The sequence below is a fragment of the Eublepharis macularius genome, chromosome 12, assembly GCF_028583425.1.
Source record: "Eublepharis macularius isolate TG4126 chromosome 12, MPM_Emac_v1.0, whole genome shotgun sequence".
Taxonomy (NCBI): domain Eukaryota; kingdom Metazoa; phylum Chordata; class Lepidosauria; order Squamata; family Eublepharidae; genus Eublepharis; species Eublepharis macularius.
In genome coordinates this window covers 41,052,523-41,194,643 of record NC_072801.1, presented here as the reverse complement: position 1 = coordinate 41,194,643, position 142,121 = coordinate 41,052,523, and the positions used below count along the sequence as shown (strand labels likewise).

The following is a 142,121-nucleotide window of genomic DNA, read 5'->3' as shown; positions in this document are numbered from 1 at the left end:
ACGGCTTCACCCTTGCACATGCAGGAGGTCGACGGATCGCTTGAGACGCTCTTTGCAGTCAGCTCCCTAATATCATCCCCCTCACCTTCCTTCACGAACCCATCATACAAATTGGATCCACCCTCCGTAAAAATGCGAAGAGTGCAAAGTTTACTGGATGGAAATCAGTGGACTTAGATCGTAGTTAACTGTACATAGGATTGCACCAGGAAGACTCGTCCTTTTACTGCCCCTGGTGTCCATACAAATTGTGGTTCAAAATTATGAAAGGGGTCCGGGTCGGAAAGAAATTAAGCCACATTATGTGAGCGTTTCCCTTATTTGCTGCACCAGATTAATGTGGTCACCCTCCTGCGACAGATGGCAGCAACACTAAACTGGAGTCTTGTGGCACCTTAAACACTAACTCAATTTATTCCAGCATCAGCTTTGGCAAGCCAGAGCTCCCTTCATCAGATGCATTGCAGTGTATGTCTGTGATGGTTTTATAGTCTTTAACATGCCGCTAGACTGTTCTTTGTTTTTGTCGTGGTTATGATCCATCTGCCTTTTTTCAACACAAGTGTTCTCCGAACAGCATTCAGATTAAAAGGCAAAACATCAGCACAGTTAACAACTGACAAGAACTTGGTGTGTGAATGTGCCTTGGCCCAGGCATAAAGGAAGGATGCCTGACTACCGTCTCTCTTGTGAGGGCCTCAGCTGGAGCTGAACAAGTCTCTCAACTCAAGACTCCTGGGCATGTGTTTTTCAAGTGTCAGGAGATGCAGTGTTAGCCAGGAAGCGTAGTTTTAAAAGACAGAGCTGGCAGAGATCACTCTGGATGGGACAGATTTTCTCACAGCCCTCTGTCACTTCTGACATGCCAGTCTGTCTCCCCTTTCAGACCCTTTGCCCTGCCAAGGCTTGGTTAATTCAAAGTTTTGAGCAGCAAGGGTGGCTGAGAGAATCCGTCCCCTCTGGAGCAATCTCCACTAGCTCTGTCATTTAAAACTACGCTTCCCAGCTAAAATTGTGTCTCCTGACACTTGAAAAACTTGTGTCAGAAGTCTTGTGTCTCCGTTGTCAGAAGACTTGAAGTGTCTCCGTTGATTTAGTGATGATCTCTTCTAATTAGGGAACCCTGAGAATTATAAGTTCTGCCAGGAGGGGATCCCCATACCCTCAAAATGAAAGGGAAACCCAAAACAAAAGCCATGTGATACCTTTTACTGAGAGAAATAACACAAACCAGTAGGCAGACTTTCAAGTTATCCAGATCTCTTCTTCAAGTTAGGAAAGGGGGAGGACAAAGGAAAATAAAAGATTTTTCAGGCCATAATCTCAAGGGCCCTTGTTTGCATCCTGTATATAGAATGCTGTGCTGGCTTCAAGGGGAACTGGGTGCAGTTAGTATCAGGTTGTACCCTTGGCCTTTTAAAAAGAAAAAGCAAAAAACCCAGAATCCATTCAATTGAAAATCCAACAACCAATGGTTGATCAAATGTCTCTGCTGCCAGGCTGAGCGCACAAGTCCCTTAAAAGGATACAAACAAAGGAGAAAGATGCCAGTCTTTAAATTAATAGTACTGGATAAATTGATGTAGTAAGAAGAATTCAATGGAAGCCAAACTGGGGTAGCGTTCTTGTAAGTCTCTCTGCGTTCTTTTGCCTTTTTGGAGAACCCCCTCCTCCACTTTGCCAGCTAAATTCTGGTATTCCCAAAGACGACAAAGAATGTAGGTAGCCATATTGGCCTACAGCAGCATCCCAAAACAAAAGCTATGGAATACCTTTTATTAAGATCAGCCCACACGACACAACACAGTGGGCAAGCTTTCAGGTTCTCCAGAGCTCTTCATCAGCCTCAATATTAAAGAAGAAATGAGAGGGAGAGGAAAAAAGATCTTTCAGGCTATGGTGTTAAGGCCCTAGCAGGATTTCCCCAAGTAGTTTTTCCTGAATGACCTCAGAAAACAGTGCATGTGCCAGAAGTTAGCTGTATGCATGAAAAAAACCAGAGGAGGACTCTGCATTCCAAAAGCATGTGGCAGTGATCAGAAATGCCACTTGTCTCTTGTCCTATGGGAAACGAGTGGGCTTGTGTTCCTCTGTAGCTCCGTTCTCTACCACATTTAGAGATGTATGCATCTGATAGGGTTGCCAGATTGCAACCCATGGATCCCCCCCCCAATCTGTTTGCAGCTGCCTCGGGAGATAAAGCAGCAAGAGATTTTTTTGCTGGTGGCAAACTGCTGAGTCTGCTACAATCCCAACCTGTTTCTTTTAACAATTTTCAATCCCCCCTCCAACAACGTTGCAGAGAAGAAACTGTTCAGCTGCTTCAGCATCACAGCCGGTGATTGCTGCCAGGCATCCCTTCCAGGTGGACCTAGAAGCAGGGAAGCGCTATGCTTGGTGTGCCTGCGGCCACAGCAAAAAACAGGTAACCCTCTGGCTTCATTCCTTCCCCCATAGTCCTTCTTCGTACATGCTTCTTTGGAGTCCCCTCTTCGCAAAGGCCCTGTTTTAACCAAGTTTTTAAAAGGTCCATTCCAGGGTTGCATCAGGATAGGGGCTGAGCGTGTAGGAGGGAACTGATGCTATGGCTACTTCAGTCATTGTTGTTTTGTATCTGTGATGAGTGCATTGTATTCCAGAAGACTATATTACACCTCTACTTAACTCATGGTTGCCACTTTCTCACACGCTGAATAAATAACCTTTCGGTCCACTTCCAATGCATTTTAACTGAGAGATCTCTGTCTTTTGGTGCTACACCTCTGAAGATGCCAGCCACAGCTGCTGGCGAAACGTCAGGAACTACAATGCCAAGACCACGGCAATACAGCCCGGAAAACCCACAACAACCATCATTTTAACAATTGTTTGAAAGTGGACTTTCCCATGTCACACAGTAAAATCCAGTTGCAAAGTGCATCAAAAGTGTATTATTCAGCAAGTGTGAAAGTATTGGCTCAATTTTAAGTCATTTATTTATTTATTTATTTACAGTCCACCTTTCTCACTGAGTCTCAATGCAGATTACACAATGTAAGTCAATATGATCAATGATTTGGACATTTGATAAACAATATAATAGGGTATGGGTTGCAGAAATTTGAAAACAAGCAAAAATCCAATACAAAGATGAAGCAATGATGGAACAAAACATAAGCAATTTAACATGTCATATCACACAACAGGGAAACTACCCAGTAAGAGCATACTTGGAGCAATACACAGTATAAAGTAGTATAGTCTGCAGTCCTATGCCGAGCTTCTAAAAGTAAGTTCTCTGTACGGAAAAAAAATGAAACAAGAATCCAGTTAATCCTTAAAGACTAACAAAATGTATTCCACCTTAAACTTTTGTGAGTCAGACTCACTTTTTCAGATGTAAATCCATCGGGCCCAGTTTATATGCGCAACAAGCATGGAGGGTGAGGAGGGTTTACAAAGAGACCGATTAAAAAAGATTCAATCTGGAGTGATTAATTCACTCAGAATCACTCAGTCTTTTTCAACATATAATCAAAATGTAAAATCTAGTGCAGGATAAAATTAGAAGCAAAAATAATAGGAAGTTACAGAAGTAAAGCTGAAATAATTAAAGTCTGTAAGTGATTGGATATGCAAGATATTAGCACCTGTACTGAGGGTGAGAAGTGAAAGTTCCCTGTTAATAGCTGGCTGAGACAGTGTGTGATCTCTCTCCATGAGCGATCATTCAGAAATTTCCCTTCCCATTCTCCTTTTCAAGAATTCTTCTGTAGCAGAATAGTGATTTGAAAATCAGCAGCACAGCGTCCTGGAAGACTGAAATGTTCATCCGCTGATTTATAAATACTGGATTTTAAATGGACATATATCTGATATTACAGATTCTATTTTTATTTCAATCTGGTATGCAATTAACAAATAATGATAAAGATTGGAGGGCATCTGACATTCACATACAAGTTACAGTTAAGTTCAGTAAAAAAAATTCTTATAACTTTTTTTAGGGAGGTTGTCTTACATTCAGGGTCACCTTCCTTTTGGGTAAATACAGTAAATCTTTTGCATAAAGGCTGATGTATTTGTCCAATGTAGAGAGTAGAAGGGCATTGTCAAGATATAATCATGGCAAAGCTGCTGTAGTACAATGGTTAAGTGGTTCGGCTACAAATCTGCACTCTACTGGTTCGAATCCCACTACTGCCATGAGTTCAGTAGGTGGCCTTGGGTAAGCCAATCCTCTCAGCCCCAGCTCCCCAGCAGTATTGCGGGGATAATAATAACACTAACTTGCTCACTGCTCTGTGTGAGGCACTAATCTGTCTAGAAGAGCAGTAGATAAGTGCAGTTATTACACTGGAGGATGACCCGTTGAACAAGCCAGCAGGCCTTTTCTCCCAGTAGCTGAACTACAGCAGTCCAGTCTAATGAACTGGACATCAGAAAATGTGGCTTTTTCTAAGGAACATGCTTTGAAAGTCCCACAGCTACCAAATTTGGGGAGTCATCAAGAACAGTTGCTGTTGTAATTGGTGCTGGATGACCCCCCCCCCCGATGTCAAATTGTGAAACAACAATTCTCATTTGTTTGTTTGAGTGATTTATAGTCCAGTTTTCTTGCTCAGAATCAAGGCAGATTATGGAATTTAGTAATAGAATAAGACATGTAATGAATATTGTAATAAAATTGTATTACAAAATTAGAAACCAATGTGATAAAAACAATATGAGATATGACGTAGGAAATGCAAAAACTGCATTACAGGAAATCAGAACACAAGCTAGCAAAGAAATGCATACTATAAACTGCCATGAACTACAGCCCTAGTCTCTTTATTAAGGCATCCTCTAGAACAATTTCAATTTTATTTATTGTATTTATTTATCTGTGTTATGCTATTGTTTTGCTACAGCAATAGCCGCACAGAAAATTCCAGGTTGCCGATGATTGGTGTACAAAGTTTGTGAATACAGCCATAGGCTGTTCTAAAAAGGTGAAATCCTGCAGATTGGGAGGAGCGGAGGGGGCAGGATTCTGTTCTCCTCCTCCCCTCTCAAGCTGATTGATAATATTTCAGCTTCCCCCCCCCCCTGAATGGGCCACATGTATAGAGTCCTGATTGCTCTGATCATCCAAGCTAGAACATTCATTTGAAATCTCTCTGCAAAATATTCTCTCTTGTGATATTTCTTCGTTGTTTTATTTTGTGCCCTTCAAGCCTTTCTGTGATGGCTCCCACAAAAAAGCTGCCCCGAAGATCTCTTCCCTGAAGTTCAAACCAGAAGAAGCAAAAGAAGCCTGGCTGTGTGGCTGCAAATACACGAAGAACCCTCCGTACTGTGATGGCACCCATAAAGAAGACTTTATACAGAAAGCAGACCTCCATTCTCACCCACAGTTGTGAGGGGTGGGGGTGAGATCTTTCTGAACCCTGAGAAATGCAGCAGTTGGCAGGAACACAACCATGGGTATGGTCTTCCCAGCTGTTTTCCTGAGCCATCCTTGCTGAAGTGAACCAGAGTTTTGCAGAAGTGCATGTTCATGGGTTTCATAAAGGGTACTGAGGATAGTATCCTGGTGGGTGGTGATATGATGTATATCCTCGTTGCAAGTTGCAACATCTGTGTGACATTGGGCACCTTGGTGATCGTCAAATGGAAGGAGGGGGAAATGTTTTTGCTGTTTTCCAAGGGGATTGGATTTCTGCTGCTTCCCCTCACCTTTTGAAATAAAACCCATTCGAAATCTCCTGATTATCATATCCCCTCATTGGCTCAGACTTCAACCACTGTCTCTGTGCTATAGCTTTTTTTGTGGTTGCCCTGCTAACTGCTTAAGAAGGATAAACTGGAGGACAAGAGAACGTGTAAGTTGCTTTGGGCAGGGTATAAATGAAGTAAATAATATAAATAATGCCAGCTGCGTGCTAGGTGCTGCCGAGAGTGAAGTCAGAATGGTGTTCCCTCTTGGGATCTGTACATGTAGCAACCAGACATGCCTTATGTGAATGAGCCAGCTTTCCACAGCGGACTCAGAGTTGGACAGAATAACCAAGCAGGGGTGAGAGAACTTTCTGCCATCTCTCAATGCCTTCCTTAGCAGGAGCTGCTGTCTAGAGGGAAGTGTGCCCCAAACCTGGATTTAGACCATTCCACTCTGTTTTTAAGATTCTTTGAAAAGGGAACTTGACTGGAATGAAGCTGAAGGTAGGAATTTAGGAGAAGAATGTATTAGTTTATTGAGACTAATCAAGGTACAAGCACACGATCAGAGTAACATGCAGGCACTGGAGAATCCGTAGCAATACTAAAGAGCCCATGGATTCTTACTCCCATTCCAACAGCCACCACCACATTTATCCACACTCTGCAATCTGGATTTCAGAAAGCTAAAGTTAAAGCAAAAAGGGAAAGAAGGGAGGGATTGCCTGTCCCTTTCTGTGTTAGGTTGTCCTCCAGGTTGATTTATAATGAGCCAAGGTCCAAAAATCCAACCTATACCAACCTGAAGGTTAGGAGGGAGTCACTTGGCAAAGGTGTCAAGCGGGAATCCACATAGCAGTTCGGGTAACAATAATCCTAAAAACAATAATCCTAAAAAGGGATCAGAAAGTAGAACACATGGAACAGCAAAGAGGAGTTAGATGGGAATGTTTGGAGACTTGCCAGGAAGATCCTCCACTCTGCAGCTGTTGTACGTGAGACGTTTGGGTGGGTCGCTGATGGAAGGTAGTCTCCTGTCGCACGCATTCTGCACTGTAGCTTAAGGTCCTCAAGTAACATGGATCCTTTGAATCTCCATTGGTGCAAAATTTATACTAAAGGCACAGCTGCATGCCACAAGAGGCAGGAAACTATATAAGCATAGTAAAAAAAACCCCTCATGGCAGAGTCCCAAAAGCATGTGGTACCACCACTTCGCTGAAGCCAAATAGATCTGGGTCTGGTCATCACCTGGATAGAGACTAGGAACACTGCTGTGAATTCATCAGGAGACCGGGGGTGGGGTGTGTGTGTGGGATAGACAATATGACCAGCTATTTGTAAGCATTACCTTAAAATCAAAATTCTGCCCTAGTTGACCTAAATTTGATAATCTGCCCATATTATGCAAATTTTAATCATCCCCCCCCCCTTATTCTGCATAATTTATTCCTGGTCAAGGGGATGGCAAGGAGGTCACTGTTTTCCAGGCTTCACCTGGCATTCACTTCTCTTTGCAGCTGTATGAGCTAGATTGTTTTTTTAAAGGATAAAAACTGAGAAATTCAGGAAGCTGAATTCTGCATCCAGTACCATATTATGCCCAGATTACAGAATACCAGCCTTCGGCAACATCTTGATTATTTAAAAAAATCCCTTTTATATAGGTCTTTATAGCTTGATTTCCCACAACGGGGCCCCAAAGCTGCTTACAAAATCTTACTTCCCTTCATTTTATCCTTACAACCACCACCTTGCAGGGCAGTTCAGGCTGAGCGTGCAACTGGCCCAAGGTCAACCAGCAAGATTCTATAGTAAAGAAGGAATTTGAAGCTGGGTTTCCCAATCTGACACGTGATTGGGAAACTAACTTGTAAATTACAATAGAATAGCATAAGCCCGGCTGGATCAGACTAGTGGTCCATCTAATCCAGCATTCTCACAGAGACCAACCAGTTTCTTCCCTTGATGTTGCCTCCTGGCACTGGTATTCAGAAGTTTACTGCCGCTGGCTGTGGAGGTTGCTAATAGTCACCATGGGCATTGGTGGACTTCTCCATGAATCTATCTAATCCCTATCTATAGCCATTGAAACCTGGGTGTCCCAGTGGGGCACTCTTAACAATCACATCATACTGGCAGTGAATTCCACAATTGAATTACTGTGTAGTAAAGAAGTATGTCCTCTTTCGTGTCCGGAATCCGCTGCCCATCAACTTCATTGGGTTCTAGCATTATGGCAAAGGGAAAGAAGAAAGTGCACTCACTCACTTTCTCCAGCCTATGCATAATTTTATAAACCTGCATGAGAATCTGCCCCCCCCCCCAGTAATCTTTTTTTTTTCTAAACTAAAAAACGTCAGATTATGTTTCCATGCTGATCCCATGGCTAAATCTGCATCCTTGCACAGCATGAAAAATAATGGTTTCTCCATGGGGCTTTCAGCATCCCCAAAGACAACCCTTCTAATGTTCGATGCCCTAAGTACTTAAACCACTTTGGGCAACAGCAGCTGGCCAACGTCATTGGCATCCGTGATGTAATTGACCTTATCAGTAATCCCTGGTTTATGCAAACAGCCCATTCATGTTCCAACCAGAGCAAGGACAAAAGCCTCCTGTTTCTGGGACAAAGGGCAAAATGGGCAAGTTGTGTTGCATCATCCACCAACTAGCTGCCAGGCCTGGCTATTACTACAGTCAAAGTAACCATGGGTTCTGTAGTGAAATTAGTATGCTCTTATAGAAGTGACTCATCCCTGCACTCCATATGAACAAGCTGGGTAGTATTGGAGAAGACCATTTATGGAAACAGCACCATTTCTCAACTGGCAACTAATGGGGGGGGGTCCTAACCAGGCCAGTGTTGCTACCTTCTGAGCTGGAATTTATTGGACTAAGAGCCTTAGAGCTTCTCTACACAAGACGTCTTACACAGGTTCGCTCAAGTATAGAGAGATGCAATGTTAGCTGGGAAGTGTAGTTTAAAAAGACAAAGCTAGCGGAGATCACTCCATCAGAGGGAGATCTCTGCAGGCTCCGACTTTTTAAACTACCCTCTAGTAGAGAGGTGAAATTGACAGAGCCTTCCTGGAGGGGAAGATGAAATTAATAAACCCTCTGAGCTATCTCCACCGGCTGTCTTTTTAAACCACGCTTCCTAGCTAACATTGCGCCTCCCTACACTTGAGCATCCCCATGTAAGATGTCTTGTGTAGAGAGATTCTTAGTTGCCCAGGAATAAGGAAAAAAAACCATCTGCACCCAGACTGAGAGTCTCATTATTTCTTTAGATCCTCAAATGTCACAATTTGTCTAGGCTGAACTCTGGCAACACTCACAAGGGGACATTTTGATCTTCGCTGAGGCATATAAGCTGCTTGGCACTGAACAGGGAGAGGGGTTTGTTCTCCTGAGGACTGGGGAGGTTTGGGGAAAGACTTCCACTGGCAGTCTAGTATCGGGAACAAGAGACCTTTCCCACCACAAATAATGCAGTTTAACAAATTCAACTTCTAAAACTAGAGAAAGGGAGTAGTTTTCTTTTCCTTACTATGGGCAGACTGGATCAGGCCACCATAGTATATCTTTGGCCTACATCCCCACCGCTAAGTGATGGCAGCTTTTTGGGGAAGAATGACAGCTAGGTTATCTGCGCCAGAACACCGTTTGGCCCAGAGCCGGCACTCAACAATGAGGCATGGGAAGAGATGGCCTTGTGTTATCCCTGATAAACATCAATCCAAGCAGCAAAGTCTGAGGAAGTGGAACAAGGTACCTAGGAATCTCTGGGATCCAGCAGCACCTACAAATTTGAGGCTCATTTCTGCCATCCTCTGCCACAGCAGGAGATGAGTTGCTATTTTCTTATTCAGGCAACCAAGAGGTAGCCTTCCTTATAAAGAATTCCAGGTTGTTCTGTAACTGCTTTTCTCTTGCAGGAGCAATACTTACTAGAGTGTGCACTTCACTCTCACAAATGCATAGATTACTTTCCAGAATTCTGCAATCTGAGAATTTCTAAAAGCAAGTTTTTAGTCCTCTGGCAGAGAAAATAGGTTTCAAAGTATCTGGACAACAGCTGGCAAGATCCCAAAAAGGTAGGAAGGGAACAGATGGTGTACATGACAACCAATAACAAAGCTGTTATACCCTCCTTTATGCCCTTCTGTATGAACAGAGAAAGAAAATACAGCAAGTCACAGCCAGCAACCCCATAGGGTTTTCAAGGCAAGAAAGGAACAAAGGTGGTTTATAATATAAATTATATATATGGTTTATAATATATATAAAGGTGGTTTACATTGCCATTGTCTTCCTCTCTCAAGTACTAACTAGCACTGACCCTGCTTAGTTTCTGAGATCTGGTGAGATCAGGGTAGCCTGGGCCATACAGGTTATGGTGGAGCAAGGAGTATAGCTCACCTAAAGAATGCATGCAAGGCTGCAGATCACATAATATAATAATAATATTTGATTTATATACCGCCCTTCATGATGACTTAACACCCACTCAGAGCAGTTTTCAAATTGTTATCATTATCCCCACAACAAAATACCCACTGCTCTGAGTGGGTGTTAAGTCATCCTGAAGGGCGGTATATACCCAGCTGGCTTCAAATGGAGGAGTGAGGAATCAAACCCGGTTCAATGCTCTTAACCACTACACCAAACAGCTCTCCAGGTAGATAACACCAAGGTAGATAACATTCAGGTAGATAACACCAAGCCAGATGGATTTACCTGAAAGACAACCCTGAATGTAAGATGATCCCCACCCCAAAAAAATTATACACAAAAGTTTTATTACCAGACATAACTCTAGCGTATACTGTGAATTTTAGACAACCCCCGATTTTTCGTATCAAATTTTCAGGTATATGCTATACTTCTAGCACTACACTTCTGACCAAATTGTTCATACAACCAGAAGGTAAACTTGATCCCTATCCTCTTATCAGAAATTATAGCCATATATATTCTCAGTGGATGGATTCAATCATCCTCTCTCTACTGTAGTTCTGTATTAATTTAATACATTAGATTTATTATTTTTATATCACGTAATGCTTTTTAAGCAAGTATTTCTGGTATTGTATGTATTTTTGCACTGTCTCTGACCATAATAAATAATCCATTCATTCAGTGTCTCGCCAAAGCAATGGTGTGTTTATGTACTAGATGGTCAGAGGGCAGGGGCTGAGGAAGTGGACAGGAAGAAGCAAAGTACAGCATTCTGTCGTCATAATAGCTGAATTTCTAACCAGTGACTCACTTTCCTGATCAGGTCCAATTTGTTTTCTTCCTGAAAAGGAAACAAAAGTCACATCTTGGCAGATGCTGGAACAAGAGGGCCCTCAGAAACTAGCATTTAGCAGGACAGCTTGAATTATCATCTCAGAACAAAATTAATTTCAAGGAGAGAACCTAAAAGTGTTCCTCCAGCCACCAAGGACACAAAGGAGGACAAAATCCCCTGAGAAATAATCCTCTGCATTAATGCTTAGCCAACAGGAGAACATCCCAATGGGTTGCAAGGAAAATTCTCCCCCCCACACACAAAAAAGAACAACAAGAATTAGAAAAAAAGTTAAGCTTTATTGACATTTAAAATAAAACACTGTGCATTAAAAAAATATCCTGGAAAAAATTAACATTTATTCAACACAATAAAAAGTTTACTAATTTGCCTTTTTCTGTTTTTTTCAGAATTAAATATCCAATAAATTATCCAAGAAAAAAATTCTCTATAAAATAAACATAATCAATGAGGGTTGTGCAACTTAAATAGGTATAAATAAAGGAATGTCCATAAAGGGGCAACTGGGAAGAAATTCAAGCTGGTTGGTAAAGATGAGAACTGCTTGGCTAGTGCACAAAGATGCCCCACACATCAGACTCGGCGGGACTGTCAGTCACGTGCAACAAGTTGCCTTGTGTGGCTGGACAGCAGCCTGTGGGCCATAGAGTTTCTCTGCCCGCTGCTCGAAGGCCGAGACCATCTGCTTGACAACCTCATCAAAGAAGAGGTTGGCTAAATGAGAATGGAGAACTGACTTGAACTCAAACGAAACCTGAGGAGGAAAGGAAAGCAGTTCATGAGCTGAAATGTCAGGGTGGGTTACGACAGCTGTAGTGCAAGAATGTCAGAGTTAGTTACTATAGCCCTAAAACAGGCCTTGACCAACTGAATGATGAGGAGGGAGGAAGACTGGGAGATAATATTAATTGGGATATCCTGTAACAATAAAATAGATGCTTCCCATTCATTCATTTGCCTGGCCTGTTCTTATCTTACCCTTCCATTAAGGAACTCAGGACTTCAAACATGGTATTCCCTTCCCCATTTTATCTACACAACAATTTCTAAGGTAGGCTATCCCTAGAGGGAAGAAACTGGCCCAAGATTGCCCAGGGAGGTTCAAGACAGCCTAGGGATTTGAACCTAGGTCTTCCAGATCCCAGACTAACTCTAGATCATTATTCATTTCTGAGAACCAAGACAAATGATGCATGTATATTTTGCTGAACAGTGAGGTATGCCTCCAAATTTAATGGGTTGGGGGAAATACTATGTCCCCAAGGACTCAACGCTTGAGGACCACTGCTCTTAATCAGGTATCCATTCCCAAGATACTAGATATATTTATAACTAAATACAAGTTCCAATCCCCCACCCCTTTATGCTCAGACTAACGTGGCAACCTGCAATTTGAATCCAAAAAGGCAAATTTAGGACTTTTAAGAAGATTTGCATGGCATTTAGTGGAAGCATTCGTAAGCACATGATTCAGGTTCTCCCACTTAAAACACTGCGAGTTAATGGAGGGGGGATTCCCAACAGTGTTCGGGAACTCTAGAAGATACGGATGCTTCCCCACTAGTACCACATCGATATTACATTCCTATGCAGGGTCACTCCGATCTGATTTCAATGGGTTTGGACTTGAGTAACTCTGCATGAGATTATACTGCACATATCCCAGGGTTAAACCAACACAACCTAAAAAATAAAGCTCTGTAAAAACTTTAGAGTTCATTTTTCCATTTTTGAAGTCAGGATCTTGCCCTTGTGGCTACCAAAAAAAAGCATGCAGACACGTCTGCTGAAATCTTGCTCAGCAACCTATCTGGCTTCCAAGATTTCTATTAGTTGGGAATTCGGCTTCAGTGCCCCCCCCCCCGCCTTTAGCATGCTCTGTTTAAGCTGCAAACCTGAGCTTTTCTTAGCATGGACTGCTCAAGCACAGAAAATTTATTCATTGTTAAGCATGGGTTGTATGCGGGCACTGCAACACTCTGCCCAGCTGCACATGTCCCTCCTATGCAACAGCAGGATTTTATACCCTAGAAGAGCAGCTTTGCATGGAGACCTCGGCTGCTTGCTGCACATGGAGCACCCAGTTCTGACAACACTTTGGGACAAACGATCAGTACCCAGTTGATTAATGACACATTCACTGATAGCAAGAAAACCCTTCAGCTTAAGCAGAACTTTGGACTGGTGATGAAACTCAACTTGCACACTGGCGGCTTTTAAAATCACACATGCTATTGGCTTGGGAGATCGTGTGCTGTCAGACACACCCCCATATCAGAAGTTGACCCAGAAATGGCGCTCACATAAAAGCTGAGTGTGCAAGTGTCTGGATGACCACGAAGTCCCGGCCTGAACTGCCACGATGTCTCCAAGTGCTGAAACAGCCTCCCATCTTTACTCACGGCCTGTGGGGGATGAAACACCTTAATCTTATGCCAAACATTTTGTAATAAAAAACAAACAGAGAAAGCAATCCCTTCTGAGCTTGGCCAATGGATTTCTGATGTACGAATCTTCCAATTTCTCTTCCCCCACCCCAAAGCAGATAGAAACAGCAGTTAATTCTCTGGAAGTAACATGAGTGACTTCTCCCTGCCTCCATTTTCTACGCACTCAAGTATTAGGCACTGTTTCAGGTCTGACTCTTTTGTGAGTAAAATATGTATTAAATTTGAGGATTTAACTGAACCGTGGTTGACTTCAATGAAGCCACATTTAAGTGACGGGAAGGAGAAACACTGACTGCCTAAGGGATTGGGTGGCAGAAGGGGGCTGGGCTTAGTCAAACATGGAAAAACTCTCATTCAACAACACAATAGTTTCTGTCAAGATAACACTTCCTTATCTTGAATGCTAACCATGTAGAACTAGTTCTTTTAAGAATTCAAACTGCCAGATTAGTGAAGGAAAAAAGCATGAAATAAAGACATCAGAAGTTCAGAAAGACACAAAAGGAATAGGAACAAAGGTCATTACACATCCAAGCATAATGCAGGAAATAAGAGTGTCAGTCTAGGATCTAGGAGGTCTGGGTTCAAATCCTTTCTGTCATGGAATCTCATTGGCTGTGAGCTTTGGCTACTCACTCCACCTCAGCCTAACATTCCATCACAGGGTTGTTACTGTGAGGATTAAATTGAGGAGGGAGAACTATGTTGTAGAGTGGCTTGAGAACCCCCACTGGGTAGAAAAGCAGGGTGTACATATCTAAATAAAATAAATAAAATCCTTGCATAATAGAGAGGTGCAACTAGAAATTAATTTCATTTTTTATATTAAATTGAAGCCAATGTCAAAATGTTTTAAGTTTTCCCCCCAACCTATGACTTAATATGGCCCCTGTCCAGGATGGAGGGAGGGGCTGTAATAAATACTATCAATATTTTAAAAATTGTTTGGTAAGGGTATTTTGGAGTGTCGGGACCTAAATTAAGTAAAATGGGTAGATGAGTTCTGAAGCCTTCACACCTGTAGTTTCAAAGTAGTAAACCCATTGATAGGGACTACTGAGTGACCTTGAGAAACTCAATGTTATAGGGCAAAAATCTCTGGCTAAGTCACACACACTTTGAAGATCCAAGTGTTCACTATCAAAAACTTATTGTAACATGGTAGGGTTTTTTTCCCCTCCCTGAAGAAATGAAGAGACAACTCATTTCTCCCCTGATGGCAGTGGAAAAAATGTTTGCGTGACAGAAAGGAAGTGAATCACTGAGTAACCACCCCCAAGTGATCAGCTGAGAGAAACCTCCCCATTGTAAGCTGAAACCAGTTTCAACCTGGTTTATCAATAATTGCTTCACAGCCAGAAACCCTGCGAATTATCATCCTGTGACAGGAGGAAGCGATGATAGCGTCACCAGTTTCAGCCAACTTCCAGCCTGAAGACTGACATGCATTTCTTCAGCTTCTACCAACAAGCCAGTTTGCACATACCCAAAATACACATTTAAACCAGTTACTCAAACCTGTTTAAATTATAGCTTCCCTGAGAAACCTATGGGGCATCATTATGTGAGAGAACAAAGAAATCTTAGCACTTCCCAAGGGCGCATTTTTCAGAATTCCCTGGCGGCGAAGCTGTGCTTCTCAGAGCCAAACTACAAGTGACGTCTTACACAGGTTGGACACTAGTCGGCTTCCCTCAAGTTTTGATGGGAAATGTAGGCGCCCTGGTTTTACAGCTTGGCTCTCCATTACAGCTGCAAGACCAGGATGCCTACATTTCCCATCAAAACTTGAGGGAAGCCGACTAGTGTCCAACCTGTGTAAGACGTCACTTTTAGTTTGGCTCTTAGTCAGCTTCCGTTTGAAAAGAGGGAAAAACAGGCCTCTTTAGAAATGTGTAGAGTTCCCACAGATATAATAATTGTGCTTTTATACCGCTCTTCTAGATAGATTAGTGCCCCACTAAGAGTAGGGAACAAAGTCAGTGTATTATTATCCTTACAATACATATGGGGAGCTGGTGCTGAGAGGAGCGGCTTACTCAAGGCCAACTACTGAGCTCATGGCAGTAGTGGGATTTGAACCAGCAGATTGCTGATTCACAACCCAACCATTTAACCACTGTTCTATAGCAGCTCTCATACAAAGTGGGATGCATCGAGCCCCTATCCTTGCACACCACTTAGTGGAGTTTTAAACTTTCCTCCAGCTTTCTCCGTCGAAGGAAGAACCATGTAACATAGAGGAAGCCTACTTGGAGCAAAGTCGGATCCATGCCACTGTCAAGAACTCTTTACTTCACACTCCATTAGCAGGAATTAATTTGTGGGAGAGCTCAAGCCCACAACTCATTTAGAATGCCAGAGTTCTTTCCTGAAGCCTCAGTTCCTACCTTTTCCAAGGCTGTGCATTTAATAAGTAACCAAATGTGCAGAAACTGACACTTGATTTTTCACAGAGATTAACACAAGAATATACCAAGTAGCCTTATAAGGAATCAGACCTGTAGCCCACCAAGGCCAGAACCCCCTACTCCAACTGGCAGCGGCTCTCTATGTTTTCAGGAAGAGACCTACTAAATCCTTTTAACATGAGATACCAAGGATCAGTGGCAGCCAAAGGTTTTTTTGACTTCCCCTCAACCTCTATTCAATAGAGAAAAGTGAGAAGTTAAAAATGAACATTTTACTTACTGGGCATTCCAACTAAACAATGTGAAAATAAAAGTAGCTAAGCTCCTCAAAAGCCCTCTGTATTCCATCAGAGCAGCTATGTTCTCTTCAAGCCGCATAGTGGTTAAGTGGTTGGGCTGCAAATCAGCACTCTGCTGGTTCAAGTCCCACTACTGCCATGAGCTCAGTAGGTGGCCTTGAGTAAGCCACTCCTCTCAGCCTCAGCTCCCCAGCTGTATTGTGGGGATAATAATAACACTGATCTTGTTCATTGCTCTGGGTAGGGCACTATTCTGTCTAGAACAGCAGTATATAAGCACAGTTATTATTAGTTATTGTTACTTTTGGTGCCCCTCAAAATCTGGTGTCCTAGACAGTTGACCCTGGTACCATTTGCATGCCAAGATACACAACCAGACATGGGTCCCTCCCCAAATGGTATAAAAAACATAACCTGCTTACTTTTGTGTGTGTGCCAAGAAGCAGCTGCTATAGCCCCAAGACCAGGACTAGTAAAATTAAAAGGTGGCAACCCTCCTAGAACACACGGCCTCTGAACTTGTGCAGAGCAACTCTCCTATACTGCACTGTCTACGCAATGCTGGCTCATGAGTTTCTGGAATTCTGAGACAGGTCTTCCAGGTCAGAGAGCAGAACTTCTGCAAAACTTTTAACTCCCCTTCTTCTTCAGAGAAAAGTAGCTTGTGGCATCCAAAACCTGACCAGCAAGAACACCAGGCTACACACCCAAATCTCCCAAGCGCCCTCTTCACTGCCTCTTACCCGGATCTGACGATATGGCACCAAAGAGATCTCAGAGATGTAACGCTCTACTATGGGAGGGAATCCCACTTCCAATTCAGCCTGTGAGAACTCATTGCGACGGGAGAGGATGTGGGAGCCAGTGCACCAGGGGACAAACAACCGATAGCTCGCTATGTCAGCCACAACATCGTACATCTGCCGGATAGAGTACCTGCAAAGGAAAGAAAGCATGGATGAGGAAGAGAAGTGCAAACCACGATGCTTGTGGTCAGCAACAAGGATGACCATTTCAGGAATGCAGCCTTCCTCTGACACCTTCAAACATTTCTTGGTCATTGCTCAGTTTGAACCAACGTGGCAGCCCAGAGCCCATTTTTCATGCTTTCAACATATGATGTAAGACTGCCTCGGAGCTTGTCAAAAGTGAAGCCGGAAGTTGATCAGTTCTCACTGTGGTGGGAAAACCATGCTTGGGCCTGGCTGCCAGCAGAGGGCTTACACAACGGAACATTCCTCGATGTATATTTTTAAAAACCCATGTAGAAAACTAGATGTCAAGGAGACAGATTCTAGCAGAGCCTTCTCCATAATCAGCTAGCTTTCCACATGCAGGGATCCCCCCCCCTCCATATTTAAAGTTGAGTCCTTGCTTGCAGTTATCATCTCAATGAGGAGGAGACTAAAGTACTATAGTTTGGTATACTCAACCCAAGCTGATGGACTTCTGCATATTCTATGCGCTTGCTCACACCAAGCAGAGGGGCTGCAAAGTTCAAGAAGGGACGGCATTGTTGCTTCACAGTTAACATCAAGGGGAGGGAAGGACAGGTCTCCGCAATCCAAGGGGTGAGGGTCCTATTGGAGCTTAACAGCCTACAGTATGACAGGCACAACCTGTACAAAAGAGAGGGAAAGAGACGTGAGTGGTTCCAGCAAACTAAAAAAAAGAAGGCATTTCTCACAGAAAGCTGCAAAGAGGAGGCTGCATCAATGAACCTATTGCTCAGCCCATAGCTACTGGAGGAGATAAATACATGGTCATCTCAACTGCTATTCTCACATGGAAGAACTCCAAATGGGAAACAGCTGGATTTATATACCTATAATTTTATTTAGCAAATTTATGTGCTGCCTCTTCAGAAACCTCCTTGAGGAGTCCTGTTGCTCTTTTCTGCTCTGCCAGGATTTAACAGGGACTTCTAATTTCGTAGGCACCCTAGGCGCGAATTCTTGAGTATCCCACCCCATTCAGATGTTAAGATCCTATTGTTCCTGCTTAACTCACTTCCTCCTGCACTAGATTCTACAGTTTGCCTAACAACCCTTGGGAACGTCCCACACCCATACAAAGTGATTGGATTACTGTTTTGATTGGGTGAGCAAAATTGGAGGGCAGAAGCTCCACTGGATTGCATCTGGTTCTGAAAGGGCCACTCCGGAACATGCGCCTTCCCCCTTTCTTTTATGCAGGGCCTGATTGATTTGGTTTCAAGGGGCCACTGGACCCCTGTCTCACAGTAAACCCAACAGAACCAAATACCTCCTTGGGCATACCTAAATTCCACCCTTAACTGGTCAACAATGTAGAAGACTGGGAAATACATGCAAAATAAAGTGAAACACTGGAGCCCGCAAACCTAGAGACGCAGAGTTTCATTCAACAGGGCTTACTTCCACGCTAACGCGCAGGATCGGGGCATGCGAACCCTATTGATTTCTGGGTGCTAGCTGTGGCGCGCAGAGCCATCCTGCGAAGGTTTACTCAGATGTAAGGCCAACGGGGCTCAGTCCCAGGCTAAGTGCGCAACTGTCCATAGGAACCAATGGGAATAAAAAGTGTTAAACTTTCTGCCCTGTTGGTTCATGCCCTAAATTAATGGGCAACATTTAAAGTGTGGGGGGTGGGTCATAACCATCATTTTTTTATTATGGACGTTTTCTAGAAATTATTTTCTTAAGAGTCCTTTCCTGAAAACTCGCACAACGCGCGAGATTAAAGCCTTATATCTCCGCCAGGCGCTAACTCAGCGCGCTAGGAGACCAACCCCACTTGCTCGGGGCGCAAAAAAAATGTGGGGGCCGAGAAGGCAGAAACGCCGAGGATGAGGCCCCCTCCTCGTGTCGCCCCCGATCCTCTCCTTCTCCCCCGCTCCGAGCGCCCCCACTTACCTGGGCCCCTTTCCCCCACGTGGGCGCAAGCCGGTCTCCAGCAGCTCCCGAAGGGCGGCGGTGGCGGCGCCTCGCCCCATGCAGATACTCCCAGCCATCCTCGAGGACGATCCAGCCAAGGTCTGGTCGGGACTAGCACGCGGGGAAATTGCTTAATCCGGACTGGAAGGCGACGTCACTGGGGGTGTGTGGCAAAGGGGCGGCCCCCGCCTCTCCGGCCCCCGCCAGGAATTTCCTGGCCTGCGCCCCGCCGGTAGTGCGTAAAAGGTGGGAACTGGCCGACAGCCAGGTTGCTCGTGGGTCTCACCAGGAGTCCCTCGAAAAGCCTGGCTCCCTCCGCACGTCGCTTCCCTGCAGCGGCCGACAATTGCGCGGGAGGAGGAAGAGAAGGGGACACTCTCGGAAAGCAGAGTTGGGGAGTCGCTCCTTTGCCAGGTTCAAGGTTCTCTTCCAGTTTTTAGATCTCCCGCTCTTCCTCGAAGGAGTTCAGGGTGGCATACCCTCCTGCCGCCATTTTACCCCTACAACAATCCTGCGAGGGGGGCTAGGCTGGCTGGCCCGAGGTCACCCCAGTGAGTTTCATTAGCAAAATAAGGACCCACCTCTCCTAGATATTTCTCCAGCGCACCGACGCCAACCCCAGAGTATCTCTGCCAAACACTTCTGTCTCAAAAGTGTGTCACTTTGGCTGGATCCCACCCTATAAACTTTTTACAATAGTTCCATGATGGTTATAGCTGTGTTCCTTGGAGCCTACCAAGAGGCTCCAAAATGTACTTGACGTCCCCCCTTCCCTACACAAACACGCGCGCCCGCGCTTAAAGGAGTAACAATTGAGTGGGGAAGGTGACTGCAGCCTGTGAAACACTCTCTCCTCTCTGTATCACTTCCCCCCCCCCCCCACACACACACACACATCCAAAAGCCATCGTGTCAAAGGCGCCCTCGTTTCCTGGCTTCTCCAGGTGCCATAAATCGGTTAGATGTGGCACTTTTTGTCGCCATTGAAGGCGTACATTGCCTCCACAATTAAGGCGCGGTGTTTCAAAGCTGTCTTTTCTGTGTGTAGCAGTGTGCCTGTGTAAAACCCCCTGGAAGTCCAAACCTTTGGGGTGGGGGAATTTTAACAAGGGACGCATTTAGCTTGGTAACTGCTTGAGGCAGGAGTATCTCAGGAAGACTGGTTGCCTAGACCACAGAGGCAGTGAACAGGGAAGAAAGGATGGAGGGACCTGTTTAAGGCATCAAGCCCAGCCAGGCCCAGCTTTTTTACTAAATTGTTCCTTCAAACCCATAGGGCCCTGCTTCTGAACATATCTGCAGAGTGGTGTTTAGCCCTGTTCACAAGTTACAGTGAGTAAGTGTACCAGCTGTGTTCACTGTACATTTGACTTCTTTATACATGCTTTGAGTCATTTTCATGTTACATTTGGTGACTATACAGTTGAAGGTGTGACTGAAACCCCACATTTATCCAGGTATCAGTCCCCAGCCTTGTGAAGTGAATGCGTGGTGGTTCTTTCTTACATACGAACATATGCACACGCATTGCAGGTTGTACGTATGTTCACTGTAACATCTGAACAGGGCTTCTTTCTCAGGGTGGGGTTCAGCCTCACACCCTTTTATGATCAGTGCACTGTTGGAAATAAGATAAAGAACCAGCCTGTCTTAATTCACAGCTCTGGAATTCCTATAGGGAGCATTTTCTGAGCAGAGGCCAAAGGTTTTTCAGTCTGTACTGAGGGACTCTGGCCAGTTTCTACATACCCGAGATTAGGACAAACTATCGTTTTCAAGAGAGAATCTAGCACTGACCTTTGGCATGAATGAAAGTTTGCACATTCCCTTTCTTGTTTTAAGAGATGGTTCTGTGCAGCATTTGTGCTAGCGTTTGCAATTCTATAAATTGCTGGGGCAGAAGTCCACTATGAACTCCAGCTGCGCAACTTGGCACCCTGGTTCCTGATTGTCAGAGGGTGGCCAGCATTGCTTGCAGGTAGGACAGATATCCGCCCCCCCCCCCAGTTCTTGTACCACTAGCAGCTGTATGACAGGCAGAATTTTGACAGAAGCAGCTTTCCTCTTCAGCACAGGCTTGGGAGCTCCCCCTGTGGACTATCTGCCTGTTGTGTCACTATTAAAGGTCCAATACCTTTTCAGTTTTTTTAAAAGGCAAAACGCTGCCAGGAAGCACGAAAGAAAAGCCCTCTGAAGCTGAGTAAGAGCCCTTTCACCTTTAGTTTTGACATCATAAAGTTGTTTTAAGGCAGTGTTACTCACTCGTGCTCAGAGCCATAGAGTATGCCAATAATCCTTGCACAAATAATAATTCACACATGTGCTTTACCCTCCCCCAGTGCATTGACTTTGCGACCATGCCTATGCTTTGTCTTGTCAACAGCTCCAAGACTAGCAATCTCTAATGCAAGGAACATCGCATAGAGCTACATTTCCCTGATTTCTCTGAAGGAAGACACAGCAGTTCCATTGGTTTCTGACAGCAGAACTTTTGAGGAGCAGACGTCTTGGGTTCCCCATTCTTAGCAATGTCTCACATGCACGGGACTCCATCACATCATGAAGCATCTTTTCCTATTTTTGTAGCATCCAGCCTGAAGAAGAGTTCTGGGCAACTTGAAATCCTGTGCACTATTTTGTGTAATTCATTTGGTCCTAGTAAAAGGTGTGGAGTAGATTCTATTCTGTTTGGGGGTTTTCTTCTGGACCAGGACAGCTGACACCAACTTCTTACTCCTTCAGACAACCCGCACTACAGCAGCAATGAAATATCACTAACCTTTAAACACTACTGATTTTCAAAATACAGATCATGTTATCAAATTTTTCAATTTTAATTTCACATTTGATTTGAGAGATTTTTAAAAAATCATTCAGCACGAAATATATGACTTTGTTTCTAAAATCCCTTAATCCAATAATAAAAATCCTAACTGGAGGACTAGAGTCAAGCAAATTAAGACAGAGGTATTTCAGAATTACTCTCATACGATGGTGGGATAATTGTTGCTATGTAGTTTGTTTTATTGCCTCTTGCTTGTATGGTCCCAGGCCACAACAATCTGAAACCTGAACCTTCTTTGCCTGCCAGAAATTCCACCACATCCTGGCATGAGAGCGTCTTAAGATCATGAAGACCTAAAAAATATGTTTTTCTCTTTATTTTGTAATAGTTGGCCTGGTGAAGAGTTCTGAGGAACTCAAAAGCTTGCACACTTATGTGTTGATCCAAAGAAAAGGTACAACTTGAACTGTGTTCTTGGGTTTTTTTGGAAGATGGGGGAATCTCTCTCATACTGTCAGCCTTCTGAACACTGCAAAGGAGCGGGTTACCCACCAGGAAGATCCCCCCCACCAAGGCTATAAGCAAGATTCACCACAAAGAGACAGACCAGTCAAGAGATTAGGTCTTTATGTATAGCTTATGCACAGGGCACACAGCATGTACAGAGCACAGAGTAGGGGGGCAGACTAAGGCAGCGCAGCCACCCCTGAAATGCAGCCAGCCCCCACCCTCTCATAATTTCTGGGCATCCTCATTTGCAAGCAGCACGTGGCACAGTTGCCAAAACACTGTTCCCCAGCAAACTCATGCAACCAACCTTGGCTCAGACAGCGAACAACAGCTCTTGCCTGCTCGACAGGTGGTCCTGTTTCCCGTTTTTGCTTCCTTTTCCCCACAGCCTTTTGCAATAGGAAAAAAGGCAGGGGGAATGCAGCTCTATCCCCCAACCCCAATCAGGCAGTCTGGCCTGAACTCCCTTTCCCGCATCTGCACCCTCATCTGTGGTCCTTGAGTCAGGGCGAGACTCATCCAGTGCATGCTTTTCCAGCCTGGCAGCACAGAGGAAGTGGAGCGCAGAGGTGATCCCCCATCTCTCTGTTCAAGTTCTACTCCTCTTTGAGGCGTTTCTGGAGCAGGGACCAAGCCTTCTCTGCCTGCAAATAATGGGTGGGTGCTTATTCAACGAGGGAACCAGAGGTAGGAATCAGCCATGCAAAGTAATTTTTAAAAAAGAAACAGATTTCTAAGTAAGAGTATGCCCAGTGCATTGCAAAGTTTCTTGGAGGTGGCAGAAAGAGATCATTCAATGGCAATACAGGGTGAGAAATGCAACAAGGAAGGAGACCCCACCCCCTCAGTCATGACATTTGCAAGGGTGCTCACCTCCCAAAGAAGAGGCCTCTTACCTGCCCATATGTATCCTCCAGTTCCCACATTGTGCACAAAACCACATGTGAGTGCTTCACGAGCTGGCTGCTGGGCATTTGACTCTGCAGGCGCCTCCGGGCAGCCTCCTCGCTTATGCCATCTCGGACAAGGATGCGTCTGATGGCCTGGGAGAAGACAGAGCAAAAGTTATGGTCCAAATTTTTAGTGGGTCCACTCAGGACTCATCCAAACTGTACATGGTCCTACATGAAAACAATTTCTTGTAAGGGGGAAATATAAAAACTGCATGCAGTGTGTATGCGTGCGCACACACACTTCATACAGATGAATGGATAATCATTTCATATAAAAAAGGTCAGACTACTCTAGGCTGGTCTGCATTGATGACTGTCCAAAATGTTTCTGACTGGGTGCAGCATACAGCAGATGTCCTTCTTACTGGATCACACAGCACACATTACTCCATTGCCTGACTCTCTATGGTCTTTTGGACCCAATCCAAGGTGGTGGCTATGCAGTAGATAAATAATGTCTTAGGCTGCAAATTCTTCAGGGGACCACCTTTTCTCTGCTCTACCATCTCCCCTATTGAGATCATCCAAGAACATCTTCTTGACTGCATTGTTTATGTGCAAGCACAAGCAGCATCTGCTCTTAAGACACTTAAGCAGCCAAAATTAAGCCATCTGGGGCAACTTAATTGGACAGGTTGCTTTAATTATGAATCGTCTTGTTTTCAGCAACTGTTACTCACCCACCAGCGTGGAATAGAAATTGTTGTATCTATTGATTTTCCAGCCCAACTCTATTTACACCAACAAACCAACTTATTTATTATGGCCAACTTCAGAACTTTTCCTCCCAATATCGCCTCCTCCCTCCGAAATGGGAGCCAATATCTCCTGTCGTGGTGTGTAGTAGAGTGTCACACTATAATCTGAGACACCCAGGTTCAAATAATCACACTGACATGGAGGTTTGGTGGGTAAGCCTGGACCAGTCAGACACACTCAATCTAACCTGCTTCACAGGATTGTTGCTATTGTGAGGATAAAGTAGAGAAGGGAAGACTGATGTGGTATGAAGATAATTGTTAATGGAGATTTGAAAAAAATGTGAAATCCAAAAAGTTACAAGACGGGGGTGACCTCTGTCCCCACTTCTATTTATTTTGGTTTTGGAAGTTTTGAATCCTGACTCAATAAAAGAAGACACACCCTCCAGTTTGCAGGATCTGAGCAAGTCTGTTAATGATAGGATGTTTTGGAGGTCTTTCATTCATAGGGTCGCAATAGGTTGGAGGCGACTTGATGGCACATAACACACACACAAGTTTTGCATAGAGATATAAGACAGGAAGAAAAGAATGAGGAAGTCATAATTCTGGAAGACCTCATAAAAGGAGTCGATATTTTGATGTATAAATTAAAAGAATTTGTGTTAGAAGGTTTTAAAATAAATAAATATAAAACAAAGTTTTTAACAAAAAAAATTGAAATTACAGGATCAAGTTGTTTTGATGAGGAAAAAACTGGTTTTAAGACAGAAAAGAAAGTAAAGTATCTGGATATTATGTTGTCAAGTATGAATTTTGTTTGATAATAATTATATAAGATATGGAAAGAAATTAAGAAGGACTTAGTAAGATGGAAAAAACTACGACTATCGTTGCTAGGGAGAATATCTGTAATGAAAAATTAATGTTTTACTTAGAATGATATTTTTGTTTCAGACAATACCAGTATTGACATCCGATACACCATTTAAACAATGGCAGAAGGATATATCGGTATGGAAAGGGAAGAAATCATGTTACATTTAAAATATCACAAGATGCAAAGGAAAGAGAGGGGCCTAGGTTTACATAGCTCAAATATATATTTTGATGCTTGCTGTTTGGTTTGGATGAAAGAATGGTTATTAATGAGAAATAAAAGATTATTGGGACATATTTAAGATTCAGATGGCATACATATTTGTGGTATAACAAAGTTAATGTGGATTTTCAAAATCATTATATTAGATATACCATTCCGAGTATGGAATAAATATAAACCTAGGTTGTGCCTAAAACACCACTTTGGATTTCTCCTCAAGGGGCTTTTTAAAATTATATTTAAACATGTGGTTAACTTATTAGACTTTTAAAAAGGTGAGTGTAAAAACCAAATTGCAAGATGATTTGAATATACAAGGATATACATGTCAATGGTTTTTCTATGCACAATTAACAGAGTGATGTAAAGTTGATAAAAAGTTGTTTGAATGAATGGCGATCATGCTGTTGCTAAAATGTACAGACTATTGCTGAGACCGGAAACAGGAAGAACAGGTGAACGTATGATAAAAGGGGTAAAGAATTTTGGCTCTAATATACAACATGAACAATGGGAGAATATGTGGACTAAAGGTCTTAAATTTACTTTAAATTCAGGTTTGAAGGAAAACTTTTATAAAATAATGTATAAAATAATATATGTCACCAGATAAATTAGCAAAAATGTATAAGAACGTTTCAAATAGATATTGGAAATGTGAACAACAGGAGGGGGCATTTTATCATTTGTAGTGGACTTGTAACAAAGCAAAAAAGTTTTGGAAACAAATGTATCTAATTATTCAAAAGATCCTAAAGATTAATGTTCAAATGAAGCCGAGGAGGCCTTTTTGTTGGGCTTAATGGATAAACAGCTGGAAGCTACACATGGCATACTTTTTTTGTATATGATAACAGCAGTGAGATTATTATATGCCCCCAAATGGAAAGCTACAACATTACCTACAGTAGAAGAGTAGCTGGAGAAAATGATGGACTATGCCCAGATGGCTAAATTGATGTCTCTGATCAGGGAAAAGACATTAAATACATATTTGATTATCTGGAGGCCCTTTATAGACTTTTTGCAAGAAACAGAAAGAGATGACCTAATGATCTGTGCTTCTGAAGATTAGGGAGAGGCGGGGGGGGAGGTGTCGATGGAAAGGAAAAGAAGCTACTTATGGTTATTTTAGAGTAGTATATAATATGTATTAATGTTAGACCTTTTCAAATGGAAAATTGAAATCTATTCCTATTTATATATGTATATTCTTATCTTTTTCGTTTTCTGTTTTTCTTTTTAGATGTTTTACAATTAATTCTAAAAAAAAATTTGGAAAACTTTCTGATCCAAATGTAATTCAATGACTTATATATTTAAACATTGCTAACCAAAGAAGACAAATACACCACGTGCAAGCCTGGACCATGGAGTCTGTCCTTGCTTCATATCCCACATTCAGCACCCCCACCCCCATCCCAACAACTATAGATAAACAGACTATATTTACAGATGTGGGGCAGAAATTTTTCCTAGTCATTGTACTACCAAGCGCAAAGCAAGAGTTTTGATTTCAGGTGCAGAGACAGCAGAGAGAACACAGTGCTGACCTCCTCCTCAGGGACGATGGTGGTCCAGATTTCATGCACCATGTCTGCCCAGCCTGCCTTCAGCAACACGGCTGCATCCAACACACACACAGCCACTCCTGCAGAAGAGAGATTGGCAGCTTTTAGAAAAACATTATAACAGACAGGAAAACAGTTTCCTCCCTCCCACCAGAAAGAGAAAATGCAGATCAGGAGTAGTGAATTTTCTCAGTAACAAAAAAACACCCAAGGAAGATTTAATTCAAATAAACCCAGGTTGTTCTTGACTTTGAAACAACTATTTTGTTTATAATTTCTCATAGATCCAACATGTGCAGGTTTTCTGCAATCTTTGCTGTTTAAGATTCAAATACTGTTATCATTTCAAGGTTGTCAGATTTTATAATCAGCTTATTGGCTGTCTAAATAGCTCTATCCTATTTTTAATCCACTTTGAATCCCATTGAGAGGCAGATTGTAAATGAAAATAAATATTTTATATGAGTATAATGAACTGAGAATACTATTTTGTATAGATTCTGTCCTTGAGTGTACAGCACCTAGCACACATTGCCACAATTAGCTTCCAAAGTACGGGGATGCTGGGCAGATTAAGCAGATTTATTTAGAGCAGAAGCACCTACAGATCACCAGCTTAGCCCCAGGAAGCCACCCTCTCAACAGCCCCTTTCTTTCTCTGACCCCTGGGCTCTTAAGACCCTCCTTACCCTGTGCGGCTGCCTCCTTGATCTTTTCTTTGGCCATTTGAGCCATCACTGGCCACATGATGTCGGTGAGTCTCTTCAGCTGCCCCTGGAGGAAAGAAATGCAAGAGGCTGGGCTGAGATGAAGAGAGAGGCTGCAAAAAGAGAAACTTAAGGAGATGTAAGGCTGCTGATCAGCAAAAGGATCCATGTGTGTGTGTGTGGCCATCCACTTTGGCCATCCACTTGTTTTGTTCACCTTTGAGCCACTGACGTTTGCCCAAAGGGGATAGGGGAGCCAGATCTGAATATGCACTGATGCAAAACATAGCAGGTGTATGGATATGTGGTCTCTGGGGCTGCACCACACTGGAAGGAGGAAGAGCATTCCAAGGTGTAATTTTGCAAAGAGAGGGAATATCCCCATCATGTGCTGCTGCCAGCTGTATGGCTCTCCATTTATGATTTACATGATATAGTGAGGTGAGAGTCTGTCCCAGCACGCACTGCTCCCTCAACTGTACCTTTCACCCACAAAACCAGAGGCAAATACCCTGGGAAAAGCAAGGTCTGTGTTTGCTTCTTGCAGAAGAAGAGAGGCGAGCAAACGTCAGTGGCTCAAAGGTGAACAAAACAAGTGGATGGCCAAAAGGAAAGGGAGGAGGGGTGGCAATCAGGGATGAAGTTAAATATTGACACACACACACACACACCCCCAAATCTGGCTGGCTTTACCTGGTCTCCAAACACTTTGGCCCCCAAAACTGCTCGGTCAATAGTTCCGTCTTCCTTCAAGATATCTGCAAAGACAAGCAGGAGACTGCAGCTGAGCATCCAGTGTAACAAAACTCTCCTGGGAAGAAAGCCACATGACTTTCCCTCCTCTGTGCACAAGAGACAATTCCCACTCAGCATTTGGAGCAGGCTTCCCCGTTCCCACTGGGTGCGTATTTCCAGGTGCGAGGTGGGAGAATTATAACAAGGTGATTGATTTCCCCAAGATTCACATGGTAAAGGAGTCTTGTACTCCCTCAGTCTTGTACACGAGAAAAAGGGCATCTTACTGCTTTAGAAGATGAATACTGGCCTGAAACGCTACCTAAAAACATCTCCAGCTCAAAAAATTATCATGCAAAACAACCTGCATAGCAATAGTGTAATTTTTCAGTATCCTATGCTATGCAACACAGAAAGAGGCTGTACCCTTTAATCTGTCTGTTGTCTGCAAATCTCTCTCATAGCCCTGCATTCCTGAATAACAGACAGTGTTGTACAGTGGTCAGAGTGCCAGACTAGGATTTTGGAGACTCAGGTTCAAAACCACACGGAAGCTCACTGGGTGACCTTAGGCCAGTCGCCCTCTCTCAGCCTAACCTATCTCACAGGGTTGTTGTGAGGATAAAATGGAGAATAGAATGGAATGTATAAATACAAAATACTGCATGTTTGCAATCTTTCTAAGTGCTCAAGGTAAATGGAGAGCAATAGAATGCCGACAAACAGTGCATACTTTGTTACAAAGAATGGGTAGTGGAAAACTAGGTTTGGACTGGGGCAGGAGGGGGAGGGGCTTCATAGTGGATTTAGGCAGGGACAGGAGCAAATAAGGCTGAGAGCCAGAATGCCAAGTTAGTAGACGAGCCAAAATTTGATTTGAAGCAGTCAGTTCTTTGGCTGCAAGTCTCTAACCGCCCTGGAAATGTTGGGCCTGGGAAGGCTAAACAAAGTATTAAGCTCTCTGTATTTGTTCACAATTCACAGTGTCTCCCCCATCAAACTCCTTTCCTGGGTACAAAGACTTCAAGAAGCACTCCTGGTGAAAAATACCTCCTCCAAATGCTTCCACCACCTGATGGTACACAGGCCCTCCTGGGGCATAGATGTTGTGTCCCAGAGCGTCCACATCCAAATGGAAAGCACCAAGTTGAGCCAAATGTTGAGCGATGGAGCTTTTGCCACTGCCAGATCCCCCTGTCAGGCCGATGATATAGGGGAAGGGAGGAAGAGATGAATCTTTCTGGGGGAAAAGAGAGAAAGTATTATTTCGTAACTCTCAAGAAAGAAACAAATAGGGAGGGAGGGAAGGAGAATGCATCTCTCCCCAGTTCACCCTCAAAATTCTGAGGTGCCTGACCTTCAGACGTCACAGCACTGACCCAAGAACCTTTTTATTCCTAAGTGCATGCTGCTGTAACCTTTAAAGGGCTGATGTAACCTTTAAAGGTCTATCATCACAAGAACTTTGAGCCTTTCACCTTAGACACATTCCCTGTCCAGTGCTCTACCCCCTGGAGGAATCTTCATTTGGAGAACTTAGCTATCTTAAGGCTCACACTGTGCGTGTGTATGGTGCCCTCAAAGCACAGTTGACTTATGGAGACCCCTGGTGGGGTTTTCATGGCAAGAAACTTTCAGAGGTGGTTTGCCATTGCCTGCCTCTGCCATCCTGGTCTTTATACACTGGCTGCTCATAAATAACTTATTTTGACTGAATGGGCTCCTCCTCTTCCTCCACCTCTTTTAGGTAGCACAGAAGGGAGGAAAAGTAGAGAAATACAGAGAAAGGAAACAGCAGCTGGTGGGATGTCATGCTGGGAGGGGGAGAGGGGTTTGACTGACCCAGACTGTAGGCCTGAGAGCCAGAATTGGCTCCTTCATGTCACACATCCCCTCCCCATGCCCTTTTATTATAGTGACTAAGCTTTCTCCAAGAAACCTACCTCCTGGAAGCAGCACATTAACCTACCCTAGGGAACTTATGGTTGCATGGATTTTCTCACCCGTGGGGGGCGCAGCAGGGTTCCGAGCAGCCTCCGCCGCAGGCTAGAGGAGCTGATCTTCTCTTCCTCGTTTTTGCCATGCTGGGCATCTCTGGCCAGCAAGATCTCATGGACAGACAGTTCAGCCAGCCCCTGAACCAGAGAATGAAAGAAGTGGGTAAGGAAGAGAAGAAGAAAGTGGATCTGCGTCCTTGCTCCATCCTTCCCATCTGCTTGAAGTTCTCCCTCTGCAACTAGAATTACTTGCCTAGGATCATACTTCATATTGCACATTAATGGACGGTCTGTTAACTTCCTGGGTCTGTTATTCCCAACAACATAGATCTGCAATTAATCTATAAGCAAGCACTAAAAAGAGCAAATTTACCCATCTTGATTGTCAAATATGAAGTCTGCACAATGGGATAGGAGCCCAACATTGTTCAGATGTTTTCAGATGATGGCAAAAGTAATCCACATTAAGTGAACCTGAAAGTGTATTTTTAGGAACTCCATTATATGGAACAAGAAAAGACTTCCTTTCCTGGTGTAAACTTAGCCCTCTGGAACCCACTGCCCCAGGATGTTGCACTGGCCACAAACATGCATGGATTATTAACATGGTTAAATAGCACGCAGCCAAGAACAGCCTCTTGGTGGGTAATCTCCTTGGTGGTCAGGAACACAACTTTCATGCTCAGGAGAATAAAAAACCATCTACCAGATATACAGTAGATAAAAAGTAAGAATGGAGTGCTGCCATTCTGTCCTCCCCCACTCCCTCTGTGATGTATAGCATCTGCAGTAGAGGAGACCAAAAGGTGAGTTGGCCAAGCTCTGCACTGAAGGGGAATGATAAAAGGCCCCCCAATTAGATCTGGCATTGCTTATAAACAAGTATTCCAAAGCATCTGTATAGCTGCTATCAACGGATAGGCTGCTCAGCTACGTAAATCAATTTGTCTGACCAAGCAATGACAGAGGCCAACGTGACTGTAAGAGGGATGGAACCAGCCTATGGAACTTGCAGCCACAGGGTATTGTGATGGCTGCAAACAAGAACGGCTTTTAAAACGAATTAGATAAACCTGTGGAGGGTCTGCCTATCTATGCCAAGAGCGTTGTTTATAGCATTACCACAAGAGCAGGCTACAAAGGAATGGTGGGGTCATCTTGACAAGGGCAGGGCTCACAGGACAACTTACATTTTCCATTCTCTTCCTGTTAACGGCCAGTCCCCCCTTGAGAGTCTCCTCGCTGACCACAATGCATTTGAGGTGAGGGTCAGTGATGGATGGGCCGAAGCGGTCGAGCAGGGGGACAATTTCATACTGCAAAGAGGGCTTGACATCCACCAGGAACTCGCTCAGCTGAGTCATGCGCTGCTCGTAGGGTAGGATCAGTTCCTTCAGCACCTTAGCTGTGGATGGAGGGGATTGGAGGGCAAGAGGAAGGAAAGGGGAAACGTAACAAGCTAACCTCTGATGATCCAGTGATGCACCATGAGTGAAAACGCTGAAAAGACAATGCTCCCTGCACAGCATCAAGAGAAAGCCAGATTCCAACAAAATGGCAGTCAGCACAATGGAATAGGCCAGCAGAGGGGTTTATCAGTAACAGCCCCTTTGCCAAATCCAGCCACATGGCCTTACCAAAGTTGCAAACAAACATTTTATTAATTCCTTTTCTTTACAGGATGTGTCTGTACAGGAGCAATCCTTTGTTTCCCTCTCACTGCAATGGAGACCCTGCAGAGATTTTCTCTGTGCTTTCTCCCCCCATGTGCCATTCTCACCCCTTGGCTTGTTTTTTCCCCATCTTAAATTGTTACCAGTAGTCAACATATCATTATCATATTTGGAATAGCAGACAAACTACTGAGAATTTTTTTTAAAAATCCTACCAAAAAGCCCACGGGTGGGGTGGGGTGGGGGGCAGGAGAAATACACCAAAAGGAAACAGCAAGGAAGGTGCAAAAAAACCACACTGTCCCATCCACATCTTCCCCAAACCCAGTTTGGGTAGAATCTTTCAGGACAGATTGTACCAAGGTTTTGGAAAACCTAGAAGGTTGGCTGATGCAAGTCATGTGGAAGCCAAAAGAAAATCTGTTATGGATTTGGTGGGGAGGATGAAGAGCAACAGCTCTGTGCTGAAGCATGTATAGTTTACCCCATTACAAAGGCTCAGGGATACAACAATTGTCGTATCAGGGATACAACAATATAAGCTCTCTTTCCTCCCTGAACCCAAAGAAACAATTTTTTCATCCAGCAAGAATGGGAAAGAGAGCTGAAGAGTGAGGCAGAGTAAAGAAAGCAAGAGAGTAAGAAAGCGTAGTTGTGGCACCAGTGACAGGGAAATGTTGGGAGGAGTTTGATCTCCCATTAGCTCTCAGAATGCCCTTTGCTCCACCACAAATAATCTAGCTGCCAACAGATGCTGCTTCTGTCAAGCAGAAGTAACTATCGCACCAAGCAGCTCAAGGAAAAGGGCAAACTATCCATCATGAAAACTTGAGGTGCCATATGTTGGTTGAACTCAATGACATGTCAGATTATTTAGCTGTTGTCTTATGCAAGGGAAACCAACCCACTGCAGTGTTTTTGGGAGTGGGGAGAATCCCAGCGCCCTAGCTTGATTGAAATAGGTTGCTGGTTCCTGTGTGGAGCTCTTCGTCACAGGCCACAGGTAGATTCAAGACAAATTTCTGGTTGTTTAGAGTGGGCATGAATGCAGTCTTGTTGCTGCACTTGCAAGTACCTTGCTCCTCAATCCAAAGCTACCTGGTTTGGGAAGCTCTAAATACCTCTCCAATTAGCAGTGCTATCCAAATGTAGATGACTGAGCAAATGAGTTTCCCTCCCAGAAGCCAGGATTCTAAACCTCACCTTATTCCCAGTTTAGATTCCCAGCCGGTACAGAGGAAACATACTCCAATTCACCTGCCTTTGGACATCACAGCAATGATGTGCTTGATTTTAGCTTCTTAAACTGAGAAGCCTTCAACCACACTCATGGCATAAGGGGAGGAGAATGCACAAAAAGAAGCAATGTTAGTTCAGAGGTTAGTGCTGAGGGATTTTGCAACTCAAAGGGCCAAAGATGCTTGGTATGTTTGAAAAAACCTGAAGTGTGCAGTGTTAGCCCTCTTACTCTTAGGAGTTCTTCAGCTGTCACTTGCACACACCGCTCCTTCTCCGAATGGGGGCACACAGATTAAGAAACAGGGCTCAAGGTCTTAACAGGGCCTTCCTGCCCTCTTCTTTATCTACAGATGGGAGAGATGCAGAAGAAGGAAGCGGGATTCTCATCTTGTTGTGGACCCCATCCAGCTGCTGCTGTGGGGGAAGCAGGTGGGAAGAGAGGGAGCCTAACAGTTTGCATGCTCAGTATTCTGCTGCCCTCCTGTTCAGTCCCCCAAGTGAAACCAGACCTGCAGGGTTTAGGGCCAGGTGACTCTGAGAAGCAATTTTACAAAGCCACCAGAATATAAATCTCAACGTTCAAAGCACAGCAATTAATACGTTTTAGTAATTATCTGTTGGTTTTATTCCTGCCCCCTACAAAAGTTTTAGAAACTTTTTAAAATAATAGCCAGGGTCAGGTCTGGGAGGGGGATCAAATTCCTAGAGGTCTTAATCAGCTTTCAGCAGGGCTGAACAAATATTGCAGACTCCTAGATACTAGTAGGAAAGGTGCTTGTGTGTGCCTAGGCAATCAGGTACATGGACACTTTCAAGTCTCAATCACAGCTGTCACTTTGATTTCATATTCCTAGTTCTCACTGTTTGTGGTGGGATTCTCGCCACCCTTTGCAAACATTCCAAGTGCATTTGCCAAGCATTCAGAAATTGGAGGGGGGTCTGGAATGCTTTCTCTGCTCTCAGGAGCCTCAATAAACTCAGAGCAAATAACTCATTACCTGTTAATCACTCAATCACCTCACTCTCTCCTTCATATCCTAGACCTTTGCTCAAAAATGGAAAGATTAACATTCTGGTTTAAAGAGACATTCTGGTTTAAGAGAAATCTCAACATGATTTCATCCATGGATTGAAAAAAACTCAGGGCAGATGGAAATCTACAACCAGAATCTAGAAATGTTTTTTCAGACTAATGGTTGCTAAAAATCTGGTGCTAGCATCTTGGAAATTCAATTTTTTTTCATGCCCTGAGAATGTACCTAACTGGCAACAATTAGTTCTACTAAGGATGGACCTCAGAATGTTCCTGGTTTCTCAATACAGTTTTGGGGGAGCTTGGAGAAGGACCATACATGGTTCAAAGAGACCCACATTCCAGGAGATCTTTGTCTGAGACGCCCACCAGGAGCCGCTTTTCAGCCAGCAAACAGCTCACGCTCAAAAGGATCTTGTGGCCATTGTGAAGTCTGTCAAAAGTGCCCCCCACGACAACATCACTGTAGCTCTGAAGAGGCTCTTCAGTCACACTGGTCTCCGGTTGCAGGGGCACCTCCCCATCAACAACAGCCTCTAGCTCATACTCCGGGTATAACAAAACAGAGATGAGATTGGGTCGGCAACTGTAACAGCTGGTGGCATATCGCTCCAGGCGCTGTTTGACTGGGTTGGACTGACCCCCATCTCCAGTTTCAAAGTCAGTGAGCACCACTTCTGGAGGCTGGGAGAGATTCTGCACAGATCCAAGTGCTGGTGGGGTGGCACCCTGATTAAGGATGTTGGTGAGCAGCACCCGGACATCAAGGTGGCTGTGGACATCGGCATCGGCGTATAACTTGCTGATAAGAGTGTATACTTCCGAGGTAGCTGGGACATACGTGGAGCGGGGTTGTGTGGAACCTGTCAAGCTGAGCCCTGGCTGCAGGTGGACATAGAGGGTATCTTGCACCAGCCGGGATGCCGAGGCCAGGATGGGCACCAGGCGTAGGGAAAGTGCCGACAATGGGGATGTCAGAACCAGCAGGCCGGAGCGGAAGACTGACATGCTGCTCAACAAGAAGAACAGAGCGGTGGTGCAAAAAAGGACAGAAGTTAGTAAGAGGTTGCATACAGGGTGACAACAACCTTGTCACAATCCTACCAGTGCCCTACAACTTTCCACCTCTAACTAGCAAAGCAGAACCTAAATTCTAGCAATTCTAGCACCCCAGAACTGGATATAGAAATCCCATGTTTGTATCCCCATTCCACTGGGAAGCTCACCACTCTCACTTAGCCAAAACTACCTCACAGGGTTGTTGTGAAGCCAACATCATTGCTTTGAGCTCTTTGGGGAAACGTGAAATACAATGAGAGATTGAAGTACATATTTTAATGATGCATATGCAATAAGCTCCCCTGCCAAAAGGAACCGCCAAGTCCAGTCCTCCCCCTCTCCCTTTCTTCTGCTTCTTTTTTTTAATCTTAGCAATATCAGTTAATGGGCAATTCAGCTTATGACAATGAGGAACAGCCAGCAATTCTATCTTTTCCTCTCTGCACATTTGGGAGGAAAGTGGTAAAAAAGCAGAGAAAAAGGGAAGGGTGCGTGCCTGATAAACCACTTTGTCAGTATCCCCAAATTCCCTATTCCCAAATTTATTTTTTACTTAGTATATTTTTTCTCCAACATGCCCAGAGTGGCTTATATCTTTCATTCGTTCCTACCATGTAAGGTAGGCTAGGCTGACAAAGAGTGCAGCCCATGATCACCCATTGAGCCTCCATGGCACAGTAAGGGATTCAAATCTGGATCTCAAAGATCCTAGTCTGATAATCTAACCACTACACCATTCCATTTCTCATATTCGAGAAACTGATGTATTAGGATGTTTTCTCTATAGCGTATGTTTTTTAAGTGGCTCAACCATGGAAGGCTTCATGGAGGCAAAAATAAACACAAAACATGTTTTGCATTTCTTATTTATTTCCTGTCAAACATGTTGTTTAGATTTGCTGATTTAAGGGGACTCACTGTCAAGTTGGTGTGCATGAAACTGCAGCCACTCCAGCCTATTACCAACCATTTAAAAATATCATTCCTCTTTGGCTGGGCTTCCAGCTGTTGGATTCCACCAAAGAATTAAGGTTTTAAAATGGAGGACTAAAAGACAAACCATCTGAGGCAGGCAGCCATATAAATTTCGGCTCCCTTCACCCCAACAGCCACCTACCCTAAGCCCCATAATACTGCATATCAAATTCCCAATGAGCTCAATGGAACTTTCATATTGTAGAGTGCATGTTAACTGGATCATACATCATACCTCTCCCACCTCGATGTGTCTTGCTTCTAAAACTCTTTCCCCCCTTCCATTTCTCTTTCTTTCATTTTCCTCTTCTGTTCCGTTTTTCTAACTTATTCTGTCATTAACCACCAGAGTTGTTGCAATAATAGAAAAGAAGGGTAGGCAGTGTATGTCACCCTGCGCTCCTTGAAGGAATGGTGAATAAAAAAGATACTCCATAATAATATTTTTTTCAACCCTGCTGGGAGTTATACTAGATACTTATAACAACACTGCTCCAAAAATACACTGCAGATTTTCTGCTGGAGCAGCTCTTGATCTCCAAACCTCCCATTCAGCTCTTCTAACTTCCATATTCTGCCCTGTCACCACCCTCTACCCCATGTGGGCCCGCTGCCTCCCTTTCCTGTTCCTATAATTTCGGTGCATGCATTTTCCCCTTCTGCTTTAAAAAGGGGAAAGGTGCGTGTGAACAGCCTTCTTTGCTGAGGGCTGAGCCTCAGATATAATGAATGAACAGCTTCCAAATTAACACAGACTTAATCTATGAAAATAAAGAATATTTACACACACCCCTTCAGCACTCCCCAAACACATCCCCTTCCCAGGTGAACGAGTAAAGGGGCTCGGATCCTTTGACTTACCTGCTGGGCAATCCCAGCTGAGGCGTCACCTGACCGAGAAGCGCTTCCTCCTTCAACCGGAAGTGCCTCCTGCCTGACTAAAAAAATATTTTATTTCATTTTTAAAAGTTTTTTTTTAAAAAGCCTTACTTTATTTGGGATAAAATGGACGGGATTTAATAATATCTGAAATGTCAAGAAAATTAGGAAAGATACAGTTCCAAAGGGGGCGTGGTCAACTTAAAAGTGGGGGGTTAACTGAACAGGGCAAGCGGCGCTCTAACGACGAAGGATCATAGGCGAGACTGACCGCGGAAGGGGGGCGGTGGCTAAAGAGAGGGGCGGGGCCAAAGAAGGGATCGTGGAGTGGGTACCGTCCCGTCTGAGTTTCTTCATGTCTGGACAGAATGGTTTTTAAAATTAGTTTGGAAACTATGTTGGGCACGAATAACAACGGAAAGGCAGGATTTTGTAAACAATTACGGACATAATGCTCCTAGTCTATTGCTTACCAGAAAAAGAGGGTGCAAAGACAGGAAAAAGGGTGGCTGTGCCTTTTGGAAATGTTCCTTTATGTATAACTCCATTGGAACAAAAATCCTACATATTTAAAAGCCGCATCAAAGGAAGAAAAGAGCGGTTTGGAGCGCTGAGCTGCAAGCGGTTTCTCTATGATCTGTTTTGATGCAACTATCACTTGTGTACTTTAAGAAACAAAGAAAAAGATGGTTCTCTTCACTAGGGAACACGCCCTGTGCAGAGTTCCTGAGTCCTTAGGTGGGTGGGTGATCTTTTTCGTCTCAGGCGAGACAAGGCTCCCCAGGTTTTTGGGGGGGGGGGTTGCGGAGGAGCTTTCCTGACAGTTTGGTTCAGCGTCATGACCATAAGTGTCTTAAGACTGCCCAGGAATGCACAGTCAGAACTGGGCAAAATGGATTTACAGTGCAATCTTGCACAGAGTTACACCCTTCTAAGACCATTGACTTCTGCTTGGAATTGCACTGTTAGTTTCTGAGAGCCTCTCACATTCTCTCTCCTAAAGGGAATATGGTTGTAGTTTATGGTCTCTGTAGTTTTATTGGTTGTGATCGATTTTAGGCAGTTTGTATTACACTGCTTTTATTGCATTGTTTTAAATTTTATAATCCGCTTTCAGTCTGAGAGAGAGAAGTAGACTATGAATGAAACAAATAAACAGGTCCTCTCCAAGATATGAAAAATCCAGGAAGCACAAGATGGGTGAACTCTCAAATAGAGGCTGTAATTGTGGCAGGAGAGTTTTATCCATTATTACAAGGCTATCTGTCAGCATCATCTTCAAAATTCTGTAAGGCTGGATTTAATGTTGTGAGAGGAAGTGTTGCATCGTATGCCTGAGATTTCCCATTTCTTTCTGAAGGCGTTCACCTTATAAGTTAACAACAACAACATTCAATTTATGTACCGCCCTTCAGGACAACTTAACGTGGTTTACAAAGTATATCATTATTATCTCCACAACAATAATCACCCTGTGAGCTGGGTGGGGCTGAGAGAGCTCCTAGAAACTGTGACTGACCCAAGGTCACCCAGCTGGCTTTAAGTGGAGGAGTGGGAAATCAAACCTGATTAGAGTCCCACGCTCTTAACCACTACACAAAACTGGCTGTCACCTTGTGAGCATCAACCTCTTTCCAAACACAGCTTTTAAGAGTGCTTTTAACACCCGTTTCACAAAAGGGTCCCCTCTTCCCACCCAAGCTTAATTTGAACCAACTCTCAGCCCCAAAACTGGGACTTAGAATGTATGATGAAAAACAATTGATGGAATTGACTCCAACCATATATGTAAAGCACCCATCCTTCAGTGCTGTGTATCCAACAGCCACCTTTCTGAGGATTATTTTATTTATTTCTTTACATTATTTATAGTCCTTTCTCACTGAGACTCGTGGATTACACAGTGTCAGTACAGTCAATTCCAAGGACATTTCAATAAACATGTTTTGCCTATATAGATCCCACAATCACCAATGTAACCTTTTCGTTGGAAAAAAGAAGCCAGTAGAAAATCTCATAGATTGCACATGGATTTGGGTCCTATGAGGCATTAATCTCTTTGTATTCCCAAAGGAAAATAAAAAAGAAGAAGGATAGTGATATATTGGAATGCATGAAGCTCCCTTTATACCAAACAACACAGCATGGATCCTCTTTCTCTTTCTATCTCATCAAAAGACAGAGTTGCCAACAATCTTCCTGCAAGTTGCGGCAAGGCTGCTGTATTTGATCATTCGGTGGCTGTCCCCATCCCTCTGACCTCTTCTGTGACATCTTGATCAGACAAACGACAAGGTGAATTCATGACCTTTCTTGCCAGTCCGCTATTGTAGGGAGCACAGGGGAGAACCCCAAAGCAGCCACATGATGGATATAGTGTAATTATTACAAGCGACAAGGAAATGAAAGAAAGTAATGGAACGGAGGCAGAATTTATTTAGGACAAGCTTGCTTAAGACACAACACAAAGATATTCATTCATTATTGTGATCTCCAAACCAACAAGTCTCTGGCATATATAAAAAGTCAGATTATGACCCCGGAGTAGCACAGTGGAGTTGAACTGAGGTAAGGATGATCAAAGATGCAATATCTCACCTGGATGGATCAATAAAACAGGAAAAAGAATTAGCATGAAAAGGGGACACATTTATAACAGATGGGACTATAGCTGGGAAGCAGATGGATCAAGTAATTGCTACTTAATACCCCCCACCACCACCCTTTGCCCTACCTCAACCCTGCCATTTGTTTTGTCCATTGTATGGCTTTTTGGAACCTTGGGCCATTTCCAGACAGGTTCTTGCCTCAAGTTCAATGCTACTGGAAAGCAGGTTTCTTTCCTGCTTCTCCACAGCATCGTGGTGCATTTGTGAACCTCCATGGGTTTTCCTGGCTATTCCTTGACCTTGGTGGCATTTGTAGGTTCCCTGTTGCTTCAGCTGCCAGTACAACTTAGCAGCAATGAGGCTTCCACATGGAGAATAGGTCCATCAATGGACATTAGACATGGTAAGTATGTGGAAACTCCATAGTTAGATGGAGCAAACATCTGGATCCAAGTGGTAAAAGGCAACATCAGGGGAAGGCCTTGACTATTGTGCCCTGTTTCTTTGGCCCCCAGGACAACTGGTTGGTTGCTGTGTGAAACAGGATGCAGGGCTAGATAGATCACAGGTCTGATCCCACAGGGCACACTTATATCCATGGCGCATTTCCCCACCTCCTTTCAGGAGGTAAGTGTTAAGGCACATTGAATTTACCAGCTGGTAACAGAGAAGCATGGGAATGGTGCTCACCTGCCATCCTGGCTTATCTATTCATACATCCTGGGCTCCAGGGTCACCAGAGCTTGCCCTTCCTGAGTTCCACGGGCCTCCATGTCACGATCCCTCAAGGGCAAGACGAAGGCAGGAGCTGTTCTCTCCACATAAATGCCCTTGCTGCTGAAGTAGGATTGTAGGGCAGCAAGGAACTGCAGAGGAAGAGCCAGAAGAAACATCTCATAGTGATCTCTTGGGCTATCCCAGACTTGCACCTTATTAAAGTGCTCCCAATTTCTATTGTCTTCCTCCTGCAGCTTTGCTGTGCCTGGAAGCTGTGGGGGCAAAGGCTGACAATCTAAAGCTGAAATATTCAGAACCAGGGAACAGCTTATCTTCTATACAAAGGCTGCATCCACATGGAATTTGGCATGCAAGAGGCAGTCGCATCAGCAATGGAGCATCCACATAGTTTTCTACACACTTTCTTCTGTCAGCCACCTTTTCTCCTGCATCTTTCCCTGAAAACAGGCGGCTTTTGAGGGCTTCATAAACAATCAGTAATTGTTATAGTGCTCCAATGGCATGGCAAGGAAGATGGCATGGCCAAGTGAAGGGTATTTATGTGGAAGGCACCTTAAAAATGCATATCCAGAAGGTACACTATTGCACTTGGCTTGCATTTTTCCAGCAAAAGCTTGTCACAAAGCAGAAAGAGAGCGTGCCAAGGATTGGGAAAACTTGGAAAGGGGATGATTGGAAGATAGGATTTGTCGGCATTGGGTTGGGAAATTCCCAGAGAATTTGAGGATGGAGCCTGGGGAGGGTGGAGTTTGGAATGGGGAGGGACCTCTGTGGAGTCTAATGCCAAAGAGTTCACTTTCCAAAAGAGCTAGTTTTTTTCCCAGGGGGACCAATCACCTGGAGATCAGTTGTGATTCTAGGAGAGCTCCAGCCACCACCTGCAGGTTTGGAAGTCTATTGGAGGATAATGGCATGCAGATAATCCCCAAAACAGCACTCCAGTTTGGGAGCAAAGGAGGCAGAAAACATTTGTGTGGGACTAGCCAAAGGAGGGAATTCCACACAGCACCTTGGATTCAGCCTGTTGTCCTCCCCATCCTCCACCTCCATCCTCCACCTCCACCTCCACCCCCATCCTCCACCTCTTCCACCTTTTCCACTCTGCAGCATCTCTTCTGATGGATTCCCCTGACAGTTGATACTACAGCTAGTGAGGAAGGGGCTGATACCGAAGTGAAGATCTTCTGTCTCCAGGGACCATAGACACCATCCCTACTGCGTGAGAGTGAACTTAGGTCCCTAGATTTTTATTTGATTAAACAACTCTCCATCCTGATGCTTTGTTGTGATTGTGAGCACTTTAGGTACAGAAACACATTTGGAAAAGATGCTGTAAGTTGCCCTGAGCCTAACTATTTTAATAGCAGTATGTCAGCTTTTAAGTCACATAATATTCTTCTTCAGGCTGACTGTATTGTTCCAGGAAGGCTGAAGTAGAGTTTTATGGGCCTTGAAAGCTTACACTCTGCAACTGTAACACTGACTCGTTAAAAAGGAATCACGGTCTGTGCGCTGTACAATTCGGGTTTCGATCTAAAATTGACACCCAAGGCTTGACAGAAGCAGATGAGACACTCTCTCGAGGCATCTTACTGTACAGAGGTTGTGAGCATAATGAAACCAGCTTATTTTACTGGACAGATCCTAAAGACCCCTCAAGGAGATAAGAAGTATTAGAAAGAGCAAGGAGGAGTGGTCCTTGCTGGAGACACACCAGGGCCAGATAAGACAGCTTGTGACTTTTGTCAAGAGTATTTCTTGAGAGATCAAAGGATGAACAAATGGGGAAGAAGAAATGAGGAAGGAGTGGAAAAATACTATTTTTGAGCACGCACAAGCAGGTCATCCAGTCAAGCACTGGGGTGATGTTTGCTGCTTACACACAAGCCTTTCATATGCAGTTTGAAACCACTGAGCCGTGCATGCAGCCGACAGCATCTGTGGTCCAGGCATGCCTTGACCATCTTAGGAGGGAATGCACAAACCTCCATCCAGCCTGGCACTGCATGGACTCATTGAAGTGAACACAGGCCATTGGCCATGGATGGTGGTTTGCCAAGGACTGTATAAACTTTTTTGCTATCTGAGATTGCAGGAAAGAAACATAATCCACTCAGGGGGTTGGTTTAGTTGGGCTGTATTCAGCTGAGTGACTCACAGGTTGTTGTAACTGGTAGTTTAGTCAACATAACTTTAGCTGATTAATTGGTGGGGCCAATTTTTTAAGCAGCAAGCCTACAAGTGAAAGACGTCCTTATAGCCCCCTCTCTCAAACTGTGAGGCAGCTTATATTTATTTAATTGTGAACAAGAGGCATGGTGTATGTGATAAAAACATATGCTGCCCATGTTCGTAGGTGTCCTTCTTATTCCCCTATGCCATATTACCAGGGCAAACAAATCTCTGGCACTGCAAACAGGTTCCAAGTGGCACAATTAAGCTGGACCTCCTGCTCTGCTTGAACCTCTTACCAGCTCTCTGTTCTGCAGCTGGTCCAGGGCTTTCCATGCCTCATTCTGAGTGTTTCTTTTAAGCACCCGGCCATGTGCATAGAGACACAAGAGACTGAGGAAGGTGAGTCGCAGAAGCAGGCACATTGCTGTTGAAATAGCTGCCTCTGGGAGGGAATAATTGGAGAAGAGAAGACACTGTAAGTCACAAAGAAAGAGGCAATTTTGAAAGGTTCCATGCCACTGGTCTGGAATTGGTACCCAGCCCCTACTCAAAATCACACTTCAGATTGTGGCCAGGGCAACAGAGGACCAAACTGTCACGCGTGCCAAAATGGAGCTCTCAAGGTTGTCAACAACCTGGAGAAAAAATGTATCTTGTCTTTTAAACTGTGGCTTAAAGGGATGTCATTTACCAGGTGATATTATTTACCTCCGTGCCATGAAAAGCTTCAGTTGCTCATATCTACACTGTCACATTAAGCCTCTTTGAAAGGGGCTGAACTTTTTTCTCTAATCCTGTTGGCAGCCATCTGAACTTCAGATTCTGCTCAGCCTTTTAAGGTACCAAGTAAACAACAATACCGCTGTCTTATTTTCAGCATGGAGGAAAAGCAGCACCTGCTCCCATTTTAACGGTTTCTAGTTCTTCCAGGCAGGATTCTTCCCTGGCCTGGAACAGATCCTTTTAGACACTAAGCCCCAGTTGGGATCAAGGCTCCAGAACCTATTTTGAATGTGAATGGACCTCATACTGTAAATTAATGAGACATTTGGGAAAGACTGTAGGATTAGAACTGGGGAGACTTGCATTCGTATCCATCCATGTAGCCTAACCTACCTCACAGGGTTATAAGGATAAAATAGGAGGAGCCGTGTCTATTGCCGTGTTTGAACACTTTTGGATAAAATATGTCCAAGGTACACTTTCTCAACCAATTAGTAACACGGGTGTGTGATTATTGGCAAGTTTGAACTTCAGCAACATTTTAGAAATTGACTATTGCTCTCCATCCCCTAGTTCACTTTAATTGTGGGAGGAGGACAGAATCTTCAGATAAACTCACACTTACTTGCCAAATCCAGACATTCTAATCTGAGTAATTTTTAAATAATCCTCGTGATGGCTGTTGCTGCTTTCCTTTTAATCATGGATCCAATCTGAAAGCAGTAAAACTTATTATGCATTTGTCAAAGTAAATTCTCTCTTGCCCATTACCCAAAAAAGCATTCATTGCAGGGAGCATTACAGATATATTGGGGCTCTGTATTAGAAGGCCGTTCATGCCAAATGACTGCAAGCAAGCTTGGAGCCTTGCTTGAGGATTTCCCTCCAGCCCCCCAAATTAATTCTATCATCACAATATATTTTACAGAATTTTACTAGCAACTGGGACATCTGTTTTGTTGGCTAGTAACCTTTGTTTATGGAATTATTGCAAAAAGGGATGCCTTACCTCTCTTGGTCTGTGCTTTCAGGATGCAAGCCTGAGGAGTATGTTGTAGACACCTTTTCTCCCCCTTCTTATATAGCTCTGAAGCTGAAGGGAAGAGAGTGAGTGAGCCAAGGAGTCCCCACCCCTTGCCTGGCAGGGAAAGAAGCAGGCAGGTGGGAGGGAGGGGGCAGGTAGCATTTGCCAAGAGAGATGCTCTAATTTTGACAAAGAGAACACAGTCCCTGCTTTTGGAAACCATATGCCCTACAGCCTCCCCATCCTCACTCCACCAACCCAATCTGTACCCCGTCAGATGCTTCCATAGCACCTATAAAGCTCCCCCTAGAAATGCTCGTCAGATCGATTTGTGCAAGCTGAGAACACTGCACCCACATGGTTGGCATCTTGGCCATGGCCCTGCCCATCACAGTCACCACTTGCTGACCTGCAAACAAAGTTTTCTGAGTCCAGACAGGGGGCTGGATCCAGCCAGTTTCCCCATGCAGTCTCACTCAATTCTCAACCTTATTACAGCCTTCATTCCACATGGCTTTTGAGCATGCAGCTCCCATGATCCCCAGCATGGCTTTTGGGGGTGGTCACCTTCCTTTTTCATTAGCAGAAAAGTTGCTTGGCTCCAACCGAGGGGATAAAAAAAATAGAGGTCCCACCGAGTTATCTACTCTATATCTATCCTCCCAAAGACCTTTGCTATATCTAAAGCATCCCTACTAAATTCCCTACTAGGTTTTAGATGCAGAGGAGTTAGCCGTGTTAGTCTGTAGTAGCAAAATCAAAAAGTAGCACCTTTAAGACTAACCAACTTTATTGTAGCTCTGTAGCTTTGTAGTAGCTCTGTAGTAGCTCTGTAGTATTGTAGCTTTATTGTAGATGCATCTGATGAAGAGAACTGTGATTCTCGAAAGCTTATGCTACAATAAAGTTGGTTAGTCTTAAAGGTGCTACTGGACTCTTTTTGATTTTCCTACTAGGTTTATTTCTTTACTTCATTTATACCATTCTCCTCTCTGCCAAACGGGAATGCAATGTAGATCACATCATTCTCCCCTCCACCCATTTATCTTCCCAGCAACCCTGTGAGGTAGGTTAGGCTGAGAGTGTATGACTGACTGAAGGTTACCCAGAAAGCTTCCATGGCATGCTGGGGATTCGAACTTGGGAATCCTAGATCTTAGTCTGACAGTCTTACTACTACACCACACTGGGTCTTTAAGCTCCTCAGACTTTCTCTGACTCTGCCCCCACCCCGATGGCTGCTCATACCATTGTTTAACTGCTCTTAAGTTTATTTATTTCAAGTATTTTGAAACACGCACACATCATCCATTGTAAATAAGAATTTGCATAATATAATTCTAAATACCTGAAAACAATAAAATGTTAAGATAAAGGGATAAAAAACAGCAGCCAAACAGAAAAATAATGCAAGAAAGCAATTCCAAACAGCATCAGATACAACTCTTGGTAGCGCTTTTTTTGTGGCAGTATATTCCAGTATACAGTACCAGCATCTCTTACCACTGAACCGGCAACTCTTTCGGCCAAGGTGGCACACATGATGAGTTCCGGCACTTTTTTTAAAAAGAAAAAAAGCACGGGCCTTCAGGAGTTTGTAAATGTCGTTAACAGCCATTATTAAACCATGAGAAGCCTATGAAAAGAATCATGGGATAAAAAGAGGAGACTCTGTTTAAAAAATAAATACAACTCCATGAGAAACAGGGAGCTAAAAAGGCCTGGGAGAGTAAAAATATTTCATCTGGCACCTAAAACTCGTAAATTTGGCATTAGGTGAGTTTCTGTCAGGAGTTCCAGAGCTTTGGCGCCACTCGTGGCCCTGTTTCTGGTAATCTCCCACCAAGTCTATGAAAATAGGGACACCACAGAGCAGAACCAATGATGAAGATTTTAATTGGCAGGCAGGCAGGCCCATGCGGGATAAGCCCTAGAGTCTAGACTGTGAGGAGTTTGATGAGCAATAACCAGCACTTTGAATTGTGCCCGGAAAGCAACTGGCAACCAGTGAAGGTATTTTAGGACTAGTAAGATGTGATCTTTATAATTCATATCTCCAAGCAGCTTCTTGGAAGCATTTTAAATGTTAAATAAATCCAGTTCTGAACCAGTTGAACTTTTCATATGGTCATCAAAGGCAGCTCCATAAAGAGTAAAGAGCAGTAGTCTAACATGGATGTAAATTGGTGCATGCATGAGTGGCCAAATCTCACTGCTCAAGCTGTGGATGGAAAAACCTTTCTGAAGTAGGTTAAAGGCACCATGTAATGTAGATTTGCACCCCCTGCTACAGCCCTGAATCAAAAAGCACCTTGAAGATCCGTACTTGCTCCATAACCGGGAGTGAAACCCCATCCAGAACTGGTGGTCTTATTTGGATTTATTAAGTACCATAGGTGGGCTTGCCAGCTCCTGGTTAGGAAATTCCTGGAGATTTGAGGGGTGTAGCCTAAGGAAGGCAGGGTTTGGGGAGAGGAGGCAACTCAATGGGGTATGATGTCATAGTGTCTGCCCTCCAAAGCAGCCATTTTCTCCAGAGGAGCTGATTTCTGTAGTATGGAGATTAGTAGTAATTCCAGAAGCTCTCCAGGCCCCACTTGGAGGGTAGCCTGGAGAGAAAGCCAGTATAGTATAGCAGTCAGAGTGTCAAACTAGGATCTGGTAGAACCAGGGTTGAACCCCCCCTCTGCCATGGAAACTTGTTGGGTGTCCTTTGGCCAGTTACACATTACCCTACCTCACAGGTTGGTATGAGGATAAAATGGAGAAGAGAAAGATGGAAGCCACTTTTGGACCCCTTTGAGGAGAAAGGTGGGGTATAAATGAAGTAAATGAATGAAGTAAGTAAATAAACAAATCCAGTAGAGAGAAGCTTATCAAGAAAGTTACTACTGTAACAAGCAACTCCCCCTTCCAAACCTGCCCAGGGCTATGCAGGGCTTGATGCAAAACAAGACAGGGTGTGGGGGCTCCGGCACTCACCTATTACGGGCCCGGCTCTGAGCCAATTTCATAATTAAATCAACATTCTATGCAGTCTCTTCCCGTCTCAGGGATGTGATGCAGCCAAGAAGATTTGATGCCAACAGATAACGATTTCATGCCGAGAGAAGCCTTGACATTGGCAGAGCTGTCTTCAAAAAGCCACAGAAAAACCTAAGCAGCGCCATGATGGGATCAGACAAAAGGTCGGTGTGGCTTTGCGGTTTGCAAAAGTTCTGGCTGAAAGGAACACTTTCCACATTGACTTGTCTGGGGCAGAACTCCCAAAGCGTGTACCTTGGGACTCTGCAGAGGGTTCTGGGAGACATCCTACAGTAAACAGGATGTTCACCCAAGGCATAGGCCAGGCACGTGGGCCTAACAGCCATGCTAGTTCAAGCTATATTGCTACTGTAAGCAAAAGAGTAACTGTACTGGCCCTCCCCCACATTTTGCAGTATGGAGAATTGTATTCTTGCTTCAGAATTTGTTGTTCTAAGGTGAAGCCTTCCCCTTGCTTTATAAGTGAATGGGGCAGGGAGAAGAGTCAAAGAGGGTAAATCACATCTCCATCTCCTCTTATTCAAAGGTTCAAGATTTGGGCCCCTTCCTTAAGGGTTTCACAGAATAGTCCAGTTTCTCTTAGAGCCAGTGTGGTATACTAGGTAGAATGTCAGACTAAAACCTGGGTTCAAATTCTCTCAGCTGACAGTGGGCATTATTAAGCAGAATTGCACCCTTTCAACCCCACAGACTTAGAATAAGGTTGGCAACATCAAGGCAGAGCCTGTAGTTCTCCCAGAATTACAACTGACCTCCAGACTACAGAGATCAGGTGTCCTGGAGGAAATAGCAGCCTCTATGGAAGCTGAGTTCCCTCTCCTCCTCCAGCTCCACTTTCTCCAAGCACTGCCCCCCAAATCTCCAGGAATTTCCCTAGCTGGAGTTGGCAACCCTAACTTAGAAGGGTGTGACTGTGTTTAGGATTGCTTTGTGGGTGACTTTGGGCCAGTCACTCCCTCTCAGCGTGACCTACGTCAGAGGGTTATTGACTTATTACAAGGACAATATGGTAGGGATGGAAGGATAAAAACAGATCAGATCCCAGATAGTCACTTGTACTGCCTGAAGGGTTGGGCCTGCTCTGCCCCATAGGTGTTCTAAAAGGTAGCCAAGTTGTGTATTACACAGGAAGGTCTGCGGCACATGGCAAACTGTCTTTGAAAGACAGTTCTCCATTACTGATTTTCTCACAGAAAATCTCATTAAGAGTTTGTGAAATGTTTGGCCAGAGGCCTCACAGGTGTTCCAAGAAGTACTTTTAGATTGAGAGTGGGGAAGCTATTTTCTCCCCATGTCAGATTGGCTAGTGACCCTAGGAGACCTTCCATTGTAGGAATCCTCTGAAGTACTTTTCAGGGGGTGCATCTGCTCTTCTTGCAGAGCCCTGCAGCCAGGAAAATAGAGGATGTTCTGGAAAGAGGGTGTATGTAGCCAGTTTATTGGCTGATGGGATGTCAGGATGACAGCAAGGAGGTGTAGTAGTTAGAGAGCTGAACTAGAATTGGGTGCCTCCAGGTTTAAAATCCACATGCAGTCACCATGACCTTGGGCCAGTCACTTGTCCTTCCTTACAGGTGAGAAGATACAACAGAGGAGGGACGATCCCTGCATGCCATTCTGAGCTCCCTGGAGGAAGTACGGGATTTTAAAAAATGAGATTGACAGATATTCTGCCATGGCACAGGAGAAAAAGCTGCCTGACCCCCCTCTATAGACATTTCACCTCACACATTCCAGGGTGGGTATTTTGCTTTGAGTTGCTGAAAGTGAAAGTGAAATCTGGCAAGAGAACAGATGGCTCAGACAAGTGAGACAAGTCACATGTTGCAGGGGGAAGTAAAAAGAAAAGAAAAATCTCCTAGAGTCACTAGTCACTCTGACCTGGGGGACTATCTCCTTCCATCATCCAGATATAGAGCTTTGTCAACAGCTGCACATGAGTTAGATGAGGAGAACAAATCTTCTTTTCTTTAACTGAGAGTAAAAATCCCAAAGCATACCTGAAGTTGCCCTTTCTAAACCAAAACCAACAGAAAAACAAACAAACATCCTATGCACTCCATGGTACCCTTTGTGAGTTTTATCCTATTCTTTCTTGAACCAAGTATCCCATTCTTTTTTTGAGCCCCCAAGCATCCAAGGGATAACCCTATTGTTTCCGGCCAGCTGTACGTTCTTGTGTCCCTCTGCCCTCTTGTTTCTATTGAAAAGTTCACCAACCTCTGATAAAACCTTCAGGAAGCACAAAACTGGACTCCTGACAACTGCAACGGCATTGCCAACCCTCCCTGAGAGCCCCACACATGCCTAGCCCTGCCCATCTAATGCACCTAATTTACACCACACAGCCTTGGACTCAAGTCAGAGATCCGTAGTGGCTTCGTTCCCGGAACCCAAGCTAACAACTTGGCAGAGACTTCAAGATCCTTAAAAGGCTTTGGCACCAAGCAACCAGTTTAGGTTTGCTCTCCAAGTCTGAAGGCTGCTGCTTTCTTGTAGGAATGAAACATGGCAATTTAACAAGTCCTCCAGGACCCTCCAGTGTTTTGGTATCAAGGGCCAAAAAGGCATGTGGTTCCTTTCCTCGAGAATTGCACAAAGTGCAGCCATTAAGCAATGGTGAACAATCAACTAATCATGCACAATGCAGTGTATATCCTTCGATTCTGCAGTCACACAAATGCAAAAACAAAAAATTAGTACTAGGTTAAAAATACAGCATGCTGTGAGGTTTAAGATTTCAAGTTCCTGGCCATTATGGCTGCAAAGATAGGTTGGTAATACCTGGTGACATTTCACAAGCTTGCCACAGTTACCCAGAATTTTGATTGCACCCAGATTACTGCAAGGTTTGAATCCAGCAGCACCTTAAAGACCAACAAAATTTTAGGGTATAAGCTTTCCAGGATCAAAGCTCCCTTTGCCAGATATCTGATGAAGGGAACTTTGACTCTTAGAATCTGAAAATCTTGTTGATCTTTATGGAGCTACTGGACCCAAATCTTGCTCTTCTACTGCATACCAACACGGCTACCCACCAGAAACACCCAGATTACTGCAATGCACGCAGCTACCAATGCAGAGCGTATGGAAACTACAGTTAGTACAGAATGTGGCCAAGTTATTAATTAACGTGGTCTCAGAAAGTGATTATGTTTTGCCAGTGCTCTTAAAGACCTCCTCTGGTTGCCAGTTGTTTCCCCTCCAGGCACATTTCACAGTGCTGGTTTTGAGCTTAAAGAACATAAGGAGAGTCTTGCTGGATTGAGCCAATAAGGGCCAGATTTCCCACCATCCTGCTTTCCGTAGACACCACCAAATGCCTCCCAAAGCTGAAAAGCAGGGCAAGGCGATCAAAGCCTTTCTTGTAGTTTCTTCTAACTGGTATCCAGAGGTATACTGTCTCGGAACAAGGAAGACTATATTGCATTACATCTCTGCTGAGCTCCTCCCCCCTCTTGAAACCCCACTCCAGGCACTATTTCCAGATCTTCAGGAACTTCCTATGACAGAGCTGGCAACCCTAGAACAATCTCTGGTAGCAACCTTGTGTCAAACCATAGTTCCCGAGCAGGACTATAATACATAAAGCGAGGAGAAACAGTCTGTGACATATTAGCGCTGCAGGGTGGTCTGCCAACCATAACCATGATACAGGAACAGCCACCTCCTGTGAGGTCTAAACTTAGGGCTGTGGGCTAATCAGATATGGCTGGAGACAACTGAAAACAGCACTGGAACTTCATATAATTTTCCTTGTTCCTGCTAGGAAGGCAGATCTAATCCACATCCTGCTCTATTTCAAACCAGTTTAAATACTCATAATAGAGAAGGAACAGAAAAAGATATTCCGGGGGAAAGGGAGAACTGAGATGTTACCCCTTCTCTCAACAAAATATTTTGAATTGAGATGAGTAAACCATGAGCTTTAAGGGGATTTCATTCTCCCTAAAATCCAGTCAAAATTCATAAACAGAGAAAGAGATTGAGATTTTACACCCAAGAACATACAAAGCTGAGGCCCAGGTTCAAATCCCCATTTGGCCATGAAGTTCGCAGGGCGATCTTGGGCCAGCAGCTTTCCCCCTCTCAGCTTCACCTACCTCACAGGGTTGTTGTGAGACTAAAATTGTATGACCTCATACAGAACTCTGTATGCTGCCCCGAGTTCCCTGAAGGAAGGACAGGATTAAAATAATGCACTGGCCCCCTCCAAACAAAGTGGCTACCACTGTTTCAGATCCACAGCATCTTAATCAGAACCCCCTACCCAATCCATAAAGTCCCCCTTAACAAAGATACTACTGGAAAAAAATTCAGTGCAAAGTATATTCAAAATATACCATCCACGTGATTTTAAAAAACAGGATCCAGTTTTGTAAGAGAACTGAAGGGCAAACAGAATTTGCATATCAATGGCACAGCCCCCCGATTTATGTAGTACTGGAAAAGCTCACATACATACAAACATGAAACTGCCTTATACTGAAGCCTTGGTCCATTGAGGGCAATAGTGTCTTCGTGTTTGATGAACACTGGCACTTTACAGTGATACTGTAGGCTCCAACAACATTCCACAGGCACTTAAAACTGGCTGTGGAAACCCAAGTCTTATCATCACAGGGGCTAAGTGTATTCTCCACTCACATCAAAGTAATGCAGAAACCAGTAATCATCAACATCTTGAGAATTTCAGCTTTTTTTGTTTTCAGAAAGCAAGTTACTAGCCCTTAGGCTGTGAAGAAGTACAGACAATGTTTGGTTGCATTTCACAAGGGAGCCAAGTGCTGAGACAACTTTCCATAGGTTGGGGCTTACAAGAAGAATTAAGCACATATATGCAAATCGGCGTGTTTACAGGCCTCCATATTATTTTTGGGTTTTCAGAACATTCAGACAATGCAGAGTCCTTATTATGGCTCTCTTTTGCCACAAGAAGGCAGTTTTCCCCCAGATGCGTGGGGGTAAAGTGCAGACAAGTTGCCGCTGACTTATGGCGGCCCCTTAGGGCTTTCAAGGCCAGAGATGTTGGGGGGGGGGTGCCATTGCCTGCCTCTGCGTAATCACCCTGGACTTCCTCAGATATTAAACAAGAAAATAGACATTGTTATGAATGACACTGAGAAAAAGAGAGCTGTAAACTTACCACTTTGTTACTTGGGAGCAATAAGGCACAGGGAAAAGAGGAGGAAAACTCTGCCTGTGCAACAGAAATACTACCGGCATTATAGGAATACCTGACAAGATTCCCTGTATTTTTCCTTTTGTGCTAACAAGATGGAAAGGATAGTTTTGAGAGCCTGCACCTTCCCTCACCATTGAGAGAGACTCGGTTTTCTTCCTTTATTATCTGGATTGAAACCCTAAATCCCTATAAAGTAGATGTAGTAGAGAGTGCCCTCAAGTCATAGCTGACTTATGGCCACCCATGGTGGGGTTTTCATGGCAAGAGACTAACAGAGGTGGTTTGCCATTGGCTGCCTCTGCAACCCTGGTCTTTGTTGGAGGTCTCCCATCCAATTACTAACCAAGGCCAACCCGGCTTAGCTTCTGAAACCTGACGAGATCAGGCCCACCTGGACTATCCAGATCAGGGCCAATCCCTATAAAAGAAGCAAGGAAACACCCTCTGCAACACACAAGGCCTCTATAACCTCACCCAACCCTCTGCACTGACATTTTAGAATCACGCAAGCGTTAGCTGAGTCACTGCAGTGAAGCACCAGTTCGACTCTGAAGGGTCCATTGACCTTTTCCCTCCTCAACCAAACATCTCTGGCTCACTTTGGAAGGCTATCTTGGCAAAAAGGGGGGGTCTCCACACAACAGCTCAACTCCCTCTTCATGGGTGTGTGGGGGGGTGTCAAGTCAATCTCCTGGGCCAACAAATGAAGCCCAACAATCTTTAAAGCCCTGCAATCAGTGTGCTACCTTCTGCCACCAAAACTTTACAAGGCATGGGGGAGGAGAGGTTTCTAGTGCTTGGTCTCAAGCCCTTTAAAGGCCTTCTAAGCCCCTGACATGCTTGTTTGCATAAAACAGCAGGAGTAATCTGCTCTGCAGCACTTGTTGCAGTTTTCCAGCATCTGCTTAGGAGATGCGGTGGTGTGGATGGCACAAGGAAAACCGCAGAAGAAAAAAAGCTGGCATGTGGTCTTCGGCAGGTAACTTGTTCAGAAGGCCTTCCACCATTTTCCCATTCTGATTAAGGCAAAGGAGAGCCCACCTCCCACTCCCTGAGGTTAACCTGAGCAGGAATCCTAGAATAATTCAAACAAAAGTGTCTCTGAGCATGTGCCAAGACCCTGACAACAATCACCAAACACACCAACCAGCCTTTATAAATGAGGAACTAGGGATAAAGTGGTTCCAGGTCAAAGAGCACACATTTCCACAGGCTCGGTTTAGTCCTGGAGATCTCTCTCGGCCAATCAGCAACCACCTTCCTTTCTGCAGTTCCAGTTACATTTGGATCGTGTATTCAGAACAGTCATCCAAGCCATGCAGATTCAGGTCTGGCTTGGAGCTTAAGCACAAAACAAGTTCTGGGTTGATGGTCCCCAAAGCTGAATTGTCTCTCCCCATAACAAGTCTTCCTTCATGCAGCCCCCAAATGTCCACGCTTCATGGCAGAAGGGTAATACTTGAGAAATATCTTCTGGGCTATCTCCAGGGTGTTACCAGTGGGCCTGGCTGGGTACCGTTTCCCGTTGTAGATAAACCCCCTCTCAACCTGGAAAACAGCTTGGTTGAATTGGTTCTGGTGGAAGGGCATGCCTGCGTTGAGGCACTCCACCAGGGTGGAGACAAAGAGACTCCAGCGCACCCCATAATAGTCCAACACCAGCCCTCCTAGCTGCTTGTTGGCATAGTCCAAGATATTGCCAAGTGGTCCCCAGAGCGTCAGCTGGTTGCGTGCATTGAGGTCATACAGTTCTGCCTCTCTGTCGCTGGTGGCCATTGAACGGGCGGACTCCAGCCACTGCCCCAACAAAAACCGCTCATCGCTGGCTAGGAGGCTGTCCAGTTCTGGAAGGAGGTCATAGACCAGCACTCCACCGGTTGTTAGCAGGCGAGAGAGTGCTTGGCCCTGGAACGCCTGCTTGATGTCTAGGTAATAGTCACTCACCAGCTGCTGCATGGCCTGACGGGCCACATCCACCAAGTCATAGCAGAAAGTGCTGCTGGCGGCCAGCTCTCCGGTTGAACTCTGCAACAGCCGCCAGGCTTCATAGACAGCGCTTTGGTTGTACCACAGCTCTGTATTCATCCGCAAGGAAGGACGGCGCACAAGGGGGCTGTGGTTGTGGTTGATGCAAACCCCTGAACAGTTGTAGACACTCTGGAGCAGCAATTGCCAGGCAGCCATCGCCTTGGCATTCCTGACACCATAACGCTGCACAGCGTACTCAGTCACCCATTGCTGAAGGTCCACTGGCTCCTTGCACCAGCCCAGATCAGTCATGAGCTCGTACATTATGTCGTTCTGCCCAGTGCCCTCAGGAGTCAGGCCAATGCCCACCATGGTGGAGTTGAGGAACTCCCTGGCCAGAAAAGGGCCTCGGTTGATGCTCTCCACAGTGCCAAAAAGACCATGGTTCCCACCAAAGTTGTGAAGCATACACCAGATAAAAGGCTGTCCGTAGAAGGATTCTGTCCAAGGATACACGGGCTTGGATTCAGCAAAAAGGTCTAGCACCACCATCCGGCCAAGAGGCACACCCTGCAGGAGCGCTCGGACTTGGGCTGGCTGCCAAAAATCAGGCTGATGTTGGAAAAGCCAGCCTTGCATCAACCACATGGCTCCAGGGTCAGCTGCAGGGAGAGAGAACAGGAATTACTTCCCTTTACAAACCTGGAATGAAGAGCATTCGGAAGCTGCAGTTAGCGTAGAATGCTGTAGTTAGACTGCTGGTTGGAGTCAACTACCAGGAGCATGTGACCCTACCAATATTACAACCACTACACTGACAGCCAATCTGCTCCCAGCTGCCACTACACTGGCAGCCGATCTGAGCCCAGTTCAAGGTGTTGGTTTTCACCTTTAAAGATCTATGTGGCTTGAGATCAGGGTGTTTGAAGGACTGTTTTCTTCCATACGTTCTAGCCCTCGAGTTAAGATCACAGGGAGAGGGCCTCCTGACTGTCTTATCAGTCAAAGAAGCTCAGTTGGTAGGTACACGAGAGAGGGCCTTTTCGGTGGCAGCTCCACAATTATGGAACAACCTCTGCAGGAAAGTGTGCCTGGCCCCCTCACTCTTGATCTTTAGGAGGCTGCTGAAGACAGAACTGCATTCAATTAATTTTACTATTTATTAATAGTTCTATATAGTAAAGTTTTTATGTATTTTTATGTTTGCTGTAAGCTGCCTTGAGTGCCATAAAATAGAAAGGTGGCTAGCAAACATTTTAAATAAATAAATGAAATAAAATAATGTATTTTAACTCCAGTACTCTTTCATGGTCTGCACATAGTCTGCAATTTCAGTTAAAACAACCAAACAGTCATGGCTTGGTTTCTTGTTGCAAGGAGATCTGGGAAGTTTATTTCTTGCTTGCAAATTATCTGCTAGACCAATTCCAAAGATTTCCTGAAATGGAAAGATGGGAGCAGCAATCCAAGAAGACAATATGGTAGAGTGGGTGGACTTGGAATGGGCAGATCTGGGTCCAAGAAATAAAGTGGGTGGTTCATTTCTCAGCCTAACCTGCCTCACCAGAGTGTTGAGAGACTAAAACAGGATAACATAGCATATGCTGCCTTAAATGCCTTGAAGAAAAGATGGGATGCAATGTAATTATTTTTATAAATAATAGTTCTAAAAGTGTAGCTGTCATCTTGCTTTAGGACCAAGGAAAGCCAAAACCAGAGACAAGTTTGCCGTACCACCATTATCATCAGGATTGCATTCATTCCCATTGTTCTTTTGTTACACGATACAGAAGTGGAATTTAATTCAGCACCTTGACAATCTATGCAATGCTAAACAAGCAGTTTTCCAGAAAAACAAGCTTTAAAATTTGTGGTCAGTGCCTGATGGAGTCTCCAAAAAAGGGGATTGGGCAGCATGAAGATTATATACGCAAACCACTTTTAGTGCTACATAGACAAAAACAAGCAGGGGACATTTGAGGACTTGGGGCAGGGGATCTTATCTCCTTCCAGTGGTCCTCCTTCTCCTCATTATCTTCAATTTTCCTCCTTCCTCCCACTCACAGCCTCTGCAGCTTCCCCCCTCTGCAGCTTCCCCCCCTTCCTTGCTTCCTTCCCTCCTTCTAGACCTATTACCCCCTTTTGCTCTGTTTTTCTTTTCTCTCTCCCTTCTACTCTTTGCTGCCTCCCTTCTTGTCTTTTCCGCCTGCCCACTCCTTCTACTCCCTCCCACACTGAGTCTCTTTATACAAGACATCTCAGCGAGTATTCATCAAGTGTACGGAGATGCCGAAAAGCCTACTTTAAAAAAACAGAGTCAGGGGAGATCCTTCCTCAGAAGGTTTGTTAATTTCATCTTCACCTCCCCCAAGGCCCTGTCAATGTCACCTTTCTAGTTTAAAACTGTGTGGGATGGCAACTAGAGGGCAGCGAGAAATGGAAATGGGCTGGAGCTGCCTTCCAGAACCGGACTTGGACCTGGAGATGTTATAATGGGCTGAAGTTTCCCTTCTGGCCTTTCACAGCCCCTTTCCCACAGCTCCAGTGTATAGCAAAGCCTTTGCCCTGTTGCCGGCTCTGTCTTTTTAAATTACCCTTCCTGGTTAACATTGCATTTCCTGACACGTGTTCTTCAAGTCTCAGATGTCTTGTGCAGAGAGACTCACAGTTTCAAAGTAAAAAAACGTAGCAGCCATTTTGAATTACTTTGGCATTCACAGTTGCCTAGGCCATCCAAATGACAGGTGAGATCCTGTAAGGTAATCTTGTAAAATCTAAGAATTTTAAAAATCCCTGTTTGTTTTACCCTCTCCTATTCTTTAAATTTAAGACTGCTCCTAGTCTCATTGTATAGATTTTTTGATCCAAATTCTGGGACCAGGTTCCAAATTAGATGTATAGATAAAATCATAAACTTAGCAGGCGAGGGTTTAGAGCCTCATGTACCTTCTGACTCCTAAAATATGCAGGAAAAGATAGATTATAATCTGCTTCACTTGTATAATTTACGCACAATGCAGGATTTAATTTACCTTGATGACGTAGAATTATAACATAAAGCTGCACACACACACAGAGCCCTTTTAAAGATATTAGCCCACAATCTGAAAACCTCCAGAGAGAGACACCCTTAGTTCACCATCACCCCACCTACATATATACTTAGATTTCCCAAGGGTACAGACAAGATATCACTGAAGACAAGAGGAAGGAGTAGCAACTGGTACATCATACCTCCAGCCATAGAGCGAAAGACAGCTGCGCTGACCCTGGACAGGTAAGCAGGCTCTGACGAGAGTGGACGCATCTCATTGAAAGTGTCAGCACTGTAAACATGGTCTGTTCCAAACTCCTTGATCAGTTCTTTTAGGAAGAGCGTCCCAATGACCTGGAACATGGGATCTTCAGGTGACAGGAGGTAGGTGCATGAGCAGGCACAGTCAAAGTGACTCCAGCTCCCCAGGCGTGTCGCATTGATTCGGGGGAAAACCCTGCAACGTACAAATGAAATTCAGAAAGGAGTAGCTAATGGCTGTTTCATATGTACTCTGTCGTTGGTGCAGTGCAGTAAAGTGACTGCTTCTGCCAGAGTGCTTAGAATCAACACTGGAAGAAAAAAACTCCAAAAGGTTGGAGATGGAAAGACAGAGGATTATTCACCCCCGTTATTCAACTTCCTGCATATCTCTGTCATCTTATTCCAATTGTATCCCTTCCTTTGCAGAGATTATTTCTTTATTGTCTTCATTTATACCCTGCCTTTCTCTCTAACAGGGACTCAAAACAGCTTATATTGTTCGCCTCATCTCCATTCTATCCTCACAACAACCCCATGAGGTAGGTTAGGCTGAGCGTGTGTGACTGGCCCAAGATTATCTAGCAGGATTCTATGAAAGAGTGGGAATGGTCTAACCGCCATACCACGCTGGCTCTCTGGTTAGCTACCTGGAAGCCATGCCCTGTAACCTAGAAAGCATACCCTGCTTCCAGATGCAGCCGACATGGCTACAGAAACTTAGGGTTCAATGCCACTTTATTTTTAATTTTTTTTTTTTACAGATTTAGTGGCCAAGATTGATTTATCAGAGAGGGGAATCATTTTGTGGATAGAGAAAGGAGGAAGGGCTTGGAACTTTTTCTTCCTTTCTCTTTTCTCTCTGCAAGAAGTCATGCCTCAGCTGCTTTTTTCCAGCAAGAAAGTAGCAGGAGAGGCAAGGGTTGAAGCTTCCCTCTCCCTCCCCATGCCATTCCTCTTCCTGATAAAGCAGCCCTGGCAGCTGATAGGGCTGATTCACTTGATACCAAGTCCCCCAAGTAGACTTTCAGCAGATGTGTTCTGGGGAGTTCCCAGGTGGCCACCTGATTCCCAGGTGTGAGTGAGCCCCATTCAGGTTAGGACTGTGGCACGTGAGGAGGTGGTTTAGCCTCCCCCTGACTCCAGCTGCGTTTTCCTGACTTGAAACAGCCCCCAGGGAACCACTACTTGCCCACTGGGGAAATCTGCATGTACTGATGGCTACACATAGGTTTCCCCAATGGGGCAAACAGCTGTTCTCTTGGACCATTTCAATTTGGCAAAACAAAATGGGGGGGGGATGAAGCCCCTTCGTGGACTATGGCCCCGAATCAGGCCCGTGCGCTCTTGAGATCTGAGTTCCTAGCATGGCACTCCAGGTCTGACTCAAAGGCCTTGTGGTGGCATGAACTTTTAATCATGTGGACAAGGAACCGAAATGTGCTGCTGCGCCCCCAGCACTAAGGGAAAACAACGCACCACCTGCGCTCACAACTGCTGTCTTCCATGTTACTGAACCCAGCCAGCTCTTTCACTCCATCTCACCCAGGTCTCCTGTTTACTACAGCTTGTGTCCCACATGGCTTTTGTACCTGCAGGTCCCATGAGTCTCAGGCTGGCTGAGTGGCCAAAGGGGAAGCCTCCTTCCTTTTTCACCAGCAGCAAAGCTGGATGGAGCCAACCTCCTAGTTCTACCACCACAGGCTGTAAAACACAGACAAATCTCTGACCAGCGTCTCCACTCCCCAGAGTGCTTAACACTTCCTTTTAGCTGTGGCTCCTCTCTTTCTTGGAGCACCCCGAGGACTCTAAATAGCTTCTCCCACACCCCAACCATACCCTTTCCACCAGCCACAGTTAAAACATGGGCAAGACCTGCCTTAAAATGCCATGGGGGATGTGTCCAGAGAAGGCAGGCAGCACCGTCAACATTCCCAGGGAACGCATTCTCTCCAGGATCCTATACTGGGAAGGCAAAAAGAGCAGGATGGGATAGCGCAAAGGGGCCCATTGGGGGAATGTGTATTGTACCCCCCTTCTCCTTAGTAGCCCCTCACAAAAGACATGTCTGCCTCCACTTAGTACTTATCTATCTAGTACATTTTATCCTGCCCTCCCTTCAAGGTGCTCAGAGCAGCGTATATGTCTCTCCCTTCTTCACAACTACCCAGTGAGGTAGATTTGACTGAGTTTAGCAAGCTTCCACGGCAAAGTAAGGAATTGAATCCGGGTCTCCCAGATCCTAGTCCTACACTCTAACCACCAACGCCCACAACAAGCACTGAATTTCATCTGAGTACATTTATCCTGCTTTTCCTCCATCATGGGGCCAGAAAGAGGCTTATGAAAATGCAGTTCACAAAAATACAACTTAAAATGGGAGAAAAAGAGGCTGGCAGTGAGATGGGATGGATTTAGGAGCAGTACCACTTGGACATTGGCCTGGGCTCATTCAAAACTATCAACCGCTCCTGATATTTTTTCAGAATGCTGAAAGAAGAAGCTGGCCCCTTTTTGCTTCAGAACCTCTCACAGACCAAAGAGGAAACTATGCTCAGATATGGTTGTTGTGGATTTTCCGGGCTGTATCGCCGTGGTCTTGGCATTGTAGTTCCTGACGTTTCACCAGCAGCTGTGACTGGCATCTTCAGAGGTGTAGCACCAAAAGACAGAGATCTCTCAGTGTCACAGTGTGGAAAAGATGTTGGCAGGTAATTTATATCTACTCAGGAAGGTGGGGTTGGGCTGAGTCATCCTGTAAGAGTTTCCCAGGGTGTGAAATGCTAATGAAGGGAGGCTTCACTGTATCCTGAGGAGGTTCTTTTGCATATGGACTGGTGCTTGATATGTTAATCTTCTCTGCAGGGCTATTGTAGGGTACAGAGTATTTTGTTAGCCTGGTGTTTTTCAGGACTGGAAACCATGCTCTATTCATTCTTAAAGTCTCTTCTTTCCTTCGACAATACAATGCTCAGATATACTTTAAAGTGTTCCATCATTCTCAGAGCAAAATTACTTTTACAGTTGTGAATCCTGTTGAGAACTGCTATGGTTGAAAAGCAGGACACCAATATAACCTGCAAAGAAATAAACAAACAAATACTTGGGAGGGGGGGGCAGAAAAAGGCATGAGACTGAGAACAGCAGCTCTGCCTCTTAGCTTACCTAGTCAGTTTGTGATGGAGCAAGATTTGTATCTGGAAGTCACTCTCCAGGCCAGATTAGCCATAGTGATGGCAGCCATGTTTATCTCTTTGTGTGACTGCCTCATTTGTTCAGGTATAAAGCATGAGGTAAAAAAAGGCAGTGGGGATATTTTTAACATCAAAAAAGCATGAGTGAGTAGGGGGACTAGAACTCTCCCTGTTCTCTGGCCTAAGTCACCTTATGAACTTTTCAGCCAGTCCAGCTCATTTTCAGTGTTTGAAGCAGGATGAGAGACAAGCCTCCGAGGGAACAGAGTACAGACAGGGCAACTCTGCTTGCCTGTGTACTCTTCGGACATTAAGATCAGACCCAATCAAACTTCTTAAGTTAGCAACGAAGATGGCTACTGTGATTATATCTATTCTGGCCTTTAGCTAGTATACGAGTCCAACTCTTCCCAATGTAAAGTTAGGTGAGGTAGTGGAGGGTATTTATATGACTACAGATTGAGGTAAACAGAAGTAAAAAAACATGAGTTCATGGAGAAGCAGGAGGAAAAGTTCTCTAAGATGTCACTGCTGTAGTCCAGCATCACGACTGAGCCAAGCCCAGGTACCTGCAAATAGAGCTGCTTCAGGTGCCAGGAGAGAGGTAGTGGCCCTGCCCAGGTGTGCAGGTTCCCCATGCGGTTCCAAGCAAGGAAGGCTGGGCCAGTGAAATACTCATTGATTTCTGACTGGTTCAGTCCCAGAGACAAATACACCTGGAGGGAAAGAGAGGGACATTTATTTAGATATTTGTACCTTGCTTTTCTCTGCAAAGAGGACCCCCAAAGTGGTTTGCAACATCCTTCTCCCATCCTCCATTTCATCCTCACAACAACCACCCTGTGAGAGAGGTTAGGGTGACAGAGAATGACTTGACAAAGGTAACCCAAGCAAGGTTCCATGACAGAGTAGGGATTCAAACTTCAGTCCACCAAATTTCAGTCTGATTCTCTACACCACACTGTATAAGGAAGAAAAGGCCTCAGCACATACTAAATGGCCAAAGTTAACAGTTGTGCAGAGGCAGGGCTTTTTTTTCTGGGAAAAGAGGTGGTGGAACTCAGTGGGTTGCCCGTGGAGAAAATGATCACATGGCTGTTGGCCCTGCCCCCTGATCTCCAGACAGAGGGGCATTTAGATTGCCCTTGGAGGGCAATCTAAACGCCCCTCTGTCTGGAGATCAGGGGGCGGGGCCACCAGCCATGTGACCATTTTCAAGAGGTTCCGGAAATCCGTTCCACCACATTCCTGCTGAAAAAAAGCCCTGCGCAGAGGACTCATGTCAACCCTCACTGTAGATTGGGGGAGGAGGGGAACACACTATGCAGGAAATTCAGCAGCAAATGTAAGAAGTGCACTAAACCATTTGGGAGGTTAAAAATAAGGTTTAGAGCAGGAGCAACTCATCAAGTCTGCATTTTTGTTACAGTTTTGTTTTTTGTTTAGATAAACTGTTACCAGAACTGCTCTTTATTATAATGGGGAATTAGCTATAGCAGTCTGTAACTTAATATTAAGCGCGGATCATAACCTATGTATACGGAGGTCCCGATCCCAGACACTCTAGTGAAAAAGAGGCAGACAACAAATAAATTCCAAACACGTGTATTTAGTGTGGCGTAAGCCTAACTTGCACAATCATACAAGGAACACACAAGATCTAGGAAATACAGAGTAGGAAATACAGAGACGTTCGCATTAGCTGGTTCCCAACGATGATAGGGGGGATACTCACTTATCCTGGAGCGAAGCAGAGACACAGCAGCGAGGGGGGGTGGTCCAATGCCAGCACTGGAACCACAGACGGACAGCAAGGAAGTCTGGATAGGATGGCACGCGCCTGGCTGGGACAGGACGGGAATGGCACGAGCACCATGCGGTCTGAGAGGCCGGCTTAAATACCCCAAAACGTACCCTGGGGCTGGTGCTGTACTTGGTGGTTCTCACAGTTTAAAACAAAGGGTCTAATGGGCTACTTTGGTAATCAGATTGTGATAAGTGACACCTCAGGAAGAGGGGACAAAAGAGGGAGGGGGAAATCCAAGTGGGCTGAAAGGATGTTCCAGCGGACAGGGCTTGTCCTGATGTCATCAGCTTCTGGAATGCGGAGGTTTCTTTGAGATGCATTCTCTAAGTGCTTGGGATGGTCGGCACTTAGTTCTTCTCCGGGGCGGCTCCTAAGATATGCAGAGCGGGGCGAGGGGCTCTCGCTGCGGACGTGGTGTGCCCGCTTCGCCGAAATGGCTTCCCAAAGCCGTCTTCTTCCCAGGGTCTTCTGGCTGCCTGAGAACATGGATGCCGGCTGGGCATAGCTGGGGCTGGATAGCAGGCTGCCCGGTAGCGAGGGCAAGCTCGGGGGCCGGCTCGCGGGAGGCTCCAGGCGGGAACTGACCAGGGAGCGCCTAGCCAGGCTCGCTGGAGGTTTCCCCGGCGGGCGCCCGGCTGCTAGCAGCGGCTTGGGCCCATATGAGGCAGGCTTCCATGGAGGCAGGGGGAACAACACTTTAAAACACAGTCCAAGGCAAAGAACAGGCACGGTCCGTGGTAGATGGCACTGCAGGCACGGGGCACACAGTCCAAATGCACACTGGGAAATCCAGATACAGGTCAGGGCAGGGTTGCCCAGAAAGAGAGTCCTTTGTGCAGTTATCCAAACATGGAGTCAGTAAACTACACAGTCTATAGCAGCAGCAGGGTAATTGACACGCAGGCAGGAAACTGACACGTGTATTAACACACACACGTGTAAAGCAGTCTTTGGTGTAGCAGTAAAACAGCAATGCAGGAAACTTTAACACAGTCCATGGCAGGCTTTAAAGCAGGGGAGGGGGCCTACTTGGCAACAATTCCCCCCCTCGGAGACCCCGTGACGTCAGGCGCGCGGGTCTCCGAACTTGACTTCAAAGGCGAGGTGGTCGGCAATGTCCGGTGGTCGAGCTTCGAGCGAAGAAGGAGTGGGAAGGGGAGGGGGAGGAGGCGTCACTCAAAAATTTAGTTTGGAGAACCACCTAACCGAATAAGTGCAATTTAGATCAGCCAATGGGCTGCAGGTCTCTGGGTCCACACCAGGGGGTGTGCTAAGTGCAATCGTCAGAATAAATAGCAATAATTCATAGGTAATAGCAATTCATAGTGATATAGGCAGCAATGAGCAATTCATGCATATAAACAGCAATAATTCATATTTGTGTACATTGATCAATTCATACATGGGAATACTTCATACGTAATTCATGATGGGTTAAAAGCACTAAAAACCAGGAGCAATTCATATACATGGATTAATTCATAGGCATAGGATTAAAAGCAAAGACAATTCATGGATACAATTCATGAATGTAAGAATAAAAGCAGGCTATTTCATAGGAGGTTAAAACAAAGCTCATAGGCGAGGGAACAACTCATGTAAGGTGAAAAGTGCAAGTGAGGCATAGACCAATTCATAGAGGGTGGAGCAATTCATAGATGGTTAAAATCATAAATACATAGATATATATATATATATATGATAAAAGCAATAGACCAGGAAGTTAAAACCAATTCATAGATAAAAGCAGCAATGATAAAAGCAAGTGCGAGGAAATAATTCATGAGGGGTAAGCGGCGGAAGGGCTCATAGGGGACAGAAAAATAAACTTTGCAATTAAAAGACCATTTCATACAGTCAAATTAAAACCAAATTCATAAAATGATAAATAGGCTAGAATTACCTCGGCGGAGGGAGTCAGGTTAAAAAGGCAATTCAAAAGGTTAAAATCAAATTCATAGGGATAAAGTTAATAGGGGGTGATAAAAGGGTCCCAGTTCATGGGAAGATCATGGGCGCACTTGCAGTAAATAGAGGGAGGGACTAGTTCGGGACTAAATTCATGGGAGTAAAATTCATAAAAGCAATGGCAGGAAATTCATAAAACAATAGAGCTACAAAGATCACAGACGGCTCAGTCCGCAGTACAGCTGCTGGACTGGGTTGCATATTTACAAGAACAAGCAAGCTTAGTCCATGTGCTCCAAAGCACACTTCCACCCCCCCTTGCTATCTGCGTCAATCCGCAGGGCAGGGTCGGCAGGCGGCGAGAAGGGCTCCAGGCACACAGTTCTAGTCCTCGTGGAGGTAGGGCCGCTGGCGGTCGTTCGTAGGCAGGCCGTGGGCTGGGAGGCAGAGAAACACGTCCCCCCCTAGTCCACAAGAGGGCCTCGGAGCGGCGTCCGGCAGCAGAGCGTCCATGGGGCCGGTGCAGAGTTCTTACACATAAATGCACAAGCATAGTTCGTAATCACACAAGCAACAAAATAAACAAGGGCTAAAAACGGGGCGCCAAGAACAACCACTAAGGCAGAAGGAGGTCGGGGTTATAGTGATCCAAGCGGTAAGACAGCTGGAGTTGCTGGAGCTGTCGGCGGCTCCAACAGCCCAAATAAAGTAGTGAGGCACACAACAAAACTTGGAAAGCCAAAATAACAACGATCGGGTGCAAAGCCAAATTGTAAATTCCAGTGGCAGTGGGGCTCCAGCCAAAGAGGGTCTCCCACCACGAATGCTCGCCGGTGGTCTTAATCCGCTGGACAAGATCCAAAATCTCCTTTCCGTTGTGGGACACAACCAAAGCAGTAGTATCCCCGTCCCTCTGGATGCTCTGGAGGGTGCGGTGGAGCTGGGGGTGGGTCAGGAGCTCGTGGATTAATTCCAGACCGATGCCAAGGGAGATGGGCTTCACATAGCGATAGATGGAGGGTGCCACCAGGATCTCTTCTTGGGTCCAGACCGGTACCGTGTAGGTGAAGTCGCAGGCTGCCACCGAAGACAGGTTGCAGAAGCAGCGGTTGACTCCCGGGATCACGGGCTTGAGCTGGAACGAGTTCAGGATCACAAAATCGCAGGCCGTTCGCACGCAGGCACATCCTTTCCCAAGGTAGACCACGGCGGAGCTGTTCTCCCGGATGACCTCAAAAGAGCACTCGTTGAGGGCGTCGACTTGCGGGGCTACACAGGGGTGATGCGGTGCAAAGGCTTGGTCCTGGCAAATGAAGCCGGTCTGGTCTCGATGCTGGCACCCTCGGAGGCTGACGAGCTGCCATCCGGTCGGGGTGAAGCGGGCCCAATGGTCGGGGTGGCGGGCGTAGAGGACTTCGGTGTCGCTGACTTGGAGTCCCAGAGGCACGACTGGATACGCATGGAATGACTCGTGCGCACTGGCCGTTAATAAAAATAGTTTAAGTTCCTGGGTGGTCGGTGAGAATGAGGAATTTACAAGAGACCACCAGGATTCAAGCTCCAGTTCAATGGGTGACAATTTGGGCATAATCAATCTTTTAATTTCCAGGGGCAAATGCCCGTCTGTGGCTTGCCGAATTAGCCCCATGGCCACAGCCTGATTTAATTGTTGGGCTTGCATACATGTCATGGCTATTGACACGTTGCGTTCAAAAGACTGTGTTCCTTTGAGCAGCAGAGAAAAATCTCTTTCAATTTGACTCTCCCAGTTAACTAAAATGGAGCTGATCTCGTGTTGCCCATTTGAAATGGAATTTAGGGACTGCACCACCGGTTTACCTAAGTCAGAGATGCTAGTCGTGACATGGGCAAACTTATTAGCGAGAGTCTCAATATTGACCGAATCCATGATTGCTAAGCCTCCGGCTGCAGGAGCAGTCCAGTCGGCAATGCTTCGTCTGGCACGCGAGAGAGAGGGGGAGGGATCGATCCACAGTTGTAGCCATGCATTCCAACCCTTGCTACCGGCCTCCAGATAGGGAGCGCACTGCGGCAGCCTCTGGGTTATATTTAGCTCAGCTAAGTCTATGCGGATCTCTTTTAAAGACATTTGCGGGCGGACTAGAACTCTCTCTCGAATGTCAGTTTTCAAAACATGGGAGCCCACTATATGCGTGCCGCCTTGGCTTAATTGTTCATTGCTAGTAATCAAAGGGTCAATTTGGATGGTGTGGGTCTCCTGGGTCTGGATCAGCAGGGAATAATTGCCTGGTTCGTGAGTCAAGTTTACAAAGAGCAGCCCAAGCCGGTGAAATTTCTCTACTAGGGGCTTGGTTTGGCATTCGGGCGTCTGTTGAACCAGTATCCAATCGGGTGGGCCGTGTTTGTCTAGGTCTTCCTCCTTTACAATCCAGGTCAGGTTCTCCCAGCGTTCTATAGCAAAGGAGAGAACTGTGCCTGAAGGGGGCGTGATAGTGACAGATGCAGACTCAGTGGCAGTAGTGCCTAGTAGGATGGTCATTCTAAAGGGGTCTCCTGCCTTCCATACTGCGGCCGACACTAAAATAACTTCGCAGTATGGTCCGAAAGCCTCAGTGACAAATGGCGAGGTTTCGAAGTTGGCAGGGGTGGTATATTTGTCTACCACCGGGACTGCGGTGGGGGCTGGCCTTATACGGGGAAGAAACATACAAGGAATCGGAGCGAGTGGTGAAACTGTATCGGTAGGCGAGTAGCACACTAGCTCTTGGCACATGGTTTTCACTCCCACACATAGAATAACAAGCTCTGGGGGTCGGATCCACTGCTCTTCACAACTGCGGAAGTTTGTGCGATCCGTGGGGGTGGTCATATTGCTCTGCTGCACAACCTTGCAGACCATCATTTCATTCCCTGCCAGGGTATTGATACATCTCCAGTGGGGGTAGGGCATTAATTTGGACGGGCGTCCCTCTGTTAGGGTGCCTGCCAGCACGAGCAAACACAGAGTAGCCAGGTGCCTCATCTCCTGGCCTTCCTTTCCTTTCTGTAGTGAAAATATCCTGGGGAGACCTGCGGATATAAGTACAGGTTCCCTGAGTTTATTGCAGCAAAAATAAATGAAGTGAAGTGGGGAAAAGGAGGGCGTATTTCTGCCAGCACTGTATGTTAAGCGGGGTTCGAACGAGAAGTCCCGGAGCACTAAGCGAGCCTTCCAGCTTGTTGCTCTGGGGGACTCCTGTGCGGAGGTTTCTTTCTAAAGCATGTATATTTCAAGGGGGAACGTCTTTGCGTCGAGCAAGGGTCGGCTGTGCGTTAGGCGGGATTATGCAAACTCGCCCCAGGGGTCCCTGGGTGCCTAGACTATGTGGCCTTCAGGTGCCCCTTGCTCGGTGGCGGGCTATTTTTATTTTGCGGGCTGAGAGCTATCGGTCCGGCTTGGCCTGGCCTTGCCGCCTCAAAACGAAAAAAACCTAGAGAGCGGTTTCCAACAACTATAAGGGTTGCTGCAGACGGGGGCCCTTGTTTTAATTTTTCAAAAATAGGCCCTCGTCATATGTTTGCAGGACAACCAATTTTTGGAGGGACTCCCTCGGGAGGCCCCGTTTTCTGGTTTAAAAAAGGATACACTGAGCAAGAAAAATACACTGAGCAAAAAAAAAAAAAGAAAAATACACGGAGCATGAAGCATATGGGTGTGGGGTACTTTCGGGGAGCCTTCACTTGGGAGGCCTGGCAGGGCTTCACTATAACTTCAATATGTCTCCCCCCCTTCTTTTCCCTTATACGCTACGGGCAAGGGAAAAGATTACATTGGACGTGGCGGGCAGTTGCTGGCGGAAAGGGCCGAAGTGGAGCCGAAGGTGCTCGGCAGCGTTTATCGAAAAGCGGCGGAGGCGGCCGAGATCTGCCGGCGCCACTGTGTCTGGGTTGTTCGGGGGTCATCTTGGCGCGGGGGATCCTGGCTATGTAAATGAGGCACGCTGCCCCTTGTGCGTGGCGAACGCACCTCAATAACACATTCCAGGGGTAACATATTTACAAAATACTGGCGGGTCTTTTACCTTTGCACTAAAGCGTACTAGATGGTGGCGCCGTATAGCAACTCACCATGACGAATATGAACATTAGTAAAAGAGGGATGTTGGGTCTTCGGGGGGTCCTTTTCCAGGGGAGGCACGGCCCTCAAAGCCAAAGCCGACCATCATGCGAAAGCGTGGGTCTGGCAGGTGAGACCCCGAATCTACGTAGATGCGGGATCTTCACCAGCACGGCGGGTGATATATTTTCGAATACAGGGATCACCTTTTTTGGTGGTTCCACTATGTTCGAAAGAATGTATGCACCTTTGGGCTAAAGCCTCTCCAACCACTTTCACACACAGCAACTCTCTTTTGCCTGTGCAATTTTTTCCCGAACATGCGGCTTACAATCCAATTAAGAATCACTCTCGGTGGTGGTCCTATTTGGCTTTGGTTGCCGTGTCTTCCCCAAGGGTCCCAACTGTGGGGCCCGCCTAATAAAGTTAAAGAATAGAACTGGAAAAACTTTTGACATTCACACCTATATCTACATATTCTACTGTTTCTTTTATACTAAAGCTACAAAGGTCTGGTCTAAGGGGACACAGGGTATCTCTGGCCCAGGGTGAAGGGATATCTGGCGGATCACTGGGCAGAGGGGGGCTGGGCAGGTGGCGGCTCCCCCAGGGTCATACACAGGAGGGGCGGATTGGAGCGGCTTCCCTTTCCATTCTTTTAACTGAGAGGCGTGAAAGTATTTTAGCCAAGTGCCTCCTGTCTTTCTCTGGATAGCTACCTGATAGACGGCTGGGGAGACTCTTTTCGTGATGGGGACTGGGCCTTGCCATTTGGCTGCTAGTGAATGCGCCTTTTGCGAGAACTTCCTGTACAGAACGAGCTGTCCTTCCTCCCACTGCCTGGGGTTCCTGACCCATCCTAATTTGCGGTCCATATCTTTCTGAGCGGTGCCCAATTTCTGGGCCACTTGCATGTGGACGGCGTGTATGGATGAGAGCAGATCCTGGACCCAAGCGTCATTAATCACTACGGGCTGCATATCGGAAGGGAGCTGCGTATCTAGCCAGAAGGCTTCCGGGAGCTGCATTCTTCACCCTGTCATTACCATATGGGGTGTGAGCCCGTGAACTGCGGTGGTGCCTCTGATGGCCATTAGGATTATGGGGAGTTTTTCATCCCAGTCTCTCCCGGAGGAGCGAACCATTTTGCGGAGAGCCTCCTTGAGGGTCCGGTTGGTTCTTTCTATGGCGCCCGAAGCTTGAGGGTGGCCGGCTATGTGGAAAAGCCTTGCAAAGCTCCTGTGTGACTTCTCCGATGAAGTGTGAGCCTAAATCGGAGTCCATGACTCTCACGATGCCCCATCTTGAAAAGACATTGTGGTGGCTGCATTGTTGCGCTTACAAGGAAATGCTTCGACCCATTTGCTAAAGGGGTCTATGACAGTGAGACAGTAGCGATTGCCGCGAGGAGTGGGGGGAAGGGGGCCGATAAAGTCAATTTGTATGCGAGCCCATGGTCCGTCAATTCTCTGATGCTGGAGGGGAGCTCTAGGTCCGGTGGGGTCTGCATTGACCATAGCGCAGGACAGACAGTTGTCTACCCATTGCGCTACTTCAGTGCGCATGCCAGGCCACCATCCAACCTCTTTTACCCTTTCCAGAGTCAGGTCCTTGCCTCGGTGTCCCTGCTCGTGGACAAACTGAATTAAGTCAGCCCTAACTTCCAATGGCACTACCCAGTGGCGTTCGCCGGCTGTATCTACTGCCCAAACTATGCCTTCCTCTTCTCGGATCATTAGTCTTCCTGTCTGATCTCTTCCTGTGGTTAGGAGGTCAGCTACTTCTGGGTCAGATAGCTGTAGTTGTGCTAGGTCTAGTGTCCCTGCGGTTCCCTGAGCCTGGCTGCGGGCTTGTGCCCGGGTGGTGACAGGGTGTAGGGGACAATCGGTGGCTGGTTCCGATAGGGGAGCATTTTCAGTGGCGGCTGCCTTGGCTGCGAGGTCTGCCTGGTCATTCCAATAAGCGGTCTCTGAATTTGTCTTCTGGTGTCCCTTGACATGGGTAACCTGCGTTGGGCCTGAGCGGGACTGAAGGAGTGCTGCTACTTGCTGCCATAGCTGTAGGTGAGCTACGGGTTTCCCATCACTAGCTCTCCACCCCTGATTCTGCCACACCGGGAGCCAGACTGTGGCGGCTTTGGCCGTCCAATCCGAGTCTGTGTAAATGGCAAGTGGGCTTTCTGGGGGCTCAAACTCAAGCACTGCCAGAAGCGCTTGCACCTCAGCCGCTTGGCTGGAATGGGGGCGGGCTGGACCTTTGAGAGTATAGGCGTCGCTCACTCGCACGGCGCCGTAGTCTGTCCGAGGGGAGCCTCCAACGTGAAAGGAGGAGCCGTCACAGAACCAGCATGTGAAGCCGTTCTGTCGGGCTTCCTCTAGCGGGACTCCCCAAGTGACTGGCCAGACAACCTGCGGTGGCGGGTCCAGGGGGCACTCGTGCTCGGTCCCGGTTACTAACAGGCCATAGGGGGCTGGTGGCTCAGTGGTTTCCTTTTTGAACTCTACTCCGCGGTTGACCAGGGCCAGGGTCCACTGTGCTATGCGGGCGTTTGAGACTTGTCCATCTTGTATCTTGCCAGACAGAATATATTTGAGGGGCGTGTGAGCCGTTTGAACTATTGTGCGTGAACCTCCTATGATAAACTCCCAATGGGTCAGACTCCAAACTAGAGCAAGGCAAGTCTTTTCGCATGGGCTGAACTTGGCCTCTACTGGGGTTAGGTTGCGAGAGGCATAGGCTACTACCCTAGCGGTTCCCGCTTGCTGCTGGGTGAGCGTGGCTCCTATGCTCTTGTCTGACACTGCTAACTGAATAAAGAACGGCTGGGTGTCATCTGGATGGGCTAGGGCCGGGGCTGCGGCCAGACTGCGCTTCAGCTCGGCTAAGGCTGTCTGTTGCTCCGGTCCCCACTCCCAGGGAGTGTTCTTCTTGAGGAGAGCATAAAGGGGGCGAGCTTTGTCTGCAAAGGACTCGATGAAGTCTCGGGAGAAGTTAAAAGTTCCTAGAAGGGCTCTGAGGGAGGGGACATCGGTGGGTGCAGGCAGCTTGGAAATGACCTCCATTCTCTGGGCGTCCGGGGTGCGACCCTCGGGTCCCAGGGTCAGACCCAGGTACTTGACGCTGGTCTGAACCAATTGGGCCTTTTCCCTGCTTGCCTTGAACCCAGTCTCGCGGAGGAGTTCCAGGACTTCCCTGGTGATTTGGCGGGCTAATTCTTCCGTGGGGGCGTGGACTAAAATGTCATCCACGTAGCTCAGTATGTGGGGCCTCGAGGAGGGTTGGAGGCGTTCCCACATCTGAACTACATAGGCATGACAAATACTGGGGCTGGAGTGGAATCCCTGGGGTGTCCGTTTGAATGCGTATTGCTGGCCGCGGAAAGTGAACGCGAACTTGTACCAGCAAGACTCATGCAACCGGATGGAGTGGAAAGCGTTGGCCAGGTCTATGACCGAGTAGAACCGGGACCCAGCGGCAATGGCCGTCAGGATCTCATTGTACTTGGCCACAACCGGGGCAACTGGAGGGGTGGTGGCATTCAGGGCACGGAAGTCGACCGTCATTCTCCAAGTCACTCCATCTGCTTTTAGAACTGGCCACAATGGGGCGTTGCAGATGGACTGCATCGGGAGTATGACGTCCCACTCAAGGAGTCCTTCTATAGTCTTGGCTATCCCTGCCTCAGCTTCCGCTGGGTACTTGTACTGTCGTTGGGGAGGGGGGTCCTTTCCTTCAATCAGGACGCAGGCGCCCTTCACTATCCCACACTCGGCCTTGTCTGTCACCCACACTTCGGGAAAGTCCTGAGCCCAGGGGTCTCCTGTAATGGGGGCGAGAGGAAGGGGGGCCTTAAGGGCTGCGCATCGATGGACTGCATTGACGAAGTCTGGGCCTCCTGGGATGCGCCACAGGAGCCCGTTCGCTAAGTCAATGGTCAGTCCCTCGGCACGAAAAAAATGGCATGCCCAAAAGTCCATCATCTTCTCCCCGGTTTGCGCATGCCGAAATCCGGGTGGCCAGGTTCCCAACGGAGAGGGGGATATCCTGCCAGACCGGGGATTCCTGCATGCCGCCTCCAAAACCGGCGAGCTGCATGGTGGTGGGGGTCTGAGTTCCCGTAGTGACTAAGGTGGGCCGGAGTATATTAAGTGAAGCTCCGGTATCTATGAGGAGAGTGGCAGGCTTCTTCTTTTCCCCGGGAGTCCCGATCCCTGCCTTCACTGTCGGTCTCCCCCATGTGTCCGGCTTTAGTTTGGCAACTATGCCCACGGAGGGAGACTGGGACTCGGGGCAACCCTATTCTGATCCTGCGCCCTGGTCGGTGGAAGCGGCGCTTCCTCTAAAGGGGTTGTTGGGGCTCGGACGTTCCCGGACCGCAGCTATCGGGGGACTCGAGAAGGGAGGGTCTGGCGGTAAAGGGGGCGCCGACGGGGGTACTGGGGGCTGCTGCTGGTCTTCCCATTCCATGATCGCCTTCATTAGAACGGACGTGGGCTTTCCATCGAATAGCTCCATGTTCGCTCCAATGTTTTTGAGGCGCATCCATAGTTCCCAACGGAGGGGGTCCCTGGACTGGGGCGTGCTGCCGCGGTCCCGGTATCCCTCGTGGTCGCCCTGCGATGCTCCCCAAGCGTTAGACTGATCTGGAGGCGGGTAGACCTGATGATTGTACGGGTGTGATGCTCGCGAGTGAGAAGGGGCTAAGGGCGCATCCTGTGATCGGGGCTCGTGGGGTCCCTGCTGGGAGGAGGAACTGTAACTCGGGGTGGGCGCAAAGGAAACTCCCGGGCGGTAGTCCCTTGGTCCTCTTCCCCGGTTAAAGCTACTGCTCCTTCCCCTCAGGATCCCTCCCCTTGCCTCCGGGTACGGGCTGCGTCCCTGCGGTCGGTACTGAGAGTGGGGGCCATGATTGGCATAGGTGACTGCACTTATCGGCTCGCTCTCCTTTCTACGAGAGGCCGGGGACTTCACATGGCGGATGGCGCCGGTCTCTCGCAACAGGCCAGCAATGCTCCTGATGCGGGATTCCAGCTCTCCCCATGTAATGCTCCCGGGCTCTACTCCTGCTAGGGCTAGGCGAGTGGTGCTGTTGAGTCCATCTATAACTGCCCTCCTAAATTCTAAGTCGTCGAAGTCCGGCATGTCGCTCAAGTCTAAATCTACCTCGTCTGCTAGTTCGGCTAGGAGTTGCTTTCTGGCTAAATATGCCTCTGGATCTTCTCCGGGTTTTTGAGACTCTGCAATATACAGGGCCTTTAAACTCTTGGTGGGCCATAGGAATGCGCACAACTCTTTCATGGCACCATACTGACTGCGAGTGGCTAGTCTCCGGTTAGAAATATATGCGTTAAGAGAGGTGACTATTTCGGGGCTGGCACAATGGCGAGCCAGCTGAGCTACATCGGAGCCACTGGCGGAGGGCTGGGACATGGTCACGTGTGCAAACCATTGTATAGCTGAGTCTCGGTTCAGGGGTCCCATTCGGTCCGCTATGGCTTGGAGCTCATCAGGCCTCCAATTGCGGGTTTCCTTAATGACCCGGTCTGTCTTCCTGCCATCCTCGTCTGTGGTGACAATTTCTTTGGTAACTATCGGATGGAGGGGCTGTGGAGCTTCCTCGGGCTGGGGCGAAGGAGGTGACCAACTGTCGGTACTACCTTCGGGGAGGGCCAAGAGGGCTGCGGGATGCACGGCGGAGATTACGGCCTGCTGCATCCCCAGGTGCTGCTTTAGGGCCTCTAGCTCCCTCTTGCAGGCGGAGTGGTCCGCAGAAGCTACCTTGGAGTGATTGTGCTCTGCCATGAACTGGGCGGCATGGGTTAGCTTAGCGATTCTTTCCTGTCCCTCGATTACTGCATGCTCAGCCATATCGGCACGAGCGGAGGCCGCTTCAGCCTTGTGCTGGGCGTCCTGAAGGGCAGTGGTTAATCCTTGTTTTTCCAATATGAAATTGACGCGTTCAGCGCGCCACTCAACTGCCTTTTCCTCATGGTCTCTCTCCTGTTCGGTTAGCTTAGTCCTGAGAGTCTGGATTTCTAGACGCAAGGCGTCCTGCTCTCGTTCTGACCTCTCCTCTAGCTCCTCCTGCGCTGAGTGCAACTTACTAATTAGGGACACGCTGTCCTGCAGGGCGGTGAAAAGTGCCCAGGCTCCATATCTATCTTTCTTGCTAGACCTAGGTTTCTCCTTGTCACAGAAGTCCTGGAAGGCGCTTCTAACTACCTGGAGTGGGTCGGGTCCCTTGAAGGAACCGGCTTCCCAGGGGCAATCTCCCTTCTTCACTAGCCACTTCTCCAGGCGGGGCACGGTGGGGTTTGCCCGGTACATTTTTACTTTCGTTTAAGGCTGACCTTGGGGGAGGTTAAAGAGTAGATCAGCGACACCAGGGGTGGGGCGATTAAAGCTGCTCAAGGGTTTTAACAACTTCTTCCTCTCTATGTCCCTTTTGGGAGGTTTATCCTTCCCTCAGGTCCTCAAGGGCTTTTACCAGGGGGTTTTAAGGTTCTACTTTTAGGTTCAAAGGGTATTTTTAAGGGTCCTACACTCGGTTCTCCTCCACCGGGGGAGAAGGAAAAAAAAAAATTCCTATTCCCGTTTTAAGCTTGCCTACAAGCCACGGGACCAGGAAAAGTTTACTGGCTCAGAGGGTGCTCTCAAGCTCTCTAAGCCCAAGAACAAAAAAGCTCAGTGCTTCCAAGCCTCTGCTCAGAAGCTAAAGCTCAGGGGTCTCCCACGCCTATGCTCGGAAAACCAAAGCTCAGGGGTCTCCCAAGCCTATGCGCTCAGAAAACCAGGAATGCTCCCAAGCCTCTGCTCAGAAGCTGCAACTAAGGGGTCTCCTAAGCCTCTGCTCAGGCAACCAGAAATGCTCCCAAGCCTCTGCTCAGAAGCTACAAATGCTCTCAAGCTCTCTGCCCAAGAACTGTACTCAAAGTGTCCCCAGGCCTCGTGCTCGGAGACAAACGGTTAAACTGTCTCCAAGCCTCGACCAAAAGACTAAATGCGCTCAAGGACTGCCTCTGCAAGTCCCCAAGCAAAAGTGCCCAGGAGTAAAACTACGGTACTCCCAAGCGGAAAAAGCGCTCAAGAGTTCAAACAACTCCCAAGCAAAAATGCGCCCACGAGTCTGACTTAAAACTCGCAAGCGGAAAGGTGCCCAAGAGTCTACCTTAAAACTCTTAAGCACGGTGCGGCCGGCTGCCGCGGGGCTTCAGGAACCTGGCTTCAGATTCCCAAAGCTAAACTGACCAAATGGACTAACGATCCCTTCACGTTTCCTCCGGAGCGGGGATTGAAGCCTAAGTGCTGGCAGGAACGGGGTTTGGACGGACTTAGGAGAGACGGGGGAGGGCGGAAGAGAGTTTTATATGTGCTGCTTCAGAATGTATATATGCGTATATATCTAGAGCCTACTTCTGGGATCCCACCCACATAGACGCGTTTAGGCGGCCCGGAAAGTGGCCAGGAACTTCACCAGTTCAGAGGTCCTCACCCACAGTACACCGGTTATAACGGCTGGAGGGCCTCGCGGTGCACCACAAAAGGCAAGTAGTCCAAAGCTGGCTGAAGGAGGAAATGGGGAAAAGCCAACCCACAAGATAGAAATGCTCGCTAGAGCCACACACACTCACACTTTTTAATTCCCTGAGCTAAATTGCACTCTTTACACAGAGGTCTGGAAAATTTTCCTCTAAGTCAGTTCGCCGAAAACACGCGTGTCGACTCACGTGCATTCACACGAACCGGGTTATGCCCGCATTCTCCACCAGTAAACTGTTACCAGAACTGCTCTTTATTATAATGGGGAATTAGCTATAGCAGTCTGTAACTTAATATTAAGCGCGGATCATAACCTATGTATACGGAGGTCCCGATCCCAGACACTCTAGTGAAAAAGAGGCAGACAACAAATAAATTCCAAACACGTGTATTTAGTGTGGCGTAAGCCTAACTTGCACAATCATACAAGGAACACACAAGATCTAGGAAATACAGAGTAGGAAATACAGAGACGTTCGCATTAGCTGGTTCCCAACGATGATAGGGGGGATACTCACTTATCCTGGAGCGAAGCAGAGACACAGCAGCGAGGGGGGGTGGTCCAATGCCAGCACTGGAACCACAGACGGACAGCAAGGAAGTCTGGATAGGATGGCACGCGCCTGGCTGGGACAGGACGGGAATGGCACGAGCACCATGCGGTCTGAGAGGCCGGCTTAAATACCCCAAAACGTACCCTGGGGCTGGTGCTGTACTTGGTGGTTCTCACAGTTTAAAACAAAGGGTCTAATGGGCTACTTTGGTAATCAGATTGTGATAAGTGACACCTCAGGAAGAGGGGACAAAAGAGGGAGGGGGAAATCCAAGTGGGCTGAAAGGATGTTCCAGCGGACAGGGCTTGTCCTGATGTCATCAGCTTCTGGAATGCGGAGGTTTCTTTGAGATGCATTCTCTAAGTGCTTGGGATGGTCGGCACTTAGTTCTTCTCCGGGGCGGCTCCTAAGATATGCAGAGCGGGGCGAGGGGCTCTCGCTGCGGACGTGGTGTGCCCGCTTCGCCGAAATGGCTTCCCAAAGCCGTCTTCTTCCCAGGGTCTTCTGGCTGCCTGAGAACATGGATGCCGGCTGGGCATAGCTGGGGCTGGATAGCAGGCTGCCCGGTAGCGAGGGCAAGCTCGGGGGCCGGCTCGCGGGAGGCTCCAGGCGGGAACTGACCAGGGAGCGCCTAGCCAGGCTCGCTGGAGGTTTCCCCGGCGGGCGCCCGGCTGCTAGCAGCGGCTTGGGCCCATATGAGGCAGGCTTCCATGGAGGCAGGGGGAACAACACTTTAAAACACAGTCCAAGGCAAAGAACAGGCACGGTCCGTGGTAGATGGCACTGCAGGCACGGGGCACACAGTCCAAATGCACACTGGGAAATCCAGATACAGGTCAGGGCAGGGTTGCCCAGAAAGAGAGTCCTTTGTGCAGTTATCCAAACATGGAGTCAGTAAACTACACAGTCTATAGCAGCAGCAGGGTAATTGACACGCAGGCAGGAAACTGACACGTGTATTAACACACACACGTGTAAAGCAGTCTTTGGTGTAGCAGTAAAACAGCAATGCAGGAAACTTTAACACAGTCCATGGCAGGCTTTAAAGCAGGGGAGGGGGCCTACTTGGCAACAAAACATCTTGAGATGTTCGGTTTCCTTCCTTCCTCCCTCCCTTCCCTTCCTTCTAAAGTTTTTCATTTTTTATTCCAAACAGTAGAAAAGAGCAAGAGCCCAGTAGCACCTATAAGACTAACAAGATTTGTGGTTGGGTATGAGCTTTCGTGAGCTGCAGCTCACTTCTTCAGATACTTCTTCAGATGTGGCTCACAAAAGCACATATCCTATCACAAATTTTGTTAGTCTTATAGGCAGTGCTTTTTTTTCCAAAAAAAATGTTTGACTCAAGAAAATCACCATAATACGTTTGGAGTTGGTTTAGTGGGAATTCCAACATTTTAAAATTTTTACTTTCTCCCATTAGATTCACAAAATGTTTAGGGGTATGTGTCCCCCTGCGTCCCCCCAGAAAAAAGGACTGCTTATAGGTACTATTGGACTCTTGCTTTTTTCTAATGCTATAGACAAACATGGCTACCCATCATGATCTATTCAAAACAGGTTTCTGACTTTTATGGCTGAAAAGCTATATAGCTGCAGTGGGACAGCTGACAGTCAAAACCCACATGCCACAGTGATGCTGGACTTTGGAAATGATATGCATACACGCACATTTGTGCTTTGTTATCCTACAAACATCCTCAACTTTGAGTCCCCTTTAATGCAGGGGAAGGTGGAATATAAGCGTTTCAAATACTAAACAGTCCCCAACCACTGCCCTTGAAGCTCTTTCCAATCTCAAACCATTCATTCTTTCTGCTTAACATTCCTTACCAAAAACAGCAAGTATTTTAAGCACCTGGGTGCACATGAACTGGTACTAACCAAATAGACTTACTTAAAGTATATAAGTAAATGAAGGTGCACAGCAACTTAATTACACTTCAAAAATTTTCCTTTTATGTGCCTTTCTCAAGGCTGATTAGACCCACCCAAAGATGAATCAAAGCCAAATGCCAATGTTTGACAACAGCTCGCCTTTGGGTTCTGGCACTATCCGACTAAAATTACTCCAGCTTCCTCCTCCTCTCCCCTTGTGTGCCTCATCTTTAATATCCTAAGCTAGAGGACTCTGCTTGCCTTCTTCTCAGTTATTATAGTGGTACTGAGGTTTTGTATACTGCATTTTAATTGACGGAAGCTGCTTTCAGAGAGTTTTTTAAATCTAAAAATCAGGATTTTTAAAAGAAAAAAATGAAATGATAAATTTATAGAATAAAATAAAAATCAGTTACTCCACCCGCTGCCAAATTGCTTCCTGCCCAGTGAATGCCAGCGCCATGTTTATGCCGTGGAGGGCCATCCAATCAATTTCTCGTTCCCACCGTTCCCAGTTCCACCAGACATAGGAGTAGCTTTGAGTGCAGACATTTTGGTAGAAGCGGAACCTGGAGAGAAAGAATAATACAGTTACCAGAGACTTTGGATCTGCCTTCCTAGGTAGCAGGTGGCTTGGCTCACTTGCTCACACCATCTGAAATTGTTTGCCGCTATCACACTTTTTCTATGTTGCAACTGCTCTCTGTTTGAGAAACACTGCAGCCAGGTTTTCCAAGATGAATGGGGGGAGCCTGCCTTCTCGGAGAGGCCTAGACCCTTGTGGTCTAGTCCAACTTTAGGGTTCTGATAGAAAAATGTTCAGTTTTTATCCCAAAGGATCCTGGGAACTGTGGTTTTTGAAGGTCACTAACTAATCTCCATCAGAAGATACCAAGGCTTTTTGCAGAACTACCATTCCCACAGTTTCTGGGGTCAGAGAAAAGCCAGAGGATTATCATGCCCCCAGTCAGGTGACAAAGGTGAGCTCAAGAGGAAGAGCAATGGACTATTTGATGTCGTTTTGCAAACTGAAGTGAGTGGAAATTGCAGTCAAAAGCAGGATTTCCAGTTATTTGGGGAGAAAAAAAGCTGGCAAATGGGGATTATTATTATTATTATTGATAAATATTAGAACTTATGCAAAAACAGCCAATATGCAAAATTCATGCAGATTGTAACTTTCTTGTGGCATGTTTTTTTACTTAAACACACACCCTACATGGACCGTTGTTCCAGTGTGGGTGATCCTCAAATCCCTGCCACAGTTGATATCTGAGGTTGCCCCACAGGTTGTACAAAGATGCGGGAAAGGCCTAGTCCTGCTGAGATGGACAGGGCTGTGTTTCAAGGCAACCCATGTTCCCTCTGCCTATGCCTGACTCATGCAAGGCTCACCAGGCTGCACAAGTAGGGCCTTTGTGCTAGGACAGAAGCAGATGCTAAGATGTGCTTAATACACTAACAGTAAATGGCACCAGTGTGTTATTATAAACAAAGTTACCCTTACCACAAGAGCTCTGCCTAAAGATCCAGCATGAAGCAGTGGTTAGAATGCTTGACTAAGATCTGGGAGATCCAGGTTTGAATCCCCACTCTGCCATGGAAGCTTGCTGAGTGGCCTTGGACCAATCATACTCTCTTAGCCTGACCTACCTCACAGGGTTGTTGTGAGGATAAAATGGAGAAAGGGAGAATACTGGAAGCCAATTTGAGTCCCCATTAGGGAAAAAGTACATGAAGTACTTACATTACATATTTACATTAAGTAAATATACATTAAGTAAATAAAATAAAAATAATGAACTGTGCTTTGGTGCTTCAAGTGGCAAGCAAAGCCCCTGGGTGATGGTTCTCCCAGAACTCCCCTGCTCTCCATGGGAAGAGTGCCTTCCAGCACCAACATACCAGTAGCCTCTCCCTTTTTCATGCGGCATGGAGAATCGGGTCACACAAGGCTCTACGTGCACCCAGCCAACATCAGTGTTCCTGCCAGGCTCTTACAAGCCAAGAGACGGCTTCTCTAACGAGCCCCCTTGCCATCTCTCCCCCGCAATGTCAGGGCCAATTGAGTTGACCTTGGAAAGAACAAGAACAGTAGACTGACGTGACTGCCAACACGCAAAGAGCACAGCGGCACAGACGGGATGTGGGTGTCCCAATGTTCACTCATATCGCAGGGATGGCTAGACCCAGTGAGACAAAAGGGAAGGGAAAGAGCCCCCTCCCCACAACCACACTTCCTGAGTTGTCTGGCAGTCCTTCACCACTTCCACCCCCACCAAACATTCTTGACTGGAGGTCACTTACTACTAAGAACGTGCCAAATCCTGAGATTCCTAAAAATAGGGAGAAAATGTTTGGTGCCATTTCTATCATTCTAGCTAATCTCGAGTATCAACCTCCTGTTAGGTTTTTTTTATTCTTTGACATGGTGCTAACAGTATGCAAGGAGCTGTAGAGTGGACAGACACCATCCCTTCTTGGACAGGTATCACCCACATTTTATTTGTGCTTGTACCAAGGCTGTGTCTAGATTAGCTTTGGTTGAGGCCCTTGAAATGCTCTGCGTAGCAAAAACTATTCAACAGCTATGCAATTGTATTTCAAGGCTGTGTCTGGATTAGCTTTGGTTGAGGCCCTTGAAATGCTCTGCGTAGCCAAAACTATTCAACAGCTATGCAATTGTATTTCTATTGGCCCAAGAGAAACTTAAAAACCTTGCTAGGCTAACATTCACTTGAATACAATCAGCATGAAATTTATGACTATTATACCCACTTTCCAGATGACAAGTGAGACTGAGGGAACTTACAGTTTATTTTGTACATTTTAATCACACCGTTCCTCCAAGGAGTTTAGGTACATTGTTCTGTGCTTCCCCATTTTATTCTCACAACAACCCTGTGAGGTAGGTCAGGTTGAGAGAGGGGGACTGATCCAAGATGGTCCAGTGAGCTTCCACGGCAGCATGGGAATCTGAATCCAGGACTCCCAGATCCTAGTCTGATACTTTAACTGCTACACCAGACTGGCTCCCAAATTTAGCTTTAAAACCAACAGGGTAATGGCTAAGAGATGAACCGGTGCCAAGGGGCAACATCAGGAGAAGGCCTTGGTCTCTACGCCCTCTTGTTGGCCCTCCACAGGAACTGGTTGACCACTGTGCGAGGCAGAATGTTGAACTAGATGGAGCACTGGTCTGATCCAGTTCTTAATCAGGACGCCAACTGGTCAAATCTAGTTTCTGCCATGAACTCAGTAGAGGGCTTTAGCCTCTCTGCCCCTGCCCCTGGGGCGTCTGGCTGGCCACTTCAAAAAAGGAGGATGCTGGACTAGTCGTGCCGTTAGTTTGATCCTGCAGCATTCTTTTCATGTTCTAAAAGAGTTTGGTGTACGGCTGAGAAATCCCACCCCCAGTATTCCAGAATATGCCAAAAATAAGGCGCTGGGGCCCAAACTCACTTGGAAATGCAGCTTTGGAAGTCAAAGCCAGTCTTTTGATCTCCAAGCCCTTTCTATCCAGTCTTGATTTCTGAAATAACTGCATTGGTCCAGAGAGGGGGGAAATTATCCTCTCTTTTTCCTACTAGTTATTTATTAGCAAGAGAGAGTGGCAAGACAAACTTTTGGCAAACCATATTGTTGTATCTTTTCTTAGAACCTACTTAGGTATCACAAAACAGCTTGAATGCTGTTGAGTGCTGCTTTTGTGATATTTTGGTTAGTCCCCATTTTTAACAAAAACAATCTACTGCACAACTTCTTCATGGATAGAGACTTCAGGCCTCTGACAGAAATCCAACCAGGACTGTTCTCTGTCCACATGAGCGCCTGAGGGATTTCCATCCTAACAGAGTTCTTAAAATGCTTGACTCTTATTTTGTGTTCTGCACATGCTCAGAGGTTCTCCTTGCACTTCATCACATGCCCAAGCTGAGACCTGATGTGCCCAAGTCAATACAGGAAATAAAACTGTATCTTCAGGATACAGTCTCTACATATGTTCATAATCTGCATCAACAATATCACATTTCCCGTGTGTATGTCTCTCTGTGTATAGTGTTTAGGGGAAATAACTTCAATTAGCTTTTAAAAATATGAACTGTTAATAGGCATGTTTTATGAATATACAAAAAACGGGAGAAAAAAGCAAGAGTCCAGTAGCACCTATAAGACTTAAGACAATTTTGGTAGGGTATGAGTTTTCATGAGTCACAGCTCACTTCTTCAGACACCAACTGTCTACTACTACAACAAACATGGCTACCCAGCTTGATCTATTCCCATACAAAAAAATGGTATGCTTATTATTAATGTACTGAGTCCTATGAAAACACAATACACAAGAGAAAGAGTCTAAACCAGAAAGAGTATCTACAGAGGATTATAAACATAGGCTGAAACAGAAAAATGTACATGTATTAGGAAAGTTCACAAATTTAAAAGGATTCTCTAATATTTGGATGAAGGCATTATATTACTGGAATAGGATATATGAACAATTTTCTCAATATGATTTTAACATTCTGGGACTTTCAGCGCAAGCCTATCAGGTTCACGCAGGGTTTACTCAGATGTAAGCCACAATACATTCAGAATAACTTAACAGATAAATATGAACAGATTGCAGTCTGTGATTAATTCTGGAGGGTAATTTGTGTTGAGAAAATCAAACAGTAGCCCATTGGCACATTAAAGCAATAGTATAGTTAGTGTCTCAGACTAGGATCTGGGAGATCCAGGTTCGAATCCCCACTCTTCCACAGAAGCTTGCTGGGTGACTTTGGGCCAGTAGCACACTCTTACCCTAACCTACCTCACAGAGTTGTGAGGATAAAATGGAGAAAAGGAGAACAAAGTAAGCAGCTCTAGGTCCCCACTGAAGAGAGAGGTAGAGTATAAATGAAAGAAGTTAAAGAGTAAATTTATTTCAGCATGTTTTCGAGAGACTGAGAATGTTGTTAGTCTTTAAGGCGCTACAAGTTAAGATATATAGTTGTTGAATGTTACGTAATACGTAATCAGAACATGTGAATACATTTTTTAAAAATTAAAAGCTGCACAAAGAAAATCCTCCTCTGGCATCGAATCACCTGTTGGGGCTGGTGACGAGGATCTCGGTGGGTACCGGAGGCAGACTGTCCGGGAGTCGGAGCTGCGAGCCGGACCAGGAGACGTGGCAGCCGCAGAAGTCCTTCAGGTAGCGGTAGATCCCCGAAGCAGCAGCCACTCCGCTGGAACCGGCGACGTCGACCACTCCCGGAGTCCTGGAGCTCAACCGGTAAGTGTCGAGTCCGCCCGGCCCGGCCAAGGAGCGGTTCACCGACACCGAGAAACCGGAAGCTGCCCGCGGGCCCACCAGCCTCTCCAGCAGCTCCCGCACCGCCGCTGCTTGCCGCTCGTCCGCCGCCTCCGGCTGCAGTCTGGCGATCGACTCCCACCACGGGGCGCGGGAAGCCCCAGCCGCCACGGCCGCCAAGAGAAGGACCAGCCCGGGCACCGCCATCGCAAGCCCCCCGCGGAGAAGCGACAGCAAAGCCAAAGTTCCAAAGCGCCGGCCTCTCCCCGCGCGTTTTAGCCAATCGACGGCCGAGCAGCCGTTGGGCGGAGCCCTCGTGGTCCTCTCGGAGACTCGGGATGTAGCCGAAAGGAGGGCTTTCTGAGATCAAAGGCTTACCAGTTTCCGAACAACGCAGAGTTCTTTATTCTGCTTCCATTCGCCTGTATGTGTCTTTTTAATTTCTTCAGCACATCCAAAAAGTTCTGGGCAGTGCACAACATTATCCATCCTTCCGTTTTAATCCTCACAACAGCCCTGTGAGGGAGGTAGGGCTGTCAAATATGCTGGGGGAAATTCCTGAAGATTTGGGAGTAGTGCCTCATTGCTTTTTTGTGTTGATGGTGGTGAAAGCCCTCAAGTCAAGAGTTGACTTATGGCAACCCGTGGTGGGGTTTCCTGGAGAGACTAACAGAAGTGGTTTGCCATTGCCTGCCTCTGCAGCCCTGGTCTTCCTTGGTGCTGTCCCATCAAATTACTAACCAAGGCCAACCCGGCTTAGCTTCTGAGATCTGAGGAGAACAGGCTCACCTGGACTATCCAGGTTAGCTATCCCTTTTCTCTAATTCTAGCCTAATGAAGGGTTGGTCCTAGTAAGACAGGGTGTGGCATTTTGTTTTGGATTTTTCTTTGAATAAAAAGTGGGGCTGGAACCTTTCTTTCTTTAGCTTTATCAAAACCAGGGTTTGAACCTCTGGTATCATTTTTTAATATGTAGGGGGAGAGAGGTACCTCTAACATGTTTCTTCTCAGAGTGACCACACCACCTAAAAAAATGGGGTTAAAATTAAAACAGTTCAAAACAACGAGTATAATATCCCTTGTTAGAACCAAATTGTCATAATGTAGCAAGCAAGCTTTCCGCTCTCATAGAACTCTTGATCAGGCTGGTCAAAAAAATGAAGGCAGGGTGGTTTCAGGGCATAATGGATAAGCCAGTCACACACTGTCAGCCTAACCTACCACACAGGGTTGTTGTAAAGATAAAGTGGAGGAGAGGAAAATGACATAAGCTGCTTTGGATCTCCACTGGGAAGACGGTAAATATGAAGTAATTTTTATTTGTGTCATTTATAGACCTCCTTTCTTGCGAAGATTAAAGGCAGGTTACACAGTGTAAATCAATATGATAATTAAGTGTCTGCTCTTTGCAGCCTTCATGTAATGGAGACCAGGAAGTGTTGCAGATTTAATCTAATTAAGCAGAGCAAAATGGATTTCAAAATGCACGAGAGATTATTGGGATGGGGAAGCATGTGTGTGTGAATACGCTTTCACACAAAACACAACTTTTCTTTTGACTTTAAAAAGATTATTTTAAAATGTCAGATGGACCTACATGGCTGTCAGCAATCTTGGTCAAAACATCAGGTTAGAAATCACAACTTCTTGGTTGACAGGCTTAAAAGCCCTAGTACTTTCTTTCTTAGAAACAAAAAACAGATGAGTTTAAGTTAGAGACTAGAGATGGGCATGAACCGAAATATGAATTAAAATTAAGCACAAACTAGGCTGGTTTGTCGTTCGTGAACCAGCGGTTTGTCAGATCCCATTTCTGACGAACCACCATGAACTTTAGGCTGGTTCATTTGGTTCGTTTTTTGGTTCATCACTGCAGACAGCCTGGTGCCAATCAATCAGTTTCCTAGGCAACAGGGGATGGACTTCCTGCAGACCTTCTGCTGACCCGGAAGTGAACTTCTGCTGGCCCGGAAGTGATGATTTTCTGACCTGGATGTGACATTTTCATGAACCAAACGAACCAGTTCGCAAACCAGGGGCAGGTTCGTGAAAGTTCATGGTTCATGAAATCTGACTAACCACGAATCACATGGTTTGGTTTTTTTCCAGTTCGTGCCCATCTCTATTAGAGGCTAGCTAGCAAAGATGCTCTACACATGCCCAGGATATGTTGCCTTTCATATACAGTTTCTGCAGCTGTGTCTTTTATTTTGTATATTCTGATACAGTCATTCATAGCTGTTTCCTGAATGCAACCCTATGAGCAATACCCCTGGGATATAGTCACTGGCAGCTGACTGTGCAGAATGCGGAAAGCTCCATTCTTTGGAGAACTTAGGAGACTGGACATTATGAGAAAGATGAAAGAGCGTGGCTTCGGTTTTTCCTTGTCTAGGCAACATGGGCATGAAATAAACCTGTTCACTAGCCAGTTCTGCCCTGATTTTCTGGAGGGTATGCTCCTCTTGTGAGTCCTATCATCGACATTTTAAATTGCGAGCTCCTTAGGACAGACTTTAGTTTACTTAACGCTCTCTTACTGTTTTGTTGATAAAGCAGAAAAGAGGATAATGTTGTGAGCCACTTCGGGTCCTCTTTGGGCAGAAAAGTATAAATGAATTAAAAATGTTCTTAGCAAATTGCACAGCTGCAGACCCCTTGCTCCAAACAGAACATGGTTCTACCTTTTAGATTGACAGCTTCATTCGCTCTGACTTCTGCAAACATTTTTTAGAAAATTTATATCCCACTTGTTCATTTTTAAAGAATGCAAAGAACAGCTTACAATGCTATCAACCAGAAAACCCCTAAAATCATAGTGACAGAGCCAAGTCAAAATGAACATAGTTTTGAAACAAGCATAGTTAAAAACATTTACTTGTTTTCTTTCTCCAGATGGGGTTCGAAGGGGTTCATTTTCAAGCTGGAGTAGTAGAATTAGGTCATGAACATACATATGTAAATGCTATCAAGTTTCAAGGAACTTATGGTGACCCGAGCAAGAGGTTTTCAAGACAAGTGAGAAGCTGAAGTGGTTTTCCATTGCTTTCCTCTGCAGAGTCTTCCAAGTACCAACACTACTTAGCTTCCCGGATCTGACAAGAGAGGGCTATAACCATGCCACCTTCCTACTCTGTAGTACAGGATTACATTGCATTGACATCCAAGGGAGGAAATCAAATAGTAAATAAACAGAAAATGTAGTATACTTGCCACTAAGCCACACTTTCACTCAACGATATCACCTGTTGACAGGACTGTATAACCGGGAAGAGAGAATGCTGGAGTCAGGTCTTTGTTAATGAATTTTGGGGTAGCCCCGATTGCCAATTAAAACTCATTCATCGGGGCTGCTCAAAGCCTGTGAGAAAATCCTTCTTACACCCTGTGTTTTGCATTTCTGCTCCTGCAATTATTATAACATCATAATATGGAGGCCATGAAAAGGGCGAGTTTACTTCCACTATACATAGACGAATTGTTTATATCCAGAGGTATTCAGTCCCGGCCTTGGGTATTCTTTCCCAGTTATGTTTTGAAATTAATGGTGCCATCCAAGAATGTTACTCTTACTGTGTTCCTTTCGATTGCTGGCTATGACCTGTCAATCCACACTGTTCAGAAGATCATGTACCTCGACTTGATTGTTTGTAAGAATTGGCTGTTTGTTTACAGAACTGTATGAGATCTTGTAACTGTATACATTTTTGTCTATGTCGATTGAAAGATATAAAATACTGGTGCTGATGCTTTCCTGTATACATTCAGTTACTTAATGGACTGCATTAGGCTTATTGCTAAATAAACCTTTTATTTCTATGATCATCAAGTTTAAATGCAATAGTGGAATTCAAACCAACATAGTGCTGGTTTGAGGACCAGCCACTTAACCGCTATGCTACAGGGTTGCCGGCATAATTACTCACTAACGACTAGATGCTGCGGACATAAAAACTGTCGCCGTACTTCCCTTTTTGAGGGATTCCCAGAAATATCTGGTTGGAATTAGGATGCTTCAATAGATGGACTCTAGGTCTGATCCACCAGGGCTCCACTTATGATATCTGTGACTTTGGAAGCATTTTGCTACTGAAATTAATTTGTTAGGAGGAACTGAAGGCAACAAGTAATCCTTTAAAGCCACACTGCAGAACAGTGCTGAAGAGGGAGTCAGGAAAAATGGCATGGAATTTATTTCAGTCAGTAATGCCAGAAACAGAGATCCCAAGCCACCAGGAAAATCTGAAACTTTAGACAAAGCTTGGCTTAGAAGAACTTGGAATATACTAAAGGAGAGACTTCCTATTGGATGCATGTTTGCAACTACTGGGGCAGTAGCTCAAAGGCATCTGGCTGTCATGGCAGTGGTAGTTTTTACTCACTTCTCTGTGGCCAGCTTGCTCCCCTCCCAGCAGCAAACTGGACATTGGGAGGAGAGTACAGAGACTGCAGAGAAGTATGGGGAATTGCTGGAGAGGACAGGGTCTTTACTTGTATCCCTGGCACAATACCCCATACCTCAGGGAGGCTGCCACTGACCCATGCCTGTTTCAGTTTGGAAACTCCCTGTAAACATCATTGGGAAATAACCTTGCCCACCTTCCTGAAATATGGGGTGGGTGCCATGTTGGAGAATGGTGCTCTGAAGAGCCACAGGTGGCTCCCAAGCCACTGAATGAGTATCACTAACATAAGGTGTAGTTTCTCCATTACTCTATGTAGTTGACACTCAGTGTTAGATCTGGGGAAGGAAAGCAAGTAATGAACCTTTTCCAGAACCAGTGGAGCCGGCTGAACCTGAAAGAAAGCCATGATGTGAATTTACTAACTGGCCCAGCAAAACCTTTGGTTCAACCACTGACTCTTTTGGAATTCCATTTCTTTAAAAATGTTCACTCAGAACACTGAGATACAAATATGAGACTTGGCACACATGTAGAGAGCAGAAGTTACATTTCCAGGATGGAGTTTGGCTTGACACGAACACGCATCACCAAGGGTAGTAGCTCTGTGGGGGAGGATCTGCTTTCCACATGGAAGGTCCCAGGTTCCATCTCTGGCAGTTCTACTTACAAGGACCTCAGGTTGTGGGTGTTAGAAAGACTTTTCTCTTCTGGAGAACTGCTGCTGCTCAGAGTAGACAATATTGAACGAGATGGACCAAGGGCCCAACTTGATAAAAAGGTGGCTTCGATTTTTCGTATATGACTTTCAATAGCTAAGGGATTCACTCACTTGAATAATCCTTCTCCACAAGGAAAATTACACAAACAGCACAAATTATTTGTTCTGGTCAGAAAATTCAGTTCTTCTGGGTACTGAGTCTTTCAGCTACACAATCAATGACGAATAGTATAAAATGCTGAAAAAGGACTTAAGAAATAATATGGACATTTAACCCACTGTTTCACCAAAGGCTGCAGCAAGAACAGACTCAAAGTAAGACTCTTAGAAACACCTCTTTTCTATTCCTCCCCTCTCATCGAATCAGATTCACAGTTTCTGTACTAAGTTGATAAGAGATGTTAAGTTTGATTCAGAGGTCAGAAGGTCTAAGGGCCAAACTACAAGTGACGCCTGATACTAGTTGGACACTTGTCAGCTTCCCTCAAGTTTTGATGGGAAATGTAGGCATCCTGGGCTTGCAGCTTGACTCTCCGACTGCTGTCCAATGGACTTTTCAACTACATTTCCCATCAAAACTTGAGGGAAGCTGACAAGTGTCCAACTAGTGTCAGGCGTCACTTGTATTTTGGCCCTAAGGCAAGGGTCCTCAACTTGGTGCCCAGGAGTGCCATGTTTCCCACTGACATGTTTGCTCATGTCCGCAAAGACTTTTTAGAAAGTTGGTGGGGCTTTAGTCCAGCAAGGTCTCTGATTGGCCACTGGAGATTTGATCGGCTGTGCAGATTTTTTTAAATGTTGCTTTGGCAGCAGCTGCCATCATAGCACAAGGATCTTCACTGTGTGACTGAAGGTGACTGTGGCACCCTTTCTGTGGCTGATTCTGCCTCCTGTGGCAGCTATTTTGTGGCAGCCATTTTGTTGTTCCGTCCACCAGGCCATGTGGGATTTCCAAAGGTGCCCCTCAGGCTCAAAACTTTGTAGACTTGTGCTCTAAGAGATCAAATTTGTCTACAAAATAACCATTAGACTAGACCCAAGAAGACCCTGCTTCCACATTAAATTTACCAAAGGCCCTAAGCTAGTAAAACATTTAAATACAATAGTTAAGCACAAAACTCATGATTTTTGCATATAATATGAAAAAGAAAAAAAGAAAGCAGCACTCTTTTTATTGCAGATATGTTCTTTATTTTTTTCCCCTTTCAAATGTTAAAAAAAATGGAATGGCAACGTTGCTGAAAGGCCCAAAATGGCAGAGTGAGGCTCTGCAATTGTATAGATTAAGCACACAAAATGTGGTGGAGATAATAAGGCAACAGTCACTTAAGAGAAGGCAGCTGGAACATCACTGAAATACTTCCTCCTCGCCATTTCCCTATTACAGGGTTCCTTTGGAGGCATATGGAGCAAACCTCTCTCGTAACAAAAGGAAAGGGGGGGGGGGTGAGAGAATGAGTTTGAACAAAGTTGAAGGGCTGGGGCCAAATGGGAAGAGCTTAACCTTGTTCCCATTGTGACCAAAAGATGCTGCTTTGATTCGTACTCACAGATGCTTCGACTGCAATGGGAGGTTATGTTCTGCACCAAACCTAGATCAGGTCACTGGACACATGCATCCAGGCAAAAGGGGGCTTCCAGAGACAGCTACTTAGCTCCAGCCACAGTTATGGGTTCCTGCCGGACGGATCATAACAGGCAGGAAGCAAAGTGGAGTTTGTATCAATTACTGGCTACTGAATCAGTGGCATGCGGCCTCTCCATTCCCCACTTCCTGAAATGGCTCAGTTGAATAAAGATGCAAGAAGGGAGAGAGAAGCGAATCAAATGAGGCAGCAAACCTTTTCATTTTCTCTCTGGTTTCAGGCAGTGCAGAAGGTTGTGAAAAGAAGAGGGCAGCTAGCTCACTACCAACGATATTCTTTACCATTCAGTGTTTTTCATATGTACTCCTCCACAACTCTACTATATAGTGACAATTCTATAATTCTTATGGGGTTAGTGTTAACCACTCATAGAGCGAAAGGTACAGCTACTACAGATGATTCTTCAAAGCAAGGAAAAAAGTTATTTTAATTTTTCCATAAAGTGGCACAGCTATTAACCGTCCAAAAAACTGCATGAGAGATAAGCAGGTGTGTACACTTGCTAATTTATCATAAGTCATTGGGCAATGCACGAATTTCTGGTTAAAGAACCAAAACTGGATGCTCCTTCACGAAACAAAACCGCACAGCCTGCAAAAGAGACACGTGTTGTGTGTGGGGTGCTGGGGAACTAAAGCCACAGATGCACTCCAAGGAAGCACCAATCTTAGAAGGAAAAAGGCCTGGCTTGTTTTCATAGATGAGGGCAAGAGGCCCAAGTGCAGAAACAACCGTCTCAGTTGGCGGCATTGTTCAGATGGGCTGAGGAGATTAGTCAGTGCATGGTGATAGGGGGAAATAATTAGGAATGATTCAGAAGTTGTGGGGAGAGGAGATGAACAGGGTGTCAGGCATGTCTATAACGGGATATCTGCAAGTGTCCCATGAAAAGAGTCAAACTTTGAAAAACATACATAGCCTCAACTCTGGAGTCAGCACAGTAACCCTCTCAGAAAATACTCAGTAATGAAGGCTTGAGCCAGTTTGGTGTCGTGGTTAAGAGAAAATACTCAGTAATGGCAGGATATGGGGGAGGGGAGGGAGCCTTCAACCTGCCACCACTAAAAATAGTCCCACCTCAGCTTTGTCTGAGGGCTAAGATCAATGGCTGGCAACTAGGCTCAATGTGATCAATGAAGGCCTGGAAGGACCTTCCTGTCCTTTTCTTCCACTTTGCTCTATCACCTACCTCCTGGAACCAGATCCAATTTTGCCTGAGGCTTAAAAGGTTCCTTCTCTTTGTAGGAAGTGCAGCAGCGAAGACACCTATGGGACACCACGAACAGGCCAAGAGGAAGGCACCAGTCCAGATAATTCCTCTCCAGTTGTGCTTAACTGAGGAGAAATTCCCTATTGCTTGAATCTGTGGAATGCCCTCCTTCCCATGGCCCCTTTTTAACCCTTCATCTCTACATTCACACGTCAAGAGGAAATGGCTGAAATTGAAAAAGCAAGGGACGGAGTGTAGGCCCACAAAATTCTCCCCAGGTTGGGATGTAGGGAATGAGAGAAAAATCAAGTCTGGAGGGACAAAGGAGGGGGGATGACTGTAATGGGACCCTCATTAGATCCCTAATATCAACACAAGGATTCAGAAGTACTCCCAGTTACTCTCTTCTGGAAAGGAAGACCCAATGGACGGAGTGATAAGGCTCAGAAATTAACACGGCTAAGGTTGCACATCCCGGTCTGTTGGAGGGGTAAGGATGAGACAATATCTATGTCCCCACCCCGCTTCTCCAATCACATCAGGGGAAAACCCCCTCAGATCCAGCCACCCACATCTGGATTTGTGCGTGAGACGCGGCAGAAGGCAGCAAGGAAAAAGTCCGGCTCTTCATGAGCCAGAAGAGTTTTTGACAAGATGGAAGAGTGGAGGTGGAAGTCCCTCAGGGGCAGGGGTGAGGTGGGGTCTGGTGCTCCCTACTTGTCGATGAGCCCCCCTTCTTTGAGCTTGAAGTAGAAGAACTTCTCCAGGGTGTTGGCACACTTACAGTAGTCGCTCTCAGATGGGTTGTATTCACGGCAGTTGGTGATGATGCGCTGTAGGTCGGCAATGAAAAGCTTCTTAGTGACGTAGTAGCGGTTCTTCAAGCGCTCAGTCATCGTCTTGAGGTCTGCAAAATGAGGACAACATTTAAGAAAAGGAGGAAGGATGGCATTTGAGGGGAAAACTGCAGAATTACAGAATACACACCCTGCCAGTTCTGCAGCTGGTGGTTTCCACATGGGACCAGGCACGTGTGGTTTCTCCCTTGTCACTGTGGAGTACTGGCAGCTGCAGCAGCAACAGGGCTTCTCGTGGCAGGTTTCCTCACCCTGATCCCTCAGCATCAGCCACCCCCACCCCCACTCAGCAATTTAATATTGTTATATAGGGGTCACCTGCATTTCCAGCATTTTTCAAAAGTAAATTTCTAGCCCCTTTTGCTATGGAGATATGCCTTTCCTCTTATATCTCCACAATGAAAGGTACTAGAGACATATTTTTTAAAAAGAAAGCCGGGAAGTCATGGGACCTGTTATACATATTGCTATAATGTTATATTGATATAACCTGCCTTCCAATTGTTAGCAGTCAGACCCCTCCTCCCGCTGAGAGGCAGTTTATAGATATACCATAAACACCGTTCCTCAAATATCTTAATTGCAAGACGTTGCCTGGCCTGAAATGAAATAAAATGGAGGCCATCTAGGTAAGAGCCTGGGAAAATATTTTAGAAGGGGGGTCAGAGTGACTGACTGACTAAAGACCCCCTCCATGCCCCAGAGAGACACACAATTTAGGGGCCTCCCAAGAACCTCTTGACTAATCTCATCCACACCTGGCCTCACTTGCCCTCACCCATTTACCCTAATTAAGTACAACCTAACACTATTCACCAAACCTGGTTACTTTTCCTAACTGGTACTCACAGGGTCATCAAGCACTGTTGACACTCATTTTCCGCCTCTGGAAAACCCATCAAGTTATTGTATTTGCGGCGAAAATGTGAGTTTGTCCCAGGGAGCATTTTGTCCTGTATCTAGAATCCCTAGCCACCAGTGTGTGTGTGTCTTCTGAGACCCAGACATACACCCCCAAATCGTTTGGGCCTCCTCTTCTCTCCATGAAGCATTGGTCGTTTCGCTGCCTCCATGGACCTCCACCTTCGAGACTATAGTTATAGCCTTCCTTGAAATTGCTTTCTCCCCTCTCCTCCCTGATTTCCTCTTAGTTAGCCTTGTATGTGCTCTGTGTATGATTGTGTGTTTGCCCTTTCATTTCACTTTTAATAAAAACTTTTCTGGTTGAACATCTGGATGGTTTATTTCGACAGTTCTCTAAGGGAACAATCTCTGTAAACATTGGTGGAGAATACCAGTTACCCTTCTCGTTTTGTCTCCTTTAGCTAATTTCCCCCAATTAATTAAGAGACTGCCTGTTTGGGTAACACAATAACAAGTGAAGAAATGGCCTTGACATCGTCAGGGGAAATGCCTGCCATGTGGGTAGGAAAGTCCAAACTTTCTCACCTGCATGGCAGCCATCCAGGCTTTCCTGCAATCTTTCCCAAAACTTTGCAGCAAAGCAGATCTGAGAAAGATCAGAGAAAAGCCAGGGAAACCCTAGGAGGTGCACAAATGTACCATGAAGTTGTGGGGAAACAGGGGACCCCCCCCCCCAACTTCCCAACAGCATTGAACCTGAGCCAAATACCCCTTGTGGACATGGCCCTTGTCTCGAACCAGTTGTAAGGTGGAGCGCTGGGAGGATTTGCACTCCCAGCACTGAAGGAAGGGGGTGTGATGCACATAAAGGAGGACATTAAGAGGCAGCAACAAAGACATGGTAACTGCCATCAACACAGTGCAGGCGCACAACTACTGAAAAGACTGCAGAACCCAGCATGGGTGCTGGTGATGACATCACTTGCGGGCACCAGGTTCTACTCCTGGTTCAGTAGCTAAGCTTTGCCACTGCCTAATGCCCTCCAGGAAGAGCATCCCATCCATGTGTGTAATCTTCCTGGCACTGCATCCCATGAGCCACTGCAGTCACGGCCTACATCTTATTAGCCTAGGGATGGCAGCAACTTTGAGTAAATGCAGGCAAACAGTAAGTCGTTTTTAGGCGAGCTTAGGGGATACTTGCCTTTTTAACATGTGAGAGAAGCTGGAATTCAAAGACACTCACAAAGCTGCCTTATTCCAGGTCAGACCCACGGTCTTTCAAGGCTGGCATTGTCTGCTTTGACTAGCAGGTTGATGTTTTTAACTGGAGGTGCCAGGGATTGAGCCAGCGATCTTCTGCATATAAAGCTGATGCTCTCCTGCTGAGCCACAGCCCCTGATAATGAATACTGAGACCAAGCTAATCTTCATCCTTGAAATGCAGACTTGGGTTCTGTGCATGTATGCAAAGCAGATGCTCTGCCACTGAGTCACAGCCTCTCCCCTAAACTAAGGAGCACATGAAGCTGTCTCACCCTGAGTCAGACTCCTGCTCTGTCAAGGTCAGTACTGTCTACTCTGATAGGCTGCAGTTCTCCAGGGTCTTTCATATCACTTACCTGAGCATTTTAACAGGAGATGCTGGGATGGAACCTGCGACCTTCTGCATGCAAAGCAGATGCTCTACCACTGAGCAACAGCCCCACAGATGACAGGAAGGGCTGTAGCTCAAGGGCACAGCACACGCTTTGTGTGCAGAACGCTCCAGGTTCATGCCCCATCAGCTCCAATGAAAGAATCACAGGTGGCAAAGCTGGGAAAGGGCCTACCTTGAAGAGCCAGTTGGGAGCTAGATGTACCAAAGCTCAGTATAAGGCAGCATTTGTATCAGAAAATACGTTGTGTTTGGGCAAAAGGTTCTAAAGGGGATCAGGATAGGACTATCAGTGGCTACTAGTCATGGTGACTAAAGGGAACCTCTACATGCAGATGCAGTAAATCTCTGATACCCAGCACCAGGAGGCAACATCAGGGGAAAGCCTGATCCCTTGCGCCCTGTTAGCTGGCCCTTCAGGGCAACTGGCTGAATGCCGTGTGAGACAGGATGCCGGACTAGGTAGACCACGGGTCTGATCCAGCAGGACTCTTTTTATGTACTTAAGTTATCTTATGAACGTATGTTAATCTCCTGTATCTTCACTTAAGCAGCAGGAGCTAGGAATGACACCCTGGTGGGCCAGTGCTGGTCAGAATATTAAGCACTGAGTCAGTCAGACTTACAGCTTGACTTGGTATAAAGCGGGTCCATAGGACACTTATTTTTAAGTTCACCTTTGCATCTGCGAGAGCTGAAAACTTCTGTGCTTTGGAATCCAAAGCATTTTTCTCAGCAGGAACTAGATGGGCACTTTGGCTGGTATAGTGAGTCAGATTCCCCAGTTTCATATTATGAATACAACCATAGACTAAACTGTTTCCCTAAGGTTAGCCATCCTTGAGCAACAACTATTTTCATATCCACTGCGACTCCACCTTCCCTCCCAGCAGGTCTAAAACATTTGCACCCTCCTCGAATAAAGAGGGTGAAATCCAGCCACTTACCAATGGGGAAACGGATGATCTCATAGTAATCGGGAGCCTCAGATTTCTTTACTGGTTCCATGAAAGGCCAGGCACTGGGGTGGGTCTGGCAGGTGGGAGAAAGTCAATGTTATTAGCTAGTAAAGTCTCAACAATCCTCCAAAGAGGAATAATAAAGCATATTTTTATTAAAACTAAATAAAATTCACAATGAGACGCAAGCTTTGTGAGTGCACAGAACTCTTCCTTCGGCTGAATATAAAAAGATGTTTCTGGCAGAGAGCTTGTCTTTTAACTTTTTTAAAACATTCAGCCTAAGGAATAATTCTGTGTAATTCAACAGCTTACATGTTATATTATGAATATGGGTGAATTGATGGGATGTCTCCCTTGACAGTCCCACTCCCAAAGGCCATCATCTTTTAAAATTTGCTTTGGAAAACCCTTCCAGAACATTCAGTGTCACAGTTCTGGGAGTTTTCACTGTTCAACAATGAGAGTGATGTCTTAAGAGCAAATGGGGAAACTAGTATTTCCTGGAGAGCAACCTGTAAACGTGCCCAGTTTATGCTTACAACAAAGTTCTGAATCAGTGCATCATGGCTAACTTGCAGGTTCCAAAATGCCTCTATAGAAAATCCCATCTACCTGCACACATTCAGAAATCATGCCAGATTTGTAGGAAAAATTCAAAACTTATTTTAAGGCAAGGCTTTTTTCCCGATAGAGCAACCAACACTCTATTGTAACAGTCTAGACCAGGGATCCCCAATCTTGTTAAACCTATGGACACTTTTTGGATTTTAAGAAGAGGCAGTAGGGACCCCCCTCTCCTCCCCCACCCCAATAAAATGGCTGGCAGGGAAAATCACAAAATGTTCAGACATTTCTGAAGGTACACTCCCTCCAGACAAAAAGTGGTGCCTCCCAGCCTCTTCGGAAGTAACTGCTGTTTCAGAGAAGTGGAAGAAAACCAGGCCAGGCAAACACAGTGGCAGGCACCATGCAGGGGATCACTGCATGAGACAAATCCTCCCAACATCCCCCCCAAGGCCAAGTCACCTTGATTTGTGCTAGGAGATTTTTCAAAGTGGTATACAACTGGTCTGGATCTTTGAGTTCCTTCCTGAAAGACAGAGAATCCAAGTCAGCTGCTATGAAAGACTTAACTTCCCTACACCTCCTGCCCCCCTCTAGAAATGGCAACACTACTTGGCTGCAATGTCCCACATGCCCACTGAAAAAGCTCAGGAAGCATCCCCCCCATTCCTTTTTGCAAAGCTAGGAAAGAGACCTTTATAAATCCCCAATGTAGCTTCTTACAAGTTATATGACAACTGTGGATGATCCATCAAGCAGCCAGGGTGCATCACAGGGGATGATGTTAGCCAAGGGGAAAGATGTACCCCAACTCCCACAATGCACCAGGACAGCTTGGTACATAGTAATTTAATCAACAGCTGTTTGTAGATGCTGGAATGGGCTTGATCTCATCAACTGGGGCCTACTGGAGCCAGCGTAGGGTAGCAACAAAGAGGGCTGGACTTTGATTGAGGTGACCTCAGGTCAAATCCCTACTCAGCCATGAAATTCCCTGGATAATGCTTAGGGTCAGTCAGCCTAACCTACCTCACAGGGTTGTTGTGAGGCTAAAGTATGGAACAGGGGCAGAAACTATGTATGCTGCCCAGAGCACCTTGGAGGAAGGGAGGCATTAAAAATGGGATAGGTAGATAATCTCCCTTAAATAATTATATGTGGTATTCATACTGTGCTTTAAAGCGATCTAAGGGCTTTATATGAATCTATGCAAGCAACCTTCTAAGCCAGGCCAAGGTCTCATGGCAGGAAGAGAGAAAGCAGGGAGGAAAGAGAGTCAATATGGTGTAATTGTCAAGAGTGTCAGACTAGGACCAGTGAGACCCAGGTTCAAATCCCCAGTCCATTATGACGCTTACTGACTGATCTTGGGCCAGTCAATTTCTCTCACAGGGATGCTATGAGGAGAAAACGGAGGTTAATTATGTTATGCGTCCTTTAATATAACTTCACCTCACCATATAATACCCCAGGATTGCCATTTTCCCACTACACCAGGGATAACAGCAGGCATAACGCTCTGGGATAGAATTTTGCTCAGTTATAATCCCCACCCAAAGTTATGGCTGACAACTATTTAAAGATGGTGACTACAAAGAACCTCCACACCCAGAGGCAGTAAACCTCCGAATACTAGTGCTAGGAGGCAAGTTTGGGGAAGGTCAAAGTGGTGTAATCATTAAGAATATCAGGCTAGGATCCAGGAGATCCAAGTCTGAATCCCCACTCCGACAGGAAAGCAAACTGGGTGAGCCTGGGCCACGCACTCTCATCCCAACCGACTTCTCAGGATTTTTGTGAGGTAGATTAGGTTGTCGTTGTGGAGAGAAAAAATGGAGGCGGGGAGAAGGATGTTGTAAGCCACTTTTACCCCTACAGCTGTTGTGTATGTATATTGCCCCAGAGAGAAGTATTACAATGCAAAGAGAAGTAGACAAATGTTACCCTTTCTCTTTTCCCATAGGCTTCCATCCCGTCTCCCCTGGAAGAGAGGAAGAATCCCATTATTCCAAATGAATCCAGAGCCATGACAAGAAAAGTGCTAGTGATTAAGCTAGTACTGCCAACTAAGACTGTTCAGATTCACAACCTTCCAGTAATCAGTCTCTAGACCTGATACTCAAGAGAAATGAGAAGACAGTGTTGTATAGTGGTTAGAGTGTCATTCTAGGGCCGGGGAGACCCAAGTTCAAATCTCTACTAAAAAAATGAAACTCACTGGATGATCCTGGGCCATACTTGTTCTCAATCTAACCTACCTCACAAGGTCATTGCGAGGAACACAGGAGAAATGGAGAATCTATCTCACCCTAAGCTCCTTAGTGGAAAGTCAGGGGAACCAGGCACATAACGTTCTTCTATTCTTGAAATACCCTACTGAAGTTTACTTGGTCCATTACCACAAGCCACATATTTGCCCTACTTTTATTTCCATCACTCCCCGCCCCACCTGCCAAACTTTTTAAAATGTGGAACATCCCCAAAAGACTGTCCGGCCCCATCCCTGCTCGACTCACGGATGCCTGGAACGCTTTCGATAGGAATGTGCCGGATGCCCTCTTTGAAGCACGTGAGGCCGGGGTAGACCTTGCGGATCTGGGCCTGCTTCCGCTCTATCAGCTTCTTGATAATCTACAGAATTTAAAAAAAAAAGAGTAACTCAGATGCCTTGGACTGTCTCCGTCCAACATGTCCCTGCAGGGTCAAGGCCAGGTAGGCGAAGGGAGGGGATGTCAAGCGGCAGGACAGACACAACTGCCTGAGAGGATCTTTTTAAGTTAGTCTGTTGGACTCAGATCTGAGAGACCCAGGTTCAGATCACTACAGCTCCATGGAAGCTTGCTGGGTGACTTTGGGCCAGTCATACTCTCTCAGCCTACCTCACACGGTTGTTATAAGGATGATAAAACAGAGGAGTGGAGACCAATGACAGCTGCTTTGGATCCCCACTAGGGAGAAAGAAGGAGAATAAATGAAGCAAATAAATGAGTAAGAGGCCCTTATTTAGTTAGGAAAGAAACCCTAGAGTCAGCTCCAAGGCAGAGTAGGGTACACCATACATCTAGTACTGTGGGGGAGAAGAGAGAAGGTGGAGAGAAACAGAGAGGAGAAACCAGGCAAGTTGCTGGATTCTGAGCCACTTTACTGAACAGACAAAAGCCTTGTTCTTCCTGAGATGGCAAGCTAGGGTTTTGAATAGTACCATTTCACACTGCATTGGGGAGCTCATCTGATGAGAGTGCTCCTCTGTTCAAACAAAGTTGCCTCCATACAGAAAGAGTGTAGACCAAAGAGAAAGGTTCTAGCCTAACCATATCCCTAAGAGATTAGTTTTCTACATGCAAGGAACTTTTCAGGTATGGAACAACATTCAGTCATGCGAGTCCCTTGTCTGAAGTGATACATCTCAGTGAGAATCAGGTCAAAATCTGTGGGCAGGAAAAAGTTTATATAGAAGCAGGGAAGGGATGTGACCCACCGAACAAGGAAGGGAGTGGAGCAGGTGATGCTGTTTGTGGTGGGTGGGCGGAGAACTATAATTTTAAAAGGGAGGGGCAATGGAGCCAGTTTAGCTGCAAGGAAGTCCCAGCTCCAGACCTGCACATAGCTGGGGTCCCAATAGCTGAACGTCTCCTTCCAGAGACACCTGTCACTCCTTTTGGAAATACAGCCTGAATATTATTGACATTTGTGCTGTTCTAGCTACAAGAGACTGTAATGAATCCCATTGCCCAGGACCTGTATTCTTGGGGACCCAGCTATATGGCAGATCATGAACCACAGCCCTGAAGAGAAGACCATTCCTGGGACACTGAAATTCTAATATTGGATTCCAGCTGTACACAAATGCCATCAGACTGTACATTTTCAGAAGGCTTCGGGATGAGGCAGGCTTCCTTTCCATAAACAAAAAAAGTGACACCCCCCCCCCAAACCACTCTATCGGTGCATCAAGCTGCCAGGACAAATCGGATGCAATTCTACGGCCCCTCCCTCTCTCCCCACCTCTTTTTGCTTCTTAATGATGTGAGAGAGCTCCGTGTAAGGAATCCGAGGGTTCAGTTCACATTCCATCAAGGTGGCCCCCTCATAGTCCTTGATGTAGCCCAGGTACCGGCTCTTGGGGACTTTAATGTCTTTGGAGAAACCCTGGAACCAGAGGAGAGGGGGAAAAAGCCACAAGTCCAATAACAACTTTCAGAAGTTACTAAGGAACAGAATCTGTGCTGCAGTTGGTTTCTCCCGTCCCACCTTAAGGCATTATTTTTATTTAATATATTCATTTAATTAATTTAGATTCTGCTTTTCTCCTCAATGGGGACCCAAAACTGCTAACAATACAGAAAAAAGCACAACAGAAAAAGGTAAGAAAGGGGTGGGAGGCTTCTCAGAGTCAACCACTTCATTTCTGTTTGCTAGCTGATCTGCCACCCAGTTTGGCATGCAACACGTTGTTCCAGCTTTGTATCGGATTCCTGCATGTTTTCAAATGTCTGAAATCCCCATATTCTATTGCACTGTTATTGCTTGTCTCAGCCACTGATTGCATTGACTGACACTGTGTAATCCGCCTTGAGACTCAGTGAGAAAGGAAGACTATAAACAATGTAAATAAATAAATATTACCAGCACTGTTACATAAAAACCCATTACATGTGTTATATTAAAATAAGCATATATAACTGGAGAACAAATTCAGAGAGATGTTAATCAGCAGCCTAAAGCCTCTATTCCTTATGGAAGAAAAAAGCACCCAAGTCAAAGCAGGTCTCCAGCATATGGATTTAGCACTCCTTCCATGCTCTTCATTACTGAGAAACTCTCCTGCACATGTGTGGATATCTGTAATGTACCTGAAATGTTTCTGACACTGATTACTGTAGACATTACAGGCATAGTGGAGCATCTCGAGAGCAATGAAGGTCCCATCTATGAGTAAGATTCTTAGGGCTACAGCCTGGAAATAATTTTATGGGCTCTCTTAATTTCTAGTAGGTGTCAGAGGCTGGGGTTCTCGGATCATACTCCCGGACCCAGTAGGCGCCCTCCCGTGTCCTTTGCAGGAAGTCTCTCCAGCCTCAGCATTAAGAGAGGAGGGGTTAAAATCACTTCACTAGAAGGAACGAGGTCTGGGATTGAGAGGGTGCTGCCCTCCAACCGTCACAAATTGAGACATAAGGGGCTGCACATTCTAGAGGATTAGTCCTCATGAAGGTGACCTACTTGTGTTTGGGCTGTACCAGTTTTTAGACTAGAGTTGGAAGGTTGACATAGATGAATACTGTTACCACCATTCCTCACACACACACACACACCCTAGAAAGCCAGACATCGGGGAAGTCCATGACATGGAGGAGTGCTTTTTTCAGAGACGAACATTCAGCCATGGACTACCCCACAGCAAGTGGTACAGCCCACAGAAGAGGGCCCAAAAGGCAAAGAGCAAATGAAGACAGGGCTGTGTCTTTCCTTTTCAGTCTCTTTGTCTTATGTGGGACAGAATGAGACACGGTCCTTAGTCCTCTATGCGACCCACTGGAGGGCTGGCTATGATGCTGTTTACAGCAGCAGAGAGCTCAGAGGAATATCCACTTTCCTTTGCCAGGATGGGCAGCCACTGCATGTATGACTCTCTACACAATACACAACTACTGCAAAGTCAGCAGCAGATGCACTACCTGCTTCTTGAAGTAGCCAATGGCGTATTCATCGGCATAGGTGAGGAAGTAGAGGATGCTGTGTTTGATGTGGTACTCTTTCAGGTGATTCATGAGGTGGGTCCCATAGCCCTAGAACGACAGGAGAGGAAGGAAGCATGAGGCACAATCCAAATCTTCTTTAGCCACTCTGTCTGAGACACCACTATGTCTGAAACATATATATATATATATATATATATATATATATATATATATATATATATATAAAAACTAGTGTACATCAAAAAGCTGTACTGACATATGGGAGCCAGTTTGGTGTAGTGGTTAAGAACATGGGACTCTAATCTGGAGAGCCAGGTTTGATTCCCCACACCTCCACTTGAAGCCAGCGGGGTGACCTTGGGCAAGTCACACCTCTCTGGAGCTCTCTCAGCCCCACCCACCTCACAGGGTGTTTTGTTGTGGGGATAATAATGACATACTTTGTAAAACCGCTCTCAGTGGGCATTAAGTTGTCCTGAAGGGCAGTATATAAATCGAATGTTGTTGTTGTTATATTATCATTATCATTATTATACATACATACATAGCATGCAGCTCTATTATATATCTCCTGCATTTGCTTGAAAATTTCATATAATATAGTATAATTTCATATAATTTCAAATCTGTGTGCAGATTTTGGACACAAGAAAGGACACTACTGAATGCCTGACTTCACTGGGCTCCAAAACTGCAAGGGCGGGGGGCAGTTAAAAGCTATAGCAACGAAGAACGATTACCAGCATTTTCTGACTGCGGCAAGAATGTGTCAGGCACAGGCTGGGATCTGTGGGGCCCAGGTTTGAATCTTTATTCTGCCATGGAAGCTCACTGATTGACCTTGGGCAAGTCACACAGTCTCAGCCTAATGACCCTTACAAGGTTGTTGTGAGGATAAAATGGAGAGATCAAGGTGAGCTGCTCTGGATCCCCACTGGGGAGAAAGTCAAAGTTAAGTAAGTAAATAAGTAAATGGAAGTCTTTGAAAACACTCCCTCTGCCTTTTAGGACACCCCTGTAAGATGCTTCCTTCCGTTTTACCTAATGCTCTACCCAGCTAAGAGTTTGTTTCTTGACACTTCTGTATTAAACATTCTTTTAAAAATACAATTTCCCTTCAAATCTCAGGGATCAACATTGGTACATAATAACCCACTTTTGGCTAGTCTCCTGGTCAGTGCAGCCACACAAGATACCTCCTTTGTTAATGGTAAGACTATTACTTTGTACAACCAAAATCTGCATGATGTGGAATTCATACATTTGCCCATATTTCTTCAAAGACGTGGCACAACATTGTGACTTAAGAGGATGAGCTGTGATCCAGGAGATACCAGATTCAATTCTCACCTCTGCCACCAACTCACCAGGAAGCCTAAGCCTAGACGCTCTGCCAGCCTCACCCCATCAGCAAAATGGGGGTCACAAAACTGGGCTACCTTATAGAGCTGTTGTAAGGATTACAAGCGGAAAAGGTTTGCAAAGTGCTCTGAACAGTGAAAGCATTATATAAATGGTAATTCTCAGTAGAACCTGCTGCCTACTGGTTGTAACCTTTGAAGTATTCAGGCTGCAGAATCTCAACACTGAAATTAGAGCCTTCTTCCATCTTCCACCTTATAAAATATCTCCCTCCAATTGAAATGTACAGTGCCCACTTCACAATGTGTCTCAAACACAAATTTACCTTGACTTGCTCATTGGATGTCACAGCACAAAAGACAATCTCCGTGAATCCCTGAGTTGGAAACATTCGAAAGCAGATGCCCCCGATCACGCGTCCATCCTTGATCAGCGCCAAAGTTTTGTGCTTTCTATCCAGAAGAAAAAGAGAAGGAAGAACCCAGACTAGGAGTCAAGAGAGGAGATTGGAACACAGTACTCTGGTCATGCCTCCTATCTTTGCAAACATGGAGACATCTAACGGTGGTTTATTCAGACATCACAGAAAGCCATGGTTTACATGGTCAGTTTGTGATACCAGGGTTCAACATGCAGACAAGCAGTCAAAATTATGGTTTGCCTCAAGAAATGTTGATTTCACTGCCTGGGTAGCCACTGTTGGGGAACAAGCTAGGATAAAACCAGGATTAAACTTGGATGTTTGTATTTCTACATCACATAACACCATAGTTAGTGGGTTGGACTGCATTCAGACAATCACACTAACTGTAGTTAGTTTATTAAACTATGGTTTTACACAATGTCTGAACTGAGCCAGTATCTGGCCCTATATTTCTATGCACTGGATGTGTATCACTTTTACAATGCTATTAACTGTTGAGGTTTCCTTCAAAGAATCCTAGAAATTGCAGTTTTGTGACATGCTGAGAAAAGAGAGGCTGTGCGTTGGACTAGAATTCAATTTGCAGAAGATGGACAGTTCATTTTTACATTCTGATGTAAATTTGAGTCCAAGAGCACTGTAGAAGGCCAACAAAATTTCCCAGGGTATAAGCTTCCTTGAGTCAAACTCACTTTGTCATATGTCTATTTGACAAAGTGAGCTTTGACTCACAACAGCTTATATCCTGGAAAGTTTTGTTGGAGGCTGAGGTGCTACTGGGCTTGAATTGTATTCTGCTACTACAGACTAACATGGCTACCCACCTGAACATTCTGATTTGGTTATAATTTTGTTCAAAAATATTCAATAGTTTACGTTCAGAAGTCTTTACTGAGCTAATTTGCACTGATTACTTACCTGTTTCCAGGTTCTGTGTGTGTGTATTATCCTGCTAGGGCCCCACTCCACAGATGACCTATTTTATTTTTATTTATTTAAAATATTTATTAGCCTTTCTGCCTTGCAGGAACTCAAGGCAGCTTACAATATAAATAAAATAACTATCATAACTCATCTATTGTCTCCACCATACTAATCCTTTATGATCCAGAAGGTACCAGTCCCAACTTACGGGTCAAAGACCAAACGGGTGATGTACTCCTTGGGCATTCGAGGCAACTGGTGTGAAAATACATTCTGCAGCCCTACCAGCCACATGAGGATCTTCTTGTTTGACTTCTGGGAGAGGGAGTTGCCAATGACGTGGAATTCAATGATGCCACGGCGCTCCTCCAGTCGAGCCGTCTCATCCCGGGCTGCATTTGCGGAGAGCAAGCTAGTCTGCAGGTGGAAGAAAAACATGAATGGAATTCAATATTGGATGGCGCAAAAACTTATTGGCATCCTTTCCTACATACAGATAAAGAACTTGACATGACTCCCAGAATTGTTTCTTCAGCACAAAACTCTTCTTTTTTTCCTGCACAGCCAAGCATTTTCCAACCTTTGATTCCCCATCAAGCTCATGTGTTGCTAATTAAGTAACACGAGCCAATTTGGAAAAAGACTATTTTATATTCATGTGAGCTTAAAAAATAATACTGCTTTTTCGGCATCAGAGTCTCCGGAATGTCCCAGGAAACTGCCCTTACACTGTTGGCTTTCCAGAGCCTCAAAAAATGGTCAGAAATCTTGCAGCACCTTAAATACTAAGCCTTGGATCCAGTGGTGATTTCCACTGAAGGAAGTGACAAAATTCTTCCAAAAGAACAAACTGATGTACTGGGGAAGGGGTTGTCAGGCCAGCATTGAAGTTGGCAAAGTCCAGTTTGTTTCTCCCTCTTCCCCCTTCATGCACCTCTGGCCCAAGCATGGCTGCTGGATCTGTGATTGTCAGCATCACTTCATTCACTAGCTCCATCGGGATATCACCCAGCACCCGGATCCGCTTGGCATCCTCGAGGGTTAAGCTCTCAGGTAGCTTCCTCTTCTCACCTAGGTGGGAAACAGGAAAGAAGCCAAAGGTTGAGTGTCAACACCACATCTTGTAAGAATGGGTTAGGAACACCAGGCTTAGGTGCTTGACACAACTCCCAGAAATCAGTGCTTCTTTCTGGGCATTCTGAACACATGTCCTCCGATTATGAGCTCCTTACTTAAAACTCTTCTGTGCTTTGGCTGAGTTTTGCTGCTGCTTTCTTCTGCTGCTTTTTTGTGCTCTTATGCTGCCGCCACCTTTCAACTTTTCATGCTGCTTATGCCACTTTCAGAATTGTATTGCTTTTACTGCAGAATTTAAACAATTGCATGGGCCAGAATCAACCTTGACTGGAAATAAGCAGAAACTATGACATCACCAGACACCATCCCATGACATCATCAGGATTTTCCTCATGAGTTTTATGGTTTGCTCTGGCTGGGGCTTTGGTTACACTTCCTGCCCTTCCTCTAAATAACTCAGTGCAGCTGACATGATTCAACTTTCCTCCATTTTATCCTACAAAAAAGTACAAGGTAGGTTAGGCCGAGAAATCGTACATAACAAACTGGGGATTTTACCCTGGGCCTCTTCTTCCCAGCCATACTCTGACTCTCTAACCACTAGACAAAACAAGTTCTCAGCAAATATGAGAGCCAGTGCAGAATAGTAGTTATAGTGTTGGATTGTATGTGTTATGTGCTGTCAAGTCGCCTCCAACCTATGTCGACCCTATAAATGAAAGACCTCCAAAACATCCTATCATTAACAGACTTGCTCAGATTCTGCAAACTGGAGGATGTGGCTTCTTTTATTGAGTCAAGCCATCTCGTTTTAGGTCTTCCTCTTTTCCTGCTGCCTTCCACTTTTCCTAGCATTATTGACTTTTCCAGAGAATCTTGTCTTCTCATAGTATGACCAAAGTATGAAAGCCTCAGTTTTGTCATTTTAGCTTCTAGGTAGAATTCAGGCTTGATTGATCTAGTACCCACTTATTTATCTTTTTGGCTGTCCATGGTATCTGCAAAACTCTCCTCCAGCACCATATTTCAATGAATCCATTTTCTTCCTGTCAGCTTTCTTCACCGTTGGATTAGGATTTGGGAAACCATGACTTGAATCCCTGCTCTTCCATAGAAGCTTGCTAGCTGACTTTGGGCCAGCCACACACTTTCAACTTAACCTACCTCACAAGGCTGTTGTGAGGATAAAATGGAGAACGAGAAAATTTTGTGAGCCACTGTGGATCCCCTCTGGGATGTAATGAAGTAAATACATAAAAAGGAAAAATAAATACTAGGACCAATAAAATGTTCCCATCTTTGTATGCTTTTGAGTTTCATAAGGCTGGATGTTTAAGGGAAAAAAACTGAAATGGAAAAAAAGGGTAACACTCCTCATAGGATACAGTTTTTGACTCACACCCCACACAAGTCTTATCTCAAGTGGAGCCCAACAGCCAACTCTGGGCCGATTCCAGACGACTAACCTGAAGGCGCTGCATGCCGCGTTTTCCCCGTCGCGATCCGGAACACGGCGGCATGCAGCGCCTTCAGGTTAGTCGTCTGGAATCGGCCCTGGTCTCCCTGCTGGCATTAGGTAGGTGGTACATTTATTAGCAGCTTTTCTCCCAACAGGACCCACCTGGCACAGAATCCAAGGGGCCGCCATCCAGGCTGATAGATGTCAAAGAGGAGCTGCAGCTCAGAGACTTGTTGAAGAGAGGTGTGCTGGCTGCAGGAACGGTGCTGATTGCTGCGTGGTAAAAACAGCAAACACACAGTACCATCAGAACGTGAAGCATCAGCAACAGGGAAGCGGGGCAGAATCCTACTGCCTGAGTCACAGAACAAATCTTAGGCCACTCCATTCCATGAAACCCTTTGATTCCTTTATCTGGGCAGCCAAATTTTGCTTGCTGAAAAACTGCATCAGTGCAGGAACAGCTCAGCAAGATCTAGCACCTTGCTGATACAGTCAAGACTGCAGAATACTTTCAGTGAAGGGACAAAAGAAAAGTTACAGAAACCATTTTCCTTCTGTGTCAACCTTTGGTTAGATTAATGAGTGTGAAGTCCAGTACTGATGGACCTGTTCCCTAAACAGATTGGATCTGATGGATCTGTTCCATGCCACTGCCAGTGGACCCAACCTGCAAGACCAACCTGCTTTTTAATATTTAAATTCTTCTCAAGGGGTAAGATTATAACATGTTTGTCATAGTGAACTTTTCTGTTTTTACTTATTTAAATGCAATTGCTCTGGTTGGAGGCATTTATAGTGGTTCAGAGGGGGAGGATCCACCCACTGCACAGCTGGTTGCAGGGCGGTGGGAAGCCCAGCATGGGAATCCCCCCACCAGCGCAGGGCCTGGAGCAAGTGCCCCAGATACTCTTTGGCAAAGACTTCCCTGGTTCTGGTTGATTATTGGGTCATACTTATCGAGTTAGCTGGCCCAACAGCCTATGAAGGTACATGTAGGTGTTGGTGTGCTCAATTGCCAGTTTGGATAGCTGCAAAACAAGAGGTAGCCTACCGGGCCGAGGAACAAGCGGGGCTCCTTCTGCTGCAGGCATAGTGAAGTCAGCCTCCCAGATTGGGGAGCTCTCTCCATAGATTTCTTCCTCCAGCATTGACAGAAACCTGAGCAAGGAGGAATTGAGACACACAGGAATCAGTGAGGCTAGACAGAGATAAGGAAGGCCCTCTTGGCCTCAGTTGCCACCCATCATTTTAAAAAAATGGATCATTAATCACCAATATCGTCCAGCAATTGTGCAGAAATACAGGTTATAAAACACATTCAAATTGTGTATAAATATATACAGACTAGTCTCTGAGTTCTGGAATACTCTAGCAGGATTAGAAAATTGACACAATTTCAGGGAGGGATTATGCAAATGAAGGGATGGGTTATGCAAATAGGAGCTGGTTCAGCTTCACATTTTTAAAAGGGCTGTAGTAAAACTTAATTATTCAAGTTTTATGTGGGTAGCTGTGTTGGTCTACAGTAGATCAGCAGGATTAGAGTCCAGTGGTACCCTGTTTATTGAATGCTTTTCTAGTTTTGACTGCATTATTTTTCTCTATAACTAGTTTTTGCATTTCTCATATGAAGTGTATCTGAGCAACTGTTTTTATTATATTGTTTTCTAACTTTGTATTGCAGTCTTGTTATGATATTTATTATAACTCTTATACTATTCCTATTGCGTTGCTAAATTTTGTCATCTGCCTTGAGTTTGAGAGAGAAAGATGGACTATAAATAAATAAATAAACAAATGCTCCCAGGGAGCGGGCTCAGGGCAGATTGAGGCCTGGCCCAGCCTCAATCATATGCCCGCTTGTGGGGAGGGCAGAATATAATCTAAAATAATAAATAATAAATAAATAAAACAAAAAGTTATCCAGACCATGGAATAACAGCTATGGGGAGCCTGGCAGATTTCCCAAGAAAATACAGCCCATAAAATTGAAGCCACCGTTGAGTGAGGGGGGTGGGGGGCTGTTGGTGGTCCCTGGCCCCAGGGAGGCCCGCCTAGCCTCAACCAGAGCCAGGGCTTTCTCAGCCTGGTAGAGAGGGAAGAGAATGATCTGAACGCTCCCAGTTAGGTTGTCCATCATCCTGTTTCCACATTGATTGAATTTAAATATTTTAAATTGTTTAAATTGTTTGAATTGTTTTGAATTGTTTTTATGGAAATGTAATATTTATTGTGGCTTTTAAATGATGTGATCCGCCCTGAGACCGGCGAAAGGATAACAAATCTGGGTGGGCCCTGGTCTCCACAGACAGAGAGTACCACCAAGTTGGAGCCAGGACCGAGAAAGCTCTGGCTCTGGTTGAGGCTAGGCAGGCCTCCCTGGGGCCAGGGACCACCAACAGCTGTTTCTCTCCTGATCGAAGCGTCCTCTGGGGAATATAAAAAAAGCTGTTTCTCTCCTGTTGATGGTTGTGCCTGTATATCATTTTCAGCTTTCCAATGTTGTGATCGAGAGGCTGATAGCTTTTGGCTTGCTGTGTTTTATGACTCTCTGTACTTCTCTATTATTTGCTTTCCGTATACACTGTTCCTAGTGCTCTTTGGCAAAGAAGACAACTTATAAATTACTGAAATAAATCCATGAATCCACCAATCAAGGTTGTCATTCATTCCTGGGGTGGGGGGTGGGGGGTGGAACTGTGAACGTGCAGTGCAGGCCAAAGCTGCCTAGCATCCTTGGCATTGGGTAGCTGGCTGCTCTTCACTCACAAGCACCCACCAGAGTGATTCTGCAGAACAGTGTATAATATGTACACACAGATACACACTTCACTAGTTAGTAAGAAACAACTAACTTTTTCTCCATAGCACTGCTGTTCTGTATATACACTTCTCTCCATCATACCAATGAAATTTTATTAGAGACAGCATAGTCAAAATAATAAAAATGTTGGAAGGGCATCACTGGCAGAAAAAACGTAATTTACTGTGTGCTGCAGTAACCTTACTTGGCAACCAGCAGGCCAAAGCGGCCTGGCAAGCCAACTGGGGCCCCAGCAAGGCTGAAGGGGCCCACAAGCCAATCAGAACCACTAAAACCGCAAAGAAATTTCTGCGGAGCCAAAGCTCTCTATTATGAAAGAGGAGGACTGAAGACTTTCCATGTCATGCGTGGGACTCAGAGGGACTGGGATTTATCACTGAAGTGATAAATCTGTGCCAGCTGAAAGCCCTTCTCCTCCCAGCTACCAACAGTGAGGCCAGGGGAAGAAAAGGAAGTAGCCAGGCATTCTTCCTTCACGCCCAGTACAAGAAACTCAATGAGAGTCTCCCCTCTGGTGGTCCTTTCTGATATATTCAATTTATCTGTATCTGTTTAAAATTGCTGGAAGCATTACACAGACAGTATTCTAGCTTAGCCTTTCCCTGACACGCTAGTTTTCTACATGCATGGGTTTTTTTTTTCATACCAAGGAGCATCTATTCAGCCCTTACCTGCTGTCAGAAGTAGCATAGTTCAGGTGCTGGTTTTCCACTTCCAGCTTTAACAGTACCCTCCCAACCAACATTTCACCCTTCTAACTGAATTGTTTTACAAGTTGCAGTTCTGCTTAAGACAGCACTGTTGGAGTACCAGCCTATGCATGTTTACTTAGAAGTTAGTCCCATGCTATTCAGTGGGGCTTTCTCCCAGGGAAAGAGTTGTTAGGACTACAGTTTTGGACTCCTGAATGAAGCTAATCTGCAACCATGCCCCCACCTCCAAAGAACCAGTCTTACTTGGGGAAATGGGTGAGGATGAGGGTCCGCTTCTCGGGCACCAGCTTGTCTTTCTCCACCCGGAACTTCTCCAGCAGCTGCCGGCGAGTGACTGTGAAAGTGGACTTGAGGAGGTTACGCCCAAAGACCTGGGTGGTTTCATAGCGAGGGAGGCTGTCACAACTCTGGGGGACATGACAATAGCACAGCCACCTATGGAAGGGGGCAGTGATGTTAGAGGCTGCGCAGACCACAGTTTTAGAAAGTCACAGGTTGTCGCACATTTGTACCACAGATTTCCTTAATGAATGGCCGATGCTTTCTCAGCAGAGATGAAAATGCACTCTGCACATGCCCACAGCCATATGTAACTTCACCCATTGCAAAGAAAAGCACTGAAGTGCCAGAGTACAACGAATCCCCACAGGCCTGAGCTCTCCCACCTTCCTTCCCCAGGCTCACCTGGTGTAGTTGACCTTGTACGTCGCCACATCGTCATTTTGAGATCGTTGGCGGAACTGGGATGGTGTTTCCAGTTTCCAGTAGTTCAGGCACAGAAGGAACATCTTGGAAAGCTCGAACATGGTCTGCCGCTCCTTGGTGGGTAGGTGGCTAAACTTGTACTGCACAAAGTTTAAGACACCCTGAGGAGAGAAGGGGGAAGGAAGTGGCAGGACAGGTTTGAGAGTGGGCTTGCAGGCAGCGACTTGCTTGATCACCTGAGGTGAGTTAGAATTGTCCACAGGTGACCAGACAAGGTCGCCATTCTTTCTTTTTAATTTACAGTGATGGTAGCTCTTCAAAGGCTACCAGGGCCTTTCTCTCATTTTTCCTAGAAAGGGGGTGGAAGACCCATTCCTGAATCTTGTCTCTAGAATGCAATCAAATGCCCTGCCATGGTTCTGAGGCTGGCACTTGCTGTCCATTGGGGGCAGGGGGAGACAAGAAACAGAAAAAGCAGCCCAAGCCTCCTGTAGAGAGCCTCCTGTTCTCTCATCTTGCCAAATTCTTTCACTCAACATCACCCAATACTCCCCCTTATTACAGCCCCTGTCCCACTTGGCTTTTGTCCATGGAGGAGGTCCCATGATTTCTAGAGAGCCAGTTTGGTGTAGTGGGACTCTAACCTGGAGAATTGGGTTTGATTCCCCACTCCTCCACTTGAAGCCAGCTGGGTGACCTTGGGTCGTTCACAGCTCTCGCAGATCTCTCTCAGCCCCATCCACCTCACAGGGTGTTTTATTGTGGGGATAATAACAACATACTTTGTAAACCGCTCTGAGTGGGTGTTAAGTCATCCTGAAGGGTGGTATATAAATCAAATATTATCATTATTATTATAGTACCATCTTTTGTGCTCACTCCTCTCTTTTCCACTAGTGGAACATCTGGTTTGTCCCAATCTCATGTCCTGTAGCCTTAACCTGACAGAATGGAGTCAGACTGGACCATCACAACTGCCCCAGTATCTTGCAATAATAGGCTTCACCACTGCCCCAAGCATCCTGCAATATTTTTATTGATATTCTTTATTTATAGTCCACCTTTCTTACTGAGATATAGGGTGGATTTCATGGTGTAAAACCATACAATCAAATAACATGAGAGATCGAATGAGCAACACAATAGGACTAGGATTACAAAAATCAGAAACAGTGCAGGAAAATATCAGACGTGTTATGTCAAGCAATACAGCAAATGGAATTACAGAAGTAGCAAACAGTACTATAAGAGTAAGAGAATATATACCACAAATAGATAATCCATAACATACACAGTGGCATATACTTCAGTCCTGTTCTGTTTATAAAAGTGCCTTCAAACCATTCTGTTGTACTATAGTCCTATTACCAATATAAAAATGCTCCCCTGAAACAATTCGAGTTAACATAGTTTGTGGAATGACAGATGTGAGGGAGTCCTCCTGATCCCTTTAAGCAGGCCATTCCACTAGGTGATCCGTAGCCACCCAAATATCCTACAACATGCTCCACAGCTGTTCAAAGATCTTGCAACATGGTCCACAACTGTCCTTTTCCCCTTTGCAAACCAAGGAAAAGGACAGTTGGAGGGGCACATGCTAGGGTACCTGGGCGGCTAGCGCACAGCAAGTGGGGTTAAGTTGCCAGAGAGCTTGACTGTGGAAATAACCCTTGCAACAGGTCTTTCGTAAAAATGGCTGGACTTAGATTCAGAACTGTAAGTGTTGTCAGGTTGTGGCCTAGCTCAGATACGTGGTTGCAGAGCAGATTAGTAACACCTGTGGAGCAGTCTCTGAGTTCCCCAGATATTTGGCCTTGGGAGAATGTTCTCAGAAAGACTATGTTCACTCCATAGATTTTCACACAGCTGAAATGCTAATTAACAGCCCATCCCTGATTGGCTCTTCAGTTGCCGGGTGATTCACTGAGTCCTGAAAAGATGGCTTCTCAGCTCATCCAGTTCCCCCGTTAGTCTTCCTCAACCAAGCTCTGAGCATGATGCAAGTATGCCAGAGAGAAGCTGGGAGCTGCATGCCATTCATCTCTTCAGCATGTCTTTATACTGAACCAACTAGGCATGGGAGAGGGCAGGTGAGATAAGCAACAATGGATGCCAAATGGAGATGCCTAGATAGCTAAGCTCTCAAGTTTTAGATAGGCAGATTTTATTATGTAGCAACAGTAAGGTTTTCTTGTTTTAATATTTGTTGCCTGTGTAACAGTGCTTTATGCTTTTTGCAAACACTCCTTAAGCTAATAAACTTTTAAAATTTAAGCTGAGTCTGGAATTCATGACTTGGGTGTGGGTACACCCCCAAACAAACCCAGAGATAGGAAAGCCTGACCTTTAGGGAAAGGATGAGCTTTCTGTCTCACAGACAAAAAAGGGAACGTGTCCCACCTGCCTGACTGCTGGAGTGGCTAGGTTCAGTGCCCAGATTTAGGAGGAGGTCTCCCATGTAGGCCCCACTCCTGCCATACCTACAAAAAGTGCATGGAGTGTAAGGGGAATGAAAAGAGAGTTCTGCATAGGAGGCTGGCTGGGCAAAAGCCAGGAAAGTAGAGCAGAAGATGGATACCTACCTCTGAAATCTTATTCACATTGCTGAGTTCAGAATACAAGTCAAAAACATTGCTTGGAGTCAAACAGAAGGCCTGTATAAAGCTAGTGTTTGACTAAATACCCTTCCCCAATATGGACGTAGCTTGCCTTGAGCAGGGAACATAGTGTGACAAATACAAGCATGTCCAAATGAGGAGTTTTAAAATAAATTGCAATTAGCCCCTTTGAACTCACTATCTGCTAGCGGATCTGCTATTTTTTTCAAAAAAACAGACATAGCATTAGGCTTATCCCAGCATTTACGCCTGCCACCTTACCTGTTCAATGTTTGGCTTTTCAAATGGAGGGCTCCCAAGGGAGCCTTCAACAACTGGCCGGCTCATCTGTAGGATGCATTTCCGTAGGAGCTGTGAAGAGAAAAGTGTAATTCCAACCTTAAAACCACATACAGTGTCATTGCCTTTGTTCAACTGGGCAAAAGAGAGAGAGTTCCTTCTTACTGCACATGTCACTTTACAGAATGTTGATAGGATGGTGATATAAATATGTTTGACTTTGGAAGCTGTTCGTTGGATTTAATTATCTACTCCAATTAAGAAGAAAATATTGTCATTGTATTGTATGTATACTGGATCTTGTTATTAGACGGTTACAGGGAATTTTTGTTCCAACAGGGCCCATTTGAGATGCTGGAACTCAGGGGGATGCTCCATTATATGTTCTGAGAGGCTTCCATCATGGCTGTACAACATTTCCCTATGAGAACACAGTTGAAGTTCCTGAAGCAAAAGATCAAATTGGGGGCCAGGCCCCAGACAGCTGTTCTTACCAGTATTTCAGAGCCAGCCCCTCCATAATTAAAGAGACAAGATGGAGAAAAGGGAATGAAATGGAGGACTGAAGGACAAGAAAACAATTGAAAGGGGGAAACTGGAGTTAAGAGAGTTGACGTAAATAGTATCTTACTATATAAAAGGCAAGCCATATTGGCGACAACTCACTTTTTACCCTCGTGCAGGCACATTGCTGATGACTCCGTCTCCAAGGCCGCTGCAAAGCACCCATTTGCTGCTGGCAGGGGGCCCGCCCAATTGACGGCCTAAGTGCACCACCTCTCAGTGCCCTCCCGCTCTGGCTTCCAGGCTGCTGCGAAGCGCCTGCTTGCCACTGGGAAGGGGCTCGCTAAATCAGTTTTCTAGAGCCCATTGTGTTTTCTCATACAATGGGCATTGTTTCTAGTCAGCTATAATGCGTAGGCAGGCGAATTTGCAAATTTCTCAATAGAAGCTGTGCTGGGACAAACTTGAAAAGGAATTCTTCCCAAGTGGCATTTCCAAGTGGCATCACCATATCTGAACAGGGATGCTTAAAGTCTCAAAATCTTGTTGATCTAAAAGGTGCCATTGGATTCAAATGCAAAGATCAGTGATCGCTGCAGTCAGGAAACCTATTAACTGATTCTAGCAAATCTAATGTTATTTTGTTGTTGTCTGCTTATGTTCTTTTTTATGTCCTACTTGCAATGGTCTTTGGCACTATTCAATAAGGATTGCTGCTGCTGCTACACCTACTAATACGATAATCAATCATTGTTGAAGACTGGAAATCTATGAACTGATCCTAGCTATTTTGGTATCGTTTGCTTATGTTCCTTTTATGTCCTACTTGTAATGGCCTTTGCCCCTATACAATTAAAGCTGCTGCTGCTAGTAATAGTAATGGAAATCTATTAACTGACTATAGCAAATCTAATATTTTAGTATTGTTTGCTTAAGATCCTTTTATGTCCTACTTTTTTTTTTTATAAATTTTTATTAGGTGAGAATATTAGTACATACAACTTTCAAATAACATTTCAATATCATTTTCCCCCATCCTTTCCCTCCCCCTCTTTTTCAGGACTTCCAACAGCTTTCCAACCCTATATCTTAATCTATTCCTAATCTACTTTTTCTACTACTACTACTTTTTCTACTACTTTTTCTGTAACTCATTATATCATGTTTACATTCTGCTTTGTTAAACTAAACCCTATCTGTTAGCTTCAAATCTATTATTATTAACTTGAAATATATAATCTATTATTATGTTAACTTCAAATATATTTAAATTTAAGCTAACAGTTAAATAAAATATCTACTTTATTAATTTTACCAATATCTATTAACTCCAAGTCCACTTAAATTTAGGCTAACAATTAGCTAATACTTCACTTCATATGGTAAAGATTTTGTCTCTTCCAATAAAAAAACCCCATTCTAATAATTTTCAAATTGCCATAATTCCCCTTTCACATCCCACTTCTTTTCTAAATATGTTTTCAATCTTCCCCAATCAGTAAAAAATTCTGCTAAGTTCTGATCTCTCAGCTTTCTTGTCATTTTATCCATTTCCGCCATGTACAGCAATTTATACATCCAGTCTTCAATAGTTGGTATTTCTTGCTGCCATCGTCATGTAAAATAGTAATGTTCTGTATTGCATAGGAACATCTTCCATACTTAATTTTTATGTCCTACTTGTAATGGCCTTTGGCACTACTCAATAAGTGCTGCTGCTGCTACCGCTACTACTACTAAGATGAATCAATAATTGTTGTAGTCGGGAAATCTATGAACTGGTTATAACAAATCTAATGTTATTTTGCTGGCATTTGCTTACGTAATCTATGAACAGATTCTAGTGAATCTAACAATATTTTGTTGTCATTTGCGTATGTCATTTGCGTAAGTATTCCTGCTCCTAAGATCAAGCAATCATATCTGCAGTGAGGAAATCTATGAACTGATTCTAGCAAATCTGTTATTTTGTTGTTGTTCGCTTAAGCTCTTTTTCTTTCCCATTTGTTTCTTTCCCTTTTGCCAACAAGAGCACCTTTCTTCAGAGAGCTCTGACTCTCAAAAGCTTGTTGGTATATAAGGAACCATTGGACCCAAACGCTAAGATCTCTGAAGAACAACATAGTCAGACCAGGCTATTTTTTGATATTTTTCTCCTTTCATCATTTGATAAAGTCATATATGTTTGTTATACCTGATAAGTCCCCAGAGCAGATATAAACCACTTATTTGTTTGAAACATTTGAATCCTGCCAGTCTGCCCAAAAGACATTAAAATCAACTTTAAAATCAATACATGTATGTAAAAACAGCAGTTAAAACAAACAGAAGGTGGGGGTTAATAAATGAAACAAAGGAAATCCTCTTCTCATGAAAGACAACAATAGACAGGGATAGACTACCCCTATCTGGGGCGGGAATTCGACATTTCTGACACCACTTTGTCTGTGACTGAGTAGCCAGCTAGTTTGCTAGGAGACACCAACAACATTGGTCCCGTATGCTAGCTCATATTATCTTAAGGTCCTTGAATGCTCAGCAGAGCAGGTTCTCCAGCACCATAGTGGATGTTCTGCAGCTGTCTCCCTCCCCACCCTGGAGCTCACCTTGAACAGGTAAAAGTAAACTTGCTTGGTGTCGGTATCCTCTTCCTTGTGCACGGACATGAAAAGGTTCTCCACATCCACCACCATCCCCAGAAGCCGATTGATCTCCTCCTCAGAGACATTCTCCAGGTGAGACACATGGTCGGCTACAGGCAGATGAGAAAGGCTGGGTCATGCTCTGAAGCTGATTTGGCTACTTCAGGCTTGAACCCGTGACAAGGCACAGCCATGATTCATTCTCATCCATATTAAGAAGTAGGGCTATTTGCATTACACAAGTTTAAGGCATATGAACACACATGAATCTGCCTTCTACTGAGCCAGACCCTTGATCTATTAAGATCAGCAATGTCTCTTCTGATTCATAGTGGCTCTCCAGGGTCTCAAATGGGAGGTCTTTCACACTACTGGTTATCTGGTCATTTGAACTGGGGATGCACGGGATTGAACTTGGCATCTTTTGCATGCAAAGCTGGTGCTCTTGCAGTGAGCCGCACCCACTCCCCTATAGTCATGAACACGTGAAGCTGCCATATTCTGAGTCACACTATTGGTGCAGCAAGGTCAGCCCCATCTACTCTGACTGGCAGCAGCTCTCCAGGGTCTCAGGCAGAAGTCTCCAGTTATCTAATCCTTTAACTGGAGACTTAACCTGGGACTTTTGGCATGCAAAGCAAAGTGGTCTATCATGGAACCATACTCCCCCTCCTACCCACCACATACAAGATCCTGTGAGATGCTGTGGTCAGTGTAAGGAAAGATGCCTCCCTTTACGTAACCTCTATGTCCCATTGTGTTCCCTTTATGTCCCATCCTGCTGATTGTATTGACTTATTCTGTGCAGTCCTCCTTGAGTCCCAGTGAGAAAAGTATAATTAAATAAATGAATAAATAAGCTCAGAAGCAACTTTTGCAGCGCCAAATTAAGCAAATTATGGGCCGTTCATGTTTGGAGAGCTCTGTTCACCATGAACAGGAAGAGAACATGAGACACAGCCAGACGGGGAGAATAACTACGCACCTTACCAATGACTGCTCTTGTACTCCCCACCCACTGAAAATGAGAACATCTCTTTTTACCACTGAGAGGTTTAGAGAAAAGCCCTCCCCGCAAGCCAATCCAAGTGTCTTCCTTAGCCATGGCGGACAGCCATGCAGGAAGATACCTCCTGTGGCTTACCAAGCGTGTGCCCACAGCTACGACAGGGCTCGCTAAGGTTGGTGACTGTCTGCTGCAGATCCATCCGGGGAGCTGTAGGAGGATTTGGGTTCTTCCAGCCATTGCATTTGCAAGAGTCATTTGCCTGGAAGAAACGGGGAAAGAGAAATTGAGATGGCACTGTTAAATGTATGGAAAAACTAAAATCCCCATTAAAGAGCTGCTCCATTTGGGATCACTCAGGGCTGGCTGGTGCATTACATGCAAAGCCACTTCAATATAGAGCTTTGCCATTTTTTCAATGTTGAACATTTGTGACTACTCTCAAGGGGTGCAAAAGCACCCCTGAACAAAGACTACTGGCCATTTTTCCCTCTCCTGTTTGCAGCCACCGTTTTGATGTCATTTTTAAAAAGATTTCTTTTGTCTTCTTTACTACATGGACTCCCAACCAATCAGGGACCACAGAGTGTGCATAACGGAGCCACTCGGACAATCAGATTTGATTTCTTAGTAATATCAGTGAGATTAAAGGAAACTACACAGCTACCATTTGAAACCCATGGTGCGACTCAGTTCATGTCAGAGCGCACACTTGCCATTTGTATTCAAGGATGCCACTTCGATGAGCACAATGAAACATGCCCATCCAGGATCCCTGACTGGTCATGCTATCATAGTACAGCAAAACAAGATACATCAGCCCTGTAGTTGAGGACACACACACCTCCCTCCCATGAACACTTTCATGTCCTTTTGAGAGTCCCTTTAAAGCATCAAAAGGAAGGGGAAGGCAACCTGCATTCTGAGGTGTAGGAAACTCATTGCAGGAAACTCAGTGGTCCTCTTAGGCTCAAGTTAGCTCTACCAAACACAAATCATGGGTACTACTTGGGTTGCAACTCCTTTGTGAATATCCCTATATGTAACTGTTGCCAAGCAGCCAAACCGCTGCATAGGTCTAACTAAGCGACATTCGCAGTGATGTAGTGAATCTCACTGCATTTGCCTTGAGACTTCCTGCACACTGAACTGCTTATCATATACATCCCTCATAATTCAAAGTTATACTTGCCAGCCTGTTCAACCATACACCCCTATGTTACACTCATGTAGCATAAATCTGCTACAGGGATTGCATTTTTAAAAGAGCTTTTATTCCCTCTGGCTGCTTAGCTGACAGACTAGGAAGAACCCCAGAAATGAAGCTATGTTTCGTGTCTAGGACAGAACAAAACTGGGTAACTTGCTGGGGAGTAGCTTGGATACTTTCTGTTACTCAGAAGTATTTCTCATTAAGAAAATGGATGGCAAATCCATTCTTGTGGTATCACCTGTAGCAAGGGCAGGAGTGTGGGATGCTTGTGCCCTAGCTTGCAGTGGTCAAGCACAAAGCAACATAACAAAGCTTCTCACTGGCTGCTTGCAAACAAAGAATTGAACTATTCTCTACTTAGCACCATTACCCTTTAAGAACAACCTATTTTTTAGCCATTAAAGTTGCTGTTACTTGGCTTTATTTGTTTTAATTTTTCTTGCTGAAACTGTAGATTGAGTTCTGATGATAAAAGATACACACCACAAAGAACTGTTCAGTGAATCATAATGATTATTTAAAGTTAATTTCATTGTTTCAAGTTAACAATTGACCAATCTGGTTTTTTAGAACTAGCATACGTATCAAATCTTAGTTGTTTTTATTATTAGTAGTAGTAGTAGTACAAAAATAATGCTTTAAAAATACTTGAACCCAACAACAGAACAAATATTTTCTAGTCAGTCAAATAGCCAAGCATTTTTCAGCCAGATGCATCATAGGCAGGGAATATTGGATGACAGAAATCAGTTGATGCATTTCCAGTTCACAAACATAGTCTAAAAATCAAAAAATAAAATCAAGCAAAATGAGTTTTTAAAAACTACTTAGCTATTCATTCTGAAACCACTAAAAAGCTTCATTTAAAAATGTCATCTATGCTCTTACCTCCCTATCTTTTGGCAATGACTCCAGTAAGTTACATTAAAATATTTGACAAATATGGAAAAGCCATGCCTCTTTTTTATGCTCGGTAGACCTGGGTGGGAGTCAGGAGAAATAGACATTTAAAGATACTGGGTGTTTCCGCATTTATTGGATTGGTTTTTAAAACAAAAGGTACAAGTCATAGCTCAGCAAAAGATTACACGTCAAGTTCCTTCAACTGATGTCAGTCAGGATAAATGGTAAAGACCTCTATCGTGTATCTTAACAGAGTCCACTAGACTCATGTTGTATAGCACCTCTTTACCGGCCAAAATATATCATAATATTTGCAAGTACAGCTTATTAAAAGCCTAAATGAAACTTTAAAATAATTGAGTATTACTAGGTGAATGGCACGCAACGAGGTTTCCTGGTCCAAAACATCTTTTTATTGCCCAGGAAAGGATTCAGCGATGGCTGGACCAGACCCCAAGAGGCATTCATGAGCTCTTTTGTCCCATCCAGGCCCCCGTACCTTACAAGCTGAGAATACCCCCAGCTTCTCCAGCTTCTTCGCCCGCGGGAAGCTTCGCGCATGCGCCTTCCGCTGGCTCGCGCGCTGTTGCTGGCTCAGTCCTGGGCGAACCGGATCGCTGCTGCTGCTGCTTCCCCCAGCTCCGCCTCCCCCCACGACTGGTGGGGCTGTAATCGCAGCCACAGTGGCGGCTGAGGGTGCGTTAGTCTGCGGAGCCCGGGCAGCCTGTGAGATCTCTGGCTCCGCCATGATGCCCAGGACCCTCCGATACGGCGTGGGCGCGTGGACCCCACTGCGCATGCCTGAAGTAGGGTGCTTGTGGAATGCCGACGGAGAGAACTCTGCTACGCATGCGTCCCGTTTCTAAATGAATTCTGGGGGATGTAGTCCCTCAGATATGGTCCATTCTGTCAACTTTAATGGAGAGGCGTAGATGCCTTAGAAACAGAACATCACCATGGGGAGTCTTTTGATAATGCAACTAAGAAGTAAATATAGTTTTCATCTCCTCTGTAAAGAAAAATTAAGTAGAGGGTGATGTGAAAGACCTCCACATGAGACCTTGGAGTCCCTTTCACATTGAAAGAAAGGATGCTTAACACCTTCCATTTTACATTTACTTTATTTATATCCTGCCTTTCTCCCCAGTGGGGATCCAAAGCAGCTTACATAGTCCTCCTCTCCTATTAAGTCCTCACTACCATCCTGTGAGGTAGGTTACTTTGTGTGTGACTCGCCCAAGGCCACACCCAACAAGCTTCCATAGCAGCTCAGCGATTTACACCTGGGTCTCCTAGGTTCTAGTCCAGCAGTCTAGCCACTACATCATGCTGGCTTTAAACACAAAGGTTAATTTAATAAAGAAACCAATTTGTGTTTCTAGTGTTATTGGGAGATACCTGGACATGAAAATTAAAATATGAACTTTCTGACAGGTGCAATGAGGTAGGTGGTAGTGTGTGTTTACAGGCAATGTGTGCAACCAGCTAAGAAAAGTTTGCAGTAATCGGCAATGCTAATCATGTGTGAATTTATCCTATTCCAATTCTGACTATTGGACCATGCAAACCACATACAAAATGCCCTTCCCACTGGATGGAACCAACTTTCATTTTTAAATAGTAGACCCAAGTGCTGAACCCCTATGAGAGGTTCTCTGCAAATGCATGTTTGCAAAAATCAAGCCACTCACACTTGGGCCTTAGGTTTAAAATACAGAGGTATCTGTATTTGATTCTGAGAATGTCTCCCACTTGCCTGCAGGCACGTTAGAACTAGGCTTCAAAACTGCAGAGAGTAGTGGACATGGAGAGCATCCCTTAAGAAACTATTACCCAAATTGGCTTTTTGAAATTCCTTGCCTTTCCAATCACAGTCATGGATATGTGAAGCTGTATTACACCAAGTCAAGCCATTGATCTATCATGGTTCACTCTGACCTGTAGCAGCACTCCAAAGTCTCAAGCAGAAGTCTTTAACCTCACCCAGTATTTGACCATTTTAACTGGAGATTGAACCTGTGACCTTCTGCATGAAAAGCAGGTGCTCTACCACTGAGCCACAGCCTTTCCCTTAAGTAATGATACACTCTTAGCTATAGTAAGCTAGTTTTAATAGTGAAAAGGCAGTCACTCTTCCTCCTGATGCTTATAATGTCAACATACTTCTGGGTAGAATTTAGGTTTGGCTATTCAGCACGTTTTGGCAACCACCTACAACTAAAGTGTGGATGTGTGTGTTGGTGGGGGTGGGGAATAATTACTATTGCCAATCAGATAATGTTGATGAACCTGACCTAACTGCAATGGCTGGTCCATCGAGCCCAGCACCTTCTCCTGTAACAGGAAGTGAGTCCTCCAGTGTCTCAGGACTTTTGCAACCATGCTGCCAAAGCTTAATTCTTGAACTTGGGAATCTCTACAGTAGAATAACACATCTGCTCTGTTAGTGAGTTATGACCCCTCCCCTGATATATGAGATTAAAAAAAATATGGAAATCCTCTTTCTGGAAATACAACAGGAATCCAGCAACATGAGAAATTTTTGAAAGCTGAAAATGCTCTAACTTGAAAAGCACAAATAGGTACTACTCGCTATTATTTTTCATTCAGTGATTGATAATTTCTTCCCCCTTTGAAATTTAATCAAAGCCTATTGAGACCAGTCTAATTTAAAACAAAACAAAAATCCAAAAGAGACTGTTCTAGTCAACATCTGATTTATAAAAATTTTATTGTATTTTTTAATCATACACAACTGGAACTTTGCATTGAAAAGACTTAAGTAGATTTCTTTTCTCTTAAATACCAATATGGATAAGACAAAACTGCCTTGGGCACTAGTTCAGAAGCAAGATTTTGTGGCCTCCCTTCTGCAATTCTATTTAGTGGAATTAACAATCTTCCTTCTATGTATGGGAATACATAAACACAAACCTCACCCACAAAAGCTTGTGTGTACACAAGAATAATTCATCCCTCCCCATCAATAGCATCTACACACCCATCACACATTATATTATAGGGTTATTAACAATGGCATCACATTGCTGATTATTTTTTTAAAAAGTGATTTTATACAATTTTCTCCAACAGCTTGAATTAGTGCATTACATCCAAAATGGAAGGAGAAAAAAATTAATGCAAAGTTGGTGTGTCCCCAAAGCCCAGTGCAAACTCAGGCGGATGCAAGGCTAGTTGGTATATGTAATTAAAGAGAGATACTGATTGGTTACACATTGAAAAAACTGAATACAAAATACAGAATAAATCAGCTTCCTCCCCACCCCTATACTCATAATTGTGATTTGGTCAAAACAAGTCTTAAAGGCCAGAGGTGTCTGTCTCACTCTCACCATTAAACCTCACAAATTTCATTTAGTGGTTATCTGCCAGTTCCATGCCTTGCCTTTCCAAGGACATATCTGTGCCATAGTTAAACCAACCTCCCATCTAAGGCTCTTTTATGGCAAGCCCTGATAATTAAAGTGGCTTAGATCCAGCACACAGACATGCCCCGAGAGTCACCTCCTGTCTAAGTGAAAGATCACCTTTTCCCACTTCCAAGCAGCTGTGAGTAGATATCAAGACTAAAACCTAGTTCAGAAAGAGAAAAAGGAAAGAGGAATGAAAGCTCTGGAAAATATACATCTACCCATAAGGAGCAATGCTCTTTTTTCCTTTGATTTTTAAAAAGGCAACCAACAGTGAAATAATTCTATGCACGATTACTCCGTCTAAGGCCAGTGAAATCAATGGGCTTAGACTGCAGTAATCTTGCATTAGACTGCGCTGTCAGACTTTTTAAAAAATACGAATTTTATTCTTTGTACAGAAGAGGGTCAAGTGCTTCCCCCATCCTATGGACAGAGAAGAATAAAGGAGAAAATATCACAGCAGCAGAAAAGACGGGTGGGTCAAGGGAGAAAAAAGAGAGGGATCCTGGCAGCTGTTCTTCTGTAAGCACGATCCGGTTCAGGTGCATTCCAGTCGGGGCAATCCAAGAAGAGCAGGCAGAGATCCCTTAGTTGCTACAACACTGCCCCCTGCTGGGTTGGCTGCTCTCCTGCAGGTCGACACCCCGATTCCTGCCCGCTGTACCAGCTGCAGCCTGCGGTTCATTTTTTGGGAGCTTCTTGGCTGAGGAAAAAGGGGAGGAGGGCACATTCAGGTGCCCAACTTTATGAAATGGCTGGGAAAATATACTCTATAGAAAAAGACAGGGGAGTATTTGCTTTGGAGCTGGGGTGAGGGGTAAGCTTTTCTTTGGAGAGCTAAATACACCATAATGTCTGCTCCATTAAAGACCTGTGTTCCAAGACCCAGTCAGTTGTTTCAAATCAGTGTACACAATTTGCACTCCCCACCCTGAAACACCCCCCTCTGGCCTTCCTGCTCCATAGCTCAGAGCACTCAAGCTACGATGCGTGCCACCTCTTCATCCTTTTGCCAGGCATTTTCTGGAACCCTTCAGCCTGCTCTTCCACCCCAGGATCTCTTCCTATTTAGCATCCCATCTAACTACTCAGTACTACTGCACATTCAGTTCCTCCTGTGTGTTAGACTTGAAACTTCCAAAATTGCTCTTACATTTCCACTTAATGAATGTGCACTGTTAGTGTCTTTTAGCTCATGAATTCCTCCACAGCAGCAGGAGCATTTGAGAGCATTCCATGACGTCGCAGCATACTTGTTAGGCACAGACAGCCCTCCATCCCACTCAATAGGCACGGTCATTACACAGTAGGGCATCTTACTTCGCCCACAGCATAAAGCAGGCCAGAGAACATTCATCATGCTGCTTCCCCTACTTTCTACTAACCTATTGCCATGAAGGTTTCATTCACATTCATTGCAGTCTTTGCAGACGTCTCCATGAACAGCAAGCTGTTGTCATCTGCATATGCTGCTGCTTCCTGCAAAGAACATATTAGCAAGTTAAATATCTGCCCTTTCTATAAATGCAAGGGGCCTGGATCCTACAAACAAGTTCCATAAGAGCTCAATAGCCCCAGGTGCAGAGCTTGCTTCCTCATCGGTTAGCCTTCTGTTTGAGCAAGACCAATGATTTTCAATTGAGCTTGTGTGCAAACAGAAGGGCAAGCAGATGAAGAATGGTGATGTGCAGCAGAGGCTCCTAGCATGTGCAGAATTTGCTCTTAGGATCTTGTTGGACTTTTTGCAAGTGTCCTATGGTCAGTCATGAAAGAGTTAAATTGTTGTTTGTTTAGTCAGATAGCTAGTTAGCATAGGACCACTTAGGCTTCAAGAGAAGTTCCCACCAGAAAAAGTGGGTGTCTTTAGTCTTAATGAGGGAATCTAGGATTGTCTATTGGATGAGCCAGTTTATTGGGGGGCAATTAGCTAGCAACATATACTAAAGTTTTACTGCTCTTTGTTCAGTCTGCTACTGCAGTCTACTTCTACTACTTCACTAGACCATGCAGTCTAAGCTGAGTCTACTTCTCTTTACGATCTAAGCTTTTCTCGCTCTAATACCTAGTTGAGACTATCAAGATGTAGTCAGAAACTGTTTGTTGTTTTTCCTACCAAATGTACCCTTTTTACCCTATTATGTAGTAAAGTACTTTTTATAGAGCTAGAATCACAGAAGTCTGTTGACTTATTTCCATTGTCCTATTATCAATCTTTGCTACTCTACAAACTTATATGTAATTGCTGTGCAACCCCCAACAGATCTAAATCTAGAGCTCTGCAAGAAATGCAACTGATATTTAAACTTATTTAACTTAAAATGTCTTTTTTCCAGGCCTCTCCTTGGATCACAAAGTAAAACTGCAACCATTTGGCACAGTGACTGGCTGTGCAGGTGTTGATCGCATATGCTTATTATGGCTCTGGTCACCAGGCAATCTTCCTTTTAAACAGAAGGAAAACCAGCAACCATAACAACTAACTAATACAAATCAGACCCATACTATTACACAGCCATATATAAGAAAAACTTCTATCTTCATTTAACTTGCAACAAGGAAGTAGTCAGCACTGGAGTCACTTTATATTTATGGACTTTCCCTGTGTTACCTATCTGTATTCACTGATAGTATTTTAACTGAGAATTCAAATTGTATGCATTTGTAACTGGTGACTTTTGTATTTGATAATGAATTGGCGTTTTGTATACGTGGTAGTATGCAACTATTTAAATGAAGATAGAAGTTTTTCCTATATATAGTTGTGTACGAGTCTGATTGGTATTAGTTAGTTGTTACAGTTGTTGTTTTTGCTTCTGTATACTTTACTGTAACTTCCTTGTTTGATTTAGCAATCTTAAAAGCAGCCACAGTACACTGTATGTGTTGCTTTGGTGCCAGCACAGAATTTGTCCTTTTCTGCCCCTTGCTCTCTATAGCCTGGAGCCTTTCCCTTCTTTTAGTTCTATATTTCCCAAAAGGAAAAGGAAGGCCCGGTAGACTTTAGTAGCACCCTTGCTGCATGCACATTGGGCAACTCTTCACCCCCCACTTCTCTGACACGCACCAATGGCTGATGGCTTTTGATTTTCAGTTATGGTAGGGACAGAATTATGCAAAATACTTAGCATTTCATTTAATGCTTCTAGAGTGCACACATTTCCTTGCTGGCAATCCTTACAACAACACTGAAAAAGTGTCAGTACCATTATAATGGAGATAAGCAGAGGCCCAAATATAATGGTTTGCCTACACATAATGCATTATGCATTCAAATCAAGAACTTCCCAGTTCATAGCTCTTTGCCATTATGCTGCACAAGGAATGATGCAATATTCTTCACTCCATAAAATCTTGTAGATGTATTCATTTTTGAGGTGCCATCTTAGCAAGAAGAACGTAAGAGTCAAGGGATTATTAAGAAAGAATTAAAAACAGGACAGTAATACATATAACTACATAGCTATGGGCTGACTGGAGTTGGAATTCTTACAAAGTTCTGGGTGCTGTATCTCCAAAAGAATACTATGGTACTAGGAAAAGTGCAGAAACAGGCAGCCCGAATCACCACAGGGTTGGGATACTCAGGAGAAGGTCGGATAAAGGATTATACAATTATAAATGGAGAGAAGAAAATTGATAGAGAACTTCTGCATCCATCATCCATAACTCTAGATCACAGGCACCCCATGAAGTTGATGGATAGCAGATGTATGACAGACTAAAGGAAGTACTTCTTCAGAGAGAAATTAACTTGCAAAAGGATGTGGTGATAGCTACTAATAGCTAGCTTTGAAAGGGTATTTGACAGATGCCATCAAAGCCACGATCATTAAATAGGACCTTCCCATTCTGAGGCAGTAGCTCTCTGGATGCCAGTGCTGAGGCGGGAATGGGGCGTGAAAGCTTTGACCTCCGTAACTTGCAGGTAGCATCTGGTTGCTACAAGATGCTAGTTTAGGTCGACCGTTTGTCTAATCCAACACAGGTGCTTTTATAAAACGGAAAGCGGCAAGCAGGGTTGCCTTTTGGCAGAAAACAACTGCCTCCCTTTTCTTGCCTGGAAATCCACAGCTCGCTTGCTGGCCAGATCAGCCTTGTTCCCTGCCAGGGCGATGACTATGCTGGAGCTGGCTTGCCGCTGCAATTCTTTCACCCAGTTCTTGGCTCGCACAAAGGTGTCCTATAAAAACAGAGGCATGGAAGTGAGAGGGAGAGACTGATGAACATCCAACAATTCTGCCCCCATTCCAAGTCTCAGGAGTAGTCCAGAAGTAGCAAACCTCTGAATCCCAACGGTAAGAGGCAACATCGGGGGAAGCCCTCTGCACCCTGTTTGTTTGGCCCTCCAGGGCAACTGGTTGGCTGCTGTGTGAAGCAGGATGCTCCGCTCGACGGGCCGCTGTCTGATCCAGCGGGGCTATACTTACATTCTTATACTCAAGTGCCATTATTCTCCCCGAATTACAGTAATAGGGCAATGCATGTTTGTAGCTCTGGGACACCCCTACTCTAATTTTAAAATATTTTACACAATTTTCAAGGCAACTTCTCCATTGACACACATCTTAATGATGTCTTACAGCATTCTTTTGTATTTGAAGAGTGCCACATAGAGCTGAAGTGACCATTGCAATTTTCCCCAATTCTCCTAAACAAAATTGGCTTGTCAAAAATTTGAGCCTCTTTTACAATGCTCATAAATGTAGAGGCAATGATTTAAGGAAGCAGGATGTAAAGTTCATGCTTCGATGTTTAATAAGGACAGTAAAACACAACTCATGAGGACCAAAGTTTGCAGTGGGGCTTGCAAGCTTTAGAGCTACAGGGCTCTGCCAGTTATTGGTCAATTCTCATAAAAGGTATTGATCCAGTGAATTTTGCTCCAAGACATTTCTAATAAGGACTTCATTTAGAAGCATTCTCCAAAATTCAGTTCTAATACCAAGACCTCAAAAATATTTTAAATGTATTTAAATTTCAAACCATTCTGACTAGCCCAGAATTTGGTTTCAGCTCTAGACATAAAAGCCTGTGCCAATTTTATTTCTGGCATTACCTGAAGTATTTTGAATCAAGTCTTATTTCTCACTGCAGAGCCTCACATTCATTAAGGGGAGGGGCTCAGATGGTCAAATGCTCCGCCATTCACATAACAAAAGTAAAGTTAGGTCATCTGTGCATTTGCCATGATAGTCACAGTCTCTAAACATGCGACATTTCGTGTTCAAGGGAATTCAGAACAGGAGCCTCTTGGACACACTAAACCTAAGCCCCCTAGACCTCTCTAAAGGCACATCCTCACCATATTTGTGATGTCATAGACAACAATGGCCGCTTGTGCCCCTCGGTAATACATGGGTGCAAGGCTGTGGTAGCGCTCCTGCCCAGCTGTATCCCAGATCTCAAACTTGACTGTTGTGTCATCTAGGCAAATGGTCTGTGTGAGGAAAGCAGCTGGAAGAGGAGAATTAGAAAAGTGTTAGCATAAGGCATAACAAACCCTTCAAATCTACATATCTCTCGACAACCTACTACTCTACATGCTCAGAAATACATTTCCACTCTTACATCTGAGCTCCAGTATCGAACACATGAACCTGCCTCATACTAAGTCAGACCCCTGATCTATCAAGGTCAGTATTTGTCTAGACCATCAGGAGCTCTCCATAGTCTCAGGTCTTTCACTTTGCCTGCTAACTAATCTTTTTAGGTGGAGAAGCTGAGGGATTGAACCTAGGACCTTCTGTATGCAAAGGAAATGCTCTGACCTGCCCTGAGTCCCAGCCTCTCCCTGAGAATTACACCGCTTTTTTCTTTGGGGCAGCATTCAACAGCCAGGATTAAACAGGTGCAGGGAAACCAGTTGGATACTGGTTACTCCACCCCTACGCACAGTGTTACCACTGCAGAGCCTCAATAAAGAATTACATGCAGTAGTGCATACACACCTTCTGTTCCACTGACAGTGAAGGCATCTGCTGGAGGAACTTGGCTTCACCATTCATTGAATGCACCCGTTGGATCTTACCCACTGTTCACTGTCAGACAAGTAGACTCCTTCAGCCCTTTCTGTGGTATCACATGTAAAGTCCACTCCACATTTTGTATGTGTAAGTGGTCAGGTCTGTGGCAGCCCAGAACCAAGCCTGGGCCCTGCCATGTGGACAACTTGCATGGCAAGGTTGAAGCCAGCTGCTAAGCAGACTATGGCTGTTTTCTGATGCTATCATTTTATGAAAAGACAGGAGAGATTCCAGCAACTCAAAGCCAAGACAGAAACACTGCAAGAATGTTATGTCCCTTGAGCCAATTAGCACCTGGCTGACCGAGGAGGAAGACAGAGAAAGAGACAGAAATTGGCAAACTGACTATTTCTGTGTGTCTAACCAAAAAGGAAGGCTTCACTTTTCTTTTGGGCCTGGAAGTTTCACACATCAGGATTCTTAAAGTTATTTGAGAAGGTTAATTAGCTTATGGAGAAGGGTAGAGCAGTAGACATATAAAAGGACTTTCAAAAGGCTTGTGATAAGGTACCTCACCAAAACCTTTTAAGTAAGCTTAGTAGTCATGGGATAAAAGGTCAGGAAGCAGAGAGTAGAGAATAAATGTAGGAATAAATGTACAGTTCTTGCAAAACAATCACTGGGGTCCCATAAAGATCAGTATCGAGGCCACTGCTGTCTAATTTGTTCACAAGTGATCTGAAAGTGGGGGTGAGCAGCGTAGTGGCCAAGTCCACAAATTATACTAAATTGTTCAGGATGGTGAAAACCAGGATGGATTATGAAGAGTTCCAGGAGGATCTCTTATGCTGGGTGGGTGAGCAACAAAGCAGCAAATGAAATTCAACGTAGCCTTGAATCACTTACCAGGCTCAGTTCAAAGTTTTGGCTACCACATACAAAGCCCTTTATGGTCCTGGTCCTTCATAGCTATGGGACTGTGTCTTTCACTATGTTCCACCACGGCAGCTTCACTCACCTAAACACAGCTTTCTGCAGGTGCCTCCCGGCACATGGGCAAAATCAACAGCTGCCTGAACACAAGCATTCTCTGTGGTGGTGGCCCCTACATTATGGAATGGGCTACCTGAAGAGGTTAGGAAAGCTCCCATTCATCCAGCTTTCTGCAAACTACAAAAAACCAACTTATTTGAGAGTGCTTTTTCACACAGATAGGAGGGCTGTACTGTAATGAAGTGGTTTCAAAGAGTTGCACGGGTAAAGGGATAGGGAATATAGACTCTACTACTATATGCTATCTGTTATTGTAAGTATGATCCTACTGGGTAGTTTCTGTGCTTTTTAATATGTCAGATTTAGAATTGCTCATGCTCTGTATTAGCATGGTTTCAGCTCTATAGCAGATTTCTGCTTGTTTTCAAATCTCTGCAAATTTGCATTTGCATACCCTCTTGCATTGTTTATTGAATGTCCCTGCTGTTGATTGTATTGACTTACACAGTGTAATATTCCTTGAGTTTCAGTGAGAAAAGAAAGCTATAAATACTGTAACTAAAATAAAGTATAAGGAGATGCATAGATGGGACAAAGAATGCTAGCTTTACTCTGATTGGGACTGTACTGGCTAAGAACGAGAGGGAAAGATCTTGGCGAGGTAGTGAACAAGCTGATAAAAATGTCAACTAAGAATACAGCAGCAGTGAAAAAGGCAATCTCCATACTGGGAATTATTAGGAAAGGAACTGAAAGCACAATGCCCATCATTGTAATGCCCCTATATAGATCTATGGTCCAGCCTCATTTGGCGTACTGTGTGCAGTTCTGATCATCTTAACTCAAAAAGGAAACCCCAGAGCTAGAAAAAGGGCAGAAGCAGGCAACCAAAATGAATAGGGGTTTGGAGTCACTTTTCTATGAGGAAAGGAAGACTAATGGGGACATGCAAGGGGTTTATATTAATTATGCCTGGAGGGAGGAAAATGATAGAGAGAACGTTTTCCTTCTTCTCACATAATACTAGCACTCTGACTGTGGACAAGGAAAGTTAGAGACCTTGGATCATATAATAGTTTTTTGCCCTAAGTGGAGTAAGGAAAGAGAGAGATTTATTATTCCTATTATGTTAAAAGAAAAGCTTCCCTTCCTTCCTTGGGCAATCTCAGTGCTACTGTCTGATAACTTTCCTGACAATCAAACCTCTGCTATAGTGGCTTCCTTTTTAGCCACGGTGATAAAGAAACAAAATCTTCATGAGCTTAGATAGTTTAAAGTGATAATGACGAGTTATGTCTGTGTGAATTGGGTCTGTTCAAGTGTACAGTTCATATTTTGTTGGTGTTTGTATGGCTTATGGCTTCGGCTGGAAAAGCAATAAACAATAAATAAAATAAATAAATACTAGCACTCAGGAGCATATAATGCAGTTCCCAAAAGGAAATACTTCTTCACTCAATGAGTAATTAAATTGTGGAATTCACTGCCAGTGGAGGTAGCAGTGGTCATAAGCATAGATAGCTTTATAAGGGGGTTAGACAAATTCATGGAGGAGAGGTTCACCTAGTAGCCATGGTGACCAAAAGGAACTCTCTTTATTTAGAGGTGGCAAACCTCTGAATCCCAGTGATAGGAGGCAGCATGAGGGCAAGGCCTTGACTTTTATGCTTTGTCTGTTGGCCCTTCAGAGTAGCTGGTTGTCCATTGCATGAAACAAAGCTGGACTAGATGGACCACTGGACTGATCCACTTGGCCTCGTCTTAATGTTCTTTAGTATAGAAGGAACAGGTTAAGCCTAATTTTACAGACAACTATAGTCTTCTGCCAGGTACTTTTATTTAAACTGCCTGTTTGGAAAAAAGTTCTTAGTGAGAAAAAGGCTTTTGTGTTCACTATGTGGATAAGTTTCCCCGAATGACATTCATTTCACATGGGACAATAGTGAGGATTCATAGGCCCAGCCAGCACCCTAAATGAACCAAGTATAGTCCCCAAGGAAAATCGCCTACAACAGTTAGCTGCTTTTCAATAGGTATGCATGTTCTGATGACAGTGTTACTGACCCATTACTGAGACGGACCCTCTTTGCACAGATCCAAGAAACATACATGAAGTTGCTTTCTGCAAGTTTAGACCCATGGTCTATCAATGTCAATACCATCTACGCTAACTGGCAGCAACCCTTCAGGGTCTTAGGTAAAGGTCTTTCACATATACTACTACCTGTGCCTTTTTTCACTGGAGATGCCAGGGACAGAACCTGGGACCTTCATTCAAAGCAAATGCTCTGTCACTGATCCAAAGCCTCACCTCCAATTGTGCTCTCCTGGTATTCATGGAATTGCCCTTTGACAAAGCGTAAGACAAGGCTGGACTTCCCAACGGCTGACTCTCCCAGGAGAACCAGCTTGAACTGACAGATCTTGTTTCCAGTAGCTGGCCCATTTGGCCGTGCAGCTCCGCCACGGCCCGCCATGGCCCTTCACAAGGGAACTGGCGCCGACAGCAAGGATGAGGGGTAGGGCTATTGGGGAGGAAAACAGGTTTCAAACTGAAAGGGAAAAAAGAAAATGTTCCATTAACAGCAACTCCATTTTTATTGGCGATGTGGTTTGAAGCACCAGCTCTAAAATAGATACTATGCTGGTAAGTTGTTCCCAACATTTAAGTAGAACAGTGTCATACCTCACAAGATTGTCACAAGAGCAAATAAAAAGACTGTAAGAACGATTTGCAAGTTACAGTAGAGCAAAAATTGGTTTTATTTTTTTCAGCTTTTTTTCTCTAGGCAAACACAGACATCCACAGTATCATCAACTCAAAGCCAAGTTCAAGACCACCAACCAGGCTGATAGCTGGTGTAGCAGCATGACTGAGGATAAGCAAAGATCTACTGATCAGAGAATCCCCAGTCTGAATCTTGCCTATGTCACAAACTATATCAGGTGGCCTTGGGTAGACTGTTCTCTTTGAGCCTATGGTGATAATAACAACTCTGACCTGCCTTACAGAGTTTTTGGTAAGAATAACCAGCTTGAATTTAGCACTTTTAAAAGTACTATACAAGAGAGTAGTGATCTTTACACACAGCTGACCTTTAAACAAATCACTTGCTCTCATAAACCCAACTCAGAAACTAGTTTGCATTAATCATTAGCTTCCAATAAAGAAACTATGAATATTTGATCTCTCTGTGAATGGGACTGAGAAAGTTGCCACATTTGAATGTAGCGGAATTTTCTGTTGCCCCAGATGGTTGGACCAGAACCAATGAGTTAAAACTGAATCAAGAGTTTTTGGCTAAACATTAGGAAGAACTTCTGACAGTCAAAGTGGAACAGGCTTCTTCAGGAGGTTGTGGGCTCTCCTTCTTTGGAGGTTTTTAAGCAGAGGCTAGATGGCTATCTGACAACAATGCTGATTCTATGACTCAGTATGAATTTAGGCAGCTTGTGAGAGGGAGGGCAGGAAGGGATGAGCCAGTGCTCGACTCTCATGGCCCTTTCTTATATGCCCAGGGTAATACTGATTGTTACTTTGGGGTCAGGAAGGAATTTTCCTACAAACCAGATTGGCTAGGGATCCTGAAAGTTTTTTGCCTTTTGGGGGGCATAGATCAGTGGCCAGTGTCAATTGTAGGGGGAGGTAACTGTGAGTTTCCTGCATTGTGCAGCAGATTAGACTAGATGACCCTTGGGGGTCCCTTCCAGCTCTATGTTTCTATTTGTGAGTTCAGCTTTTAAAAAACTAGGTGTAGGGGGCAGGTTAAAGCTGTCCTGTGTTTAAGGGAGCCCACAACAGAACAGTTATGCAAGGACTCAGCAGTCCCCTCTTAACTTATGTATTCACTCTGTCATTTCACTGGTAGTTTTACTTCATGATTTGCATGTATGTTTGTTCACAGGTGATATTCTAAAGGCTAATATATAAGCCAACAACAAATCTGAAACTGAAACCGTTACCAGCAACAGCAGCCTTCTTACAAACATTCGGCAGTGGTTCCACAGCACAACAATCTGGCATGAGAAAAGCCAAGGTCATTCCTCCACCCACAGTGTAAAAAAATATATAAACAGATTTTACAGCTACACAAGATTCTTCTTGAGCATGCTTAATCTATGGCACATGCAAAGAAACAGCAGTGTTGGACTTAACCTGGCTTCTCTACAGTTCTCTAAGCATCACTACCCAAAGAAAAGCTATGGCGTATCACAGAAGAATACTTTTATTTTAACACTGGTATAGGATCAGCTTGTATGTCACAGCCAGGAGGATGCAGCACCACACAATGCATGCATATACACCCAGCCACAAGGTCTTTGTGAGTAAGGGCCAGACCACTGAGAAACAAGTTTTGCCTTTAGCACACACACAAAAAGATTTCTCCAAGCACAGCACAACATCAGTTTTGTTTGGTTAGAGCATCAGAGCAGGATCAAGGAGACCCAGGTTCAAATCCTCACTCTACCATGGAAGCTTGCTGGGTGACCTTGGGCCAGTTACACACTTTCGGTCTTACCTACCTCACAGGGTTGTTATGAGGATAAAATGGAGGTGCAAATGATGCAAGCCTCTTTAGGTCCCCATGGGGGAGATATAAATTAAGTGAAATAAATACCTACAATTTTTTTTAAAAAAATATTCCCATGGAGAATTACCATTTGCTTATATAGAAGAAAGAGATAACCACTGAATTTGGGGAGGCTAAAATAGATACCTTCTTTAAAAAGGTTAAGGATTTGCTTCTCAAAACTAGATGTTCTTCCCTGTTTTGACAGACCAAAACAGAAATAGCTGGAGAAATCTTCTAGCTCTCCTTCACCATGCTAAAATACAACAGCCTGTCCTTGAAGAATGTCCATGCCATCAAAAGCTGCACCTGTGGAACTTCTGCTCAACACAGCCTTTTAGAGCACCAGAACACTAAGGGGAGGAAATGAAAGTAGCATCTGCATGAAAGACTGCAAGAGACACCTTCATCATCCATCTCCTCACCCACCCACAGGAAAATCCTCTCAGTCTAAAATACACATACCTGTTGGAGAATATTCATCTCAAGTAACCTTTCCATTCATTATAGCTAAGACTAAAAGTTAGGCTGCAAACTTCTCAGGGAAGGGAACAATTTTGGGCTTAGGGTATTCAATAAAAGCACCACATATTACAGTTCCAGAAGGTAATCATGCTAGTCTGCTGTAGCAAAAATAAACAAACAAGAGTCTTGTGACCCCTAACAGCCAGGAGTCAGTTGGAATGGCCCTGGGAGGTCAGGGAGGGGTGGACAACTACAGCATTCCCACAGATGCCTATCTGGACTCCACTTAAAGACTTCCAGCAAAAGAAAGCCCATTAGCTCACAGAGCAGCCTGTTCTACTGTTGAACAGCTCCTAATAGTTTGTCCAAATCTACTTCCTTGTTATTTCTACACATTACTTCTAGTTTAACCTTTCTAAGCAAGAGAAAACAAATTCGCTCCTTTTTCATAACAGCCCTTCAAAACACTGAAAGGCAGTGACCTTCTCCACACTAAACTAACAGGATTCCATTCCAGCATCAACTTTTGGGGACTCAAGTTCACTTCAGACGCACAAAGCAAACCCTCAATCTGCAGACATTTAGATATGAGGTTTCCTCTCCAAGACAAAAGAACAAAATCCTGTTCCAGCAAAAACTGCCATGGCCTGGAGCAAACTTTGTTAAGGACATGCCTGATTTTCTCCACAATTTCATATATAAGCATCTTTTAAGTCAGGAACTAACACATGAATCTGAAAAGGAGGAGGTTCCAGCCGACAAAAGTTCATGCTGGAACAAAACCTTAATAACATTTGTACACTGCTCTTCTGGACAGATTAGGGCCCACTCAAAGCAGGGAACGAAGTCAGTGTTAGGAACGAAGTCAGTGTTATTATCCCCACAATGCAGCTAGGGAGCTGGCCCAGCTCAGCTAGGGTTGAGAGGAGTGGCTTTCTCACGACCACCTTGTACTCTTTAAGGTGCCACAAGCCTCTCCCATCCCCGTTTATTCACACACTAACAACGGCACCCTAATAAGAAGCTACCGTTGCACACCCAAGACCCGGCTCTCCAAAACACAGACGGAGCGCTGGGAGATCAGGCCAAAGGCCTAGGTAGCCCCACACTCCGTTTCCCCCACTGGCCAAGCAGGTCTTGCTGAGAAACTGCTAAGCAAGACTGAAGGACAGCCACCCCCTGCGTCTCGCCCTCAGCCCCTGGCCTCAAGAGATAGACTGCGTCTGAGCATGGAGGATCCCTTTCGGTTGCTAGGGGAGACGGATCCTCTTCTCCCCTCAGCGTCCGCCTGGAGGGAGGGAGGCGGAATGGCAAGAGCCCTGAAGCCACCTTTCCTAGCCAGGGTCCGACCTCTCTCTTTCTTTGAAGCAGGCGGAAGCTCGACCGCCACTTCCCCACTTACCCGCTCCCGTCTGCACGGCCGCCGCTGCAGCCTGCTTCTGGCTCTCCCCTCTACCCCCGACTCCAAATCTCAGACAGCGCCACTTCCGCCCTCGGCTCCTGTCCAGCTTCTTCCGCTTCCGCTAACGATTCCCCCTACCTTCGTTGACTGACTCCAAAATGCCGAAAGCCCCGCCTTTCCAGGCCTCGGAGTGATTATGTCATCAGAGGGGCCTGGGAGAGGAGGAGGGAAGGCTCAAATCTAGCAGAGCGAAGCGTTTGAGTGGTCGGGTTTTTTGTTTTTTTTTACTTTCTGTACCGAGTGTTAGGATGAGGGAGGGTTGTTTAGGGTTTGTACAGTTTAACCCTGTCCCAATAAAAACTCTTGTCGGTGTAGGACCTCTTTTTTCAAAAAATAAAAATAAAAATCCAAGCCTGATGAAGTAGCTTTCTGGAGAAATCGAAAGCTTGCACATTGTTTTGACTGATTACTATTTCAAACTACACTCTCGCCCTTGCTTGCTTGCTTGAAAGTATGAACAACGGTTAGGGGTGTGTACTTGAATGCATCTGATGAAGTGAGCTCTGGTTGGCCAAAGCTGATGCTGGAATCAGTTTAGTCTGTAAGATGCTCCTGTTTTATTTTGCTGCTACAAATTAACACAGCTGGCTACGTAGCTGGGATTATTAACATTGTTTGGTATTATTTTGGTCCTGCTTTGTGAGTTTGTAATATTCCAAATGATGTGACTTTTCCTCTGCCGGGTAGCCTCAGTGATTTATATCACAGAAAAGCCAACTTCTGACCAAAAATGCTTTAGTTTAGACTGCAAAATGGACTTTATTTTTAGACATTCTTGGCATGTATCAGATTAATTAATTTAAGTAAATACTTCTACCCAATTTTTCACCTTATGATATTGGAATAAGCTGCTTTTGTTTAGTTAATAATGTTACCATTTTCAATAGCTGCACACATTGAAATTAATTAAAAATGTAATATTAAAATATAACTTTTAGCTCTGTGGTGCCTGAGGTGTGAAGTACTGGAACCCAAGTTCCTCCCCACCCTCCATGAGGGAACAACTGTTGGTTTTACAAAGCTCTGCGAGCAGAAAGGGTTATTTATGAGTTCTGTGCCAGGCGGAAAGTGTAATAGGGATCTTTTTATGTGATTATTTTACTGGTATTACACTGATTTTATGGTCATAGATGCAGAGGAGGATTTTATGGTTGTTATAGTTGTGTTTGTTATTGATTTGTAATCTGTCTTGGGTCCTTTAGAGGAAAAGACAGAATAGAAGTAATATAAATGAATAAAAGGGTACTGCCTTTACTTTTTTTTTTGCTTCTATATGTTATGCATTTATGTATTTGATTATTTATTTATACCTCACCTTTCTCCACAGTGGGGATCCAAGGTGACTCTCCTGTCCACCATTTTATCCCCACAACATCCCTGTGAGATAGGTTAGGTTGAGAGTGTATGACTGGCCAAAGATTTCCCAGCAAGCTTTCATGGCAATGTGGGGATTCGAACCTGGTTCTCCTATATCCTAGTCCAACAGTCTAACTACTACACCACACTGTCTTCCTATAATGGGTACTAATTATAGATAATTAAAGTAAGCAGGAAGTGAGTTGTGTGTATTTGTATATCTTTCTCACTTCCAATTTCATTTAATGCAGTTTGTTTAAGAAAAAAAGAGTAGTTAGTTGTAGTTTTGCTTTTTTAAAACATATCCAACGCATAAGGAAACCAACAAATTTCCCTTCCCAATTCTACCTAATATCTTAAATCAAAGTTATGCATTTCTGTATCTTAACAATGTTTTAATATATATTTGGTTGAACAATTAAATTATGTTGGTCCAGAACACTGATTCCCACCCACCCCAAATAATTCTACCATGTGGTGTCTAATGGAAATGGAATTTTTTTCCAGCCCTAGTTTTAGTGATTCATATAATGCATCATGCAATTGTGTGCATGCAGTAACAGCACACAGAATACCTATGTAGTGTTAAAGGATACTCACTTCCCTTAAATGAGACTGGGGGGTGATATGTATACACTTACATGAAGGCATGTCTTAAAATACGTAAATAAAGACACATAATAGAGGAGGCTGATTTAAATCTAGTTCATGGAGTATTTTGTATGAATCCAGTCCAGGAGAGGGGAAAGAGAATTTATGCAGTTAATTTAAATGCAATTTGGGAGTATGGGTGGTGAAGGGAGAGAAGAAACAAAAATCTCATTGGTAAATTTAAATGTTTTTTCATTGAAAAGGGATTCGCAGTGTGGGATGCAAGCAGGAATGGGGGGAATTTGGCATTTCCAAAGCCTTCCTCCTCACTTTCCAGTAGAAGTCGCTGTAGTACAAAGAAAACAGCTCCCGTGCTGTTGCTATATCTAAGACAGGAGCTGGCTTTCATGCCTGCCTGTCACAAGTGATGGACTTAAAAGCTCTTTCCTCTAGTCTCAGCTGAAGGAACTGGTTTTGTTTAAACTGGGGGAAAGAGAAATCCCTGAGCACATGCTCAGAGGCATCCAGTTTGGATGAATTAACAAAGAATGAAAAAACATGCTATTGTGTGAAGGCTAGTATAAACACAGATGATCTTGTGTATAGGATGCAATGTATATGATATACTTTGGGGTCTTAAAAAAATCTCCCCTCTCCCCAAGTTGATTAAAATGCTTGTTTACATCCAGTTGAATATCCCTTTGGAAAAAGTGTTGACGGAGTGGGGTTAGACCGGATCTGTCTGTTGGTGTCACGTAACTGCCTGGCTGCATCCATTCTCCGGGGTAGGTGATGAAATGCCTCTTCAGGTCTCATTAAGAAGCAAGCAGACCAGCGTTGCCAAGGGGGAGGCAATTGTGTAGCTGGTTGCTAGGAGACTTAGGTCCCATCATGACAACAGGGCCAAGTCCCAGGAAAGATGTAATCACAGGCCTGCACAGAGGAGCTGAAAAGCTGAAGTACAAGAGGCCTCAGGCATCCTCACCCAAACTACTGGTCTCTATGCAACTCAATAGTGACCAGTAAAGCAGTTGTCATAGCAACAAGGATGGTTCTTAAACAACAGAGGCAAGAGGGATAAATCTGGACATGCTGTGAACTTTTTTAGCAGATCTTGCTGCTTTCTGCTTCATAAAGATGTACCTAGAATGGATACATCTCATGATGGCATTTACTCCTTGGTGAGGTCATACAAACCCTGATACGTTCTAAAGACAGAGAGTTAATAGTCATTATATAAAGGAGAGCCACCATGGTGTTTACAGAATTTCCAATCAGGATCTGGGGGACCCAGTTTCAAATCATCACTCTGCCATGGATGTTTGCTGGGTGACTTTGGGCTACTTGCTCTCCCTTAGCCTAACCTACCTCACAGACATGTTGTGAGAATAAAATGGAGGCAAGGAGAATGAGCTTAACCTACTTTGGGTCCGCACCAGGGAGAAATATAGTAAGCAAATAAGAGTTCACCACGCCCAGGTGTTTACACATACCAGCTTACCTCCCCCACATCAACAACTTCTAGATTATGATGATTCTCAGAACTGTAATGTTTTCAAAGGCCTGGAATATGAATACATATGAAACTGCCTTATACAGAATCAGACCACTGATACATCAAGAACAGTATTGTCTAGCCTGACTGGCAATGGATCTCCCAAGTCTCAGGCTGAGGACTTTAACATCATTTACTGTGGTTGTTGTGGGTTTTCCGGGCTGTATTGCCGTGGTCTTGGCATTGCCCGGAAAACCCACAACAACCATTGTTCTCCGGCCGTGAAAGCCTTCGACAATACATCATTTACTCTTTCTAATTGGAGATGTCCACGATTGAATTGGGGACCTTTGTGTGTTTGTATGCCTCTCTATGTGTGCAGAGCAAGGTGTACTCAGAACTGAAATCATATGAATCAACCCATACACTTTGGGCATGAATGGACTAATAAGGCCAGTTTTCAAATTAAATGCACAAGAGGGTGACTTCGATCATGTGCTGAATTTTCCTTGCTACTGAATAACTATAGTTTAC

General features: G+C 45.0%; 6 protein-coding genes across 6 annotated transcripts in view; 1 reads left to right on the top strand and 5 right to left on the bottom strand.

Moving 5' to 3' along the window:
- CISD3 (CDGSH iron sulfur domain 3) overlaps nt 1–5,733 on the top strand; it is a 6,041-nt gene extending 308 nt beyond the window's left edge. The window contains exons 2-3 of the mRNA XM_054994750.1: nt 2,303–2,425; nt 5,199–5,733. Of these exons, the coding sequence (XP_054850725.1) occupies nt 2,303–2,425; nt 5,199–5,384 (309 nt within the window). The 3' untranslated portion in view covers nt 5,385–5,733. The remainder of the gene's footprint in view (nt 1–2,302; nt 2,426–5,198) is intronic.
- Nucleotides 5,734–11,289: 5,556 nt separating this feature from the next.
- LOC129340579 (coenzyme Q-binding protein COQ10 homolog B, mitochondrial-like) lies at nt 11,290–19,180 on the bottom strand. The gene is made up of 5 exons (XM_054995449.1): nt 19,057–19,180; nt 17,596–17,781; nt 16,906–17,098; nt 13,306–13,407; nt 11,290–11,756 (listed from the first exon to the last, which is right to left on the bottom strand). Exons 1-5 carry the CDS (start codon nt 19,152–19,154, stop codon nt 11,598–11,600), a joined length of 738 nt encoding a protein of 245 aa, XP_054851424.1. The 5' UTR covers nt 19,155–19,180; the 3' UTR covers nt 11,290–11,597.
- A 3,292-nt stretch (nt 19,181–22,472) lies between these two features.
- On the bottom strand, nt 22,473–37,180 carry COASY (Coenzyme A synthase). The gene is made up of 10 exons (XM_054992193.1): nt 36,979–37,180; nt 34,422–35,092; nt 31,329–31,543; nt 30,145–30,276; nt 29,192–29,381; nt 28,100–28,164; nt 27,389–27,473; nt 26,682–26,779; nt 23,269–23,415; nt 22,473–23,016 (listed from the first exon to the last, which is right to left on the bottom strand). Exons 2-10 carry the CDS (start codon nt 35,089–35,091, stop codon nt 22,969–22,971), a joined length of 1,650 nt encoding a protein of 549 aa, XP_054848168.1. The 5' UTR covers nt 35,092; nt 36,979–37,180; the 3' UTR covers nt 22,473–22,968.
- A 14,462-nt stretch (nt 37,181–51,642) lies between these two features.
- Nucleotides 51,643–84,222, bottom strand: NAGLU (N-acetyl-alpha-glucosaminidase). The gene is made up of 6 exons (XM_054993233.1): nt 83,810–84,222; nt 79,138–79,285; nt 61,522–61,668; nt 59,638–59,723; nt 57,698–57,954; nt 51,643–55,125 (listed from the first exon to the last, which is right to left on the bottom strand). The coding sequence occupies exons 1-6, from the start codon at nt 84,220–84,222 to the stop codon at nt 53,909–53,911; spliced, it is 2,268 nt and encodes a 755-aa protein (XP_054849208.1). The 3' UTR covers nt 51,643–53,908.
- Nucleotides 84,223–90,307: 6,085 nt separating this feature from the next.
- On the bottom strand, nt 90,308–122,056 carry KAT2A (lysine acetyltransferase 2A). The gene is made up of 18 exons (XM_054995497.1): nt 121,757–122,056; nt 119,280–119,403; nt 118,100–118,245; nt 114,972–115,061; nt 112,072–112,253; nt 111,631–111,822; nt 108,902–109,008; nt 108,010–108,120; nt 106,246–106,382; nt 105,520–105,728; nt 104,289–104,415; nt 102,578–102,688; nt 100,905–101,048; nt 99,416–99,530; nt 98,844–98,880; nt 97,362–97,425; nt 96,321–96,405; nt 90,308–92,902 (listed from the first exon to the last, which is right to left on the bottom strand). The coding sequence occupies exons 1-18, from the start codon at nt 122,054–122,056 to the stop codon at nt 92,709–92,711; spliced, it is 2,475 nt and encodes an 824-aa protein (XP_054851472.1). The 3' UTR covers nt 90,308–92,708.
- A 1,915-nt stretch (nt 122,057–123,971) lies between these two features.
- RAB5C (RAB5C, member RAS oncogene family) lies at nt 123,972–138,199 on the bottom strand. The gene is made up of 6 exons (XM_054995012.1): nt 138,086–138,199; nt 133,959–134,199; nt 129,994–130,145; nt 128,749–128,871; nt 126,077–126,170; nt 123,972–125,394 (listed from the first exon to the last, which is right to left on the bottom strand). Exons 2-6 carry the CDS (start codon nt 134,122–134,124, stop codon nt 125,279–125,281), a joined length of 651 nt encoding a protein of 216 aa, XP_054850987.1. The 5' UTR covers nt 134,125–134,199; nt 138,086–138,199; the 3' UTR covers nt 123,972–125,278.
- Between the last annotated feature and the right edge of the window lie 3,922 nt (nt 138,200–142,121).

What these genes read in the sequence shown, in the direction of transcription:
- KAT2A (XM_054995497.1), bottom strand. Translation starts at nt 122,056, where the DNA reads ATGCGCAGTGGGGTCCACGCGCCCACGCCGTATCGGAGGGTCCTGGGC. An exon ending in AAAAGCCAAACATTGAACAG is followed by an intron (nt 112,254 to 114,971) that starts GTAAGGTGGCAG and finishes TTCTCTCCTCAG; the next exon opens with GGTGTCTTAAACTTTGTGCA. An exon ending in CGAAAGCGTTCCAGGCATCC is followed by an intron (nt 98,881 to 99,415) that starts GTGAGTCGAGCA and finishes CCTCTCTTCCAG; the next exon opens with GGGAGACGGGATGGAAGCCT.
- LOC129340579 (XM_054995449.1), bottom strand. Translation starts at nt 19,154, where the DNA reads ATGGCTGGGAGTATCTGCATGGGGCGAGGCGCCGCCACCGCCGCCCTT. An exon ending in GCAGAAGTCCATCAGCTTGG is followed by an intron (nt 17,099 to 17,595) that starts GTTGAGTATACC and finishes TTTCCTTTGCAG; the next exon opens with GTACTCTATCCGGCAGATGT. An exon ending in CTTGCACACTCAGCTTTTAT is followed by an intron (nt 11,757 to 13,305) that starts GTGAGCGCCATT and finishes TTTCCTCCTCAG; the next exon opens with GTTTCGTTTGAGTTCAAGTC.
- NAGLU (XM_054993233.1), bottom strand. Translation starts at nt 84,222, where the DNA reads ATGGCGGTGCCCGGGCTGGTCCTTCTCTTGGCGGCCGTGGCGGCTGGG. An exon ending in AGGAAGCAATTTGGCAGCGG is followed by an intron (nt 61,669 to 79,137) that starts GTGGAGTAACTG and finishes CTTTCCCTCCAG; the next exon opens with GTGTATTTGTCTCTGGGACT. An exon ending in TGAAGCAGCTCTATTTGCAG is followed by an intron (nt 59,724 to 61,521) that starts GTACCTGGGCTT and finishes TTGCCTTCCCAG; the next exon opens with TATAGGATCCTGGAGAGAAT.
- RAB5C (XM_054995012.1), bottom strand. Translation starts at nt 134,124, where the DNA reads ATGGCGGGCCGTGGCGGAGCTGCACGGCCAAATGGGCCAGCTACTGGA. An exon ending in CCAGGAGAGCACAATTGGAG is followed by an intron (nt 130,146 to 133,958) that starts GTGAGGCTTTGG and finishes CTCCTCTTCCAG; the next exon opens with CTGCTTTCCTCACACAGACC. An exon ending in TGAAACCTTCATGGCAATAG is followed by an intron (nt 125,395 to 126,076) that starts GTTAGTAGAAAG and finishes CTTTTTCCTCAG; the next exon opens with CCAAGAAGCTCCCAAAAAAT.
- COASY (XM_054992193.1), bottom strand. Translation starts at nt 35,091, where the DNA reads ATGTCAGTCTTCCGCTCCGGCCTGCTGGTTCTGACATCCCCATTGTCG. An exon ending in AGACAAAGATCTCCTGGAAT is followed by an intron (nt 31,544 to 34,421) that starts GTGGGTCTCTTT and finishes CTCCATCCACAG; the next exon opens with CTAAGGTGCTGAAGGAACTG. An exon ending in ACAGGAAGAGAATGGAAAAT is followed by an intron (nt 30,277 to 31,328) that starts GTAAGTTGTCCT and finishes TCTCTGGTTCAG; the next exon opens with GGGCTGGCTGAACTGTCTGT.